This window comes from Dermochelys coriacea, chromosome 12 (genome assembly GCF_009764565.3).
Source record: "Dermochelys coriacea isolate rDerCor1 chromosome 12, rDerCor1.pri.v4, whole genome shotgun sequence".
Lineage (NCBI taxonomy): Eukaryota > Metazoa > Chordata > Testudines > Dermochelyidae > Dermochelys > Dermochelys coriacea.
The window spans coordinates 3,771,556-3,912,410 of record NC_050079.1 but is presented as its reverse complement, the minus strand read 5'-3'; the positions used below and the strand labels follow the sequence as shown (position 1 = coordinate 3,912,410).

The window sequence follows — 140,855 nt, the reverse complement described above, 5'->3', positions numbered from 1 at the left end:
AGACCTGTGGAAAAAGGACCTCACTCTTGACCGTGAGTATTAAGTGATGGCTCATCCCATTCCAGGCCCAGCCCACTCTTGCTCACGCCCTTTCTCACACTACAGCCAGGAGAGGCTAGAAAACCAGCGAGCCCGCATTTTTGACATTTCTTTTTAGATGCCAGAGATGAGACTAAAATGGTTTCGGGGGAAGCAATTCCAAACCAGACAAAAGCTGTTAGGTAACTCCAGGGCTCAGCAGGCAGGTGTTTCAGTGCTGCTGCTGTGGTGGAAGGTGAAAGGCTCCTCTCCCGCTTTCTAGTCTGAAGCCTTGGGACAATAGTTAAATTTTAACATGTAAAAGAAAATAAATGATCTGTGATCTGCATGGAAGAAAAACACGTGGATTCTGTTCACCCTTCATCTCAGCTCTTTGGGAGAGTTTGTTCTCTCGCTCTCTAAAGCACGTAAACCAAATAGGTGAGTTTAGTTTAATGTTCTTTCTTCTTCAGAGGCTGACGTCTTTTCAGAAAGTAGCTAAAAGAACTGAAACCCGCTTGTTGAAACATGCTGCTGCTTCTATGCAGTTATACACAACACACACTGTCTGTTTGCAGGCTTCAGGGTCACTCTGAGTCTGGGGCTAAATGTTAAAGCCAGGTTTTAGCAAAAGGACTAGATATTTTGGGTGGAAAATCAAAAACAAATGGATTTATTGTTCACTCTGACACATTTAAGTTCTTAAACTTTGGCAGCAATTTGTCTATGTATTGTTTCCTCTTCTCTGATTTCTAACTACTGACCATAGAAGTGTGTATCTGAGAGTCTGGCCTGGTCTGCAGCAGCAGGGGTCTGAAGTTATGTTTTTATTCCCCCCCTACCCTTTCCCCTCTGAGCTAGTAGCATTCCTTTGTTACTGGGTGGAGAGACTGGTGGGGAGTGAGACACTAAAAGCCAGTGTACTGTATGATTAGCATCAGATGGTGTCCTTCCTGGTGGGGGAATAATAATGTATATTTATTGCACATATGTAATACTTTTTATTTAAGGAACTATGCGTGATTTTGAAAGGTTGTTGTTCCTATTTTAAAGATGGGGAAACAGAGGCATAGGGAGGCAAAGTGACAAGCACAACAAGATTATATATCTATCTTGTACATATACAGCCCTCTTCACCATAGTATCTGAATACTTCCCAATTATTTAAGAACAGAAATAGCAATAACAATCTCTCTTTGTCCCTTTCCAGCCTGTAGGAGAAATAGCTTGATTTATTTATAGTCGTTTTTTGGTGTGTTTATGTATGAGAGAGATGAACTGATCATGGGAAAGCTAAATGGAAGAGTTCATTTTTGCATTTAGTTCTGGACACGGAGAGACCTGTAGTCATTCTTATTTCTTTCAGGGCTGTGTTCCCTAGTTTAGGCCCAGCTCCCGTGAAAGTTCTCTTTTCCACCCTGGCAAGCCTCCCTCTGTGGTCTGTATATTCATTATACTAGTGGGATGTAGATGTCATAGGAAGTTATGGTCACTGAAGGAGAAATGATGTCTCAGATAGATTGGGCCACTCTTATACAGGGCTTTGAATGTCAGGAAAGAGACCTTGAGTAGCCACTGCAGAGAGCTGAGTGATTTTATACGGTCATGATGACCTGCACTGCTAAGCCGAGGGGTTGCTGTGTTTTGCACCCGCTGGAGCATCATTCCTATATGTAATGAGTTGCAATGATCAAGCCTGGAGGTCACCAGAGTGTGGGTCACTGTAGTCAGGGCTGTGTCTGGGAGGAAGGAACACAATCTGCTCATCACAGAAGAAAGTGAGTGTTTTTTGCCACCATGGCTACTTGAGTATCCAGTAGCATTGAGGAATCCACAACCATATCAACCCATAGCCTCCTGGTAACAGACACTCTTGAGAGCGGGGGATGAGAGAGGAGGCAAGTTCTTCGAAGTACTTGCCACTTTCTGCCAGCATCACTTCAGTGGTCCTGTCAGGGTTCAGCTTTAGCTGGCTGCTCTCCATCCAGGGGTTGATTTTTTTGGCTGAGCGTTGAGAGAGCTGGGAGATGATCCATTTTCTCAAGTGAGCTTTTTCTGCAGTTGGACCCAGAAAAGAACAGAGTGGCTATTCCGCCTCTGGATTTGTCCTTCTTGGTTCTGGTTCTGTAATGAAGAACACATTCAGGGGGGCGGAGGTGTTAGCTCACTAGTCCTGCAGTGTCAGTTAGACAGGTTTTGTGATGCAGACCTGGTCATGCAACTAGATAAGGGATAAGATCATGGATACTGAAGTCACAAAATAAGTGAGTGGCAAAGGTGGGAGGAGAACCCAGGAATCCTGATTCCCAATCCCTTTGTGTGGGAGTTCTGACAGTACAGAAGAAGTTCAGGCGTCTGACAACATTGTAGATTGAGAGGTGAAGTTTGCATAATTCTTCAGAGTCTGTTTGGATTGTTTACAGGGTTCTTCATAAAGATACATGAATAGATTCCTAGAGTTTGGATTCCTGTAACTTACGTTCATTTGCCAACAGATCATATTTGCCCTAAAGGGCTCATTTTGCTAATCAGCGTTGTAATAATACTTTGTTCTTGTATGGTGCTTTACATTTTCCAAATGACGTACAAAGAGGAAGTTGTAGTCATATGTGAAATGAGTTTGACAGGTCTCAGCTCACTCAGGTAGGCAGACTGTAGCTTTGCTTACACCTTTTCCTTCTTTCCTCCGCCCACCCCTTCTCTCCTCCTCTCTCTAGTATATGGCCCTGTGGCTGAGATTTCATACAAAGCTCATGGTTTCTTCATTGACCTGAAGTATTTTGGGCAGCAGGAATCGAAAGCGTGACTGTAGTTGTTAATGACCTTGGCTGTGAGCCAGAGAAGGGAGGGGGCTTGAATACCAGCTTTAGTTACTAGCTTGATGATGGATGACCTGGAACAGAACTTGGGGGGTGGGCGGAGGGGACAAGGAGATAGGCTTGCTGAATGAGAACAGGAGGCATAGACAAGACTGAATCAATCTAAAGGGATCCCTCCTCACTCTCTGCTAGACAAGCTGTTTGTAGTCAGTTTCTGCTGGGCTGATTTATTTAATATTATTTTTTGTTCTGTTCAAGGGAGTGGACAAGATTCACTCCTCAGTGACAGGGAAGAGGACTCGTCTGTCCAAACGTCTGTGGTGCCTGCATTGATCCAACATAAAACCCTCAGTGTGAACTGGTGCAGCGCTGCAAGTCCACAAGGCCTCTACCTGACTGTGCAGGTAAGGAACTCCTGATCCCCTTCTCGGTGGTTTCCTGCTTGAACTGTGTGTCTTTTCAGCTCTGTCTTTATGGGAAAGGGAGTGGGTTATCAACTAAGTGTTATATTGGCATCTAGAAGTCATCTGCCTGCAGTATAAAGGAGCCAAAAAATTGCTTGACCACTGGGGACTACCTGAGGTGTACGAAGGATTTCCTGGTGACATTAGGCTGGTGTAATGACAGTACACCAGACCCCATCACAACTTCTGGTGCCTGGACATGTCAGGGACATGTCTCGGGAAGAGAAGGGATGTGTTGGAGAAGGCAGGAGGCTGGAATGCTCTGCATTTGGGCTATTATGATCTGTTGGGTGGTCCCTTGGGGACTGTTGCAGGCAGGATGTTAGTCAAAGCAGCCCCTAGGCTGCTCTAACTTGTGTCAAGGGCTGAATCAATCCCCTGTAGTTCCAAAATCTGGAAGCCAAAAGTTTGCTTACAGTCGTCTTTGTGCTCCCTAGATATAAGGTTGCATTGAACTCAGCCACAGCCCAGGATCAGGGTCATTATCACTAGAGGATCCCAAACCAAAAATCAGTAGTAGGGATCTCAGCGTTTCCCAGGAGGATGCATTTGGGGGGAATATAAGTGTCCTCATTGTGAAACTCACAGCTGATTGAATTTAGTACTACCACCATTCTCATAGCAGAAAATCCTCTAAGGAATAAGGTAGGAACTCAGATTATGGAGCAACTGCTAGCTAATTTAAAAAAAAAAAAATCACTCTTCGATTTAGGTGCCAGATTTTTAAAACTAGCTTGTCTCTTTTCAAAATACAATTTATTCTGCTGTGTAAAGGCACTTTGTTGTAATACTTTATTCCCTGAGTGGAGATGGAAAGGGTGTTGGAAAAATATATCTCAGTTGTCTGGAAAGTGTTAGGAAACCAAATCCACTGAGGAAGTGGTAAAGATTTAGTAAAACTGCTAAGAATAACATTTTTGGTGTCACTTTTGAGCTATATAATAATCATTCAAGGGAGGAAGAAGACAAAACAAACAAACAAAAAACCAGCCCATGCTTTGCTTTGCAAAATATTATCCCAAATCTAGGATTGTGCAATAGTGTTTACTAACTACTGATTAGATGGGTCATGGGTGGGAGAGATGATGGTAGTAATTTCATATGGAACAACGGATTGAGAGTCAGGACTCCAGGGTTCTATTTCCATTTCTGTCACTCGTTCATTGTTGGACTTTGGGCAAGTCACTTAATCCATGTCTCTATACAACGGAGCCACATGTCTCTATGTGTTTCACAGGAGCGTAGTATAGCTTCACGAATTACCTTTTGTAAAGTGTTTCTAGAATGGGGGATGACAGGCACTATAGAAATGCAACATACTGTTTTCTGGCTGCCGTCTGAGAATTGCTCTCCCTCATCTTGAAGTTAAATTCAGAAACGTTCCAGTTGTAATAACCATTCACCATTTTGTGTTGTGTATTGTACTCACTCATGCCTTTCAGGTTTATGCTCTTCAGGGCAGGGACTTATTCGTGGGGCGCTGCTCACCTATTGTACAGCGCTTTCTGATCTTAAGCCTGGTCTACGCTACAAAGTTTTACCAGTAAAACGTGCCTATTTCAGAACTTTATAGATACAGTGTAACTCTTAAAAGTAGCTTCTGAATGGGGTGGGGGAAAATTCACAAGTTTCAGTCAGTGAACAGATTACATTAAAACCTTGTCCACACTGACCGTTTCCAGAAACCTTCCAACATTGCTCCAGCCCCAGAACAATTCCACTGGTGACAGCAAAGGAGAGAGCGCTGTTACCACTATGTCATCTCCACTTACTTTTAGACGACATGAGGGTGAAAATGCTAGTGCCTGGTCTACACTCTTGCCCTCATCACTGCTAGTGCCAGCAGATGTATACTGGCATTAGAGCTACAGCAGAGAAATCCCTATAATTGTCCCTTTAGAGACAGCTTCACAGTCCTGTCTGCAGGCCGTTAAGGTAGTCCTGGCACAGCATCAGAAGCAGTGTAATCTTTCCTGGGGTAGCAGAAAGGAGAAGGCTTGCTCCTGGAATGGAGAAGAATATAGATTTTTTTTTTTTCAGGCTACTGAATAATTGTTACATAAATTATGATAATCTCCTTATTTCTCTCCATCCTTCCAGATCCGCCATACTTGGGTAAAACTGTTAGAAGTTAGGCTTGCTCCAAATCCGTGCCTCTGAACAGTGGCTCATTGTAGTTAAATGGCCCATGGAAATGAGCTTACAGTGTGATATAGCAGCAGAAAAAGCCAGCGTGAACTCAGAAACAACATGTCATGGAACGCAGAATTGACAGTCTGTAGAACAACTACACCAACTAGAATACTGTGTACAGGACTGGGTCCCTCTCAACCAGTGAGGTGCTGACAAATTGGAAAGAATGCAGAGAATATTAAATGTGATTTAGAAGCTAGAGGCATTGATTTATGAGGCTAGATTAAAGGATACATTTGTATATATTAAAGGATAGACTAAACTAAACGTGCATTTTGGCTAAACCACAACACAGGTAGGAAGGGACATGACTATCTACCAATAGGATTCAAATATTAAGGAGAGTGAGGACTTTGTTTAAGATGGTTCAAGGATGGGGGTGTAAGTTGGAGGAATGGGATGAAATTAAGGAAAGGAAAATCGAGATTGAATGTCAGTGAAAACTTCCTGACACTGAAATCTGTAAAGCTCTGGTGACGTCTCCTGGGGAATGTGGTGGAAGCCTCATTGCTTGGGTGATCTGAAACTAGACTGGACAAAACACCAGCAAATGTAGTGAGAGGAATAATCCCTGCATGGAACCATGTTTGGGGCTACATGGACTAAATGACTTAATGCATCTTTTCTGTCTCTGGTTTCTGATTCACTCTGTCTGATTTCATTCCTGCTGAAACTGATTTTTTCCCCCCTCCTCCTTTTCCCCATCAATCTTGGCTTGGCTCATCTGATTGCAACCAGGAAATCACCTGCTATGCGATGAATGGATCAGCCTCAGTCACTGTAATTGAGTGTTATTTTTTTCTTACATTGCCATCTAATTTTCTGTCTGCTACCTGTCTTCTCCTTGTTCCTTTCTCTCCAAAATAGAGTTTTCAGAACTTTGAAAAATGACGGCTATGTGAGATGCTGTTTTCCAGTCTGTAGTTTGTATTTGAGACCATGTGTATGCTGCTTCTTGTCTTTTGCCTTTTGACTGACCTTTTGGAAACCAGAGGTTGATGAGAGCTGAAAGCTGGAGGGAAAGTGTGGGAGAACATAGGAGGTCACTGGGGAAGAGGGCATCGATGGCTTTAGTGGGATGGCACAGGCTGGAGTTTGATTAGGTTGGAACGGCAATGGAAGGAGTTTGGTTTTAGCAGGTAGGGAATTGACCAGATTAGAGTGGTGCAGGGAAGCAAAGAAGATGTGAAGACAGCAGAAATACATCTTGAAATACTGTGTGATACTGAGGTACCTGTAATGATTTCAATACCCTGGGGCACAGGGTGACCTTTCAAAATCTCACTCAGTCAAATCTCGCTCAGTCTGTAGTGAGAAGTCTAGGGAGGGTTTGTGCCCTCTTGAGTTACAATGCCCTCTAAAGGGAAAATGGTTGTGTTTTGAACACAGGCCTTGCAGGACAAGTTGTGCAAGGACAAGAGTCAGGTGAAGAACGAAGAGACTCATCATCAGCTACAGACTCAGTGTAGGACCCAGAAGCTGGGCATAGAGAAGAGGCCGGAGTCTGCTCACAACTGGGACGCTGGAGCACAGGGCCAGGAAGCCTGCAGCATGAACGCTGAGAAAACAGGTAAAGGGGGAGGCATGAAAATTGATGGCCATTAATTCTTATGCCTGTCTCTGTCTTAAGGCAACAAAATCAGAAAGCAACTGCTTCCTAGTGAAATGAGCTAGGGGGTAAGTGAATATCCTCCGCTCACAGCTAATGCAATGATTCTTTTATATAAATAGAACCTGATTACTCATTAGGGAATGAGTTTAACTCAAGAAGGATCAAATGCAAACCAGGTGTTTGCAGGCAGGTAACAAAAATGAGCTGTGCTGGGTCACTTCAAGTCACTGACAGATAAATCTAACCTTTGATCTGAAGCAGAATGATCTTGTTTATTTCTTCTCTTTTAAGGAAATGTTATCACAGTGCAGTTATAACCACCTATTCCCTCTGAGTGCATTGCTGCCTCCTTTCCTCTTCATCCCTGCTCTCTTGCATCTCCTCAGCCTGAGTTTTTATCCTGTTCTGTGTCTGTTTTGCCTAGTAGTGCCGGCGCCTGTCTCTGTGCTCTTGGGTCTCATTTAAATGTTCTGGTTTTGTCTTCAGTCCCCTGCCCACTAGAGGAGATAAATGGCATTTCAGAAGATTATACTTCTTGCTTTGAAAGCTGCTTCTTGCCCAAATACTCTTCTGAATCTTACGCAGTTAAACTGACAGCTCAAATGTGGGACCTCGTCTTTGCTGTCATGCAACTGCTGAGGACAGTGTCCACTGTAATGTGTTCAAGAGGCTGGTCTACTCTTGATAGTTATTCAGAGCTTTTTTATCCCTCTCCCTGGTTAACTTCCAAAATGGACAATGTGGATTTGGTAGAAATGGAGTCCTTATTGCTCCTTTTGTCCCGCTTCCCATCCTTCTATAGGCAACATTGCTAGTACAAGAGTCCAGTGAATGTAAATGTCTCCTCAGGGTTGGAGTCTGTTGGCAGGGAAAAGGAGGTGAAGCAAGAGCTTTTCACTAAAGGTGCATGGAAGCATATTCACCTTTCTGAGAGAAATGGCAGGTCTGATTCTCATCCACTAATGCCAGTTTAACTCCATTGACTCCTGGGGGTTATTCCTATTGTACAGATTCAGGCCTCGTGTCTTTGGTGAGGAAGAAGCTATGCAGAAACTGTGCTGGAAGTTGGATTTTGATTCCTATTATTTATTTTCTCCATCAGAAACTCATTACCTGGGCTTGTCCAGACACATCAGAGTGAGCCACTCCCTGTTGTGCTCTGGTTAGAACTTACTGGGTTGTCCGTGGGAGATGTCTCTCTCCGCCATGAGCGGGCCTCAGGACAGAGTGTGTGCGTGAGAGCACCAAGCATGTTACACAGAGAGAGGAAGAGGTGTCTCAGTGACAGAAACAGGAAGGAGCTTAAGAAAGGGGTAAGGCATGCCAGCTGGAAATGTCAGGTTCCAAGAGACAAACAGTAATGCAAAGAGTAGGCAGACACATGAACTGCAACTTTCTTCTCAGGCAGGGGAACTAGTGTGTGAAAATGACGTAACCAGAGTAAGTATACAGTGAGTTAGACCTAGAATTTATCTTCACGAGTCTGTGGTACCCCCTTCTCTGAACCCCCCCTGCTGCTGCTGAGTTATTTCCTCTTGTGCTGGCCCTGTTCCCGCTGCTGCTTCGCTAAGCCTTTCGCTGCTTTTCTAGCTGTGCCCACCTGAGGCAAAAGGCTCATCTGAATTTTGCTGATCCCTCTATCTGCTAATGCTCCTTGAGCTTTTTACCGGCTTTGCTCGTAGGTGAAGCAAGCTTTCCGGCTTTATACGCTCCCCATTCTCTGGCAAGATGCAGAATAGAGAGGCTCAAGACACTACACAGTCAGCTATAAATAGAGCCCTACAAATTCACTTCCATTTTGGTCAATTTCACGGTCATAGGATTTTAAAAATCGTAAATTTCATGATTTCAGCTATTTAAATCTGAAAATGTCACGGTGTTGTAATTGTAGGGGTCCTGACCCAAAAAGGAGTGGCGGGGGGGAGGAGGGGTTTGCGGTACGGCTACCCTTATATCTGTGCTGCTGCTGGTGGTGGTGCTGCCTTCAGAGCTGGGCAGCTGGAGACCGGCGGCTGCTGGCTGGGAGCCCAGCTCTGAAGGCAGAGCCACTGCCAGTAGCAGCATAGAAGTAAGGGTGGCACGGTCTGATATTGCCACCCTTACTTCTGCACTGCAGCTGGCGGGGCACTGCCTTCAGAGCTGGGCGCCTGGCCAACAGCTGCCATTCTCCAGCCTCCCAGCTTTGAAGGCAGCACAGAAGTAAGGGTGGCAATACTGCGACCCCCCCCAAAATAACCTTGTGACCCCCCCCCCCGCAACTCCCTTTGGGGTCAGGATCCCCAATTTGAGAAACGCTGGTCTCCCCTGTGAAATCTGTATGGTATAGGGTAAAAGCACACAAAAGACCAGATTTTGCGGCGGGAGACCAGATTTCACGGTCCGTGATGCGTTTTTCATGGCTGTGAATTTGGTAAGGCCCTAGCTAAAAAAAGCTGAAAAGCCAGAAAGTGTTGAAATATCAGGAGATTTCATTTGTACGCTTTGCACATCAACTGCTGGCTACCTCAGCACCTTCTATACAATTTCAGTGTTTAATGCCCCATATAAATCCTATGGTCTGATCTGCCCCGTATATAATCAGCATGTTTTGTGAATACTTGGGGACTGTACGCATCTTGCTGCAGCCTTTGTGGAAGTCACTAATGTCCACTTTAAAAGTTTTTCAGAACAAGCATGAAAGTCTGTGTGGCAGAGCTAGCTGTGTGTGTGTAACTCACAGTATGAAGTGTCTGCCTAGCTTTAAACTTTAGCATACATAGAATACTGCTGTGTAATTAGCTTCCCAACCAGTAAGTCTGTGTGATAAGTTATATAATGTAGGCCAGCCTACTCCATTGGCAGACCTGCCTTTCCAAGCTTCCAGTTTCCCAAGAATGGTTTCTGGAGAATAACGTGTTGGAACAGATGATATACCCTGTACCAAAGGGGAACATGTTCAAAGCATAGAAAAATGCCATGCTTTGTTTGAATTAAGTTGGGTACAATTGCCATGGTTTTAAATTGAATGGTTTAGATTCCCTAGCAGAACGATTCAGTGTCCCAGCACAGGATTAAAATGGATAATACACACAGATACACAGTGATTTCATACATGCCCTGACATCTCCTTTAAACCTAGGATAACACTTTTGAGGTGAGAATGCTCCAAAATGAACAACACTTTGCATTTATATATCACTTTACAGGTTCTTTTATTAACATCTGGTGGATATTATCCCTCTTTTACATACAGAGAAACTCAGGTACTAAGAGAGGTTAAAAGCCAACAAAAGTGCACACTGCTTTTGGACGCCCAACTTGAGTCACTTTCAAGGTGTCTCAAGCACCCAAAAATTGAGGTAAAATGCCATCCAGAATCAGTGGTCACTAGTGAAAATATTGGCCCTATTCATAGACTACGAGGCCAAAAGGGACCAGGCTCATCATCCGCTCTGACTGCCTGTATCCATAGCACTTTCCCAAATGAGTTCCCGTTTGAACTAGAATATATCTTTGAGAAAAACGTCCAATCTAGATTAAACAATTTCCAGTGATGGAGAATCCACCACAACCCTTGGCATGCATCTTATTTCTAGTTTGAATTCAGCCATTGGATCTTGTTATATCTTTGAACTGGCCATGGTCACACACAAAATCAATGACAGAGCTAGGATTAGAACTCAATACCTGCTTTTCAGCCCTTTGCTCACACCATTATCCCATAACTTCTCTATACAGGGATGAACACATCAAAGGCCCACAGCTGGTATATTAAACACTTCCATGTGGTCCAAACATGGGTCTTAAAAAGAGACAGAGCTACCAAATGTTTACAGGGGAAAAAAAATAGTCTTGCAGCAAAAGCAGCTTCTTCTGATAAATACACTTTTCATAAAGCAAGCAACTTTGGCTGCTTGCAGTTACCCAGACAATTATGAGCCCCATTATTTGCCCTTAAAGCCACAGAACTGTGTCATTTCCAGTAGTGCTTATTTAAAACCAGGTGAGAGGCAGGGCAGGGTAGTATGGCAGGCTGGAATCCTGACCCAATCTCTCTTTCTTATGGCCACAGATTCTCCCTCCTTACCACCATAGCGCCTCCTTGTAGTGTCACCCCAAATCCTGGGAACTAGCCAGTCCCTTTACTTTCACCTGGGAATTAGCAAGTACTTTAAGGATTAGTTACAAGAGCTACAATGTATGTGCAGCTACGTCTCTATGAACATGTATGTCTATATAATAGGGGATATCTGCAGCCTTTCTCCAATCAAAAATACAAGCCCAAATATAATATAAACCATATAAAGCCATCCACAACCTGCTTCCAAAAAATAATGCTCCCTTCATAATTAATTTCAGTTAAAACAATAAAGCCTGAGGAGCTGTGAGGTGCCTTTTGTTTCCTTACTGCTGAGTCTCTTATGGCATCAGTTCTCTTACCATGAAGGCAGCACAGTGAGAAAATAGCAGGGCACTTTCCTCCCACAACTCCTCACTTTTCCAGGTTGTTTGTCCACTGTGAATTGCAGCCACTGTCAGCCCCTCCCTCATCTGCCACTGGTTTACGATCAAGGCATCTGAATGTAGGAGTTCGTGCGATTTTTTTTTCTTCTGAATTAAAAAATATGAATAGTAAAGCCTGACATTACTTGAGGGACTTGAGAGTAGGGTAGAAATAAGGGCCTTGCAAAGGCAGGGTGGACTAGTGGGTAGGTCAATGGACAAAGCCTTTATGAGAGATGCGTTTGAGTCCTGGCTCAGCCACAGACATCGTACGTGACTTTGGGCAAGTTATTGAATCTAGCTGTAAAGTTAAAAAGAGGGATAGTACTTCTCTGCCTCATAGCGATGTTGTGAGGATAAGATCCACTGATGACTCTGAGGTGCTCAGATACTACCATTATGAGGGCCATGTAAGTACTTAGACATGTCGATAGGAGTTGCAGACCAGACCTGCCCTTACTGTTTTGTAGGGCCAGATTGTTACAAATAGAAAATGAGTGAGATGTAACCATGGAGCACCGTTAGGAGATTACGGCATGTGGCATGGAGGAAGGAGATTGCTTTACTATCTCTCAGCATTATCCTCTTCACTAGATAGCCTTTTGTATCATGCTTTGGATTGTGGCTGGTGCTCTCCTTTACTTACTGGCCACAGCCAAGAGTGAAATGCCTTGTAGTCCCCTTGGCTCAGCCCCCTTCTTGGTAGAACTATTGCCCATTGTGAAGGGTGTATTGGGTTATTTTCCTCAGTTTGCCCCAAAGCATTTTTTTACGTGTTAATTGAAATCATGGGCTCTGTCTGTGTGTTTTCTTTCTTGTTTGTGGAGCCAGGAATGTGGAAGTCGGTGGGTGATGAACTCCTCAGCCCGGGGCTCAGAAGCAGTGGGGTATTTATGAACGTCACATACTTGTGTGCTCACTGTGTACTTTCCACCAGCCAAACGCCAACAGGGAGTTTCCTGGGGGGTTGTGACTGTGGAGATGTGACGTTTGTGTCATTGCTGTCACACACTATTGTTTCTCTCACACGTGCGCTTGCGTCTCTGTGCTTGGAACACTGTTCCCCACATGCTTCCGTTGGTTCAGTGGCCACCATTTTCCATCTATGACGAATTGAACATCTTTTAAAGACAATTAAAAAAAATTTGAAGGTATTGAATTGTCAGGATTTGTCTAAATGCCTTCTGCGACACTTTCTTCAGCCCTGATCCTACATGCACTTAAGCATGTGTGTGACTTTTTCTATGGGGTACTCTGTAGTCCTGCTACGGTAAGTGAGACCGCTCACATGAGTAGTTAGGCACATGCTTACGTGCTTACAGAATCACAGCCTTGTTTTGGTTCTGTCAGTGTGCACGGAACTCTCAAACAAATTACTGTTCAAAGGTGTACTCACTTATTTCAGGAAAATTTTCCAATCAAATGATTCATCTTCTGTATCTGGAGCATCCCTGCAGCTCCTTCTGGGGGCTGGCAGAACTGCCCCGAGCTTCACTGCTGGTTCCTTCCCTCAGAGCATTGATTGGAGCAGTGGGTGGTAACTGGAGTCATGAAATGGTCCTCTACATCTACAGCATGTTTAGCCCGTGCTGCTCAGGAAGGAATCTGGAGTTTTCACTGCTGTTATGGTCCTTTTCTTATTGTCTTTACATCTCCTGCTCCACTTTAGTCATTTAGTGGGCCCTACTTTTAGTCCACACTTACTGGCCTCTCATGGCATGCATCTGTCACTTCATCACACACCACCAACCTCCATACATTCACACCTACCTGCCCCTTTGTAAATGTAATGCTAACACTCTTCTTGTTGCAGGTGGAAGATTCTTCAGTGGGAAATGCTCCAGCTTGTCAGGAGCACGTCAGTTTCCTATGATCCAAAAGATGGTGGAATCTATGGCCCAGTTGCAGGAGGAGAAGCTGCAGCTGCAGGAAGAGCTGCTGGCACTGCAGGAGAAACTTTCTGCACGGCAGAATGAAGAACTTGCTGTGTCTGTCCAACTGCAAGATCAGGTACTGCACAAGATGGGGGAGGAAGAACTCTGGGAGTGAACCGAGACATTTTTCAGGGTCCAGATCCCAAAAGGTATTGGGTTCCTAGCTTCCATTGATTTCAAAGGGAGTTAAGTGCCTAAATACCTTTGAGGATCTCGACCAAGGTGTTTAGGCCAACATTGTAACTTACGTGCAAATTGCTATGTTCCAAGTGCTCTCACACTCAATATCTGATCTAATTCCTCTTATAGAATCATAGAATAGAATCTCAGGGTTGGAAGGGACCTCAGGAGGTCATCTAGTCCAACCCCCTGCTCAAAGGAGGACCAATCCCCAACTAAATCATCCCAGCCAGGGCTTTGTCAAGATGGACCTTAGAAACCTCTAAGAACGGAGATTCCACCACTTCCCTCGGTAACCTATTCCAGTGCTTAACCATTCTCCTAGTGAAAAAGTTTTTCCTAATATCCAACCTAGACCTCCCCAACTGCAACTTGAGACCATTACTCCTTGTTCTGTCATCTGCCACCACTGAGAACAGCCGAGCTCCATCCTCTTTGGAACCCCGCTTCAGGTAGTTGAAAGCAGCTATCACATCCCCCCTCATTCTTCTCTTCTGCAGACTAAAAAATCCCAGTTCCCTCAGCCTCTCCTCATAAGTCATGTGTTCCAGTCCCCTAATCATTTTTGTTGCCCTCCACTGGACGTTTTCCAATTTTTTCACTTCCTTCTTGTAGTGTAGGGCCCAAAACTGGACACAGTACTCCAGATGAGGCCTCACCAATGTCGAATAGAGGGGAACGATCACGTCCCTCGATCTGCTGGCAATACCCCTATTTATACAGCCCAAAATGCCATTGGTCTTCTTGGCAACAAGGGCTCACTGTTGACTCATATCCAGCTTCTCGTCCACTGTAACCCCTAGGTCCTTTTCTGCAGAACTGCTGCCTAGCCATTCGGTCCCTAGAATCCTGTGCATGGGATTCTTCCATCCTAAGTGCAGGACTCTGCACTTGTCCTTGTGGAACCTCATCAGATTTCTTTTGGCCCAGTCCTCTAATTTGTCTAGGTCACTCTGTATCCTAATCCCTACCCTCCATCTTATCTACCTCTCCTCCCAGTTTAGTGTCATCTGCAAACTTGCTGAGGGTGCAATCCACGCCATCCTCCAGATCATTAATGAAGATATTGAACAAAACCGGCCCCAGGACCGAACCTTGGGGCACTCCGCTTGATACCGGCTGCCAACTAGACCTGGAGCCATTGATCACTACCCGTTGAGCCCGACAATCTAGCCAGCTTTCTATCCACCTTATAGTCCATTCATCCAGTCCACACTTCTTTAACTTGCTGGCAAGAATGCTGTGGGAGACCGTGTCAAAAGCTTTGCTAAAGTCAAGGAATAACATGTCCACTGCTTTCCCCTCATCCACAGAGCCAGTTATTCTGTTGCTAAGAAACACATATTTTAAAGCAGATATTTTGCAAGACCTAGATACACAATGTGTTGTGCTCCCTCTGTTGGCTCTGCATAGCTGCAGTCTAGTCTAGTGCACAGGGTCTAGTGCAGGAGGAATGTTGGGGGGAGCGGTGACGCCAGGCAGCTTGGACTTTAGCCTGGTGTGGCGGGTGCCACCTCCACCCCAGCTCACCTCTTTTTTTGGTCTGGGTTGCAGTGGGGCACAATCAAAAATTGTAACTCAAAGCAGGGGCTGAGCTCAAAGAGTTTGAAAACTGCTGGTGTAGTGGTTAGGGCAGGACTCTAGGAATGAGGCCTTTGAGTTCTATTCCCAGGTCTGCCTTTGGCTTTTTCTGATTTTGAACAAGTCACTAAACAGCTGCATGCTTTAGGTTCCCTGCCTAATCTTCTATTGAATCAGTTTTGTGGCATTTCAATAATCTCATGAAGTGCTTGTAAATTCTTTGATGAAAAGAGCTCGTTAAGCACCAAGTATTGCTGTCTAGCAAACCTACTCTCAGAGCTATGCTGTGATTGTCCATTATACTAGTGCACAAAGGGCCCAGCACAATAGGTTTGTGGTATGAAATAAGCAAGTTAATTCTAGTGTCATTCAAAAGGCAGGAAGTGAAAAACACATTTAAAAGTCAGTTTTCCAGCTGAGAAGGAGAAAACTGATAAGAGAATAGGTATGTGGGTGGATGGATGTGAGGAAAAGGATGGTGCATGAAGTATAAAGACATTCTTTGGTTTCTAAGAAACAACAACAAATGTTTTAAAGTCATTACCTGGTTGTTTGTCGAAGTGTAGCAAGATTGTGCGACACTGGTAACCTCCCCCCCCTCACAAAAAAATAGCATTTATTTGTGAGAAAGTGGGACTACACGCTCATAATAAAAAGACTCTGTGTAGGACGGGCGGTTGGTTTATAACTCTAGATGTGACTATGGTCTGATTCTGCTCTTAATTACACAGATCTAAACATGACCAAATAATTGTATTGAGTTCAGTTGGGTTACTCTGTATGACACCAGTGTGCATAAGTTAAAGCAGAATCTGGCCCTGTACCAGCTAACAGAGAGAGAGAGAGAGTGACATTGTATACAGGAGGCAGATCTCTGCTAGGGAAAAACAACTAGCTAGCATGTGGACAAAGGAGAAGGATAAATTAACATGTCCCATTTCTTTAAAGAGACTTTAAAGGCTAAAAGAAAAGGAGGACTTGTGGCACCTTAGAGACTAACAAATTTATTTGAGCATAAGCTTTTGTGAGCTACAGTTTACTTCATCGGATGCTGTAGCTCACAAAAGCTTATGCTCAAATAAATTTTTTAGTCTCTAAGGTGCCACAAGTACACCTTTTCTTTTGGCGAATACAGACTAACACAGCTGCTACTCTGAAACCTGTTTAAAGGCCAAGAGATACAAAGGCCACACCTAAGTGCCAGACATAGCTAAGAAAACCAGTGGGTGTCATTTCTAGCAATTGTGGCCAGGCTGGAGATACAACCAGTGAGGTCTAGCCAGGCAAACAACCAGGCTCCACCTATTTTTCCAGGAAGGGGTGGGTCTCCACTACAGGTGAAGTGAATCAGTGTCTCCTGTTATCTTCATCTTCAGCTGAGGAAGAGAGATGAGCTGGTATTTTCTAATTTAACACTGTGAGTTTTCTGCTAATGAATTTAGGGTTAAACAAACTCTGATGTTAAATGTACTGATAATCACTTATTCTGAGTGGCATTTGTATCACAGGTGGATGCTTGTCTGTAAATTCTGCAAATACTATTAATTCTAAAGACATTTCAAGACTGAGCTAGGTGACTGACTGACATTGGAATGGTATGAAGTGTATAAATCCATTCACGGATAGATGGCTATGTGTAATGCAGACTTGCTTTTGATAGATTTTTACTTGTTTTTGTGTCCCCACGATAAGGACCAACTATGGTAAGTGTCCATAGGTTTTTACTCTTTTTAGAGAGATGCTGTTGTTGTTGCTTTGAAATAGTGTAAAATTTCAATATTAAAGGGAAGTAAAATTATTAAAAGCAAAGTTATGGATATTAAAAGATTAATTATTAAAAGTGATTTTTAATCCATTATATCTGTTCTTTGCATTTCTCTCAGGTTGGACAATGAAAATAGATCAATCAGATGCAACTTTTTTTTACTTTTTTCTTCACTTTCTGGTTCTCATGCACTTGCACAGTGCTGCCATATTTGGGGACTATCTTGTTTAAAAACAAACTCCTAATTCTATTGGTCTTCAGTTTTGTAGAAGTTTGTCTTTATAAAAGCCTAATTTTTAGGCTTCTATATGACTATATGACTATATACATATATTCTATATGACTTCTCAGTGTACTTTTTTAAATGGAACAACTAGTGTGGAGTGGCATCTCAGAATATGGTAATACCATGTATTTAAGTATTCGTTCTAACTTTACCTCATTAGATGGGTGTAACTTCATTGAGCTTAATTAATTGTAGAATAATGTAAACATGTATTTGTTTTAAGTCAGCAGTTCCAAACTATGGTCCACAGATCACTGAGGGGCTGCAAAGAGTTGGGTGGGCACATGGTAATAGCTCCTTCTCTTTGTTTCCAGCTGTTAAATGCTATTAAAAGAAGCTGGAGTATGTGAATAGTCTAACATTTCTTTCCCTTGTACTTGCCTGCTGTGGCTGCCACAGGGATGTTCCATGATCACAGGTGGAGGGGAAGCACTAATGAGTCTCTTTCTGCTAAGAAATGGTTCACTCTATAGGGAAAAAATTGAGATCCTTTATTATAAGCTAAAAAGTAAAAACTGGTATTAATTGTCACAGGGAGCCAAACCACTTATAGTAACTCCATCGTGGAAAGACTGTTTGGGTTCAGTTCTCTGGTGGGATCCACTCCCAGCACAGGGGACTTTCCAAGCTGATGTAAAAGCTCCATAGACCCACCTCTTAGCTCCTGTTTTAGGGTCTGTGTCCAGGGTTGGTAATGGTTATCCCCAGGAGAGGGAAGGGATGTCGTTTGAGTGTGCTCTGCTCTGTCTGCTTTCATAAGGAGGCATGGGAAGCAAAAGATTTGTTAGAGACCCCTTGAGATAGCTCTGATGAAAGCCAGGGGGTAGAGCGCTCTTCAGCTACTATGGGACCACTTTTGGCCACCCCAATCTTCATTCTGCATTGAGCACTCAGATGGGAGAAAATAGAATTGGGGTCCAGATCTTCGTGTCTAAAGACCCTGCTTCTACACCAATCAAAGAGGTGGGACTGAGAGCTAGAATGTAAACTTAGGAGAAGTCTGAAGTGTGTGTGTGTGGTGCAGGGGAGAGAGGGGAAGGTTGTCAAGCTGTCCTGGAGTGGCTCAAGAGTGTGGGTACCAACCCCAGGGAAGACTGTTGAGAAGCAGGTCACAAACACCAAATTGGCAATGAGTTCTGTACGTAGATTTCACCTATTAAGTGTAAACTTCTCAGGCAACATAACAGCCTAACTGTGGAGTCACAGATGGCTCCCTTGGGTACTCTGATCTATCTTTCAACCTAGGCAAGCTAGCTTTTGTGCTAGATGGTTCCCTACACCAAAACTCACAACAGTAGTCCACAAAAAGAAAAGGAGACTTGTGGCATCTTAGAGACTGAAGTGAGCTGTAGCTCGCGAAAGCTTATGCTCAAATAAATTGGTTAGTCTCTAAGGTGCCACAAGTACTCCTCTTCTTTTTGCGGATACAGACTAACACGGCTGCTACTCTGAGACAGTAGTCCAGTTATTCCCAGACCCAAAGGACCAGTCATGTATACCAGGTCAGTTGCACCTTAGATCTCGCACTAAAGATAAAGCTTGTAGCCAGTCCTGTCAAACTATCTAAAGATTTATTAACTAGGAAAAGGAAACAAAAGAGTTATTTACAAGGTTAAAGCCGGTAAATGAACACACACTCTAAAGGTAATAGAAGTTTGTATAATAAGCACGCTCTATATGTCCCTTAGGGCTAGCCTACATTAAGCAGCCGGGGGCCCTCATGCTTATGCCTAGAAATCTTTCCCTCTAGAGTCTAAGTAGAATAGAGTTAGTTTCTCCTATGTAGGGATGTTTGAGCTACTAGTTCACCTGATGGGAGGATTCAGAGTGTAGCTGTGTTAGTCTGTATCAGCAAAAACAACGAGGAGTCCTTGTGGCATCTTAGAGACTAACAAATTTATTTGGGCATAAGCATCTAGCCCACGAAAGCTTATGTTCAAATAAATTTGTTAGTCTCTAAGGTGCCACAGGGACTCCTCGTTGTTTTTGCTGATGGGAGGAATTCACTTGCATGTCTCCTCTTCCTGGGGACTGGCAGGTGGGGGTGGGGTGGGCGGGAGCAATCAACAAAGTCTTTTATCTTCTTTGATGTTCCACAATAGTTCTTCTAGTGTTGATGGGCCTTCTCTGTGGAACAGGACATGACACTTTGTGTTTAGGCCAGCATTACACACTAATTTAATGTCTCTTGCCAATCTGGTGACTTACACAGCTACAGAGGTTTACAGTGCAAATGCTCAAATATTACCTTACAATATGGTGTACAGATGTTATAATGGAGATTTAATGCACAAAGCAGTTTACAAGCATTCAATAAAGTCTAGACACTAAGCCCATTTTTAGAACTTGAATACTTGTTTTAACAATACTAACACTAATCAGGTACTAAAGCAGAGAGTGGACTAGATGATACATCTGAGGGAAGGGAACAGAAGGAGACTCCGCCGATTGGAAGGCATGAGATGCACTGTCCTAGGGATGGGGGTTCCACGACCCCCGCTCCCAAGAGGAGGAGGCGAGTGGTCGGGGACTCTCTCCTCAGGGAGACTGAGTCATCTATCTGCTGCCCTGACCGGGAAAACCGAGACGTCTGCTGCTTGACAGGAGCTAGGATTCATGATGTGACAGAGAGACTGCCGAGACTTATCAAGCCCTCGGATCGCTACCCCTTCCTGCTTTTCCACATGGGCACCAATGATACTGCCAAGAATGACCTTGATCACTGCAGACTATGTGGCTCTGGGAAGAAGGATAAAGGAGTTTGAGGCGCAAGCGGTGTTCTCGTCCATCCTCCCTGTGGAAGGAAAAGGCCCAGGTAGAGACCGTTGAATCATGGAAGTCAATGAATGGCTACTCAGGTGGTGTGGGAGAGAAGGCTTTGGATTCTTTGACCAGGGGATGGTGTTCCAAGAAGGAGGAGTGCTAGGCAGAGATGGGCTCCACCTAACGAAGAGGGAAGAGCATCTTCAGGCTGGCTAACCTAGTGAGGAGGGCTTTAAACTAGGCTCACAGGGGAAGGAGACCAGAGCCCTGAGGTATGTGGGATACCGGGAGGAAGCATGAGCAGGAGCGCGCGAGAGGGGAGGGCTCCTGCCTCATACTGAGAAAGAGGGCCGATCAGCAAGTTATCTCAAGTGCCTATACACAAATGCAAGAAGCCTGGGAAACAAGCAGGGAGAACTGGAAGTCCTGACACAGTCAAGGAATTATGATGTGATTGGAATAACAGAGACTTGGTGGGATAACTCACATGACTGGAGTACTGTCATGGATGGATATAAACTGTTCAGGAAAGACAGGCAGGGCAGAAAAGGTGAGGGAGTTGCATTGTATGTAAGAGAGCAGTATGACTGTTCAGAGCTCTGCTATGAAACTGCAGAAAAACTGAGAGTCTCTGGATTTAAGTTTAGAAGTGGGAGCAACAAGGGTGATGTCGTGTTGGGAGTCTGCTATAGACCACCGGACGAGGGGGATGAGGTGGACGAGGCTTTCTTCCGGCAACTAACGAAAGTTACTAGATCGCAGGCCCTGGTTCTCATGGGAGACTTCAATCATCCTGATATTTGCTGGGAGAGCAATACAGCAGTGCACAGACAATCCAGGAAGTTTTTAGAAAGTGTAGGGGACAATTTTCTGATGCAAGTGCTGGAGGAACCAACTAGGGGCAGAGCTCTTCTTGACCTGCTGCTCACAAACCAGGAAGAATTAGTAGGGGAAGCAAAAGTGGATGGGAACCTGAGAGGCAGTGACCATGAGATGGTTGAGTTCAGGATCCTGACACAGGGAAGAAAGGAGAGCAGCAGAATACGGACCCTGGACTTCAGAAAAGCAGACTTTGACTCCCTCAGGGAACAGATGGGCAGGATCCCCTGGGAGAATAACATGAGAGGGAAAGGAATCCAGGAGAGCTGGCTGTATTTTAAAGAATCCTTATTGAGGTTACAGGGACAAACCATCCCGATGTGTAGAAAGAATAGTAAGTATGGCAGGCGACCAGCTTGGCTTCACAGTGAAATCCTTGCTGATCTTAAACACAAAAAAGAAGCTTACAAGAAGTGGAAGATTGGACAAATGACCAGGGAGGAGTATAAAGATGTTGCTCGGGCATGCAGGAGTGAAATCAGGAAGGCCAAATCACACCTGGAGTTGCAGCTAGCAAGAGATGTTAAGAGTAACAAGAAGGGTTTCTTCAGGTATGTTAGCAACAAGAAGAAAGTCAAGGAAAGTGTGGGCCCCTTACTGAATGAGGGAGGCAACCTAGTGACAGAGGATGTGGAAAAAGCTAATGTACTCAATGCTTTTTTTGCCTCTGCCTTCACAAACAAGGTCAGCTCCCAGACTACTGCACTGGGCAGCACAGCATGGGGAGGAGGTGACTAGCCCTCTGTGGAGAAAGAAGTGGTTCGGGACTATTTAGAAAAGCTGGACGAGCACAAGTTCATGGGGCCGGATGCACTGCATCCGAGAGTGCTAAAGGAGTTGGCGGATGTGATTGCAGAGCCATTGGCCATTATCTTTGAAAACTCATGGTGATCGGGTGAGGTCCCGGATGACTGGAAAAAGGCTAATGTAGTGCCCATCCTTAAAAAAGGGAAGGAGGAGGATCCGGGGAACTACAGGCCAGTCAATCTCACCTCAGTCCTTGGAAAAATCATGGAGCAGGTCCTCAAGGAATCAATTCTGAAGCACTTAGAGGCGAGGAAAGTGATCAGGAACAGTCAGCATGGATTCACGAAGGGCAAGTCATGCCTGACTAATCTAATTGCCTTCTATAATGAGATAACTGGCTCTGTGGATGAGGGGAAAGCAGTGGACTTGTTATTCCTTGACTTTAGCAAAGCTTTTGACACGGTCTCCCACAGTATTCTTGCCAGCAAGTTAAAGAAGGATGGGCTAGATGAATGGACTATAAGGTGGATAGAAAGCTGGCTAGATTGTCGGGCTCAATGGGTAGTGATCAATGGCTCCATGTCTAGTTGGCAGCCAGTATCAAGTGGAGTGCCCCAAGGTTCGGTCCTGGGGCTGGTTTTGTTCAATATCTTCATTAATGATCTGGAGGATGGCGTGGATTGCACCCTCAGCAAGTTTGCAGATGACACTAAACTGGGAGGAGAGGTAGATACACTGGAGGGTAGGGATAAGAGACAGAGGAACCTAGACAAATTAGAGGATTGGGCCAAAAGAAATCTGATGAGATTCAACAAGGACAAGTGCAGAGTCCTGCACTTAGGATGGAAGAATCCCATGCACTGCTACAGACTAGGGACCGAATGGCTAGGCAGCAGTTCTGCAGAAAAGGACCTAGGGGTTACAGTGGACGAGAAGCTGGATATGAGTCAACAGTGTGTCTTTGTTGCCAAGAAGGCCAATGGCATTTTGGGCTGTATAAATAGGGGCATTGCCAGCAGATCGAGGGATGTGATCGTTCCCCTCTCTTCGACACTGGTGAGGCCTCATCTGGAGTACTGTGTCCAGTTTTGGGCCCTACACTACAAGAAGGATATGAAAAAATTGGAAAGAGTCCAGCGGAGGGCAACAAAAATGATTAGGGACTGGAACACATGACTTATGAGGAGAGGCTGAGGGAACTGGGATTGTTTAGTCTGCAGAAGAGAAGAATGAGGGGGGATGTGATAGCTGCTTTCAACTACCTGAAGGGGGGTTCCAGAGAGGATGGATCTAGATTGTTCTCAGTGGTAGCAGATGACAGAACAAGAAGTAATGGTCTCAAGTTGCAGTTGGGGAGGTCTAGGTTGGATATTAGGAAAAACTTTTTCACTAGGAGGGCAGTGAAGCACTGGAATCCATTACCTAGGGAGGTGGTGGAATCTCCTTCCTTAGCAGTTTTTAAGGTCAGGCTTGACAAAGCCCTGGCTGGGATGATTTAGTTGGGGATTGGTCCTGCTTTAAGCAGGGGCTTGGACGAGATACCTCCTGAGGTCCCTTCCAACCCTGAGATTCTATGATTCTACGAACACACAGGTGAGCCAGTCTGAGCCCTGCTCTATGTTACAGAGTTAGGCAGCTTATGTCCACCTGGCGAGGAGGGGACAATTCGATCTCTGAGCACAGTTGGGATGGAAGATTTCTCCAATAAGAAACAACATTTTTTATCCATTAAAGTTTCTCCCAAGAGTTGGTGAAAGAATGGAGGACAGGCTGTCAAAATGCTCATGTGGTAGAGAAGGTTACCTGAAAAAAAAACACTTTTTTTAATTTTTAATCCTCAAACATGCATTGAGGCAGAAAATGAGTAATTGGTGTGGGTAGCACTCAAACATACAAGCAATTATCAGAGGAAATGGGATGAAACAGCAAAGAAAACTTTTGCTGAATATCAGGAAATAGTCCTAACAGTGTGGTCTCACTCTGAGGAATAATTTGCTCCAGGGAGGTGGTGGGTGGCCCATTACTTGGAACTAAAACTGCATTGGAGAAGATACTGCCAGGTATCTGTGCTGATGCAGGTGTGGAGTAAGGGACCAAATAAGTCTATTTCCTTTCCAGTTTTGAATCTTTTTTATGTTCCCACTTTGTTGATGTTTTCAATGGCAGCTCACAGTTAGCCAGGGCTGTTATGTACCCAGTTCTCTCCAGAAAAGCTAGCTACATGGTATTCTACAGTCATATTAGCAGAAATAAAGAGAGTGCGTTGCTTGTTTGATGAATAGCACCCCATATAATTTGGGGATTGCTGGTATGGTTTGTTGTCTTCTCAGGGCCAGCATCCTTCCAATGTAGTCTTGGACATTGCTTTCTCTGGGCTGGGGGGGTTCCGCAACTCGTAACTACCCAGTCTATTGGTCTGGCTCTGTGTGGCTTGTAGGAAATTCATGATTTTTCCCTCTGGGCCTTAAAGCACCTTATTTTTGTGCCGGAGCATTGCAGCTTCAAGTGAAGCTATGTGTAATTTGAGCCGGTGTGTGTTGGGAGGAGGTGTTTGTGGTCAAAATAAAAAGGGGACCAGCCTAGTCAACTTGTGCCTGTGTTGACAGGTTGAAAATCTGAAGGGGAAACTCCTGGATCAAGCTCAGGAAGTGAACAGACTCCGTTCTGAGTTGGTGAGCCCTTGGAAATTTATCTGTTTTTTATATCTGTATTACATGTGTTTTTCCCCTGAGAAATGGTTACATTCTTGGTTGGAGTTGTTGGTTCCTTAGTAGTTTACATATGAGACAGTAAAACAGGGAGAGAAAAGAAAGAAATCTCAGAGCAGATGGAGATTGTTTAGAAGCCTAAGGATGATGAATGAAATACTCCCAGAACCATAAGTTTGACCCAGATGGATTTGGACCAACCTGAGGAAGATAAATTGAAGTCCATTAAGTTACATGGGAGTTTGTCCAATGCAGCCTTAAAACAGAGGCCCTGGCACTCTTCTCTATAGCAGGAGTTTGCTGCTGGTGTCCTTGGACAAAATTTCCCATGCCACTATTATTGTGGTATTCACTGGCTGCATTCTGCCCTTCACCCCAGAGATGGCTGCATTTCAGGAGTAGCATATGTGTATAGGTTTCAGAATAGCAGCCATGTTAGTCTGTATTTGCAAAAAGAAAAGGAGGACTTGTGGCACCTTATAGACTAACCAATTTATTTGAGCATTGTTAGTCTCTAAGGTGCCACAAGTCCTCCTTTTCTTTGTATGTGTCTAGTTTGTGAAAAATGTAGAATCCTTAATTATTATTAAAGATACTGTGCCCAATCCTGTTCTTTCTTTTATCGCTGCAACTCCACTGAAGTCAAATACATTGCATGGGTGTAGGGAGAGAGCAGAATTTGACCCACTGACTAAAAGTAAAATATTGGGTTAAAAAAGACTTTGTCCCCTATTCTGCCCTTTTCAGGGAGGCACTGACTTGGAAAAGCATCGGGATCTGCTCGTTGCAGAGAACGAACACCTGAAGGAAGACATGAAGTCACGCGAGGCAGAGCTGCAGAAGCTGGGAACGCAGCATGTGAAATGCATTGACTGCGAACACATCCAGGTCACCAGGTCACGAGGGTGGGGAGTATGCATACAGACCTGTTCATTATGTATCATATGCTTGCTGCCCGCTGATCACATGAAACTTGGCTTCCTCTCCCAACCTGGTTTGCAGGAGAATGCAAGGCTGCAAGAAAGGGTGGCCCAGCTGCAGCTGGAGGCGGAGGAGGCTAAAGGGAGGCTGTCGGAGCTGGACGTGGAAGTGCAGCAGAAGACCAACCGCCTGGCAGAGGTAGAGCTGCGCTTGAAGGACTCCCTTGCAGAGAGGGCTGAGGAGGAGGAGCGACTCAGCAGGAGGCTACGGGACAGCCAGGAGACTATAGCTAGCTTGAAAGCCCAACCCCAGCAGATAAAGGTGAGATGGAGCAAATCAGTTATGCAGGGGTGATTCCTATTGATCATTCTGCCCATTTGCTGTTAAAAATCCACGCAGAATGCATGTCTTTGCATTTTGTTTAGAGAGAGAGGGCCAAACTCTGCCAGGCTTTCTCCCCTATTAACCCCTTGATATCAAAAGGGGTACAAAACAGGCTAGCACTTGACTCAGAGAATCTAGGAGGAGCTTGCAGCTGGTTTGAATACTGTTTGTTGTTTGTCTGTAGCTTATACAGAATCCTGGCAGTGTACAAGGTGCTCAGGGTAGGTGAAATCTGTCATATAAATAAGAGTCCCAGCTTTGTGCGCTAAAGATGCCACTATCTTTATGGTAAATCTATAATGGTGGTTATGCAGACCTACACTGAGCTCCAAGGGACTTGCTGGTTTCATCTGGTCCTTGTGGATAAACTTCCTTGAAAATTCAGTGGGGAATGCCTTTGATTCGGCCAAGGCCGTGTCTGTCCCAGGCCTGATAGTGGGGAGTATCTCAAGTGCTTGTGTTGGGAATTTTTTTGTAGTATATCATCAAAACGGTGGAAGTGGAGTCATCCAAGACAAAGCAGGCTCTATGTGAGACCCAGTCACGGAATCAGTACTTGCAGGAGCAAGTGGGGATGCAGAGACAGGTGCTAAAGGAGATGGAACAGCAATTACAGAAGTCTCAGAAGACTGCAGCCCAGCTCAGAGCCCAGGTAATCAGTACTGCATAGAGCAGGGGAAAATGTACAATGTGTGGGTGGAAAAGGAGAGAAAAACAGCTACAAAGGAACATAGCAAACTGCATCCAACCTCAGAGTCAGGTCCCTGGGTCGCACAGGGAACATACATTGGAACAACTTGAAGAATTTCCATTGGTCACATTACTCCCTGTTCAATGGCCTTTTTTGATTGACTGTTTCTGACTTACTCACCTAGCCCCATGGTACAAGTAAAAGAATTTTAACAAACTCTGATAAGAGTTGGCATGTAACATTGGATGGGTGGGTGAGTGATTCAGTCCTGCTGGGCTTGGCCTTTGTGATGCTGTTTTTTGTCACGGAGTAATAACTCCAGTTTGGGTCCCTTCCTAGATTATGATGTATGAGTCTGAACTGGAGCAGACACATGGACAGATGCTGGAGGAGATGCAGAACATGGAAGATGACAAGAACCGGGCCATTGAAGAAGCATTTGCACGAGCTCAACTAGAAATGAAAGCTGTGCATGAGAACCTGGCAGGTGAGGAACAGGGGAAGCAAGTCCCACAACAACCTGATGAGGGTGGGTAGTACAGGTATTGGGGAATGTAGCTTTCCAGGTGATGTTACACATTCTCATTTGCACCAGGACTTCCTTAGGAGTTACGAGAGGAAAGCCACATTTGGATTTAGAAATGCCCAGCAGCATTAGTGAATCCTCCCCACATCTCTGCCATCTGCTCTGTTGGTAGTTTGAGTTCAGACCTACGCTTCCAAGTGAAAGCTCCGAACAGGAGAAGGGCTTTATCACCTTCAAGGTGGGATCTTAATGTGAGGATTATCAATTGTCTTATGTTTGTTTGCAGGGGTCCGGACAAACCTTCTCACACTACAGCCAGCACTCCGAACCCTTACCAATGATTACAACAGCCTGAAACGCCAGGTCCGAGACTTCCCCCTGCTACTGCAGGAAGCTCTGCGGAATGCCAAGGCAGAGGTGAGCGTGGCAGGAGAATCCTTGCTTTGCGGTAGAGCAGGATCTAACACTATCGCTTTGATTCTGCCACAATTAGATTTGCACAATGAGCATGAAGGAGACAGATGCTCTTTGATTCTCTGCCATGGGAACGTCCCCCATGTTTCCCTTGTTAGATTCCTTTTCTAGTTCCTGCACTGTGAAAGAGAATGTGTGCGTGCATGCATGCGTGTGCGTGAGAACGAGAGGGGGGTGGGTGGGTGGGTGGGTGGGTGGGTAGCATGCTCTGGTGGGGGTTCGCCATACTTTGATTTTTCCCCCTCTCATAATTTAGTGTCTCCTCCTCTTCAGATTGGACAAGCTATTGAGGAGGTGAACAGCACAAATCGGGAGCTACTCAGGAAATACCGCAGGGAGCTGCAACTCCGGAAAAAATGTCACAACGAACTGGTGCGGCTGAAAGGTAGGTGTGTGTGTGTGAGATATTATTTAGACAGCGATGTAGGGCAGATCTTTTCGGTGGGGTACATTAATGCAGCTGTAGGGCAGAGACTTCCCACTTCAAGCTTTGTGATTGGACTGAAGTTAGACATTTGTTCAGGCGTGAGACTGGGATCGTTGGTTCTGGGGGACCTACCCATAAGGGCAATAACAAAAGCTTCAGCATTGGAGCTGAAGCATTTCTTTTGCACAGTAACCTATTGTGGTCTGTCTCCAGATCACCGGGGTTTCAGTGTGTTCTACTAGGGACATGATTTGTGGCCTGCTGCAGACAACATTGTCTTGTGACTGCATCCATGCATGTGTCACATATTCTGTACAGGGCACTAGCAACACATCTGTCTTATGGGAAGTCTGCATGATCTGGCTTGTGGTCTTGGAGCATGTTACTTTAAGTCTCCACCTTTGGGATCTGGAGTTACAGAAGAGAATGCGAGAAGTGAAGTGGATTGTGTTAAGCATGTTCACTGTCTGATGCCCTTTGATAAGAGATAATTGGTGGGAAGGTTCATCGAGAGCTTGTCTCTGTATTTTAGTCTGTATTTTTGTCTTGTAAAGGAAATATCCGTGTGTTTGGCCGAGTCCGGCCAATAACTAAAGAGGATGGGGAAGGGCCTGAAGCAGCCAACTCGGTGACCTTTGACCCTGACGATGATGCTATCTTGCACCTGATGCACAAGGGGAAGCAGGTGTCATTTGAATTGGACAAGGTTTTCTCCCCACAGGCAACACAGCAAGATGTAAGTACATCCACATGTTTCTGTACTGGTACATTAGCATGGACTTCCACCTCAAGAGAAAGGTGTGTGTCAATATGAGTATACATATAATTATTTCATAAGGTTGCAGATCACTCACAGGTCCCTGATTTTGTAGGGGAAGGATGGAGAAGAGAAGGTAAAGCAACTCTTTCCTCCAAAGGAGCAATAAGCAGGCAGAGTAGAACCTAGACTTGAGGGCTGTATCTCTGCTGGTATAATGTATATGCTTTTCCATCACCCAATGATATGTAATAAATTAATGTAGAAACGAGATTCCAGCACAGCCAGTCAATCCCAAGTGTAATCTGTATGAGAGGCGCAGCAGGGGGAGTGGTTATGCTGGGGTGTCAGATATTGCTCATTTTTTATTTCTTTCCCATTGGCAGGTATTCCAGGAAGTTCAGGCCCTGATCACATCCTGTATTGATGGCTACAATGTCTGTATATTTGCCTATGGACAGACAGGTGCAGGCAAGACATATACAATGGAGGTAAATTTCCCCTTCTTGCCTTTTCTCTCTCTGTCTCCCTCCATCTTCCCTTTCAGTGCATCTTCTTGCTTTGCTTCCTGTATTCTATGGCTCAGTGTCATCATTTCTTGAGGAAGGGTGAGGGTAGATTGATCCCTAGATCACTGTATGTAATGGATATGGTCATGGGTAAATGTGTGTAAATTCCCCCTTTGTCATGGTGACCAAGAATAATGATGTTCCCTGATTAACCATGCACAACAGCCCTGACTATGCATCTTCCAAGTTTGTAACAAACCTCACAATGCCAACAGCAGAACAGTCTGGAGAAGAAGGTTGGAATCTAGTTGTTTTGCAACCTTCTGGATGTTCCCCTTCTCTTCCATGAGCGTGGGAGGTGGATGTTGGTGATTCCACAGCGAATCATGGATGCCTGTTCCAAGCTTTGTCATGGTGTAATATCCTACCGGTCTCCTCACAACTGCACACCGTATGGGCTCCATAGTGAGTCTTGTGTCAGTCACTCTCACACCTTTCTCTCCATTGATGTCACGTGAGATTTTTTTCTTGATCATCAGGGAACTCCTGAAAACCCAGGAATCAACCAGCGAGCTCTCCAGCTCCTCTTCTCCGAGGTGCAGAGGAAAGCGTCTGACTGGGGCTACACTATCACTGTCAGTGTGGCGGAGATTTACAACGAGGCGCTCAGGTAACAGGAAGGGAGCCTGGGAGCGGTGGGAGTCTGTAGGAAAGCTTGAGTGTGGGATGTCTGTGTCCCTTAATGGGTGACATGGAGTGTGTGCACTGAGTCACCCTGCAAATGCAAGGGCAATCTGTCCTGGTGCTCCTCCAGGGCAAGGTGGCTCCGCACTGTGCCTGGGCAGGGCTGGGCATAAATGACACACCTGAACTCTGAACCAGGCTGTCTATTTTCGTTGTAAGAAGAACCGGAGTACTTGTGGCACCGTAGAGACTAACAAATTTATTTGAGCATAAGCTTCCGTGAGCATCATTGGATGCATGCAGTGGAAAAGACAGTGGGGAGATTTATATACACAGAGAACATGAAACAATGGGTGTTACAATACACAGTGTAAGGAGAGTGATCAGGTAAGATGAGCTATTACCAGCAGGAGAGCGGGGAGGGGGGAAAACCTTTTGTAGTGATAATCAAGGTGGGCCATTTCCAGCAGTTGACAAGAACGACTGAGGAACAGTTGGAGGGTGGAGGGGGGGAATAAACATGGGGAAATAGTTTTACTTTGTGTAATGACACATCCAGTCCCAGTCTTTATTCAAGCCTAAATTAGTGGTGTCCAGTTTGCAAATTAATTCCAATTCAGCAGTCTCTCGTTGGAGTCTGTTTTTGAAGGTTTTTTTTGTTTATTTCCCCCCCACACACTGTTCCTCACATGTTCTTGTCAACTGCTGGAAATGGCCCACCTTGATTATCACTACAAAAGGTTTTTTTTCTCTCCTGCTGGTAATAGCTCACCTTACCTGATCACTCTGGTTACAGTGTGTAATGTAACACCCATTGTTCTCTGTGTATATAAAATCTCCCCACAGTATTTTCCACTGCATGCATCTGATGAAGTGAGCGGTAGCTCATGAAAGCTTATGCTCTAATAAATTTGTTAGTCTCTAAGGTGCCACAAGTCCTCCTGTTCTTTTTGCGGATACAGACTAACACGGCTGCTACTCTGGAACCTATTTTTGTTGTGTTTACCGAGAGTTTACTTGTAGTGCTTAGGCTGGGAAATGCTTAATGACTGAAAAAGCAGGTTCTCTTCATATATCTCTCCTCCTCCAACTTGTCTAGTGTACAGTCTCTTCTCTCCCATGTACAGGTAATTGAGAAGCATATGGTGTCTCTGAAATCTTAAACTACTACACTGATCCTGGGCTGTACATTCTGTTTTTGATCTGTGCTCCAGTCCCCTAGCTTTAGCGGGCTCGGGGATTTTTCTCAGCACACAGGGCTGTGCCTGGAATTCTTCCCAAGCCTTGGGTTCCTAGAATGCCTTCTGTTTCTGTGGTCTCTTGTTTATGCCAACACCTGTTAAAACATCAGCCGGCAATCAGACTGTATTTTTCCCCTTCATGCTTTCGCTCTCTGCCTCCTCGTTTTACGCTAATGGATGTGGAAACCCCAACAAGCCTTAATTGGAAGCTCTTTTACATTAACATTCTCTGCCTGTGTTTTGTGCCTTTGGCACTTTGGTTGTTACATTTGGAAATTGTGAGCTACGGTCTCAAAGAATGAGAAGCATTTTCCTCCAGTGAATTCTTCTTGTCTCCTTCAGGAGTAGGGTTGAGGGTGGGAATGGAGCACAGAAGGGTGGCAGCAAAGACATTAGAAAAATGACTTAATTATACAGCAACTGGGTAGGTTGAACCTGAGACGGAGACTGTCAGTTGTTGAGATAATAAAAGCAGGCATGAGTCGGATCAGGTGGAAACAGGGGAGTGGAACTTCTGAATGTGGATCTGTTTGGGGCGCTATACGGATGGGTTGTGTTACATTCCTGACAGACAAATAACACACACTCAGAAAATAGAAGAGCTGAGACTATAAATAGATGAGGAAGCATCCAGTGGGAAATGATTCCACTGAAAATTGTATAGCTAGTGTCACTAATATTTAGTCTGTGCTTGTTCACCCAAAGCCAATGAAAAGTTTTTGTGGGCAACAGTTGGGGTAAGCGTGCTTGGGGAGAGATCCTGGCTTCCAACGGCTGGAAAAAGCTTGTCCTGTCTAGGTCATAAACCAGACCACTGGCAGAGCAGAGCAGAGCATGGGAGCCTGGCTTGCCACGGTCTGTAGTTTCCTAGCTGGGGACATTAGTTCAGGGGTGGTCAGGCTGAAAGGCTTCATACCTTTCACCTTTGTAAGTCGCTAGTGTAGGGAATAGAAAATGACACGAGTCTGAGGGGAGGGTCACCTTGCCCGTCTTTACAGGGACTTGCTTGGGAAGGAGCCTCAGGAGAAGCTGGACATCAAACTGTGCCCGGATGGCAGCGGGCAGCTGTATGTACCAGGACTGACTGAGTTCCAGGTGCGAAGTGTGGAGGATATTAACAAGGTAAAAACATCCTGAGAGATGGAGAAACCAGGAGGGGAAGGGCAGAGATGGTACCTAGTAGCTGGGGTGAACCAGCTGGGGGATCACCTACTGGGATGGGGTAAACTGCCTTTTGCATTAGAGAGACTTACTCAAGTTCTTCTGTTATGAACAGACCAGCTGCTGGAGCAGTGGTCGCAGCATTGGGACAAGAGGATGCAAATGCCTCATCTCTCCACACATAAGATCAGGGCCGACACTAGGGGGTGCGGGGCCTGGGATAACTCCCTCTGGCCCAGGCCCTGCCCCCTCTCCACCCTTCCCCCAATCCCAGGTCCCACCTCTTCCGGCTTCTGCCTCACCCTACCCTGCCCCACCCCCTTCCCGCCCCCGCTCCACCTCTTCCCGCTCCTGCCTCTTCCCTTTCCTGTCCCTCCCCACCTCTTCCCACAGAGCAGAGTGGGCTGGAGCTGGGTTGCTTGCTGCTGCCGGCACCAGGCCCCCCGCTAACCCTGCAGGCTGCCCTGGACCCTGCATCCTGAAGCACGGGGCCCCCCAAAGCGTGGGTCCTGGGGCGGTTGTCCCGGTCTGTCCTATGGATGGGACGGCTCTGCATAAGATGAAGGCAGTGGACACAGATCCAAACCCTCCTAGACTCACACGTGTGATATTTGCCTCTTGTAGGAGTCAGACTGAAAACGAGGCACCCAACAGAATCGACCCAGAAAGCAGCTTGGAATGTGTGCTGTGTTTCTTCACATGCCTAAAATGTGCTGTAATTTCAATTTCATGAGTCAGCACTTCACAAAAACAGGGAGTAGGTGACAGATTTGTAAAGAATGAAGGTACATTTAGGGGGGTTGGTCCTGCTTTGAGCAGGGGGTTGGACTAGATGACCTCCTGAGGTCTCTTCCAACCCTCATCTTCTATGATTCTATGAAATAGAGGTCTAAAGTAATTACCTCTCCGAACTGGGTGTGCTTGTGAGGAGCAGGGAAGGGAGACTGGAATAGGGCCCTGAATATAATGTGACAAATGCCACATGATGAGACCAGCTTTGAGGTCAATAACCCTTTGTGTGAGCCACAAATAATTTAAAAATAAGATTTTGGGGCCTAGATGGTTCTCAGGGTGTTAATGGGATACCAAAGCTTTCACCCACAGGTCGAAGGGCTGGACAGTGCCTTGTGTGAAATGAACTGTCAGGTCTCAGTCCACTTCTGTGTCCATATCCCAACTATATTGCCCCGCAACCCCCCAGACACCCACCCACCCACCCACAGGGTTTGCACCCTTGCTGGCAGTCTCTGAAAAGAGTGGCCTTGTCCTCGAAGTGCTCCCACCAGAAAAGGAGACAGATGCACTGGCCAGAGATGTGTGATGGGAAACTAGCACTGACTGCTCATACCATGCCTATTCTGTGGGCAAATTTAGGGCTACTGTCAATCCAATATCTTTCGTGAGCAATTAAGGTTGGTCGTTGATGATTTCATTGCGGAAGGAATAGGGTTAATATTTGCCTGGGGTTATGAGCATCTGCAAGCAAGAAAGGAACTGCCGTTCATCCATGTTCTGCTCAGAAAATGGGGTAGCCTGTGGTGCTGAGCGTCAGCAAGGAAGATCTGCCAAAGACCTGCCTGCCATGTTGTCATTTAAGAAAGTGGTAAATGTAGACGGGATAGACGAAGCTGCTGGCAAGAGAACACAATGAAATCTAAAGGCTCACAGCTTTCTGCCTCTCTTCCAGGTATTTGAATTTGGGCACTCAAACAGAGTGACTGAGTACACCAGCCTCAATGAGCACAGCTCACGGTCTCACGCCCTCCTCATCGTCACAGTAAGAGGACTTGACTACAGCACAGGACTTAGAACCACAGGTAGTGTCTCCTGGGGGGTGGAAGGTGAGACTGGTGATCACACCCATCCTTGGATGACACAGGCCTAGAGATTTGGGTTCAACTGCTGAAGTGGGTAACAAATGAAAAAAGAACTGGGTGCCACTGGCCTACTCCTTAGGGGCTGCTTGTCTCTGACACAGAAGTCCACACAATTACTGGGAGTCAGTGTTTGGGAGCAGAATGCTCAGGGTGTTGCTGGTCAGGACTGAATCGTGTAGCCAGATTGAAAAAGAGGCTGGCTACTCTAGAACATCTGTAGTTATACATGCTAAGATAAGGTGCTCAGATTTCATGCTTCAGGGCATCAGCTGATTGCTACAAGATCAAGAAGGAATTTTTACCCCCATGCATTGCACAATTGTGTAGTGATTCTGTATCAAGTGTAGGCAACCCTCAAAGGCCAGCTAATGTAGATTTGATAGATAGCTCAGCTTGTATAGTCACCTCTATTGGCCCTCTTTCATCAACTCTTAAATGTAATGAAAATCCAAGCTGCAGGTTGATCTGTGGGACTCTTTACTCATAATTCTCCATACCAATATAAAGCTTAGTGTGTCTAGTTTCTAACTGGAGAGGATGGGGATGTTCATTAATTGCTAGATAGGCCCCACTGTGGCTAGCACTTCCACATGGGCCAAGCAGGTAACTGCATAGGATTATTAAGTTTGTGTGTGTGTATTTGTGTTTTGGCTGGTCATAGGGAAGCTGAACCTGGTGGACTTGGCTGGATCTGAGCGGGTAGGCAGGTCTGGTGCAGAGGGAAGCAGGCTCCGGGAGGCCCAGTACATCAACAAGTCGCTGTCAGCACTAGGAGATGTGATTTATGCTCTGCGCGCCCGCCAGGGTCACGTGCCATTCCGCAACTCCAAACTGACCTACCTACTCCAAGACTCCCTCAGCGGAGATAGCAAAACCCTCATGATGGTACAGGTGGGTTCTAGGGCCGACTAGGCAGATAAGGTAAGGAGAGATGGTTGACTAGATCAGGAAACTTTAAACTGTCAAAAAGCCAATTACAAGAGAAGTCCAGAACCTCATGGTCCAGAACCTCATTGGGTTCTTAACAGGTCTGAGGAATGGACATAAGAAAACTTGTGGTCTCATAATATAGGTGCTTTAGTTTGGATTGGTAGATACAATAAGGCTTCACTTGAGGTGTGGCTCTCCTCTGAAAGTGGCACTGTGGGTTCTACATGGAGTGTCTCTAATTTTAATCAATGGTGCTGTTTATAAGTGAAAAGATGGGCTTTTTCTTAACAGCCAGCAACTTGAGAGTCAAGCTGGATTTCTTCCATCTCGTCACTAGTAATAAAGGCCCTGCAGGCCAAATTATGGCTTAGTGACTCCTGAGCAACCCCCTTGGCTTCAGATTTTGCCTTCAGTGAGACCTGTGCAGTCCAGTTGCTGTCTGTGAGTTTGCACAAGTGTCACTGCCTGGAACCTACTTGGCAGGTTTGTCCCTAATGCATAAGAAGGAATAGAATTTGGCTTCCTCTCTCGTAGCTATGTTGGCTTCTGTATGGATAATAGGAGTAAAGAACAGTAAAAACTTGTTTTAGTTACTAAAGTGAGCAAGGCTGACCCTGAATGTCCCATGGGGACTAGATGAATAAGGAGGTGCCATTTTTACACAGTTGTTTTTTAGAGTAGAAACCACACTTCTAAGAACAAGTTTGCAGTGCAACAACTGATACTATACTATACAATTTTAATGTGATCCTCTAACTGGCTTATATGTTCACTGGGCATTTATTTAAGCAGCTTCATTCTGTTTGTTCGGTTTGCTTGGGGCAATACACAACATGTATTTACATAGCTGCCTTTGACCAGACTCAGGAATCAATCACTGCCCTTCTGCTTTTTGGGAACACCCTCAACGTTACCACTGTGAGGAGTGGCACCCTCCTCTGGAAAATCCTCCTACACACCCACTAGGATTAGCTCTTCCACTGGTGTAAACTGGCGTAGATCCACTGCAGTCTTCTGACTCTGTGGGGTGTGTATCCGAGTGCCCTTCTTTGTCAACATTTGCTGCAGACACATGGGCTTCCCTACATGCCTTTACTTCCCACTTCAAACCATGCTCCTGTCTCAACATGAAAGTGCTGCAGGCCATAACGTATTACAGTCTCCCTCTCCAACATTAGCCTCTCTTCTTGAGTTCTCCCAGTGCTGCTGTGGAATATCTGCACTTGGTCGGGTCTGTGCTGGTGATGAAGCATGAGGAATACATTATGTGTTGTGTAAATGTATGGCATTCCTCTCCCCTTTCCCTGATCATCTTCTTTTCCCCTAGGCACTGCAGAGTAGCTTACCATTTGGGACATGTCACGGACTGAAAGGGAAAGGTTCCAGTGCAATGGAAGGGGATACTCGGGTCTAGCTGAGAGCCTCCTCTTACAGCAGCGAATGGACACTTTGAGCTGGAGATGTCATTTCTAGCTTGGGGAGATGTACCCGCACTAGCTGTGTTTGAGCCAGTACGCTAAAAATAGAGCATAGCTGCGATAGTGCAACCAGTGAGAGGGCTGGCCACCCTAACTACAATCTGACCGAGGTCAGTAGGGATGGACTTAGGCAGTCAGCCCGTCTTGCTACCTGCACTGCTGCAGCTACCCTTCTATTTTTAGTGTGGTAGTGGGATCAAAGCTAGTGCACACACGTCTGTTCGAGCTGGAAATGACACCTCCTGCTCAAAGTAGAGACATGCCCTCAGTCACAAAGGAGGAGCACAGTTGTCTGTCACGGCACTCCACCAGCATCAGAGCCAAGAAGTCAGGACATCCAATGAGATTCAGTCAGCCCTGCCTACTGGTCTGTTTACACTATACTTGGGGGCACTGATGTGAGGAAAAGACTGGATCTTGAAATAGAACCAGCAAAACTCATCCTTTTCAATCGTCTCTAACAGCTCTACTCAAAGAGAGCTCTGTTGTGCATGAGAGGAGGGAGGAAAGCTGGTAAATCCATTCACAGATTCTAGTACTGAGTGGGTCACAGAGATCTACTTGTTTATGGAAGTCTGAGAAATCTCATACTAAACTATGCCTCTAAACATTTTCTAACAGCCAGGCCAGGCCAGGGAACATGGGTCTTTTTTCGGTGGGTTTCCCCCTCTCCTCTGTATTTTTCTGTGGTTGGCATTATCAGATTCTTAATAGTCCCTCTCTGCTCACCTCTATTTGTTCACGGTGGCCTGGGTTGTTTTTTTTTTTTTAAAACCTCCCTGCAGCTTGTGTGCCCCCTCCCCACCAGGAATTTCACCAATAAATCACTAGAATGCCTGTGTCTCCGCTGTTCCCTTATGGAAGAGCCACTGAGCGGTTGCCAGCTGCTGTAGCTTATTTCAGCTCTTCTACAAACAAGAGTGTGTTAGTTACAGGGAACACATTTGACTCTGATTGTAAAGCACCACATACATGTACAGTGCTGTAATGGGAAATGATTTTTATTAATCATAGGCTCTTAGCAGCTCTGAAATACTCTTGCTGTGATGGAGAGCTGGAACTTCGATTCTATCCAGCCTCACTGTAACTGCTGTCTGATAGTGAACACGGCTCTTCCGGTCCTGCCCCACTCCTGTTACCAGGGATCGGCAGCTCCCCGCTGCGAGCAGTATGGGAATGTTGGGAGGGAGGCCGGAAAAGTTCAAGGCAGTGAATGCTGTGTATTTTTGTCTGGCTCCAGGTCTCTCCAGTGGAGAAGAACACAAGTGAGACTCTCTGTTCCCTAAAGTTTGCTGAGAGGGTTCGCTCTGTGGAACTGGGCCCTGTATCCCGGAGAGCAGAACTAGGGTCCTGGTCTAGTCAGGAGCACTTAGAGGTAACTAACCAACCCCATTGCACTCTTCCATTGCCTTACGTTAGATTGTTCTGTTAGGGCGCTGCTCACGTTCTGTTTCTCTGTGACACACACAACCTCCTCCACCCTGGGACAGTCTTTCTCCCGCTCTCACCAGACCCAGGGCCTGACGTTCGGAACTCCCCGAGTGGCCCTTCCAGAATCTACCACCCTGCTCAGAATACAACGGCCCATTTTCTGACTGCATCAAGCAGTAGTGGTCCCATCAGGTTCGGCCTGCATTCTTCACCCGGCAGATTGACTAGTGGGGTGATTTGTCTTCAAAAATCCTTAATGGTGCAGACGGTGTAGCTTTTCTTTGCAGTCTGATCCCAGTTTCTTGCTCTCTCTAGAATGATTCAGCAGTGGCAGCACAGCCCTCCATTCGAACACATTCTTCTCCTAGCTCCGGGACCCCTTTAAGACGAGCAGGCTCATTCCGGAGGAAGCTCCAGACCTCAGGTAGGTGTAGTGGAGAGGTCTCCTTCAGCCTCTCGATCCTTCCCTATTTTTGATAATGCTTCTTGGCACATGTGGATGTGAATAACAAAGCCCAGACTCTTCACCCTGTGTCCAAACTGTATTAATTAATTAATTCCCACCTCCTCTGCCCTGCCCAGCTAGGGTTTCTGAGTCCCTCCCAGCAAGAAGAGAACTTCTTTGGAACGCATTGTTTGCACCAAAGGCTGACCCAGAGGGCTTGTCTTACCATAAATGTGTGGGCATTGGCTCTGCAGCATCAGACAGAGCCCTTAGATCTCACTGAGGCAAGCTGCTTTATCCAATGGCACATAGGCTGTAGAGAAAATTCACAAGCCCCTAATATGGAGAAGTTAGGAGGCTCATATGAGTGGATGATGGTGTGACAGATTGATTATAACCTGGACAAACCTTAGGGAATTAAGACAGACTAAAGTAATTGCTCTGGTTATCCACTCTTTGAAGCCACCCTCCTTGGATTTCAGATTGGATTCTCCAGGGACCCACAAAGAAGGGATTTTTTGGATAAATAGCCTGGTTTTAAACTGTCTCAGGGCCTTCTTCCAGCAAATGAGCAGGACCCCTGGTCCACAGAGGGCCCCAGCCCTGGGGGAAGGGTTTGAAGGGCTGGGCCTACTGCAGCCCTATAAGACTGTGTGCTTGTTCTGAGCTGAAGCTGTGATGAACTTGAAACGACAAGGAAAACCGTTGGGGGGTGGGATTTGAAGGACTGCTCCTGCCAGAGCCCATATTAGGGTTGGGGTGACCTCTAGTAAGCTATTTAGCATGTGTGTAGGTTCTTTTGTTGTTTTTAATATGTTTTCTGTGTGGTGCTTTTACCTTAAGAATAAAATAGGTTTGCTTAGAAAGAGCGATATGGTAAACACTGTTAACCATCTCTGCAGAGAAAGCAAGCAGCTGTACTTGGGCAGCCTGTCTCTGCTGGTGGGAATACCACACTGAAGGCAGGGAACTGCACAGCCTGGAAATACCCCAGACAGAAGGTAGAGACGTGGGTCTCCACCCAAGAAAGGGAGCTGGAATCCTGGTGCCCTTGCTGGGGCCCTGAGGGAAAATACAGGGCAGTTGCCCAGAACTGTGACAAACAGCTCTTTTCTGATACTTCCAGTCCCGGTGTGCCAAGAGTGATCCTAGGAGCTGAGGTGTCCACGTGCTCTGATGTGTTGTGCTCTATTCGTGTTGCCTTTTGAGGGTCTTCACAGGACAGTTCCCCAGATAAATTCCAGAATAGACATGACTAGGGAAAAGAGGGTTGGTAACAACCGGGGCTAGTGCAGCAGAGAACTAACTGCTCATTTGCCTGGAATAAGTTCATTAGCTAAACACAAATGATCTGGAACATTCCCAGTTAAACCTCTACCACCTCCCTTCTTGGAATAGGATCCAGTGGTGACGCTGCCTGGTCTGAGATCTTAATCCTACCTGTTCTGCATCTGCTCCAGCGTCCATGTGGTGGGGAGCTGGTGCTGACCAAGGGAAGAGGTTTTCATTGCAGACTGCAAGCTCATGCTGTCGGCATCGCCTCTCGTTTAAGGACCAGTAATGGCCACGTAGTTTGACAAGGCAGCACAGCTAAAACCGCCCTTGGCAGCCATTCCTGAAGGGGACACAAAGAGAGGGTGATGCTACATAACCAGCCTCAATCGATCCCCTTTGTGCACTGTTCTGAATCCCATGCCCAACTTCCCCTCTTCCCTTGTAGCACTGAGAGAAAAAGTGGGGGAGGGGGAGGCTTCGTTGCAGGGGGTGGGAACATGTGTGACCTCGTCTCCAATGAAACTTTGTTGTTCACTTTGATTGCAGCCTGAAATTAGGGGAAGTCCTGGCCTCCAGGTGAGCATGTGCAGGTATGGAGGGCAGTCAGGTGTAAGCCTTTCTGTAAGTGGTGAAGGTCTCTACTTTCAGTAAATGCTTAAGGAAGAAGGTCAAGTCTGCTCAATAACTGGCAAAGCGGGGCTTGTGTCACAGAAACGGTGTGAGGTGGTTTGCACTCTCTAATGCAGGGCGCTTTTTCTTTGGCAATCCATGTGTTACAGGGTTACAGCTGGGGCCTTCCTTTGCTAGCAGGGAGAAGCCCTCATGCTCTAGAAGCACTGTCTCTACATTGGTGTTTGGGGCAGGAATTATGCATTCTCCTCTTTGCCATAGTATTGATGCTCTTTTCTTTCCTTGTAGGAAAGCTGAGGCCAGTCCCCGTGTGATGGACACACTCAGCTGGGGAACAGGATCTGCTCCAGTCCCAATGAGTTAATGCTGTGAAGGAGAACTCTTGCGTTTCAAGAGATCCGAAAACGGAAAGAGACTCTTCTCCTCCTCCACACCTCTCCCACTGGATTGACAATGCACAGTACTGTGCCCTGTCACACGTTCAGGAGCAAGCAGGACTCTGTGGGATCCAAGAGCCAAAGGTGAACACAGTTCTCTCCAGGCTCCCGAGCAGAGGCAGAAGCTCTTGAAAGCATGGACACAAGGCTGCTCCACTGCAGATGTGAAGCCAGGTAGTCGGGTGCCGGTTCTCCTTCCTCCATCTCTGAACCAAGACTCCTGCAGAAATAAAGCCCCACCTGGAGACTCGTGTTGCCAGATAGGGGCACCAAGCTTGGCAGTGCACAGTGTGGACTCCATTGCTGGCAATGGATGCCCCTGGAGCTGGATTCTGGTGGACCTGAGCCCAGGGGCTTTTACCTGCCTACCTGTGGCACTTATGCATGTACACTTTTATTTGCCATATGGAGGTTTTTAGTGGATTTGAAGGGAGATTAGAGCTGCCGGGGGCCTCTCCCATCTCACTGCCCCGGCTTTATTTGTAAATGAATAAAGAGCATCACCAAGCTGTTGGTTTAAAACCTACCAACCAACCAAATGTGTCTGCTTTCCTCTGTGCAACGACCAGGGCTGCGTCTATTCGGATCTATTCATGGCTGTCCGGCTGCTGCCAGAGTGAGGGCTGTGGAAGGGAAGATCACTGTGGAAGTTTCATGCCACTGTCTTCATCGCCTCATAGATAGCTGGGGTAAAGCTTGTGTAGGTGTCAGCTGGTCGGGACAACCTAGACAGGAGGTAATTTACGACAGGGACGTCCTCATTGGCCCTGGTTCAAACTTCATGCCGACATACTTGCACACATGCTATTTCATTGTATTCTGCTGCCCGACCCACAACACAGCGAGAGGAGAAGCGTGAATTTCAGAGGGGACAGTGTGTGCCTCTCATTCTTGAATTTAAACAGCATTTGGGGATCCAGAAGGGCCATAATTTGCTTGGCTAAAGCTCACAATCCGTTCACTTTGAAGCGGTCTTCCACTCATTTTCACATCTGCAAACTGCAGAGGGGACTGTCCTTTTCACCCACTTTTCCTAAAAATACAAGCAGTACCTTCTTCTGAACCCCCATTGCTGTTTCTCAGGCAGTCCTCCCCCCCTCCACCAATCATCTCCTTAGTTGATTATAGCTGCGGAGGGTGGGGATAGCCACACAGGAAAGCAAGTTTGCTGATCATTATGGTAAATGTTGAGGCAGAAATGTTTTAGCCCTTCCCTGCTGGTTGTCTTTTAGCAGAACTTTTCTAAGGAGCAGGCACTCTGCCATGACGAGTCCTGCAACCTCTGTGTATAAAAGCAGCAGCCAGCCACCACTAAAACCAGCTGAACTGTCTGCCTTAAACCAAGGATTCCTCAAAGCCAGCCAGAGTTCCTTGGATCCAACTCTAGAGGCAAATGAAGCTCTTTAAGTGACTTTCATACCTTTATCCATCTGGCAGGAGAGGGGTAGCGAGGTTAAAGTTAAGAGCTGAGAAAAGCAACTACTGCCTTTAAACTGGTGTTTTCCTTGTAGCAGTGACCCAGGCTTCCAGCTGTCTAGCAGATATAACTTGGTACTGCTCTGCAGGATGCAGCAGCCAGGTGGTAACTGAATAGCAGAGCTTTCTTGCTTGCCAAAGACCAAGGGGATCTTAACACTGGGTTTAGATCCAGGAAAGGATTGATTCAGTTTTCTATCTGTCTCCCTGAGCCCTACTCCTGCAGAAACGTACGCGCCAAAGTCTCCCATATGTAACCAGGGCATCTACTATTTATTTTGTATAGTCCAGCAAAGACTGGAATCCTGCTACCATTGAAAGCAAGATCAGGCCCCACTGTGTGTGTGAAGCAGAACATTGGAGCCAGAACCCTTTACCATCCCTCTGCTTCTCACCACCACCCCCACCCCCCACATTGCCCGCAGGACTTGACATACAGGGCTGTGCAAAAAGCACCTGTTAATGTGCCAGTGTAGTAAGGCTGCTGCTGAGCAGCCATTGAATGTTTAAAAAAGATTCAAATAAAGCAAATTGTAAAGCTATTTTTAAAAACCATCTTCTCTCCTTCTAAACAGGTCAGTGTGTTCATTCATGGAAGTGTCTGAAATATTTATATCCTCTCACAGTATCTGAAAAGAAACAAGCAAAAACCGCTGGTTTATATAGTTGTGTGGATGTTGTCTAACCTTTGGGGGTGGGGTGGGGTGGGGTGGGGTGGGGTGGATGGAGTTCAAGAGCTGTTGTTTAGAGTAGCTGCCCAAATACAGCCAACAGGGTGTGCTGGCCTGCGTTACAGAGGACAGGCTGCATTTGTCAATCGTCCCTGTATTACAAATACTTGATTCCACCTTGGCTCTTTTGAAGCTTGTTCTTGCGCTGTGGATTCTATTTAAAAATCCTAGCCTTTTGTAAGATTAGATGTTTTTATGTATTTTAATAAAATGATCCTGTTTTGTAACAAAACTTTTTAAATAAATTGTATAAAGCAACCGCTTTCACGCTATTTGTTTGCCTGCTGCTAGTTTATGATCTCTCCCCTGCTGGCTGCTGCAACAGCTTAAAATTCTTTCCTCTCCCATTTTACTGCCACTTGCAAAATGTGTTGCTTTGATCAATCTTTTCATGCTTTATCCTAAAGCGCCTCTTAATCTCTTTTTGCTGCTGTTTATTACAATCTGAAGTGCAGCTTGTCTTCTGCAGGCCGCTGCCTGAGAAACATATAAAAACATAGGAGCTTTTACCATCACAGACCTTGAACTTGTCATTTTTGGGGCAGGGTAGAATTATTCTCTTTTCTATTTATTGGTGGGAGGGAGAGAGGCCCCAGCTGACAGTGTACTGTAGGAATGGTTCCTGGCAGGGAATCTATACTAGCTTGTTGCCTCCTCGGTGCTCGTGCAGTTGGCCTGAAAAGGATTACATCCCTGCTCGTTGCAGTGAGTCAGAAAATAGAGGGAGAAAGTAGGTCTCCTACTTCTAACCAAACCTTAAGCAGCATGTGTCATCCTCCCCACAATCAGTACTCCTGCGGGAATTCTTCACCACTGCACATGTGCAGAATTTATGTCCCCCCACATATTTCTTTGATTCCCTGCAGAAAAATGACTTTCTGGGGGGAAGCAAAGGGAAGCCACAAGAGCAGGCATGTGACCCTCCCCAGCAGTAAATTTTGGGTGTCCAGGGCAGTCAGCAGAGAGATAAATCGCTATGGGGCAGAAGATGAGACTGGGGAAGAGCTGACTGGTAGCGCCCACCCTGCACTGGGCTGGGGAGGACAGGACTTCCTCTTCTCCTGCATGGCATCCAGAGTCAGGTCAGACTCACCCCCAGATTTCTCCCCTGGCTGCAGGCAGCTCTGCAAACTCCCCCTCCCCCTGCTTCCTTCACCCATTGCTCCTCAGCTGCATGGGGAGGAATCCCTGTACAGGGAGCTGCACCCCCATCTGCCCAACGCCCATTCATCCAGACCCCCTCATACCCAGATGCTCCTGCTGAGCCTCATTCCCCTGCACTCAGAACCACCCCCAAGATGAGCTCCACTCCCCCAGCATCTGGAGCCCCCCCTCTAAGCCCCACCCACTCCAACCCCCCTGCCAAGTGCTATCCCCCCATACCCAGACCCTGCCCCCACTGAGCCCCAAGCACCTGGACTCCCCTGCAGAGTTCCATTACTGTTGCACCCAACCCCTCCCCCACACAAGCCCCTGTGCATCCAGTTCTTCCCTGCACCTGGATCCCCCACTGAGCTGCCCACACCCATATTGCCCCCCACAGAACCCTCAACCCACACCTGGAACCCCACACACTAAGCCCCTCCACACTTGGACCCTGCCTTGCCCTCACAGAGGGGAGGGCCCTAGGGTGTTTCTGGGGCAGGCCCAGTCCTTGTGCTGTCAGGGTTGGGTACAGCCTCACCCCTGAGTTCATGCCCTGGGTGGGAGGGGAAGCTTACCATGATCTCCCACCTCTAGGTAGCCAGGGGGTCTGTGTTCCCTACTGTCATGCTAGAGTCTCCACCTTTATTTGACAAAAAAGTGCAAAATTTTAAAATGTGTGCAGAATTTTTATTTTTTTGGCACAACATGCCCTCGGTAAATTAGGACAAGGAGAGGGTTGCAGCTTCACCCTGGCTTCTGGGCACAAGCATGTAAGTGGGGAGGAAACTGAAGGGCAGCACCTGCTCCAGGTACAGAGTCAGGTTGGATACAGAGACAGGAAAAGACTTGCAGGAGGTGGATGGAAAGAATGGCATTGCAGTTGCCTAGGTCAGCTGCTATAGGGGGGGAAGGAGGAGTTGGGCAAGGATGAGATAGGGCTAGGCCATAGCATCTCCAGCTCCTTAACTAAGGCTGCTTAGTTTGTGTGAGATTCAGGGCTTGGCAATGATCAGTCTCTTTCCTCAGCTAACACCCCATTCCAGCTACACACCTGACTCTCCTCTGTCCCAGATTTGTTAGACCAGTTGTGTACCACTTCCCCTACAGAGCAAACGGGAACTCTGGCTCCACATCTTACTCTGCTCTCCTGTGCCTCCGAAGCTCCTGACCTGAGGCTGCTCAGTCTCATACCTCTGCTCTACAACAGTCTCCCTCAAGCAGCTAGGAACTCCACTGCTTGGAAGAGTAAAAGGACCAATCCACACAGGGCAAGAGCACCCCTTGCTGCCCCTCGTACACCAAAGAACCAGCTGCCCTTTTGTTAGAAAGCAGCCCTGGAGTTAGCTCATCTCCTGCCAGCAAAGAACTGCGGGCAAGAGGAACTCTAGCTGCACAGGAATCATCTAAAAAGGGACTCTGCTACCACCTCAAGTGTCATTCTTACCCTCTTGTAATACAACAGCACAGCACTCAGGCTGCACCACAAACCAGTGAGCACAGCTAGCCCCAACTTCACGTTCTGCCACCGCTGAGCGGTACCACACTGTAATGAAAGTGTAAGTGCTGGGATGAAGAGTGACTTAGGTTAGGTGACGCTAACTCGCCTATTCTATACCTACATTTGACCCAAACACACCTTTGAACTTTACCAAAATCAAATCCATCCACCTGAAATTTCACACCAGATCTTAATGCAATCAGCAAAATTTGTATGGACAGTTCGGGCTCAGTCAGATAAGGCATTTAGGGGAGAGGGGGCAGGGATTTGCTTCAAATGGATTTCCATACAATGTAGTTTGGCTCATCCTAGCACCAAGACAGCTTGACCAGTAGATTATATGCTTCTTTTGTTCTGTTGAGGAGTGTTGCTTGGTTGAGCTGGGTGGGGAATTAACTCTGTCACACAAAAGACTTTATAAAGGAATAGAAACTTTACAAAACCCACAGAGCCTGCTGTAGACATCAAATAGGCTGCATGGTCCAGAAGCAGGTGGCCAGGAACGGTAAGGGAGAAAGAGTGGTAGAGTGGTTTCCCTACGTTTATTCTTTGCTCTTCCCCTCACTTCTGGAGTTCACACGATTGCTGAGCTGGAACGAGACAGTGGAGTGCTGGAGCCCGCAGCAGATTCAGATTTAACCGGAGATGAATTTCATTTACGAGACAAGCTATTTTTTATTTCACCTGTTTATAGGGAAACACTTGCAAAACACCTAGAGCTGGGGGGCAAATCATTAATCAGCAGCCTCTGAACTAACAGCTCCAAGAGACAGACAATGAGTTCCAAGACTAACCATGATGGATCAGTTCCTAGACTACTAAATGATCGAAGATTAAAGGATAAAGCATGGGCAAAACAACAAGGGAGGCAGCCCGAAGAGCCAATTATAGGCTAACACCAAGGGGCGTTCCAGCATGTCAGAAAGCTAGTATTTGGCCAAGATATTTATTTTAAGCAGCAGACTAAACTTCTATGCTCTTAACCATGAAGAACATCTGCTACCAGTCTGAGGCATGAGCCACCATGCTCAGAAGTGGAGCCAGGACTCCCCAGTAAGCACCTACTTACTGCATCACAGAAGAGTCACAAACTCAACCAAGCAACTGGGCATTTGCTCCATGCTCCTCTGAAGCAATCCCAGAAGAGGTTAGTTCCTTCAGGCTGGCAGAGCTCTCCAAAGAATTATGGAAAGCAACTGATGAGTGGTCTCAGGGTGCAAATCACTTAGCCTGAGAAGGCTGCACCCAACCCATAGAACCACATTGTCTCCTCACAGCTGAAGAGGCCAGTGTTAGAAGTTTAACATACAATTGTGTTTACAGAACTCCAATGTATTTAACAAAAAAACAAAACAAAACAAAAAAAGATATTCTAACTCAACTGTTCTCCCCACCACATTCCCTAGGAGAGAAACCACCTCTTTCCATTGCAGTCCAGCTGCTCCATGCGGACAGGCACAGCTGCAGAACGACTATTTGCATTACTGGCTATTTTGTGAAAGACAAATAGGCAGAGAGGAAAACAACCAATTGCGCCATTTCTGATGCAGGAATAGCTGATTCTGAGAAAGGCAGTTTTCCTCCAGCTCAAGTTATTTTCATAACATTTCCTCCATCCTTCACCAAGTACCCTGGTCTTTTTCAGGTGTTTTGATGATAAACCTGCAACTTTTGGCCTTCTACCACAGTTGCACCCGACCTACACAGAGTGCCAGGGTAATCCTCACCCAAGCATGGATCATTGCTTACTTACAAAGTTGGCACGACAAGAAGCTCTCGGTCTAGTGAGTATTGGGCAATCCTTACCTGCATGCCACTCTGCCTTAGGCGCACACTGAAGTGTTACATAATTCTTCTCCCTTCTGTCCTTATTTCTCAAGTACACCCGTTTCTAACTTGAGTGATGCAGCTGTCTGAGCATTTTTCATTTCAACAAAACCCAGACATGGGTGTAGCTCCATAAAACAGCCTGGAACAGAGCACAAAGCAGCAGGGAACAGCAACCACAAAGGGAGGCTGACAGCCAGTGTTTCACAAGTCCCTTCACAGCTCTTGGGTCTCTCTCCAGACTACTCTCAGAAATGTCAGGATAGATTTCACCCTCAGCCCCTCTCTGCTTTTCCTCAGGTGTCTTGATCTGATTTCCACAGCCACCACCACAGCAGGAAGGGTCTTGCTCTATGACTCCAGAGGTTGAGCCATCATTGACACCAATGGGGAAAGCCCCATTGCTATTGACACCGAGGCACTGGAGAACTGCTCAGACCAGTCTTGTAGGGCACAGTAAATGCGCAAGACAGACCAGAGGGGGATGAATTTAACATCATATTGACAGGTGTGGATCAGAGCACTTTCCTGGCCATACACCCTTAGAATGCTTTTATGGCTAGAGAACCTCTCTCTACCTGTGACCATGATGGAGCAGGTTTCACCAGCAGGCAAGCAAGCAGGATGCCAGTTAATACGTAACTTTTAAAGAGTTTGTGTGGAGGCCATGCTTAAAGCAAGGAATTGAACCACTGGCTCCAGGCTTTGAGCAGGGGGTTGGACTAGATGATCTCCTGAGGTCCCTTCCAACCCTGATATTCTATGCAAGTATCTATGCAAGCTTCCCACACAGCACTCTGCACTGCACAGCCATCCTGAATGACAAACCCCTGCTGCTCCTTCATAACCATCATACAGGATTAGAGCACTGAGTCCTCAAGTCATGTCCTCTGCTCCTTGTTACATGCAGGCTTTGCTCCTGGTCTGAGCCCTGGGTCCTCTTCACTCCCTCCTTGTTCTGTGCTTTCTTCCAGACTTCTCATACACTTGGATTCGCCTCTGTCAACCAAGCTCTTCATTTTGCCCTAGAGCACACCACTAGGGCCTGCAGCTGCCATGGAGTCCCACTGACTGTACTGTCTGCTCCCATGTTTGCAGCATTGGGTCATTAGACTAAATTCTTCAGGGCAGGTAACTGTTAAGTGTTCAAGCACAGCTCACCCATTGTGCACGGCTGTATACACATCAGCACAACACACTGAACAGGTTACCTCCAGCAAAAGGTAAGAGTTATGGCCCTCTTCAGGCTGAGCAGCAAACAGGGAAGACAGAGGATAAAACATTGATGGGTTTTACTTTTGTTCCCAGCCCTTACACTGTCAAGATGCAGTGCTGGCAAGGCTTGGGTTACTGGATGCTGGTTCCATTGCATTTAGCTTGGGCAGTGAGCGCGTTAGGCAGGTTTGGGTTTTGGTTCTTGTACATCATACACCTGCGGTATCTCCTGCCTGCAACCCAAGGGAATATTCAGACAAAGTTGCTCATCAAAACCCTAAAGGTGGGACCTTAACTGTGCCACAGGAAAGAAGGAGATCCATGTCAGACATGGGAACTGGTCCATTCAAGGACAAGCTGTGAATGGAGATTTCTTTTAAAGCTTCTAGGATGGAATAAGACAGTGGAGTGAAGATGTCCTGTAAAATCTGAACTAGGCGCTTGCTCTCCAAATTCAGGGGTTGCGCCTTGGTCGTGACATGCAAACTGACACCGTTCAGCAGCACCGGACAGCAGGAGAGGAGACCGCAGTATGGTTCCCATTGTAAACATTAGTGAGCTGAGCCCTGCTTTCACCACAATGTTCCCAGCAGGACAGAGGGCAGGGCAGGGCTTTGGGTGTTTAGAGACTCAAACATTTAACACAGTTTTCCAAATAAGTTACAAATCTTTTTAATAAAATTCATTATAAGTTAGTTTCCTGAACAGCAGGCTCCAGTGTATTAATGGTGGGGAGGGAGCCCTCAGCACAGGAGCCTCCTTCCCTATAGGAAAGAAGCAAGAATGGATGAAGGTTCTGACAGTTATTTATTGAAAAATCTCTAAGAGTCCAATGGGTGTAGCAAGAGGTTGGTCTGTGTCCATCTGCCTCTCACCTGCCCACACACTCCCAGCTCAAAACCCTCCCCAAAGGCAAACACACAGGGCAAGTCCTGGCTAAGTTCCATTTACAAAAACAGATCATGTAGGCCCCATCCCCACCTACTCCTAGTTAGATTTTAACATAACTAAAGCTACACAGCCAAGAGCCATTAACAGGGATCTTAAGCACCCCCACTATCAGGCAGACCGCAAGACAGCATCCACTGGAAACAGGGCCTTGAGACTTCAGGTGTGACACTAGCAGGACTAGTGCTGTGAGATATCCTGGCTCAAATCCTCTGAAACAGTTCACCAAGGAAGGGGCCGGTCCCAGATGCCAATAAAAAAAAAGCACTAGCCATGTCCACGCTCTAGGAAAGGGGCACTCTGCCCAGAGCCAGCTCTTCGGCAGCGCTGCACTGGCAATACCCAAGCAGCTGGAAGCTCCTGGAAAAGGGATTCCATCGTTCATCTCACTGTGAAGGGAAAAACAGAGCAGGCCTCCAGTTCCAGACTCAAGTGTTCCAGCTGGTCTGATCCAGAGCCTCTCCGTGGCTGGAGTAGTCAGGTAACAAGTGGGTTGACAATGAGTATAGGAGTGGGAGATGGTGGAGTAATGGCCGATTCTGGGCCCCAACCCCGGGAGGTCTAGCAGAAAAAGAGCTGGGTAAAAGTTCTATGGAGAGCTGAACTTAAGTTAGCTCCACATAAGAACCGGAGAAAAAAGTGAGAGCTCTGCTGCAGTCTTCATCCAGCCAGGCCCCTCCCACATGCAGGACAGAAACCTCCAAATCAGGTTTTCAATCCAGCTCCTAAGGCACCAGAGGTGGGGCAGGTAGCCAGCAGGGACTTCAGTTCCCTGCTGTGCTCTGGGGAACAGGGATGGACTCGGCGTGAGACAGATGGAACTAACTGAACCTGTGTGTTTGCACGTGTGGAGGAGGGGGCAGCTGTCACTCGAAGACAGCCATGAGGAGGTGAAGCTCACGGAAGGCACTGCCATGGCGGCCACTCAGTCCAGACTTGTTCTTTATGATATTGCTGATATTCTTCAACTGCTTGTAACACAGTTTGCACTTATGGAGCCTGCAAAGGAAGAAGATGGACAGGGCATGAATCTGCAGCAAGCACTCACTGGGGTTCCAGTGGATAAGTGACGGGGAGGAGGAAGAACGCCCTCCTCTCTGTGGCTAGAAGAGACAGAAATATCAATGGGTTTGTGCAGGTAGATGTTTGGAATTTATCGATGCTATGAGCCAACTGCTCTTTTTCTACTTGTTTCCCCCCTCCCCCCCAAGGGAGCCAGTTTGTGATGTAAGGAGGTGCCATTTCAACAGAGCCACTTTTCAAAGAAAAACTGCACTTTAAATGAGGAATGCTGCAAACCCAATTGTGTGCTGTCACTTAAGGAATACAGCCTTAAAGGACAGTGGCTGTTTGGTATTCACATGCGCTCCTGGAATAGTGGGACACTGCGCATGTTGGGGGAAGAAAGTAGTAGCCCGAGTGCCTGAATTTGCTTCTCAGGCATGGACCTTCACTGCCTAACACCAGGTGCTACACATGAAGGGGGAGGAATACCCTGCATAGCTTTGCAGCAACCCCTCTAACTCCAGGAGCAAGACTGATGGGGCTGGGAGGGCATCCATCCAGCCTCTAACTGTCCAAAGGAAAAATCAGCACGATACCAAGACATCAGGAGAGGGCTCGTATGGCAGGAGGAGGTGTGGCAGTGGCTAGGGTTGCCTTACCTCTCTTCTCTTGTGATGTCTACCCCAACAGACGGTGGTGCAGCAAGAATGTCGGTGATCAGTGGCAGGAATCTCTGGAGAATCAGCTTTAAGGAGGTGCAGCCAGTCTGTACGTAACTGACACAAAAAGACACAGAGGGTCAGATGTCACTTGACTTTCACTCCCATTTTTACACCACCTGGCTGAACGTGTCTTACAGCTCACTCACCAACTTAGTGTCTTGAGGTTGGTGTCCTCAAACAAACCTCCCCAGCCTGCATAAAAGACCCTCCTGGGGAAGAAGGGCTAATAAGAGGAAGGAGAAAGGAAAGCAACAGCTGGGCCTAAACAGCAGACAAATGATGAAGCAAACTATGCCCACACCCTCAGACTGACATTTGACTCCTGCTCAGCAACCTGTTCAAGCACAGAAACGTTCTGCCTCAAGACTCAATCTCCATAAAATCCACTAATACTCATGGTTGAAGAGTAAAAGCTGGAAGTCGTTCCTTGAGAGACACCCTGCATTTCTTTACTGTGCATCTACGAAGTACACAGGATCTTCAAAATGACTCAGAGGCTGCCGCATGACCGGTTCTCCCTGGTCCAGGTCCATCTGGAGCAACTTGCTTTCTTGGTTCCCCACCTATCTATCCAAGTGCTCCTGTTCTGTGACTAAACATTTCAGCCAGTGTCCTACATGCTCAACTCCAATTCATTCCTTCGACTATCTCTTCTCCCAACTGTAGTTATGAATTCCAGGTGGAGTATTCCAAAAAAATGTTTGGTCCCGTCATTGTTTAAAGCCCATCTATTCTGCCTCAACCTCTTCCCTGGCTCTGCCATAGTTACCTTCAATTCAAAATATCTAGAACAATCTGCTGCTCTCAATGTCCCTCTTGTAGTGGATAACAACTCCCACCTCAAGCAAACCCTATCCTCCAAGTTTCTTGGTTTCCCTGTGCTCCTCCTGACCTTTGGCCACTGCACCTCTCTCTTCCAGATGATGTATCTGTGCAGAACTGTATCCTACATGGTTTTCTGGTATTTTCTTTACTGATCAGCTGTGTAATACCCAGTGAAACTCATCTAAGAATGCCACTATCTACCTGCTTGTCCCCCAAGGAGGTAGCTTCCTGAACACCTCACCTTTCATATTTGCTTTGAAGGAGCTTCTCTATCTGAGGCAGGATTATAGTACACAGATCCAGTTTCCAGAGAGACCTGGAAAGAAAAGAAAAACACACTCCAGGAGAACTGGAGACAAGCCTCAGGGGGCTCTCTGATTCAACACAAATGATGCATTCAGACCTAAAAAACTCAGCCAGTTCAGTCTGAGCTTTGCTGACTGAGTTCACTCACTCCACCTTGTGATGGAAAGTGGCATAATAGCAGCTCTGGTCATTTCTGGTTGGATTTCTGAAGAACTGGCTGAAGTTTTTCTACAAGACATTCATTTTCCTGATGAGACATTAACTGCTAACAATGAAGGCACTGCAAGAACTAGTGCCAAAGACCTGATCACTAGTGTTGCAGACTCAAAGATGTGACTAAAATGCGTTTGCTCTTACACTGGTGGCCATATGCCCAATATAGGAGGTGAGTGGATGTTAGGATATGTCCAGTCAATATCAGATAAAGCAACCACAGAGCACAGAAGGTACCTACTGGACACATCCTTACAACATGCAACAGCTACAAATACTCACGCCTTCTGGTTGACAATGTTCAGTAGGTCCACTATGACAGAGAGATCATTGATAGCCACAGCAGAGTCCACAGATGTCTGAGACAAGGGGAGAGGAGGTAAAGAAAAGTTAGTGTGAGGCTTACACTAACAGACCCCATGTAATCATTATGAAATTCACTTTCTAAATACCAGGCACAGGGACATGGTAATAGAGTAGAGAAGAGCATGCTGCCACTAGCCACCCTAACACTTAGCAACACACCCACTGATTCACACAAGGGTCCCTATGTAGGAAACAGAGAAGCTCACAGCTACTCTAGTTCCAGCTGCAGCCACACTACAGTTCATTCCACATTTATTTTGAATCATATAAAAAGAATGAAACAGCACATCAAGGTGCAATGGTAGGAACCAATGCTTGGATATCATATCCTCCTGTAATCGGGGGTTCAGAGCCAGTTGTGCTCAAGCTGAGGTGGCCTGTCCAATTGCTGTCCTACCTCCACCCCACAGAGTTAGTCTGACCTGTCCCTAAATGCCAGTAAATCCCACTTCCTTGCCTTTATGTCACCAGCGCTCCACATCGCTCGCACAGTGTCCAGGTTCTTGTGGCGGCTGGTGAGCACCACACACATAGTCTCATGGCCCTTACGGATCTGGGACATGGCTTCCTCGTCCACTATCTCGCATTGGCTTTGGTTTTTCACAGCCTGAGGTACAGAGAAAATATCAAATGATTGGTGACAGCAGAACAAGATGCTGTGGTCTGAGATTGTGGGAAGTAGATAAAGAGGAGCTTTCCTAGGTCTAATCCTACTTCCCTTGGCAGCAGGAATATAGGCTATACGAGAATGAATCTCAGTGTAACTGAGTCTGACCTTTCTGGCAGCGTAAGGACATGGTAAAGAATTCATATTCTCCAAGTTTGGACTCTTGTTCTCAGCAAGCTTTAAGCACAAACTGAACACAGCTAGTAAAAACTCGACCTGGGAGAGAAATGGGATTCTTTCTGGTGGAATTTTTCACAAGAAAAAAGTCTTTATTGACATTTTGCAGCTGGAGAACACTGTATTGTCTCACTGTTCCCTTGCGCTCCCGTGTCTCAGGATCCATCCATTATCACTTGTCTCCTATTTGGACTGTAAACTCTTTGGGGCAGGGACTTTTTGTTCTGTGTTTGTATAGCAGCTAGCACAATGAGGTCCTGGGCAATCAACCAACCAACCAACAGCTTGTCAGTAGTTAGGCGTGGGAGGGTCCCTTGACTGATAAGGCGTGAGCAGAGGGAGGGCGAGACCTGTGGTGTTCCTCTGAGGCCTCATTCAGTGATCTGAAACACAGGCTTATGGAATCTCTCATGGAGCAGTAATTATTTTTCAGTATGAAGAGCCCTATTGCAGGGGTGCCCCACATCCCAACTCTGTCTCACAGGGTTTGTCCCCTCTGTGTTCTTTTTTTAGTGGTCTAAGCAAAGGCTGAACATAAGAAAATCCTGCAGTATGTGTGGTCAGAGATGGCACCAATACTACCTCATAACTGAGCACAACCAATCCAGGCCTACGGCACTGCTACCCCTTGCTCCCAAACCACCTGCTTAACTCTCCTGCTTTAGAGCAAGGTAGTTACTTACTGGCAGAAAGTCAGAGGCCTTCAGCCCAATGGGCGCATTCCTGGCTGCAGGAATCACTGACGGCTCTGCTCTGGTCACAGGGGTTGAGGAGGCTATTGGTTGCCTCTGAACCAGGTCAGGCTGCAGGAGAAAGTGAAATAGAAGTTACAGCAGCAATACGCTGCCCGAGGTCTCACACCCTCTCCCTCACCCACTTCCTTCTGGAGCAATCTAAAGTTTGCTGGCATGGCTGAGTGAGCGCGTGAGTAAGTGCGTGCGTGCGTGTCTGTCTGAGGCATGTTGTGAGGCTTAATTAACGATTGTGAAGAGCATGGAGATACTCCACTGAAAGCATTAGGGCCGCCTGAATGTGAATGGAGAGGTCCCATCCTGTGGGGCTCAGTTAATCTTCAGATACGAAGAAGCCACGGTCTAAGAATCCCGTGAAATTTGACAGCTGTTTCTCTTCAATGCACACTGGGTCTTTGAGGCGCCAACAGAGAAATGTGGAAACAGAATTAAGAGTAGCAGAGTCAAAATCTGCTTGTAAATGAACCCAAACTGGAGATCTGGCTTCGAGCTCTACAACTGGCCCTGCCCAGATCAGTTTTCTCCCTTTCTGATCTCCACTCAGGTGCACTGGAGGGACTGGCATGATTAGCAACACTCCAGAATCTCCAGTGCTTGGAATTCATTGGGAATGGGGGTGCTGAAAGTTACCAAAGGCTCACACGGTACATACGTTTTCTTGGTTTGGCAGTGGGGTCTGAATGTCCATGACTTGGCTAGGCTTTGCTGCTTCCTTTATGATGACAGGCTCTGGAGTGAGGGAAGGAAGGGGAAGAGGGAAAAGTCACACTCTATCCCTTTCAGGAGAAGCTTTCAGCAGAGGTTCTGCATAATTCAAGTGTCTGAGTACAAGTCATGTGTCTCTCTGGACAATGAGCATCCTGTTGAAACAGCCATCTGCCCCCCCCGATTCCCATCCCACCCTCACCCAGCATTCAGGTGGACAGTCCCAACTCACCATCCTCGGGAGGGGCTGGGAAGGGCTCACTCTTTCGTGGTGGAGTTCGAACTACAAGAAGGGGAAAAAAGAAAGCCAAGGCCACAGATTAGCACAGAGCAGCCTTGGGACTGGTGTAACTCACAACAACTAAGCAGATTAGGACAGTTACTGACACTGAAGACTGCCTTATCTCCTCTAGAGTTTAAATGTTGTTATTGGTGGATTTCAGCTGAAGGTTTGTAGCCACTGTGGCTGTGAGGAGCAAAACAGACCAATACGTTCCCATAATTCAAAAGGAGTGAAGTGCAGAGTCAGGCAACATGTTCACAAATCAATTAGATTAGTGAAGCAGAAAGATGTATAAAAGGATAAGGGATTATTAATTACACCAGTAAGGAAGTTAATATAATTACTACTACTATCTTAGACAGCTTATATAATTTTAACCATTTAGCCCTCTAAATAGTCATGGCTGGGCTTTGGAGTAGACACTTAACCACCCACCTTAAATGGGAATCCTTGGAAACTATGGGGTTTGTGCAGTATGGTGCCTACTGCCATAATTCTAAGCGAAAAGAGATATCTCACAATCCAGTGCTCTGTCTCGATCTGACCAGAAAGGCATCCCACTCAAGATGGAGCATTTGGCTTCTGGGCCATACCTCTATATTACAAATGAGAGACTGCAATTTGCTTCCCCATACGCTATTTAGATACAGCCTTCTAGTAAGTTGCCAACGTAGCCCTTGATTCAGAGTCCCGTTTTAAAGAATTTTAAATAGGGGTTTTCTAACTCCAAATAGTCACAGGCTGTGCCAATTAGCCAAAGATCAGTCCTTCCTCCTGGAGCTGATTATTCTGAAGGCCCCAAACCCTGACCTTGCCACCACCCGGAAAGCAGAACAGAGTCTGGTACTGACTGATGGAATTCTTGGGCTGGAAGATCTCCTTGTAATCCTCTGGATTCTGGATCTCAGCCTTTGATTCCTTTTCATCCCGGTCCTCTTCACTGCTGGGACTGCGCCTCTCGCTCTCCGAGTTGTGCTTCACTCTGCCAACAAGAGAGTCCCAGTCAGGAGCAGACTGGCAGGGTATGTTAGAGAGAAAGAGCACTAAGTTCTCCGCTCCTTCCAATAAAGCATTTGGAATTGTGAAGCACACCCCACCCCCATCGGATTCTTCCTTACCTTTGGGGCTTGCTACAGGTAGTTGATGGCCTGTCATAGATGCGTCGAAGGGAGGACCCTGTGGGGGTGGGCTGAGCCAGAGGCCTATCATCTTTGATCGGTCCATGAAGACCGGAACCAGACTTTGTGACTCTGCTGAGGTCCACAACGAATGAGGAGACTGTACTCTGCGAGACGGAAACCCCTATCTGCCAAGAACAAGAGTAAGGCAAGTTGTTAGGAGTCCAGTATAATGTTAGCCCCTATAAGCTGAGGGCCCATGGACTGGACTTAAGTTATGTAACTTATTTAAAGGAGAAGAAACCCTGTTTTGAATGGCTTCTCTGTGGTGTTATCCCAAAATAGTGACCAGAAGGGCCTTTAGCAACTGGGAGCGTAAGCAAGGTATGGAAGAATCTACCAGGGAAAGTTACTGAGAATGTGTCACAGGGCATCAATTAACAGATCAGTCATTGGTTAAAGCAAGCAGAAAAAGGGCACTATGAGTATATGCCAAATGGCTGCACTAGTGCAAAAGAGAAGCAGCTTGGCAGAGGGGCTCGTGAATGAGAGTGGAACTTAGGAAACCTAGATCCAATCCATGGGCTCTGTCAGTACTTCACTAAGACTTAAAGCTTGTCATGTCACTCACCTTCTTATTCTCGCCCTACCTGTTAGATGGGATAGAAAGGCCACTACTGCTAAGGGTTTTCTTCATGATCGTTGTCTGCATATAGTCGTGCTCTTGGCACTGGGGCTCAAACCTTTCTAGCTAGTACTCTCCATTGGGCCACATGCTCATGGTATCAAATAGCCAAGCTCCAGGGTGCAAAAGGGACTAGAGCCCCAACTACCACTCATTTGTTCCTCAGGAAGCCAGAGAGACATGGAGCAGGGTAAGAGGGAGCAGCATGTGGAACTACATAAGCAATGATCCGAGGAGAAAACGATGCTGCCCCACGTTTATCCATCATTCTGAGACCTGCTGAGGAGCACGGTGCCAGCGTTAAGACTGACCATGGCCAACTATGAGCTGTGACAGCCTAACACGGCCAGTCTGTAGAAGTCAGAGGCCCAGTAAGTAGCCCAGGGAATATTTATTTGGTGTTTCTCAGACTCTTCTCTCCATTTCACGAAGGGGAACTCACCAGCTGGTTGTTGCAGATAGATAAGTCAGCCACTTTTCCCCAGGTCACCAAGACCACATCAAAGCAGCGCTCAGGCTCCCAGCCATACACACGCAGTGAATCCTGGTAGCCACTATACAAGCAGCAGCCATCTGGGTTGAAAAGAACACACCTGGAAAAGGAAAGAGACCAAGATTTATCCAAGTCTTTACTAACTCAGATAGTCTTTGAAGGACACCAGGGCTGAACATCCTGCTTCACCAGAACACCAGGGACAAGTGTCATAAGTGCCCTAGAACTTCAACTTCAGCAACATGAACTTTCCTTAGCAAAGTGTCCCATTAAAGAGAACTCGGCCTTTTAACCAGGCCGAACCCATATGCTAGGTCGCTACCTAACACACTATGGTACAAGTATAATGTACCTGACAGGAATGGCCTCTTCTTCAATGCAGCTCACCACTTGAAACTTCTCCAAGTCCCAGAATCTGACTGTCCTGTAAGCACACAGAATGAAAGGAAAGAATAACTGTACATCTCCTTGGAAGTGTGCTGTATTCTAGCAAGCCAGAGACCCAGACCGTTATAATAGTATGTGACAGTATTTTTTACTGCGGTTTATTGCTGTGTGATAATGGTGACCCCCAACAGTAGGTAACACTAGAGCAGAATTTGGATCTAGCCACAGATGCAAAGGGATATGCTTATTGGCTCCATAGGTATCAAGCACTGACTCAAAGCCATGGATGACTCAATGGGGAAAGGCTGCCGGCTGTGGCTGCATTAGTGTGTGACTCAGAAGTCTAGCTCGTTGATTCCTAGTGTGACAGAAGTTGCTACTAGATTTTGGGAGAACATGGTAGGATCTGCATGGCATCCTACCACATTTGCAATCTGCAGTGCAACTGTCCAGCTCCTCCAGTGGTAGGAATGTCTCACCCCCTACATGAATAGCAATGCTTCCAGGAGGGTGGAGACCAATACAGGAGCAGATGCATAAACATCCTGCTTTTGCTTTCCCTGCATGTACCTGTCAGCGCTGCCGGAGGCCAAGAGGTATTCATTGGGATGAAATTCAACAACGTTTACTGGGCCTGTATGTCCTGTAAACTCGAACATTATCTTCCCAGCCGCCAGATCCCACAGCTGGAAGAAGGAAAGAACAGTCATGCTCTAGAGAAGATTTGTCTATCCTGGAAATCTGCTAGCTAGCCCACAAGGAAGCCTCTGGCAGGTAATGACCAGGGCCATGGGAGTTCTAATCAGACTGAGGGTTATTTCCAGTTTTGTTTTTATTTGGAGATTTGTCAAAGAACCTCTATCATTGTTGAAGACTGGAAAGAATATACAGTGGCACTAGAGGGGGTTTCAGTCGCTAAAATAAAGAGGTTTTTTAAGTCATGATGCTATATGTTATTTTACATGTAGGGATCAACTTTTCACATCATCTGGTCTTCACTTATAAATCTTGGGTGCAATGACTGACCAGCTCATCTGAACAGAGGTTGAAAATGAAGCCAGCTTCTTGCCCAGAGCCCTCCATACCACAGCAGAAGAAATTGAAGAGTTCCTGCTAGAACAGATACTTTGCTGAATTCTCTCTGCATTCGGCAAGTTGTGTCCCTGACAGCTCTTTGGAGAGTGCACATAGATTCATAGATACTAAGGTCAGAAGGGACCATTCTGATCATCTAGTCCGACCTCCTGCACAGCGCAGGCCACAGAATCTCACCCACCCACTCCTATGAAAAACCTCACCCATGTCTGAGCTATTGAAGTCCTTAAATCATGGTTCAAAGACTTCAAGGAGCAGAGAAGCCTCCCTCAAGTCAACCATGCCCCATGCTACAGAGGAAGGCGAAAAACCTCCAGGGCCTCTTCCAATCTGCCCTGGAGGAAAATTCCTTCCCGACCCCAAATATGGCAATCAGCTAAACCCTGAGCATATGGGCAAGATTCACCAGCCAGATACCCAGGAAAGAATTTTCTATAGTAACTCAGATCCCATCCATCTAATATCCCATCTCAGGGGATTTGGCCTATTTACCCTGAATATTTAAAGATCAATTACTTACCAAAATCCCATTATCCCATCATACCATCTCCTCCATAAACTTATCAAGTAGAATCTTAAAACCAGATAGATCTTTTGCCCCCACTGCTTCCCTTGGAAGGCTATTCCAAAACTTCACTCCTCTGATGGTTAAAAACCTTCGTCTGATTTCAAGTCTAAACTTCCTGGTGGCCAGTTTATACCCATTTGTTCTTGTGTCCACATTGGTGCTGAGCTGAAATAATTCCTCTCCCTCTCCTGTATTTATCCCTCTGATATATTTATAGAGAGCAATCATATCTCCCCTCAACCTTCTTTTAGTTAGGCTAAACAAGCCAAGCTCCTTAAGTCTCCTTTCATAAGACAAGTTTTCCATTCCTTGGATCGTCCTAGTAGCCCTTCTCTGTACCTGCTCCGGTTTGAATTCATCCTTTTTAAACATGGGAGACCAGAACTGCACACAGTATTCTAGGTGAGGTCTCACCAGTGCCTTGTATAACAGTACTAAAACCTCCTTATCCCTACTGGAAATGCCTCTCCTGATGCATCCCAAAACCGCATTAGCTTTTTTCACAGCCATATCACATTGGCAGCTCATAGTCATCCTATGATCAACCAATACTCCAAGGTCCTTCTCCTCTTCCGTTACTTCTAATTGATGCGTCCCCAACTTATAGCTAAAATTCTTGTTATTAATCCCTAAATGCATAACCTTACACTTCTCACTATTAAATTTCATCCTATTACTATTACTCCAGTTTACAAGGTCATCCAGATCCTCCTGTATAATATCCCGATCCTTCTCCGAATTGGCAATACCTCCCAGCTTTGTATCATCTGCAAACTTTATTAGCACACTCCCACTTTTTGTGCCAAGGTCAGTAATAAAAAGATTAAATAAGATTGGTCCCAAAACTGATCCCTGAGGAACTCCACTGGTAACCTCCCTCCAACCTGACAGTTCGCCTTTCAGTAGGACCCGCTGCAGTCTCCCCTTTAACCAATTCCTTATCCACCTTTTGATGTTCATATTGATCCCCATCTTCTTCAATTTAACTAATAATTCCCCATGTGGCACGGTATCAAATGCCATACTGAAATCTAGGTAAATTAGATCCACTGCATTTCCTTTATCTAAAAAATCTGTTACTTTTTCAAAAAAGGAGATTAGGTTGGTTTGGCACGATCTACCTTTTGTAAAACCATGTTGTATTTTGTCCCATTTACCATTGACTTCAATGTCCTTAACTAATTTCTCCTTCAAAATTTTTTCCAGGATCTTGCATACTACAGATGTCAAACTAACTGGCCTGTAGTTACCTGGATCACTTTTTTTTTCCCTTTCTTAAAAATAGGAACTATATTAGCAATTCTCCAATCATTTGGTACTATTCCTGAGTTTACAGATTCATTAAAAATTCTTGCTAATGGGCTTGCAATTTCAGGTGCCAATTCCTTTAATATTCTTGGATGAAGATTACCTGGGCCCCCCGATTTAGTCCCATTAAGCTGTTTCAGTTTCGCTTCTACCTCTGATATGGTAATATCTACCTCTATATCCTCCTTCCCATTTGTCATGCTACCATTATCCCCAAGATCCTCTTTAGCCTTATTAAAGACTGAGGCAAAGTATTTGTTTAGATATTGGGCCATGCCTAGATTATCTTTAACCTCCACTCCATCCTCAGTGTTTAGCGGCCCCACTTCTTTCTTAGTCTTCTTATTTATATGGCTATAGAACCTTTTACTATTGGTTTTAATTCCCTTTGCAAGGTCCAACTCTACTCGACTTTTAGCCTGTCTCACTTGATCCCTACATGTTCTGACCTCAATTAGGTAGCTTTCCTTGCTGATCCCTCCCATCTTCCACTCCCTGTATGCTTTCTGCTTCTTCTTAATCACCTCTCTAAGATGCTTGCTCATCCAGCTTGGTCTACAACTCCTTCCTATGAATTTTTTCCCCTTTCTTGGGATACAGGCTTCCGATAGCTTCTGCATGCTTAACCATCCAACTGGCTGAGCTTTCATTTTCAGCCTCAGGTTCACCCCACCTGGCAGTCAATGTACCCTCAACCTTTAGAGGCAGGACACTGTCTTGCGTGATGGACAGTAAGGAATTATATTTCACTTAGCCACATCTCATTTCTGGCTGTTTTGCACTGTTAGACAATGGTCCCTGCTCAGAGACTTACCCTCTGAAGCTAAGGGGCTCGCATCACTGCGAAGTGAGCTGGAGTGGGTGGGGGAGAGAACTGGCAACACAAATTAAAGAACAGTACCCCTGCTGTTCCACATGCCACAAAGAGGAACGGCTCTTGCCACACTCTTATAATGAATACCATACCTTTACAGTGTGATCATCTGCAGCGGAGGCTAACCACTTCCCATCAGGACTAAATCGGAGACACCTAACTGCTTGTGTGTGACCCTAAAAAAATACAACCACATACAGCTTGCAATGGGTTTGCACCTTCATTGTGTCCTTAGGAGGAAATCCTAGTTTCCTCTTTCCATTTTATTCTGTGCTTGTAACAAAATGAAATCAAGTAATGTTTATTACAGTTTGAAAGACTCCACAGTATGGTGGCAAAGCTCACAGGGAAGGTCCCTGTGTGATGTTATCTAATTAGAATATGACCATACAAATCATTGTTGCTACAACTGTTATTTAACTGTAACGAATCTAATACAAAGTGTGACGCATGGCCAGAAAGGGTTAAGCATCCTGAATGACAAATGACCCAGATGCAACCTTTAGAGACATGTTAGAAAAGTATGCGAATGGTAATTATGGCCATCCCATGTTAGATAGGCTAGAACTTTGAAACGCAAACTGTATTGTTAGAGAACTGGAGGTGATACTAATTGTATGTGCGTACTTATATCTTGTCAGATGTTAGCCAGATAAACAGACAGTTTCTGTCTAACACTATAGCTATTGATTCAGAGATTAAAAGACATCTTAACATTAAAATGAACTATAAACATAGTAACATCACTATATTCATCTCTCTTTGAAATGTATAGTGAATCACCTGCCAATGGTGGAAAAACAGGCAATTGCCTTATGTTAATCCGTATAGCTAATTACCGGTGATGCTTAGGAAATATATCTATTTCAAAGCATCCACGATTGCCTATTGTTTGCCTAAGGACTCTGAGCTGTCAAGGAAGACCTGGAACTGTATAAGAATGCCTGGGGTCCTGAAACTTTTTATCGCAGATCTGCTTGATGCTTCATGCAGGGGCAACTTAAGCCAAAAGGCTGAGATCTCCAGTCCTAACTTGGATTCCCCCTAAAAATGGATACTGGACTATAAGCTATGAACTAATTCTGAAAGAACTCTTTGCATCTACAAAACTCACCGTCTCTACTATGAATCTGATCGCAGAATTGTACTCACGTCTGTATGTAAACTGATGTTTTAACCAATACTCTCTTTTCTTTTTAAATAAATTTTAGTTTAGTTAATAAGAATTGGCTGTAGTGTGTATTTGGGTAAGATCTGGAGTATTCATTAACCTGGGAGGTAATGTGTCCAATCCTTTGGGATTAGTAGAACTTTCTTATACGACGAATAAGATTTTCAGTAATCCTCATCATATTTGACTTGGGTGTCTGGGTGGCTTTAAGGGAACTGTGTTATTGGCTTTTGGGTAACCAGTAAGGTATTATAGAAGCTGTTTTGTGCTGGTTTGATAAATGTATTGGAATATCCACCAGCTTTGGGGATTGTTTGCCCCATTCTTTGCAGTTCACCCTAACTGAGTAACTCCAGTGTGGCTCCCTGGGACCCCGGTCACACTCTGCAGAACACGAACAATTCAAGTCTCCAGCACAATGGCAATGCATCACTCCACTGCACACTCACTCATGGGATGCTCTGTAAGCACCATTGACACTGACAACACATAGTACATTTACTCTTATGCTAACCATTTCTTGCAGCCTCTCTATTCAATCAGGGTCGGTAAAAGTGGTCAGGCCATTCATTATCATTGCATGGACTTCACAAGTCACATCAGTCCAATTTCCAATACCAAGGGATTAATAAATTAATTCTAGGTGATCCCGTCTCAATTCCTGCATAAGTCAGAGAGAATCTCCTCTCACCCTCCCCCAAATGATAGTGAAGCACACCTTACCTTGTACCGGAAGACACAGCCTTTTCTTCTTACATCCCAGAGCTACAGGAAAGAGCAACAAAAAACATGCTTAGAACCACAGTTATGATATAAGTTAAATAAAGTTATAATAAAATGACAGGTCTCCCTACTACAGAGCCCATAAGCACTGTAGAATGGCTATAGGACAGGTGCCCAACAGCTAAAGGGGCTGCTAAAACACAAGCCCATGCAAAGAATATTTCTTTACACCTCCCTCCCCCTGCCCAGATAGGAGTGGCCTGGAGTCAAGCTGCAACTTGAAGTGTTCAGTAAGAGAGACGGCTGGCAAGACATTTCATACCATGAAAGCTAAATTCTTAGGGCCAAATGCAGACCCGTTATAAGCAAGTGTAGCTCCATTGATTTCAATGTAATCACACTTGCTTACACCAGATTTAATTTGGCATCTAACACCAAGAGGCTTGAGAAATAAACCATAAACCTTAAGAGATGAACCAGACTCCTATCATTAGGATAAATTTCAGCTATAAGAATACAAGCAGGAATTTCACAAGCATCTATGAACACACCTCCTTACACACATGCAACTGATACTTTACAAACCTCCAACAGGACAATCTTTTTTGCTGCCAAAACAATCACGGTACTCCGACACACATGTACAGGGGATAAAGAGGTTACTTCCAGAAAAAACTGGCCTTACCTTGATGTTAGTGTCCAGGGACCCCGAAGCCACAAAGCTTCCAAAGGGATGGAAATCAAGGCTGCAGATATTTGCCTTGTGGCCCATTAATGTACGAAGAACTGGAAAGAAATAAGTAGCACAGAGAGGGAGGAAAAACTCCATTAGTCGGTGCTAACTTTCCCACAGACAAGACCAGCCATGCTGCCACTTACCATTAAACACACACTGATATTGTATACTGGCCAGTCTGTGCACAGCTTATTCATCTAGGTACTGTGACAGATATGACATTCTTCTGCAGTATCTTTTGGAGACCTTACTGAATCAAGTTTAAGCATGACTGGGGTGCATCATATTAAATAAATGGTTTATGTATTATTGCGGGTTGGGACTGCACGTAATCTCTATCTAGGTGGGACACGGAATGTGAACCCTGGGAAGTGTTATGAACTTCAGAGGACTATACCGAGGTCGCAAAACTTACTGGCCCTCTGAGTCGCATACTACAATCTTCAGACGTTTGAGAGCTGGGGTGCACCTGTCAGGGCTTGGGGCTTCTGCCCCACGGTGGCCGCAGCCCCGAGCCCCAGCAGGCACGCCTTGTGGGCAGCTGAAGCCCCCGAGCCCCGGCAGGTGATGTTTGGAGGGGGACATGTGGAGTCATGTGCTCCCCCCCATTTTTGCCAGGATTTGCTGACCCCACTCAGTCACATGGTGCTGCCGGGCCCTCTCCCTGCACAGCAGCTCCTGGAGCTGTCAAGCTGGGAGCTTGTGGGGAGCAGCAACAGCAGGGAGAGCCACTACTTTTGCTACTGCCTCTTCCCGTGGAACTAAAGCTGCCTCCAGGCAGCTCCCAGCTGTTTGCCACTGCCTCGCCACAAGGAGCTTACACACGGGAGCTGCAGGGAGGGGACACGTGACTCAAGCTGTTGGGGGGCAAACTTTTAAATTCTGCCCTCCCCCACTCTCAGCAGGCACCAGTCATCTCTAGCAGAAGCCCCTAGCCCCACCACAGGGCAGAAGCCCCAAGCTCCCTCTCCCACTTTGGTAGGCAGAGAATGGGGGGGTGTGGGAGGCTCAGTGAGACACACATTAACTGTAAAAGAGCCGAATGTGGTTCATGAGCTGTAGTTTGGCCACGCTTGGACTGTACTAAACACTGTGCTAGACAAGAATGGATTTTTGGGACAAACAGTTTGCCTCTGGAGTCGAATACAAATTCCCCATCTCTGTTTATGCAAACACCCAGCGTTTTGAAGTGGTGCCCTGAGGAGGGGACCATTGTCTGATGATTATCCGTTCCAGGAGTCTCAAGATCAAAGGCCCAAGCTGTATAAAGGAAAGACTGATTTATTCACGGGTGTGCTAGTTTTGAAATAAGGCTGTTTAAACATAGAATCACACCTTGGTGGTGTTTGGAGGACTTACTCCTCCAAGAGACTTTGCTGGAGCTGGGGGTGATGTCTGGCACCTATTAGCATGCGTGTAGGTTCTTTTGTTGTTTTTAATACGTTTTCTCCAATGCTTTCATCTTAAGAATAAATGTGCTGGTCTAGAAAGGGCTGATAATTTATAACTGCTAGCAATTAGAGCTGTTCATAGCCTTCGGCAAAATAGCAAAGCAGTAATGTTCGCCTGCTTAGGTAGTCTGGTTTGCTGGACATATCACAGTATAGGCAGGGAACTGTACAGCACGGAAGAACCGCAGTCAGGAGGGGAGAAACACATGGGTCTTTGCCCAAGAGAAGTGACAGCTGAGGAGCTGGGAGCCTAGAGTGGGCTCCATGGTCCACCAAGGGCAGAGGAATGCAGGTGCAGTTCCTCTGAATTCTGACATGTACATCACTTCATAGAAATGCTTTTGAGTCTACTTCCGCTAAACAAAGAAACTGCACTAAACGGACTGTTCCAGGGACCCTGCTTTACACTGTAATGCAGTTAGCAAACGTTAATGCAAGCCACAAGAAGATACAGAGAGGGGAAACAGGAAAAATGTATTTCTTGGCTGAGACGTTTAAGTGACACTCCAATGGCTATTGTATTAACTTTGTATCTATAAAATGTGCCCTCAGTTGACTAGACTCAAGAGCATGACTTCCACCATCAATGCTCTAATAATGCACCATGTTTCATCTATTGCAGATTCCTGGCACATGGTATGTGCACTTGCACATGAACATGACAGAAATGCACAGGCCAAATTCCTAAACAACCAGCCTCTTAAGTCAGGCTCAACATGAGACTATGTACATTCACACAAACTCCATGTGTGCATTTATAACTGTTCAAATGTATACGTGCATTATGCAGCTTCAGTAGAACACTCCAAAGCATTCCAACAATACTGGTTTTGAGCTGAAGAAAACACTATCTGTCGATAAGGGCCTATCCAGATTTTTGACCTTCCTAGTCAGGACCTCTCCAGGTCAATGGGGATATGTGGTATAGGGATTTCCCAAAAGTTTGTACCACCCTGCTGTGCTCACACACTGCTGACTTAAATGGAAGACGCAACGGAGAATGGAAACCTACTTTTGGCAGCTTCCAGATCCCAAACTCGAATGGATCCTGATTGGGATCCTGCAACTATGAGCTCTTCATTTGTATTGATCCTCACGCTCTCCACTGGTGTTGTATGGCCTGTCAAACTCTGCAAGGAAAGTCAACAGTAGCAGTCAGCAGACTGGAGGTGCAACTCTGAAAAGTCCTATGCAGGCATATGGTAATATCCTGTAACTGGTTTGGCATGCTGTTTTGCAACAGACAGGACCTCCTAACTGCACAGCCAATTTGGCTGGTTCTCCCTCCTGTCAGCTCTCAGTGTGGTATAACATTCTAAGATGCATTGCCTCCCTCAGCCCCTGCCAAGTACTGCTGGTGTCACTCTGCGTGCATATCCCCTGAGCACTGTATCTCTTGCTGAGGCACTATGAGATAGTTGCCCAGATTTTCTCAGAACATGCGGATACAAACACGGGTAGTCAAGCAGTAGGTGTGGATGTACAAATTAGGTCAGCACATGCATATGCAGTGAAAAATACGCTGTATAGACACAACTACACCAGGTTTGCTGTAAATGAGTCAGATGACTGTCATACAAAACCACAGCTGTCCTTATAGCATAAGCAGGACTATCTGAAAGCCTTCTCACAAGCAAAGAAGTACACGTTACTAGCCAGTGTTGGCTGCCACACCAACAGTGCTACAATAGTACTGCAGCATTAGCTTGATGCAACAGCTACTGACATGTACACGGTGCCTTTCATCCTCAAGGATCTCAAAGTGCTTACTAACTTGACCGTATAGATATTGTGCAATAAGTAACCATTTAGTTAAAATGCCCGTGCCATAAAACGCGTAACACAAAAATAAGGAGTTGTTCCAATAATCAAAGTAATATGTGCATAATAATCAGTTAATATGTGCTGTTATAGGTATTTTAGTACCATTAAGCGATGCTTATTATTCCGAATCCAAACTCTCCCTTTATTTGTCCTTAGAATGGCTCCCTTGAATAATTCAATCCAGCTCTCTCCACCCTTTTCATTTATTAAGGTAACACCAGGGAGTGACAAGTTAAAACCCACCTGGATCTTTCTGCAGTTTTTGCTTAGGATTGCTTTTCTACAATATTGCAACTGTTAACGTTTTGTGTGCAACAGAGAACTCGGACTCAAATCAGGGGTCACAAAGCTGTAAGTCACTTGCCTCCCCTCTCCCCAAGGGTACTGGGAGTCCTAGAAAATCAAGTACTAAAGGTGAACTTCAAAGCAAACAAAAATCCCACTGGGGACATCTCTATACACCATAAAGCAGTAAAAATCACAGCGATTCCCCTGCCCGCATCAAATAACAAAACACGGGTTTTATTTTGTTTTTAAAACACCACTAGAAATACTAGGTCCTGACTTCTCTCTCTTCCCTGGAAAACCCAGGCAAATGTTTAGAAGCCTGGATGGTAACATCACAACAGTCCAAATCTAGTGCTGCAGTTCTCTCTTCCCTCAATTGGGGGGGCGAAGAGATGCTGAATCTTATGCCCCTGCTGATTAAACTGAAACCAGTGCTCTGGTTTCACACTGCTCTGACATCACCGTGCAGATCCTCCAGGGACATTGCAAAAGCCTATGGGAAGGAAACAGCACTGCCAATAAGGGATAGAGATTTCTTGTATCTACTTAGTCTTCTTCACATTTCCTGAGAGATGCCAGTTCAAATGAATGGGTGTTTGTGTGTGTGAAATGAAGTGAAAACTTTCTCCTTCCATCTTTCTCAACTCAACTCTCCTACCACACCAAATGTCCCCTACATCCAAATCAAACATCAAAGCAGGATGCAGCACAGATAAATTCTAGCTGCCTTTATAATTGGCATGTACTTAACATCATTTCATATTATTGTGGTAGCTTTACTCTTATTATAGTGCATTTGAACATGCTGCACGCAGCTTTTCCCTGCCCAGCGTATGGCGAAATCAGCACAATATCCTGACACAGTTTTACGTAGAGGCAAATGCTGGTCAGCCGTAGATATGATGCAACCGGGAGTGCATCCTGGTCTAGGATGTGCCCCAATTCCAGGGTGCAAATCTCACCATCCTGAATATTAATCTGTAAGACAAACCTATCCTAAAACTAAGCCTTTAACAATTTGCAACCCTGTAATAGTTGCATGCTGCAAATAACAGCAAGCACAATATGTATTGTCTGAGCAAATGCTAGGACTGATGTTAAAGGTAGCCAGATATGCTGGATTGCCCTTGTTTTGAGAGACAGTTCCTATCAGTTACTAACTAGGATTTTGTTCCTACTTCAGTGGAAACAAGACTCTGGTCACCCTGCACTCAGTAGCACTGATGTGCTATGAACTAATGATATCTTTTCCCCCAACCCCACAGCCACAACTCAGCTGCTCTACAGAGAGAAGTGATGTCTGCCATCTCACTGAACACGAGACCCAAAACCAAGAACTGTGCAAGGGCAGGAGGGCTGCTCTCTCCAAACCCCCCACGTCATGAAGATCTTCAAGTATTCAGTGGGAAACTCCATTACCTGCCCTGGCCTGTCTTCAGTGGGAGGACAAGGAAGGAACCAACCAAATGTACCTTTTAAAACCTTTTTGAGTCAAGCCAGTGCTAGACTGGGGGAAGAGAGAGAAGATGGAGTAAAGGAGATGAAGTGGAAAATCAAGAGGAAGGAGAAAAGAAGAGTGACAGATGGAGAGGAGCGATAAAATAGGTAACATTTTGGAGAGAAGACTGGAGGAGAAGGGGACAAGCGTAAAGAAGAAAACGTGAGTAAAGGAAAAAGAAGAAATGCCTACAATGGAGAGGGATGAAAGAATTAAGAATTACAAGTTTAATTTGGGGGTGAATGAGAAAACTATGGGGACAGAAAGAGGGCATTTTATTGCCTGCCATACATATTCAGCTAACTGTGAACGCCTCCTAAATATTTCTCCTGTTCCTACCACCTCACTGAACGGATATCACTTACTAGAGTGATTTACCTCTGCTCCCCACACAGCTGGTGATCTCCCCAATATGAATGAATGAATCAAGATACTAGGGTAATAAAAAATGTACACATTGAAGAAATTATTAATTTCCATTTTTTGAAATGTCACTCATTTTAGACCCTTGTCATCTTTGAAGGCCACTGTCACACAGTTGGGCCTTAGCAGGGCATGGGAAAAGAGGTATAGTTGACTCAGAGTCATGTGAACTGAAGGGACAAAGCCACTTTCAAACTGTGCATGGCTGCTGGACACCATCAGCCCACCAAAGCTACCTTACTGTGTTTGTGTGCCAATATACCTTTGTAGCACTCCAAAGCAGACAAGAGGGATTGGTAAAACCTAGCTGGGGGATTTATGACATTACCAGACTCTCTCTGGCTCTATCTATGCAGACCAATTGCCTCCTCCCACAACCTACCCACAAGCAAATTAAAAAAACTCAGCCAACTCTTACTATGATGCAGTTGGGCTTGTTAACAGACCATATATTGACCCGACAGTCCTCTCCGCCAGTTGCCAGCAGCCGACCTGAACTTTTGCCCAGAACCAGCGAGGACACATTGCTGCTGTGAGCTGTGATCTCTTCTGCACAAGACAAAGCAAACAAACAGTCACAACAAGTATTTGTACGATACACAATTCCTCCTCTGAAAGACTAGTAATCCTCCTTCTACAGAAGGACTTCCCAGTTTTCACTGGGCAAACTGCAGTAACCTAGAGTTCAGATAAGAAACCACACTACTTACTTATCTTGTTTGCAGCAGCCCTTCTTGGCCCCATCTGCTATGCTTGGTGACATATGCCAATCAACCTTCAACATCCCACTCTGGTCTCAGTGTCGTTCACAGTGATTATCTTATCTTACTAATAGTGACTCAGTAGCTTTTAAAAGGAGAATTTGCTTGGTTCCAGCACACTCCTCACGGAAGCTAGTTTATCATCTGTACCTGTGTGAACTCTCCTGGCCAGACGAAGGGTCTCAAAAGTTGGCATGGTACAAAGCAGCTACCGATTATTTAGATAAAGACTCCCTAATATTGTTCTGGACAGTAGCAAAAGTTCACACTGTCCTATCTGAGCCAAACTTGAAAGTTTGCAGTAGCACGTGCTACCTTGCAGAGAAATTAAGACTCAGCACCTGGGATGGGTGGAGCTCCCTTCTACTTGAATTTTGGCAGAGCCTTTGCCTATATTCTTACCATGTAACGTAGATGAAGCAGAGCAATACAGTTAGTTTGGGGGCAGTGACAAAAGATGTCCCTATTGGAGGGATGGACACAGATATGCTTTAGAGGGGTTGAATAAGAAAGTAGAATTAAAAAGGTGTTGTTTTTTTTAAAGTAGCTTTTCATAAAGGCTGGGGGAGAAGATAGCCCCAGTACCCCAGTGGACTCTGGAGACATCCCACTATAAAGAGCCAGATCTGCATTTGTTTTACATTAAAGGGCACTTCAAAATGCACCCAATTGTTAAGTTTTTGCCAAATGCATTTACCAATTCTTTAATATCACAGCTAAAAGGTTCTTGTCTTTTAAAGGCTGCTAGATTTGTATATGAAATGGTTACGAAACATTTGTAAAAATGCTAGCTAATAACAAATCCAGCCTTCGTTCTGATAATTGGGTGTGAAGCAGCTCACTTATAATAAGTGACATTAATATTCCCAGACTTCAGAGGGCAGGAACAATTGCATACACTTTGATCTGATGATCTCAAAGCACTTTACAGAAAGCGAAACCACATAACTTTCATATTAGCTAGAGATCAAAGTAGCAGCCGTGTTAGTCTGTATTCACAAAAAAAAAAAAAAAAAAAAAAAAAGGAGTACTTGTGGCACCTTAGAGACTAAAAAATTTATTTGAGCATAAGCTTTCGTGAGCAACAGCTCACTTCATCAGATGCGATGAAGTGAGCTGTAGCTCACGAAAGCTTATGCTCAAATAAATTTTTTAGTCTCTAAGGTGCCACAAGTACTCCTTTTCTTTATTAGGTAGAGAAACATCTTTCATGTTTCAGTTGTAATTAGGTTATTAATTAAATGAGAAAGGGACATTTGCTGAGGATGTACTTGCAGTTTAATGAAAGACCAATATTCTACATAACCATACTAAACCAAAGCATGTGTCAACACATGAAATTCAAATGCACATCAATACTAGTTACATAAATCCTCCTTTGGTATTAAGGGACGAACAGTGACTATTTAAGATTGGGTGGTGCAAGAGCTGAATGTTGTTGTGAAATGCGGACATTCGCATAGCCTCCCTTTATCTTTTATTAATAATTTTTTACAATTTTTAAGAGTCATTGCTGAAGCATTCAACCCTCTGAATAAATGCCAGATTATAATTTTATGCCAACATTCAAAAACTGGTAGCAGAACCCTCACCCTCTAAATTGCTGATTTCCCTAAGCCCACAAACCCTTTCATAAAATGCTCTCTCATTAGCTACTACACATTGGCTCAGCAACCTTTAAGGCCCTAATTATCCTGGCTACACCTCTTTCCTAGCACTTGAATGATTACTACTCTGAAAGTAGAGCTAAAATGAAGTAGGAAATAGTGATATTAAAGATCAACAGCACAGGCATGGTTGCCGAATGAAATGGAATGGAGATATGAAACGGACCAAGTGCTGTCTTTTCCAGTAATCTGTGAACTTCAGCATTTGGGGGGGAGGGAAGGGTTGGCGGGAAGGGGGGGTAAGAAAAACATTTTTTCTGATTGTGAAAATATGAATAGAAGAACCAACTGATGCCAGGTATATAGTGCTATACAGCCTCTGATTGTATACACCAGTTAACTCTATTAATACAGTTCTATTAAACATACAGCAACCCAGATGGGCAACATGCCCACTAATCCAGTTCTGGGCCTCAAATACTCAGCCTGGAATGCACATTTGTGGATAATCAACTACTTCCTACTTGTTCTATTGATCTTCTGACATCTAACAAAAAATTTGCAACATCTGCAGGAGAAGCATTTTTCTGTGTTTCTCTTTTTGACATTTAGGCGCTGCTTTGCCACTCTTTTCATTTGGAGAAAAGATCAATTAAAAATAGAAGTTTAGTCCCTCTCGTGAACCTTTTACGGTGAAACCAGAGACATAATGAAGAGAAGAGGACATAAAGATCTTGTAATGATCTCAGTACCCTTCCTGCAGCGATCCAAGAACCTACTGTATCTATAGCGATGGTAGAGGCACCAATAGAAAGCAATCCAAAAAGAATACTGACATTAAACAAGTGGAACATTCCAAGGCAGGCTTGGCTTTATAAGCGTTCCAACCTGTTCACCCGCTGTTCTTATATTATATTAGAGAATTAGCAGGTTGTTACAGACCTGAAATTTAGAGAAAAAGAGAGATTTAATGACCAAAGAAACCTCAGACAACAGGAATTGAAGACAGAAAGGAGGATGCCCTATCATCATCATTGCAAATCCCAAAGGAACGTATCCCCTAGATCGATCTCTAGCTATGTCCTTAAGTCACTCTGGCTGGATATTCAGAGGATGCCCTATGCCCTTCCACAATTCTGTCTCTCCCCCTCCATCCACAGAGCACTGAATTTTAAAAGAGTGCTCTTTTGTCACATTAGAAAGGGAGGGGGTAGTTCCTTGGGGAAATTTCATTCATACCATAAAATAGAACAAGAGGCCTCTCTCTCCTCCTTCCCCCATTTTCAAATAGAGAAATCTAATGAAGGACAAGAGAACACTATGAAAGACACTCACGCAGCTTCCAAGCTGTCTTGGTGGCAACAGAAGTTGCCATTTCCTTATTCAGTTCTTTTCTGATGGCCACTGAAAAAGTGCCCCCTTTCCTCCCAACAAAAGGTTCACTTTGCTGAATTGTGTGGGGCTCAACCCCCCAGGCCTCAGTTTCTGCTGTTTGATCTGTTCAGACACATTCAGGCTATTGAAATTCCTTTCAAAATTCTTATTCTATTGTATCCAGAACACTGGCCAGTTTCCACCAATCAATAGGCCGGATCTTGACTTCTGACTTAGTTTTGATTCATATCACTGAGATGTTTGCCTGGAGAAGAGAAAAAAAGAAAGAATCTTAATGTTTATGGCATTGTCTTGTGATACCGCTAAGTCAGTACAGCAGGTGCAAAGTTCAGTGTATAGTTGTAATATTCATCCATTTGCTCTGCTTGTAACAGCACCTAGCATAATAGAGTCCTGGTCAATGACTAGGGCTTCTAGGTGCTATGGCAAAATACAAATAATGAATATTTATTTAATTATTATTAGTGAGAAAGGTTATCAAATCCTGTTCTTCTAGTGTAAGCTAAAGAGTATGGAATGGTTGCCTATATGACCACTTCCCATCTCCCAGCTTTCAACAACAAAAGCAAAACAAGGCTCAATTCAATAAGATTATCACAGGGCTAATCAGAGGTTATTCATACACTAATTATTACAATTAAAATAATTAGACTAGTTCAATGGTTAGGTCCTGAAAATGTTTACAAGTCAGTGTAACTAGCACAAGGGAAGACGCTTACTAGGCAACCACTTATCTTAATAGGTCACCCAAAAGTTTCCCCAAACCTACTGAATCAAGTTCTACTCCACCTTTATGAGGAAGCCACTGTTGTTAAGCAAGTGAGTTTTAAACCCTTGAGTAATAACAAGTTTCAGAGTACAGCCTTGCTCGTCTGTATTCACAAAAAAGAAAAGGAGGACTTGTGGCACCTTAGAGACTAACACATTTATTTGAGCATAAGCTTTCGTGAGCTGCAGCTCACCAAATGCATCCGATGAAGTGAGCTACAAGCTTCTGCTCAAATAAATGTGTCAGTCTCCAAGGTGCCACAAGTCCTGCTTTTCTTTTAAACCCTTGAGTTGTCACTCAGGCTCCGTACAGAAACTGAATGCATCCGATGAAGTGAGCTGTAGCTCACGAAAGCTTATGCTCTAATAAATTTGTTAGTCTCTAAGGTGCCACAAGTCCTCCTTTTCTTTTTGTGAATGAAGGTGGCAGCTTTTCCCTGTCATTGCTACCATACGATCCTCGCGGCAGAGCAGCATCCTCACACCAGTATCTACCACCTGCCCACTCCTCCCTGGCGAGACTCAGAGGCGAGCAGGTTTATAAGCCTCCCCGCAGCCCAGTGATCCAGGGAGCACAGGAGCGCGGCTAAACTCCCTCCTCCTGGTGACCCCCCCCGTGCCCGCCTCTCCACGCGGGCGGCCCCCCCCCCAGCCCGCACTGGGGGAGGAGCCACATTTACAGCTTCCCCCCAACAGCTCCGCACCGAGGGGTCCCACAGCCAAGCTCCCTCCCCCTCCTTCTTCTGGCTGCAGGAACCAGCGCGCGAACCCGGGCAGCCCGCCCGGCGGTCTGGGGGAGGGGTGAAGGAGCCCCCCCTCCCACACACACACACACACACTGGGCCCCCGGCCGGGGGAGGGGAGAACGAGGGTCCCTCCCGCCCAGCACGCTCTGGGCCCCCGACCCCATGAGTGGCACCGGGGCCCGAATCAGAACCGCGCCCCCGCCCCCCCGCCCCGCGAGCCGAGGAGGGGGAGGGGAATTGGACCCTCTCAGCCCCCACCCCGGCGTGCGGGGGATGGACCCGACTCCATTCCCGCCCCCTCCTACCTGCAGCGGCTCCGCTCCGCCTTCCAGCCCCGACCCCCACCTGCTCCCATCCCCCACCCCGATTGGCCCCTGCCTGACAACCGGGCCCTCGCCCTCACAACAAACCTCGGGCCTGGCCCCGCCCCCCGCGCTGCCTTCGCCGAATCGCACGCGCCGCCTGCATCCGGGCCCACCCGCTCCGCGGCAGTCCCGCCAATCAGAGCAGCCCCTTATCCCCGCCGTTCTTCTGCCGTCTAGCCGCCGCCGCTGAGGTTTCTCGCCCCGCCTCTTCGGTGGCACTGACCAATCACCGAACACGAAGTGGGTCAAAGCCCGCCCGCAAGGATGAGCTCTACCAATGACAGATCGGTTGGTCGCCTTAGCAACCGTGGAATTCCTGGCCACTCACAGCGGATCTTGCTGGCTGAACCCCCTACTAGGTAACCAATAGAGAAGGAGAGAGAGAGACACACACCCAGTGGGATGGTGTAGCCGGGTCGCCGCCATATTGGCTTCGGGCAGACAGGTTGGACAGGACTTATCCTGACTGTTCTGAGGGGAGGGGCCTGAGCCCCAGTGACCTTCTTAGATTCATAGATACTAAGGTCAGAAGGGACCATTCTGATCATCTAGTCCGACCTCCTGCACAGCGCAGGCCACAGAATCTCACCCACCCACTCCTGCGAAAAACCTCACCTATGTCTGAGCTACTGAAGTCCTCAAATCATGGTTCAAAGACTTCAAGGAGCAGAGAAGCCTCCCTCAAGTCAACCATGCCCCATACTACAGAGGAAGGCGAAAAACCTCCAGGGCCTCTCCAATCTGCCCTGGAGGAAAATTCCTTCCCGACCCCAAATACGGCAATCAGCTAAACCCTGAGCATATGGGCAAGATTCACCAGCCAGATACTACAGAAAATTCTTTCCTGGGTAACTCAGATCCCATCCATCTAATATCCCATCTCAGGGGATTTGGCCTATTTACCCTGAATATTTAAAGATCAATTACTTACCAAAATCCCATTATCCCATCATACCATCTCCTCCATAAACTTATCGAGTAGAATCTTAAAACCAGATAGATCTTTTGCCCCCACTGCTTCCCTTGGAAGGCTATTCCAAAACTTCACTCCTCTGATGGTTAAAAACCTTCGTCTGATTTCAAGTCTAAACTTCCTGGTGGCCAGTTTATACCCATTTGTTCTTGTGTCCACATTGGTGCTGAGCTGAAATAATTCCTCTCCCTCTCCTGTATTTATCCCTCTGATATATTTATAGAGAGCAATCATATCTCCCCTCAACCTTCTTTTAGTTAGGCTAAACAAGCCAAGCTCCTTAAGTCTCCTTTCATAAGACAAGTTTTCCATTCCTCGGATCATCCTAGTAGCCCTTCTCTGCACCTGCTCCAGTTTGAATTCATCCTTTTTAAACATGGGAGACAGAACTGCACACAGTATTCTAGGTGAGGTCTCACCAGTGCCTTGTATAACGGTACTAAAACCTCCTTATCCCTACTGGAAATGCCTCTCCTGATGCATCCCAAAACCGCATTAGCTTTTTTCACAGCCATATCACATTGGCAGCTCATAGTCATCCTATGATCAACCAATACTCCAAGGTCCTTCTCCTCTTCCGTTACTTCTAATTGATGCGTCCCCAACTTATAGCTAAAATTCTTGTTATTAATCCCTAAATGCATAATCTTACACTTCTCACTATTAAATTTCATCCTATTACTATTACTCCAGTTTACAAGGTCATCCAGATCCTCCTGATAATATCCCGATCCTTCTCCGAATTGGCAATACCTCCCTGCTTTGTATCATCTGCAAACTTTATTAGCACACTCCCACTTTTTGTGCCAAGGTCAGTAATAAAAAGATTAAATAAGATTGGTCCCAAAACCGATCCCTGAGGAACTCCACTGGTAACCTCCCTCCAACCTGACAGTTCGCCTTTCAGTAGGACCCGCTGCAGTCTCCCCTTTAACCAATTCCTTATCCACCTTTTGATGTTCATATTGATCCCCATCTTCTCCAATTTAACTAATAATTCCCCATGTGGCACGGTATCAAATGCCATACTGAAATCTAGGTAAATTAGATCCACTGCATTTCCTTTATCTAAAAAATCTGTTACTTTTTCAAAAAAGGAGATTAGGTTGGTTTGGCACAATCTACCTTTTGTAAAACCATGTTGTATTTTGTCCCATTTACCATTGACTTCAATTTCTCCTTCAAAATTTTTTCCAGGACCTTGCATACTACAGATGTCAAACTAACTGGCCTGTAGTTACCCGGATCACTTTTTTTTTCCCTTTCTTAAAAATAGGAACTATATTAGCAATTCTCCAATCATTTGGTACTATTCCTGAGTTTACAGATTCATTAAAAATTCTTGCTAATGGGCTTGCAATTTCAGGTGCCAATTCCTTTAATATTCTTGGATGAAGATTATCTGGGCCCCCCGATTTAGTCCCATTAAGCTGTTTCAGTTTCGCTTCTACCTCTGATATGGTAATATCTACCTCTATATCCTCCTTCCCATTTGTCATGCTACCATTATCCCCAAGATCCTCTTTAGCCTTATTAAAGACTGAGGCAAAGTATTTGTTTAGATATTGGGCCATGCCTAGATTATCTTTAACCTCCACTCCATCCTCAGTGTTAAGCAGCCCCACTTCTTCCTTTTTAGTTTTCTTCTTATTTATATGGCTATAGAACCTTTTACTATTGGTTTTAATTCCCTTTGCAAGGTCCAACTCTACTCGACTTTTAGCCTGTCTCACTTGATCCCTACATGTTCTGACCTCAATTAGGTAGCTTTTCTTGCTGATCCCTCCCATCTTCCACTCCCTGTATGCTTTCTGCTTCTTCTTAATCACCTCTCTAAGATGCTTGCTCATCCAGCTTGGTCTACAACTCCTTCCTATGAATTTTTTCCCCTTTCTTGGGATACAGGCTTCCGATAGCTTCTTCAGTTTTGATTTAAAGTAATCCCAGGCCTCCTCTACCTTTAGATCCATAAGTTCTTCAGTCCAATCCACTTCCCTAACTAATTTCCTTAATTTTTGAAAGTCAGCCCTTTTGAAATCAAAAATCCTAGTTGCAGATTTATTTTTGTTAATCCTTCCATTTAGTTTGAACTGAATTAGCTCATGATCACTTGAGCCAAGATTGTCCCCTACAACCATTCCTTCTATGAGGTCCTCGCTACTCACCAAAATTAAATCTAAAATGGCATTCCCTCTAGTCGGTTCAGCAACTACTTGATGAAGGAATCCATCAGCTATCGCATCTAGGAAAATCTGAGCCCTATTATTATTACTAGCACTGGTCCTCCAGTCTATATCTGGGAAGTTAAAGTCTCCCATGATCATGCAGTTTCCATTAGTATTTACTTTATTAAAGACATTAAAAAGGGCTTTATCCATATCCAAATTAGATCCCGGAGGTCTATAGCACACCCCAAGCACTATCGTAGGAGAGGCTTTACTAGTTTTCTTCCCCAATGTAATTTTTGCCCAGACAGACTCTGTCTTATCCATTGCATCGCTTCTTATTTCTTTACATTCTACCTCATCATTGATATACAATGCTACTCCACCCCCTTTACCTTTGTTTCTGTCTTTCCTAAAGAGCACATACCCTTCAATACCTGTAGTCCAGTCATGACTACTATTCCTCTTGGGCCCGGTCATTGCCCCCTTCCCCCGGGGTGAGGCTGGGGTAACGGCCCCTGCCGTGATCTGGAGTCTGTCCTGGGCATGGGGCTATTGGCGCGGAGGTGGGGTCGTTGAGAGCCCAGGGGGCAGCGTCCTGCGAGGGGGACACGATGGCAGCATGAGGCAATGCACCGCAAGGTCACGAGAGAGTGTGGCGGTGCGAAGGGCGGAGTGGTGTCGCACGGAGATCGCGCCAAGGACCAGGGGCTGGAAGCTGACGCCAGACCCATGGAAATAAGAAATAAGAAATTAGGCACAAATCATTACGGTGAGGGTGATATAACCTCTGAAACAAACCAGCAATGGAGCTTGCGGATTCTCTGTCTCGTCGTGTCTTCATAGCCAGCCTGGGTGCCTTTCTGGAAGATGAAAAGGAGGACTTGTGGCACCTTAGAGACTAACAAATTTATTAGAGCATAAGCTTTCGTGAGCTATAGCTCACTTCATCGGATGCATTTGGTGGAAAATACAGTGGAAATCTATCAACTTCATGAAGAAACTCATACAGATACAGACAGACATCATCTTCCTCTCCAAATGGTGTATGATAAAACCCATGGTTTCATGTTCTCTGTGTGTGTATATAAATCTCCCCGCTGTATTTTCCACCGAATGCATCCGATGAAGTGAGCTGTAGCTCATGAAAGCTTATGCTCTAATAAATTTGTTAGTCTCTAAGGTGCCACAAGTACTCCTTTTCTTTTTGCGAATACAGACTAATGCGGCTGCTACTCTGAAACCTGTCATTATTTCTGGAAGATATGTGTTAGCCAGACACAAGTTATTGGGCTAAGTACAGTGGCAACTGGGTGAAATTTAATGGTCTGTTATATACAGGCAGTCAGATTAGATGGTTTACTGGCTCTTTCTGACCTTAAAATCTATGAATCCGTGATATCAAGAATAAAATTATGGTTACATCTTGAGGAAAAATTCCATAGCAAGAGAAAATGGCCACATTTCAATGACATGTCCTGTCCCAGTGGATCTGCTAACAACCCCCTAATAATGCTACAATATTTGTGACGGGCAGCAGCCCAGTAACAGATGGGCCATCTGTTCTCTGTGCTTCAGAGCAAGGAGTAAATCCCCTCTCCCCTTCCAATGCCCCACATTGGGGTATTCTAATATTTCATAGCAGAATGTGTTTCTGACTTCCCCAGGTTGTAATCAGTATCTACCTGTAGTAGATTTGGTGAACTATGTGCAACACGAATTCCCATGAAGTTATTATAAAGTTGTTACTTTCAAAATTGCGGTATCATGAATACCACTTTGTCTGTGTATATCCATGATTGCTTACAAGCCTTTCAGCATTAGGTTCAATAGTGGGCCATTAGATTTCTGTGACTACCCATTAAGGTTGATGAAGTTCCTTGGGACAGTGGGTTTGCTGCTGCTGGGAGAAGATATGTACTCTTCTTGTCTGAAGGCAGTGGGGAGTGAAGAGACTGGAAATTCACCAAACAGAACAAAAAGACAGAGGTGACAAAGCAGGAAGTTATAAAAGGACTCATGGTGAGGCTCAGAGAGGCAAACAGAAAGGTCTGGGCAGGAGGAAGGAAATGGATGGACCAGCCAAGATCAGAGTAAATGAGCTGGGGCAGGAGGAGGCTCCTTATTTCAGAGCCCAAGTCATATGTTAAAACAGAAGGACCTTGGATGGCCCCAGACTACCCTCACCTCAGCCCAAAGAATGCTCAAGAGGGAGTGCTTGATTGGACTTGTGACAGCCTAGTTAGAGGGGATAATTATAGGTAATCTTTTGAGGATTGTGAGTTAGGAATGTCTTCATACTTGTCTGTAAAATGCCTAACACTCTTTGGATGAAGAAGAGCTCTGTATAAACTCAAACGCTTGTCTCTCCCACCACCAGAAGATGGTCCAAGAAAAGATGTTAGCTCACCCACCTTGCCTCTCTAATATAAATATTAAATCACTTTCTCTTCTCTTCAGTACCTTGCAAAATAATAAGAATAATACTTAAGAGACAAGGTGGGTGAGGTAATATCTTTTATTAGACCAACTTCTGTTGGTGAAAGAGAGCTGAAGAAGAGCTCTGTGTAAGTTCAAAAGCTTGTCTCTCTCGCCACAAGAAGTTGATCCAATAAAAGATGCTCCCTCACCTACTTTGTCTCTCTCGTATCCTGGGACCAGCATGGCTACAACAACACTGCATACGAGAATAATACTTAGCATTTATATAGTGTTTTCCATCTATGGATTTCAAAGCACTGTGTTTTCCCAAAACACTTTATTACCTAAAGTTCCCTTGATTAGAAATGCACTCTTTGGTTTACTCCTGACATTTCCTCGGATCTACCAACATTTGTGAGCTGTAACTGGGGAGAGTGAGAGAGAAAAATAAAGATGCCTTTTACTCTCTAATTATATTTTTCTAAAAAAGATGTTTTGTAGTGACAGTAAAGAAAATGGTTGATATTTTTCTTTAAAAATTTTTTTGGACTACTGGATTTCTGGCAAATTCTATCAAATAACAGCTGTTCTACACCTTACTGCCTTTTGTAATTAATGAATAATTCTAATGATAATCACTGCATTTTTATATTTGTGGAAAACCAGCAAGTATATAGTTAAAAGATTTCACTGGTGGTCTCAGTTATATAGTCAGAACAGTAGTTCCTGCACATCCAGAAATTACTGGATTTCAGAAGAATCAACTCTTTAAATAATGCAGTCTCTCAAAATCAGATAGACCAGGTGGTTGAGGTAATATCTTTTATAGAACCAACTTTTGTTGGTGAGAGATAGAAGGTTAATATATCTCTAGATATCAGCAATCGTGCGAAGCAAGTGACATAGGAAAAAACTCTAGTATCCAACATGTAACCTTGACCATAGCAACTTATAAAGTAAGAGGCTAAAGATGAGGGCTCATTTAGATTGCAGAACTGAACCATAAAGACAACTGTATTCTATTCTAACCAAGCCCTTTGACTCAATTGTAATTGTAGTGTAGGTGGACCTTAAAACAGCAAGGTAACAAGAAGAAGGCAGATATACAAGTATGAAATAATAATAAAACAGGACATAAACCTCACTAGGAAAACATTTAATGAAAAAAAAAGGGATAAATGAAATGTGTGGAAATGAAGGTACTTCTGCTATTATATCCTCTACACTATAGTGGAGATCCCAGCAGCTCCTGGAGAAAGCTGCAGAGGGGCCCTGGGGGAAATTTGATCAATCAGACCACAAATGGTTCATTGAACACAAGTAGGAAAAAGATGCCACATTTCTCTCCAGTAGCTCATACGGCTAGCTCAGCCAACTCTGTGCAGGTTCCTGCACTGATTCTCAGTGACTGTTGTGAGGGAACAGGGACTATATCAGACATTAAATTTGAGATACTCAGTCAGGCGAGGATCCTTGCACAATTTCTCTTCCAGTTCTATGTATTTCTGTGGCGCCATCTCTTTGTGCCTAAAATAAGGAGGAAATCAGAGGAAGAAACTGGATTGTATTAGATGATACTGATATGAAGTGAAATATTTTCAGATTATGAAATTATCAAACAATTGAAATGCAAAGCCCCAGTGAATCTCCATCTGTAGATCTCCCTTAAATCACTCCTGTCAGACTGCCACACATTCATTAAATACTTGTTATTATTACCTATTAAGCCGTATCTCCAGAATGCGGATACAGAACATGGCATCAGAGCAGTAGGTTAGGTAGGCATCCTCATCCTCTAAGGTCATAGAGAGCTGGTTTTGCTGGTACCACTGTTGTTTCTTCTGCAACTCCTGTGTCTCCTGATGGGAAGAAGGAACGAATCAGGGTATTAGTCAGAGAGAGAGATACAGAAGTACCATGTCAAGATTAAAGGAACCAAAGGAAGGAAAAAAGAACATAGAAGAAGAAATGTAATAAGTGAGAAGCAATGAATGAGATTAGGACACAGAAAAAATAAGCAAAATATGGAAAGCAAGGGAAGGCGAGAGAAACGTAGAAGCACTGCCTCCTTGGAGATAGGAGACATTGGGGGTCAAAATCTGCTGTTATAAGCCGGAACAAATCTACTGAATTTGGTCCTAGAGCTATTCTGCCCTTTGGTCTCCTTGGGTAAAGACAGAGAAACATGAGGGCATATATACTGCCTCCTCCTAGACAGAGATGTTGGAGGAGTGTTGCTTTTTCACTTGCTGTAAAATGAAGAGAGAACCCACATGTTTCCCAGTCCCAAAGCAAAGGAGACCAAGCCAAAGGAGTGGACAAAGAGAAAGTGGGTGAGTACCTTCTCAAAGCGAGCTTGGATGAGGTTGGCCTTGTCAATGAGACGGTGCTTGAAATCATTCAGGCAGTCTTCCTTGAGGCGTAGGGCTTGCCACTTGGACATCTTCTCTGTGCTTCCCATTTGAATCAGGAAGGGTGCCAGGTAATCTAGGTCCTGCTCCACTTGTCGCTGTCTCTCTTCTAGCATCAGATGCTCCTAGAGGGTAAGGGTGAGAAGAATTATGCCCCAAACATCCCTGTATAGGGCACTACCATAGCAAAGGGCAGACTAGCTGTCCCCCCACTGCCAGGGACATGACATAACTCACCAAGATTTGACCAGAGCTGCTTGCTTTTCGCTGGCTGTTTCTTTTACCAACCATTTCCCACATAAAGCCCCAATCTGATTATTACTCTGTTTCCTAGTTTTGGGCTGTGCTTTTCAACAACTCTCCCCATTCTCCTAGAATACAAAGCTTGTCCCATACATGAAATGTCATCTCCTCTGGTGTGAGAAGGGCCCCACAAGGTACACTGTCATTCTGGGTTTGAAGTGGTTCAGGGTGGAGGGATGTGTTGCATTTGAAACCTTTCTGAAAGATGTTCACCTGGCTGAACTGGCTGACAAATGTTTGCTTCTGGACTGCTTGTCTCAATTTTCTGTATAGTCCATAGGTGCTTGACACTTAAAATCTAATATCTCTTTTTATTACCTTTCTCACCAGGAAAGCACCTACAGTATTGTTCTTGGAATTTATTATTACAGTTGTGCCCAATACAAAATCCATACCAAAGAAACATCTTGTAGAGATCTGGAATTTGTAAGCAAGCCACGTAACAACCTCAGATGGCTAGACTGGAATGTTCTTACTTTTGTCCAGAAAAATCATATGGATATTAATTCCTCAAGAGATATCCTGGGCCAAAAGCAATATTGTTATAAACAGGACTAAAAATGGTGGAACCATCTATTCCAAACCTGGTACTCAGGAAAGATGTTGATATTTTCCCCAACAAAATGAACCCTGGCTATGGAGCAGATTTGGATACAATTATCAAACTCCTCTCCCAGCTCCAGCTACAATTAGTTTTATCATTATTAATTATTTTATTTATTTTATTACACAAAATAAAGTTGTAGTTTTTTTGGACATGGTTCTTCCAGAAAATCATAGGCACAAGGAGCCAGACCTTCAACTAATATAAATTGTTGTAGCTCCATGGAAGTCAATGGAGGTATGCCGATTTACACCAGCCAAGGATCTCACCCAGGGAGTTTTAATGGTATAAGAATGGGCTCTGGAGATAGTCCCTGAGAAGGGAAGAATTTGAGCTGGATGTCTTTGTCCACTGGTAATGAACTCTGAATCCAGCCCTGCTAAAAAACTTTAACTGGATCTTGCTGATCCACTCAAACAGAGTAGGCTTATCCCATGGTTCTTAATAAAACCTGCCTTTAATACAAGAGATAGAAGGTGAGATGAAAAATTGTGTTAATTTGTTATTGGACACTGTTGCCTACCATTGTCTCTCGCTGTTGTTTGCTCTTTTCATTCCTCTCTGTATCATACATGGAAACTGTCAGTTTGCTGGCTGCTGCTTCTTCTTCCCGGATCTTTAGAATTTCTAGCACCTTCAGTGAAATCAGAAAATGAAAGACCCCCTGATATTTCCTCAAAGTATGAAGCCCTCCACTTCGTTTGTCTGCTTAAAAGAACATATGCAAGGGTCTTTGTGCAAGGACTGTAGTATGAGCTTGTATACATATTAGCTAGGGAGCAGCATATATGTATTCATATGCTGAGGATATATCAGTGTGACCAAAAGAAAATAATTTTCTCAGAATACTAATAACAAGAACTTTATGTTGTCTACAATTTTCTACAGACTCTTTGATAGAATTATCAAATCTATTCACTCTTGTGGAGTCCAAACTCCCCATTGGCTCAAAAAATTGCGATGTTAGCTTTAAGAAAAGGAGGACTTGTGGCACCTTAGAGACTAACAAATTTATTTGAGCATAAGCTTTCGTGAGCTACAGCTCACTTCATCGAATGCATCCGATGAAGTAAGCTGTAGCTCACGAAAGCTTATGCTCAAATAAATTTGTTAGTCTCTAAGGTGCCACAAGTCCTCCTTTTCTTTTTGTGGATACAGACTAACACGGCTACTACTCTGAAACCTGTCATAATGTTAGCTTTGACATATTATATCTCACCAATATAACCATAGGCTAGCCTGCTGAAAGACTGAAAGAGTCCAAAAAGTCATTTGCTGGAAATCAGGTTATACCCTTCACTGTTTTGCAATATGTACTTCTACAATCCATTTCATCTTAAGAATTACTGTTAATAACTTGCAAACAGCACTTATTATCCAAGGGTCTCAAGCCCCTTTACAAATATTTAATTAAAGAAGCCCCATATTTTAAAGATATGGAAACTGAGGCACTAGGGTCTTAAGTGACTTGTTCAAGGATACACAGCACGTCATTGGAAGAGCTGGTATTAGAACCTGGATATCTTGATTCCCAATCTAACCACTAGACTTACTGCCTCTCCTGTTCTCCCTCACTCTTTCCTCCTCTCCTATTTCCTCGTTCTAAAAAATATGGTAATACCACTGCAATCCTAAGAAAAAATCTGGTTGTGTTATATATAGAATAAACAATGTGTAAAATGTGAACAATAGGGTTATAGTTTCATTGAGGTATTCTGATGACATTATGAACTGTGGGAGTGAAAGATGGGTGTCCAAAACCCATTAATGGAATTATAAATCCATAATCCATGGACCTTACCCTAGTATGTTGGTGGCCCTCTACTTTGCCACCAGACTGGCTCCACAATCCTCTTCATTCCCTAACCAACTGCTATAGGGCTTTAATCACAGCAGCTTTCTCACCTTCAGATTCAGTGGCTTTCTCTTCACATGCTGGAATGGCTGTGCTCAGTCAATCCTCTCCAATCAGTGCCATGGGAATGGGTTTTGCTACATGCAGTTGCAATGTGTTACTCATTGCAATCCATCTATTTTAAGGTAATTCTTCTCTACAGATAACACAATGATCGGCACCTAGATACTATGGCCAGGGATACCTTAGAAGTGCTTAGCTAGCAACTAGATTTTAATCAATACAACTTCTTAGGCTCTCTCTTCTTCCCTGCTCTGGTCAGCAGGCAAATGGTAGATGCGCTGCTAGATCTCCCAAGATGTACCCTTTCTGTTGCAGATTCTTGCTTTTAGATTATCCCCTTCCCCTAGAATGTAGAACAATAACTGAGGATGACTCTTCATAAACATTCCAAAGAATGATCTCCACAGAACAAAGGCAAGTCATGATTTGTATATTCTGGCATGTGGACCAGCATTGTGTCATTAGAACTTTGATCACTGTTTAGTTACTAGATAATATTTGAACATATGGCATGACATGAAGAGATGGTAAGTTGAACCTGGCACCAGACTCCTATCATACTTTGACATTCGCAAGCAGATTTCCCACCATCACCTCTGTTTCAGACTCCCAGACTTGATGCCTCAACTGCTTTTCTGCTTCCATTAGCTTCAGCATCATTTCGTACAGATGCAGCAGCTTCTTGTTTTTCACAGAAGACCCCACCTAAAAACAAAAACACCAGTGTTGGATGGCAGGAGTCTTCCAGACATGTGGGACCAGATCCTCAGCTGGTATAAATTGGTATAGTTCCACTGACTTCAATAGAGCCATACTGATTTACACCCTCTGAGAATCTGGCCCATGGTTAACAGTTAATTTAGCCCTATCTAGGTTTTGAATCTAACACTCACTGAGCCAAAAATTATATTGTTCACCTCTTTGCTGCTGCTGTGTGGCTAGAAACAGTCTTCTGCACACTTGAGGTCACAGGGCAGCAGCCCCTCAGTTACAGTCTGCATGCTTTTTTCAATGCAACAAAAAATTACAACCTTTTTAAAAAGCATTCAGATTGCAGAAAAAAACCCTAAACTTGGGCAAACTAATGGATGGGAGAGTTTAGGACAGATGGCAACATCACATAGCAAGTCTATGGCAGAAATGGAGAGAGAACCCAGGTGGGTATTCCTGACTTCTTGTCCCCTGCTTTAATCACTCCCCTGCGAGAGAAATGCAGAGAGATTTCAGCTTTCCTTTCATGAGCTGCCAGCTTTGAGCCTCAGAATTACAGAAATTGGGTCTCCCTAAATCTCAGTTAGTCTTTCAGCTTCTCTTTGTGTCCTTTTGAGCTGAAAAACTCCAAATCATTGTCATACTCTCTCCGTACCTGATAGCTGATGCACATGTCTGAGGTCATGATGATCTTGTTTCCCTTATTATCCACATCTTTCCATTTGATGAACTCCTTCTTTGAGGCAGTGATGTAATCGTCCTTGCAATGATATGTCAGCATAATCCGCCCCTCCAAGATCATAAAGATGCGCTCTGCTACATCTTCATCAGCTGGCTTTTCTGGGTTCCTATGGAACTGCTCCTTGATTTGCTAGGGAGGATCGGGAAAAGAGATATAAACCAGTCAGAATCAAACATATGGCCTAGAAAAATGACAAGGTTTGGGGGAGATTTGGATGAAACACGTGGGAGACAGAGATCCCAGGTGAAAATTGGGCCCCACTCCAAATCCAAGGTCTCTCTCTAACATGATAAAGATTTTGGAAGAAGTAACTATGTTCAGACTAGGACTGCGATGCTATCACTCAGTGCTAGGATCAGGGTCCTACTGTTCTCGCCTGTGACTACAGTGTGACAGAGAAGAAGCAGAGTCAGAGCTGCTTGGTGCAACAAGCAGAGTTGCTGCTTATTGGAGCAGATTATACCCCTCAAGCACAAGACCAGAGTTGCACCATCCACTCCATGAGGCATTATGCCTTGGAGAGACCCAGTGCCTCCCAGAGCTCCCACCATGCAGGGGAGGAAAGGATGCAACCTCCCCCTTTGAACACCTGTCCAAGAACGAACCCTGCTCTGGCCCTATATTAACAGGTGGGACGTGTGATCCCATGCTTCAGGGGGTCAGATGTGGGTGTGCCCCCTCCCCCATTATCACATTTGGTTTTGGAGACCGGCAGGGAAATGGAGGCTCAGTATGGGGAGCACAGGGTTCACCTAACTGAAAGAGCTGACTTCAGCAGAGAATGGAAGGACTAGGTCATGAATGCCAAGTCGGGGAGAGGGTGCACTGGAGGGGACACCCCAGATACAGATCTCATGCATCTCCATCTTACAAGCTTTTTGCCCCAGGGAAACAAGGTAGACCATGGTCCTAGCAGCAAAGGCTGGTTTCGAGGTCTTACTGTAATAAGCAGTACCAGCTATTTTGGAGAGGGTCATTATTATAGCTCTTATTCAAGAAAGCACTGAAACACATGCTTAACTTTAAGTACATGCTTAATATCCTTCAATGGATTGGGATGCTTTCCTGAATTAGGGCTTGTATGACTCCCTGCTAATGACATGGTGCAAATCAGAGTGCTGGTGTTATTATGCAGAGCTATGGACACATTTCATAATGAAACCCCAAACCTGGCTAGTGTGGGGCTTGAACATGGAAACAAGACCAGTGGAGTATTTTGGGGTCCTTGTGAACATTTTTTGTCCAAACTCATAGCTAAATCTTTTGTCTGGCACAAATTTTCGAAGACTTAGTATCATTTTGGTTGCTCAATGGAATTGGTCAATAGGAGTTGCTCATGACAATTGGTCACATGGTGGGGTTTCTGGGTCAGACTAGCCCATATGCAAGGCTCCCTTCTCTTGTTTGGAATTTTGCCTTGGCTATGCCAAGTGAAAATGAATCTGAACCTTCACACAAAACTGAAAATGGCATGTTCGGTACAGCTCTACTATTGGTAATGCCCAATATTTCCCTCTTCTTGTACCACGATGGGCCGGGCATTCAATTCAGTATTAACAAGGATCATCTGTGCTCTTTTTGTTCTTCTGCCAAACATCGTGTGCCGGTAGTGCAGGAAATCTGACCGCCCTTCAAAGTATTCCGTCATCTCTTTGGCATTTTCAGCCCGTTTCTGAAGGCCATCTACTCGCGTCTTGCTGTAAAACTCCATGGTGCGCTCAGTCTCCGGCTCCATCGTCTTGTAGCTGTGCGCTAGGAAAGCCAGAGATGCTGTGTAAATCTTAAACTGTAAGAATGACAGCGATGATGAATACAGACTTGCAAAATATTACTAGGCGTGAGCAAGTAGCATCTCTCGTGACAAGATTTGCTTTGTGATTGCCCCACCAGCCATCACACAGCCTGAATGTCCCATGCACCTGTACAAGAGAGTAAGAGAATGTGAAGCACTCTATACTTTTCTGCACCAGCATGCTATGTGGATAGCAGCATTGAAGGACAGCAGCGTCCACAGGGCCACTGCATCCTCCCATGCATCTGGGCTGGGAGTAGGTGGAGCCTTGATTTTACTCCTGGAGGCCTCCATGTGTGAGGCTGCCTTGGAGGTACATGCTGTACTAGGTTTATGGCTGATACAAGGTATGTCTGTCCCAGAGTAGGGGAAAACTAGGAGGCAAATTGTGACTTTGAGACTTGTCTAAACAGGATAGTTCTACCAGTTAAACCAGTATAATTATACTGGTATAGTTAAACCAATAGTTAGATGGGTATAACTCCCATATCACTGGTTTCAGGTTAGCTAAAACCCCTTCCAAAGCAACATAAAGTAAACTGGGGCAGGGGGAAGCTATTCTTATACTGGAATGTGTGTCCACTTAGGGAGTTCCATCAGAATAGCTGTCTTGGTTTAAATTCACCCCTTGGTTTATATTGGTATAACTTCCACATTTAAACAAGCCCCGAGTAACAATCTAGTTCCTGATCTGCCCCCAGGGCAGGGCAACAATGCAAAACTGTCCCACATGGGGCTTGTGGCAAAGCCACAATTGATCCCATAGTGAGAGGTGGAGGAGTAAAGCTTGCGCATGAGCTGATAAATTTTCATTGGTTTTGTAAAGCTGTAATAACACTTGGCATGTTTACAGGACCTTTTATCCAAAAAGACTTAAGAGCTCTTTGCAAACATTAAATAAACCTCCAGCCAAGCATTCAGAGGAAACATAGGAAACTCTATTATGAACCCACACTCTAGTTCTAGGAGTGCTGGATTGTAGCCCATGCTGATCCCACGTAACACTAGAGATGTAAATACCATTTAAAAAGTTAACCATTTAAACTAGGGCTGTCGATTAATCACAGTTAACTCATGCAATTAACTCAAAAAACTTAATCGCGATTAAAAAAATTAATCACAATTAATCGCAGTTTTAATTGCACTGTTAAACAATAAAATACCAATTGAAATTTATTAAATATTTTGGATGTTTTTCTACATTTTCATATATTGTATCCTGTGTTTTAATTGAAATCAAAGTGTATATTATTTATTACAAATATTTGCACTATAAAAACGATAAACAAAAGAAATTGTATTTTTCCATTCACCTCATACCAGTGCTGCTGTGCAATCTCCTTGTCATGAAAGTGCAACTTAAAAATGTAAAAATTTTTTTGTTAAATAACTGCACTCAAAAAAACCCCAACCCAATGTAAAACTTCAGAGCCTACAAGATCAATCAGTCCTACTTCTTGTTCAGCCAATTGCTAACACAAACAAGTTTGTTTACATTTACAGGAGATAATGCTGCCTGCTTCTTATTTACAATGTCATCAGAAAGTGAGACCAGGCATTCGCATGGGACTTTTCTAGACAGTATTGAAAGGTATTTATGTGCCAGATATGCTAAACATTCATATGCCCCTTCATGCTCTGGCCACCATTCCAGAGGACATGACTCCATGTTGATGACACTTGTTAAAAAAATAATGCATTAATTAAATTTGTGACTGAACTCCTTAGGGGAGAATTGTACATCTCCTGCTCTGTTTTACCCGCATTCTGCCCTATGTTTCATGTTATAGCAGTCTCGGATGATGACCCAGCACATGTTGTTCATTTTAGAATGCTTTGACTGCAGATTTGACAAAACACAAAGAAGGTACCAATGTGAGATTTCTAAAGATAGCTACAGCACTCGACCCAAGGTTTAAGAATCTGAAGAGCCTTCCAAAATCTGAGAGGGACAAGGTGCGGCGCATGCTTTCCGAAGTCTTAAAAGAGCAATACTCCGATGTTGAAACTATAGAACCCGAAACACCAAAAAAAGAAAATCAGCCTTCTGCTGGTGGCCTCTGACTCAGATAATGAAAATGAGCATGCATCGGTCTGCACCGCTTTGGACTGTTGTCAAGCAGAACCCATCATTAGCACGGACGCATGTCCTCTGAAATGGTGGTTGAAGCATGAAGGGACATCTGGCATGTGAATATCTTGCAACCCCGGCTACAACAGTGCCATGAGAATGCCTGTTCTCACTTTCAGGTGACATTGTAAACAGAAGCAGGCAGCGTTATCTCCTGCAAATGTAAACGAACTTGTTTGAGTGATTGGCTTGATCAAGAAGTAGGACTGAGTGGACTTGCAGGCTCTAAAATTTTACATTGTTTTATTTTTGAATGCAGGTTTTTTTGTACCTAATTCTGCATTTGTAATTTCAACTTTCATGATAAAGAGAGTGCACTACAGTACTTGTATTAGGTGAATTGAAAAATATTGTTTCTTTTTTTTTACCTCTTCAGTTTCTTGCATTGTAACTAGTGCTTACAAAGGCTCTAGAATGAAGCTGTGACCCTTGCTTGGTGCAGGATTTGTTTTGTTGCTGAACCAGGTGACTATGTCCAGTAGTTTATAGTCCCATGATTGGCCTTTTGGCCAAACCTAGGAGAAACTGTCATTGAGTCGCAGAGAGTACACAGCTCCTGATGGGGCTGAGTTTGTGTACCTTTGAGGCCTTGGATGTGTCCCGGGCTGAAGTACTCTGTTGTCACCTCTGTTTTTTTATTCAGCTGTCTCATGTTCATCATGTCCTCTCTATTTTCGAACCAGTCCTTCACCTCCAGCACTCTGATACCTAGAACGAGAAAAACCCCATGGCACAACCATGTGGCCCCTTGAAAATCCTAGACATTAGACATTCCATGATGATGGTAACACAGGAGGTAGGGGAGAGAAAATCAGGCGACTTGTGCTAAAGGAGAATGCTGGGGAAAGGAGGTTGTTTGTCCAGCTAGGGGCTTACACCCTACTTCCTGGACCAACTGCTTATAGACATGACTTAGAAATAAAGAAAGGTCTTTATTTAAGCATAAAACACACTTTCCCCTTCATTTTCCCTGCGATTTAGCTGCATGACTCCCCTTCACATCAATGGAAGATGGGGTGATCAGTTAGCACTATACCGCTGTTTCTCTACAGGAGAAAACTATAGGCAACTCCTGCTCACAATTCAGGACTTGGTCCTGAGAGGTGCTGAGCACTTTAGCCCGATCCTGCAAAGCAGTTAAGCAAGTGCTTAATGTCAAGCAGGGAAGTGGAAAGGATTACTAACATGCTTTAAGCAACGCACATGCTTAAGTGCTTTGTTGGATCAGGACAAACTATTCCGTGCCTGGATGGATCATACCATCAAACAGCACGGTAACTGCACTACTTGTGACCCATGGTGCTTCCCAAACCTGACAAAGCCCTTGAGAGTAGCTCTGAATCAGACCCAGAGGCACGAAAGTGATCAGTGATACCGACCAGCATCACAGTTAGAGCTTAAAATAGATTTATAGGCTCCAGTAAGAGTCCCCAGCCGTGCTGGAAGCTTTAGGGTTTGTAGGGGAGTGAACAGGGCAGCGTGAAGAAGGGATTGGGAGAGCGGAAGAGGAGAAGCAAGAAGTGTGAAAGGAGGGGGAGACGGGATGGGAGATACAATGGCACCTCTCTATCCTATTCTTTCTCCCTCCACTGCACCCCACTCCATTGTGTATTGCTCAGTGGACTCGTGCTGATCTTTCATCTCCCCTTACATTCTGGGTCCTCATAGACGGTGAGGCGTTTGACCAGCCCATTGCTGTTCAGGTAGGGTGCCCATTTCTCCACCTTTGCGCTCTTGTACTGGATCACCTTCTTCCCTTGGGGACAGCGGGTCTCAAATTCTGCAGATGGCAAGGAGAAGGATTTAGCCGCAAGAGCTGAGAACACAGGAGCAGAGTTGCTTGTGTTTAGCAGCTGCTGCCAACGCTAAAAGGAATTCACATGGGAGAAATAAAGGATGCAAGAGGAATGATTTGTTCCTTTGTCACATTCAGCTGCCTGAGAATGTATTAACATCCTTACCGTGCAGAGGGAACACTGTTCCTGATACTCTCCGTGGCTGCAGGAAGGTGATGCACTTTCAGAGGAGGGGGAGGGGAGGCCAATCTGGTGGGGTGCTTAGCCCCCTCTGTTGACTTCAGTGAATGTTGAGAGCACATAGGAGCTCACAGGACTGGGCCTGATCCAACTGTCTCTGGGAGCTGGATCGGGTCTTTAATTTGCATAGGCATGACATACTGCAATAGATTATATGGATTGGTATTGTCCTTTAACCTCTGTGTATCTTCTACTAGTGATAATTAAATTAAATTAGAAAAGAAAGACACAGCCCTGCCAGAGGAGATTAGCAATGGGATGAGGAACCTTTCACTTCTCTATGACTGGTTAGACTATGGGCAGTACCTTCTTGAATTACCTCCTGAATTTCCCATTTACAAATCATTTAACTAGGGGCTGCTCTTGAATAAAGTTCTTACTAAATATAAGGTTTTCCTCTTATAGCATCCCCTGTCCAAGGATCGCAAAGTACATGAAAAAATTAAGCTTCAACACACTCCTGTGAAGTAGGCTACTAATTCTATTTTACAGATAGGGAAACTGAGGCACAGAAAAGTTAAGGAACTTGCCTGAAGTCACACAGTGAGTCAATGGTAAAACTAGGAATAGAACCTAGATCTCCTTGCACCCAAACCTGGGCTTTAACCACTAGACATATATAATGATTAATAACACTTTGTACTGCTATAGCACATACGTGATAACGCATCAACTGCAATGAACATGGGTAATGCCAGGAAAGAGATCCTCACAGGCAGAATTCACCCAGCTAGAAGGCAAAGGAAGAAAACAGGTCCTATGTCCACAGTGGGGGCAGAGGTTCCCAATTTAGGATGAGATAGTAGGTTCTGGGAGAATCCATGGGCACAAAACACAGCTGTGTAATTAAATAATAATGAAAAGGAGTACTTATGGCACCTTAGAAACTAACAAATTTATTTGTCTCTAAGTTGCCACAAGTACTCCTTTTCTTTTTGCGAATACAGACTAACATGGCTGCTACTCTGAAACCTGTAAATAATAATGGATATCCTAATTATTGTGTATCTTGATTTATTGTTATTTCATTGCTTGACTTTGTCCAGTATGTTACAATAAAGGTTCGTTGCAATACACAAAATTGTATCTATTGCCATCAGAAAAATATAAAATATGGTAAAGGAAGAACAAATACCTTTCTGAGATATTTGAATCAGGTCCACCCAGGATGGTGGCATGTCAAAACCCTTCTCTTCCTCCTCCCTTTCCTATCAAGACAGAGCAAGGGTTTCCATTAGGTGGCCAATGGAGCTGGCAGTACTCTCCTGCTATGGCAGGAAGCACATTTGTCTCTGGAAATACTTGTTATATTAGCCTGTGGTTCATGCAGGTTATACACATTCCCAGGTGACACAGCGGTACGGTAAGGGACGGTTTATTTGAGTTATACGCACTGCTGAGGATACAGTCATGCAGCAAAGTATGGTTTATACAGTCCTAGTTCCAAGAGACACATGAGATATTTATGCATGTGAGTATTTGCATCCAAAAGCTCACACTAAAAATCATACAGGTTGTTTAGTCAATAAAATCTCAGAGCTGGTGGGACATTTCTGACCCTATAATTTTGCAGAGTGGGTGCTATTTTATGCTTCAGAACTAATTGCTCTTGGATTTTTCCACTGGAACTGCATGGCTGTTCCATTTAAAGGAACACTGCTGTGTTCACTCCGTCCAGAAGTCCCTCACACATTGCCACTAGCAGAACCTAAAGCTCTAAAGAACTAAAGAACTAGCATGGCCTAAAAGACTCCACTTTCTTTGGGTTTAAGATCATGCTGACTGTGGAGAAGCTCAGGACTGAATGAATATGGCAGGGCTCGTTAGAACCAATGACTTGCTTATTTCATATAATCTGAGAAAGGCACTCACAGACCATGGTGATGGGCATGGTATAAACAGATTAGATAAAGGGAGAGACTGTGTTGATGTCATCCCTATGCTATCACATTGTGTCCTTCATACTAAGATGTTGTTCCTCTCAACACACAGTATTTTCTTTTGTGAATGTTATAAGAGCACATGCATTATTTCCAAATCCCACTGCCATGTTCCATCAGCCCCAGGGAGATGAGAAGCAGGTAGAAGGGGTCCTGAAAAGTTGTACATTTGAATTTGATTTTTAAAAAGCAGTTTTATCCTGGGCAGGCTCGTGCCCTTCAGGGCACGTGGGCCTTGAACATGGGTCCCGTCCATCACGTCTCCCAGCAATCAAAGCTTGGCAGGCGCTGTCCCGTAGCAAATTGGTGACCACTTAGGATGCCAGTGGTGTCACTGTGCTGCAAATCATGGTCACAGGGAATTACACAGTAACAGCAGTGCTTGAATTCAGATCCTCCTGCTCCAAAAAGCGCAGGTCCCCACCCCTTGAGCTGAAGGAGACTGTCCACTAGCGCTATAGGATTGAGGCAGTGAAGCGCCTCTGATTCTATCCAGCAGAGGGCAAAGGCACACATACACATAAGCCCAGTTCATTACAACATCACTCCCCTCTACCAAGAAGTGCTCGTAGAAACATAGGAAACCTACGAAATCATCCAAATCCTCATCAGCTAACTCCTCTTCTTCCTCCTCCGGAAGCAACAGAAGGGGCTTGTCAGTCCCCAGCAGCATGAACTCCCACCGCACTGGGTCCCCAAGGTCAAAGGTGAGATCCTAAGCAGGACAGAAGAACCAGGGTTGGCCATAAAGGTGTCTTCAGTTTACAATGCTAATACCAAGAGACATATGATCTGCCATGGAGCACTCAACTGCATGCTACTCCCGCTCAGCAGCAGACATTCGGACCCTGTCGGTACCATGTGGAGTTCTAAGGATTTTAGTGGGGCATTAAATCCATCCTTAATGAGGGACTTATTGAATTCCTTCGGGGAGGAGCCACTGGACCTGGGACTCGAGTGAAGACGGGGGACAACTAAGGAATAACAGGTCCGGGAGTGGGAGTCATAGGTTCAAAACTAAGGATCCAGAGGGGGACACCAAGCAGAGAACCCCAGACATTGGCGCTGACTCCGTGGGTGCTCCGGGGCTGGAGCACCCAAGGGGAAAAATTGGTGGGTGCTCTGCACCCACCAGAATCTCCCCGCCACCCCTGCCCCAGCTCACCTCTGCCTCCGCTCCACTCCGCCTCCTCCCCTGAGCGCGCCGCTGGGTCCTGCTTTTCCCCACTTCCTCCTAGCGCTTGCACCATGAAACAGCTGTTCTGCGCAGCAAACCTGGGAGGGAGGGGGGAGGAGGGGGAACGCAGCACTCTTGGGGGTGGAGGCGGGGCTGGGGCGGGAATTTGGGGAGGTATCCAATAGGGGCAGGGAGGAGCGGAGTTGGGGTGGGGCTGGAGGTGGGGGGGGCATGAGCACCCACCAGCACCAACAAAAGTTGATGCCTGTGACCCCAAACAGCACCCACTGCTCCTCAAAGCTGTCTAGGGAGCCAACGGACTCCGTCCCAGTGGAACTCTGCCCAGACGCATGAGACCAGGGAGGAACGGAAATAGGCCCCACAGTTGCAGAGTACCTCCCTGTCCAACATCCTCCTCCTGGTATTGTACTTGGCCACTTTGGCAGCTTGTCAGAAGCCCAAGGGCTGCACCTCTTCACTAAAGGCCCTGGATGCAGTTCAACACTGCACCGGTGCAGGGACTAAGTGAAAGCAACTTGGGGTTCCTGGTGTCAACTGGAGTATTCCCAAGGGCTGCTCTAACTTATGCACTGGCTGTCGTGGCCCCACAGCTTTGCTGCAGCTGGGGAATAGCGAGGGTGTAGAAACACCTTTGCCACGTCTCCTCCCATCCCAGTCTATCCCTGACATGCCCCTGGAATCCCCACTGTACGGGGCCCTTGTTGAGGGAGGGGGAACTCAGCCAGCTTTGCCGGCTGGGGATATTCTCAGGGAATGGGCAGCAATAGTGGCTTTGCAGGCACATCCCACCAGCTACAGCAATGTAAAATGGTCAAAGAGCATCAGTGAATTGGGCCCAGGCTTACACCCTGGCTCAGACACTGGCGTGGAGGGCAGCTGCTCTGACTTCCTCCTAAAGCCAGTGTAAGTAGAGCTAAGGGGGAGGGATGGCAAGTGAAAGGTGGGCAGCCGCATAGGTCTCCATTTTTCCCATGCCACTGAATCCAACAGCTCGCTCTCCCGCAGGGCAGGAACCATTCAAAGAGGAGAGTTACCTTGCAGCCATTCCAGCAATCCTGCATGTTGACCCAGTAGTTCTTGTGGTTCCAGATGCTTTCGATACCGAGGAAATGGTCGTCGGAGGTGCTGTAGCTGTGTGCTGTGAAGGGATCAATGAAGAAGCTCTCTGGCACCTCCCGCTTCCCCGACAACACCAGAACCCAGGCGTGGACACGTAACCCGTACAAAGGGTCCGGCTTTGGCTTTTCTGCTTCCTGCAGTACAGAGTAATGATCAGAAGGTATAATCCAACACAACAACAATTGTGCTTGGTCCTTCTCTGGTACTGTTCTGCCAAGGCTCTCCAGGCGCCACACTGATTAATGAAACCTCATGGCCCCAGCTGTGAAGTAGGTAAGTATCATTAGCCCTGTTCTATAGTAGGAAAATTGAGGCACCGAGCGGGGAAATGGTGTGTATCTAAGGTCACTCAGTGGGTCACGGAAAGAACCAGCAATGGAACCAGAAGTTCTCGCCACATCCCCTCTTTATATCAGCTGGAATTCTTCCCAGTTAATCAACTTGCTAAATGCCAGGCCACTATTTACTGTTATGGGTACCAAAAAAAAAAAGAAAACTAAAGCTGGCCAGTAACCAGTTCATTCGTTTAAGCAGCTTGTCTGTTTATACAGCATACATCTGTGTGGACAACCTGCTCTCTGATGAGCTGTGACCCCCACCGGGCCTCATCTCTACAGCAGGCCGAAGGCACTAGGTGAGTCATGGCGCCAGTGTCAGTGTGGTGGCACTGAGCCAGGGACAGAGCATGAGCCTGGGAATCAGGGACTCCTCGAACCCAGATCCTCAGTGGATGAAAATCAGCAAAGCTTCCTGGAAGTCAATGGAGCTATGCTAATTTACACCAGCTGAGGATCTAGCCCCTGGCTTTTGTTCCCCGTTCTGCCACTCTGTGTGTGCCCCTTTGCAAGCTGCTTACGGTCAAATTTTCAAAAGCAGCCACCATTTTTGCTTGCCTGGGTTTTGAGTTGTCCAACTTGAGATGTTTAGGGCCTGATTTTCAGTGGCTCTGAGCCTCCACTATTACTTCCAGTAGATGTCAATGGAAACTGCAGGTGTTCATCATCTCAAAAAATCAGTGGTTACTTTTTGAAAATCTAGGGCCCAATGGCACTGTGCCTTAGTTTCCCCATTCACACACCTAATATTACTCATCTGTCTTGGAGGGGGTTGTGAAGATTAAGTTAAAATCTGAAAATCTTAGAGATGTAAGGGATTGTATATTAACACATATTACTGCGCTACCTCATGCTGTCTTTCCCCAGGCTAAATGCTTGCTGACAAACACAGTGACTTACCGGCCCACTGAAGGCAATGGAGGCTGAGGGTATGTCACAGACCAATGATGAGAGGTGACTAGCAACTTGATGAGTTGGTCACTAGCTGAGTCAGGGATCTTGCTGCTGAGACTTCAGAGTAAGATGGAGACACATGAACATTTACTCACCATGACCCTTTCCTCTTCCTCCTTCTGCTTCTTCTTCTGTGCGGCTTTAGTATCGGCTTCCTTCTTGGACACCTGATGGAGCTCAAACTTGCTGCGCAGGTCCCTTGGGGGCTTGACTGCGTACTTCTTGGCCTTCTCCTTCACGGGCTCTTTCAGGACCTGCAACCACAAGAGCAGAGGGCTATGGAGCCTTATTTAATCCAATAGGGATCTAACGGAGCCCACTGGACAGGCAGATCACAGACACCCGTTGGTGCTCAGATCCCTTAACATTCTGTGGGTTAGTACTTCGTGGATCTGGGGTTCAGTAAACTCTGAGAGCCCAAACAGGCCTCTTCAGTGAAAGAGTGACACGGAAAAGAACTCAGCAAAGATCACCCAGGCGTAGAGAAGACCAGTTACATGGACCCTGCCTTTGGTTCAGACCATGTACCCTGGAGCCCCCATTCGGAACCAGAGCATGTTAAACAGAAGGCAGTCACAGGCCTATGGGAGGCCAGTCACATTCAGCATGTCTGGCCCTTCTCACCGCATTGTGGCTGACTCGCCTGAACCAGTGAGCTGGGCTCCTCACCGTCTTTGACTTCTCCAGCAGTGGGCACACCTCTCTGGTCTCGTCCATCAAGCAGATCTCCCGGGTGGCATAACCGTTCACACAGTAGGCATCGTAGCCCGCACCGATCAGCAGGGAGCACAGTAGCACGCTGAAGCCAAAGCAATTCCCCCTTTGGTACTTCAGGATTGTGGTCGGGGAGGGCAGATAACTAGGCTTTAAAGAGCAAACACATTTCCTTGCTTAAAGTCTTATTCCCGTCGTCTTGGTCTCTTGACCTCCACCCTCGAATCCCCTCCTTCTCCAGAAACAAAGCACAGGCTCTCAGACGCACTGAGATTCTCTGGGCCAAGCACTGCAGAACTACAATGGGACTCACATGTAAATAGCTGAGGAGAGAACGGAGCCCTCCGGTTCAGATGCTTTCCCTGTTAGCGTATTCCCTGTATCTATCGTCCCCGCATGTGAAATAACTCTGCCCGAATTTACTGTTTCCCCAGAATTCTCTCCTTTGCTAAGAAGCCATGTGGGCTAATGGATGGAGCAGAAGGCTGGCAGCCAGGAGACCTGGAGTCTAATCCCAGCTTTGACACTTACTGTGTAACCTTGGGTAAGTCACTTCACATGTATGTGCCTCGGTTTCCCCATACATTAAATGGAGATAATGATGCTTTCTATGAGATCTGTCAGTGCAAGGAGCTAGAGAAGTGTCAGGATTTGATTTTTGAATCCCACACCAATTTGAACAACTTAGAGCCGCTCTTCAGCAAGTATAAATCAGCATGGCTCCATTGCAATCCGTGGGGCTGCACTGATCCCCACCAGCTAAGAATCTGATCCATCATCTCTAACCATGTTACCAGTCCCTCTCTTCACTCTGGAAGCCTCTGTCAGGGCACCTCAAAGTCTCCTGTGGAGCTGAGAACATCCCATCAAGTGACTCATAACAGGTCACCAACACCTACCAGCTTCTGTCCCTGTACATGCTACTCCTCTCCAAGGCGAGCAGCCTCCTGGTCCTTGGAAGGGAAGCATGATGCCTTAGCATGCAATGAGCCACCAGCTGATCTCCATTGTACACGCCCACTTCAGTGGAGCTACTCTGGTTTTACATGGCTGGGGGCAAGACTAGGATCAGGCCCAGTAGGCTAGATGGAGGCTTGTGTGCACTGTGCACATTAGTTTGGGAAGCCCAGAGTCTCCACTCAGCAGTTGGGAAATGATCATGCCTGTAACATGGTCGTATGCCCAAATAATGCACATGAGAGGGCTCACTGAAGTCAATGGGAGTTTTGTCGGAGTAGGAGGGAGAAAGGGTTCTTAATAGGCCCTCTTGGGGAGGGGGTTCCTGGGGGGGTCAAAGGGCAAGACTCTTCATAGCCCCATAACCAGTGTGATACCCTGATGAGAAACCCATTACTGTTAATGATGTGGGACTCCCAATGCGCCAAGGGGGGCAACTGGAAGACTCAAAGGAAGTGCCATGTCTTACCGGCGTGATGGGGGATGAGAGGGGCTCCATGGTGAGATAGTCAGAGACGAACTGGGCACAGCCATCCCAATTGTACAGCTCCGGGTAAGGCTGCAGGGTCGGGCGCACTGTGGTGCTCACAAATTTCTACAGCAAGAGGGTGTCGGTTAGTGGATACGCAGTGGGGAAGCCATCAGAAAGCGGCATGCAGAGCAGGTGACAGGGAGGGACTCCGGGGCCAGCTGGCCAGAACTAATGGCCAACTCCTCTCTAAAATATAGCAAGTGTTTGATCAACCTTCTTGCTCTATTACTGACTCTTTCTGAGATGGGAAATATAGTGGGCAGAGAAGCCATCTCACAACAGCTTCTGAAATATGTCTCTGTCTGTCTCCCGCCTTTGTCACTTCTTGGCTGGACTACAGCAATGGGCTAGACCTGGCCATGAAACCTTCAGCACCTGGGTAACTGCAACTAGGACAGAGTGCTGCAGCACCCGACCACGGAAGGACTGAGCACACCCAGCTCCCAGGGCAGTCAATGGGAGTTAATTCAAGATGCCCATTACAGGATTGGGCCCTTCCCCGCTACCTTCTAATCTCAGGGAAGCCTCACATCTATTGCTACACATCTGGCAGCTGCGGTTCATAGAAGGCTTGTATGTTTCCAGCTTCCACATGTTGTGCTTGGCATGTTGTCAGTAAAAATTCTGAATACTGGATCTGCCCAACCTGAGCTGCAGAACTGGATGCTATCTCTGCAGCTCAGGCCTGTCTCCATAATGGGCCCAAACAGGACCCCATATTTCAACACCCAACATCTGGAGAGGTTCAGACTAAGATCCAAATCTGGATCTAAACTTTGTGCCTCAGACCTAGCTCGAGTGCTGAGTATATTGTGGGGTCTTCAGAGTTGATCTCTTAGACTCAGGTATTTCTTTTAGTTTGAGTCACTTCTTTTTTCTGTTCCCCAAATGTACTGTATGCTGAGTGTACAGTCAGTGTGATGGGTATACAGTTGGTGTGTATAACTGCTGTGTCAAGTGTGCAGTTAGTATGGCAACTGGTAGGATGGGCGTATAACTGGGGTGCTCAGTGCATATCTTGGCACTGAATGTACAATTGGTGGATTTTCAGCACCGGTTGTGTCTATTGCAAGGGAGCACATGGGACTGGCCCTTGGACAATTCTACTGCTAAAATATGTTTGCAGTAAAAAATACATGCAAACGAATAAAAAGATAATCAAGAAAGAAAGAAAGAAAGAAAGAAAGAAAGAAAGAAAGAAAGAAAGAAAGAAAGATGTGATTGTGCAGAATTGCACATAGTACATATCATATGCTATCAAAGGAAAGCAAACCCAGATTGTTCCCAGCTGTCTCCAGATGTTCCTTTACCTCCACTCCACACTCATTTAATGGGTGGAGGAAGAGTGGCTGGCGATCTGGGCAGAGATGCGCATATTGTCGATGGAAATTGTCAGCTAGTTGAAGCAGCATCTGCTCCTTGGCAGAATTCGTCTTGTAGGAGGCTGGTAACTGAGAGGTGTCAATGGAATTCCAGTCAAATTCACTTCATGTGGTGGGAGGAGGCAAACAGAGACGGATAATGAAATAGTGAGATTCAGATGGGTTAATCCTGTCTGAAGAAACACTAGGGTGTCTCTTCTTTTATTTCCCAGCAGAACTGGTGCAAATTAAATAACTTTGAAAGTGCACAGTTCAAAACAGGAGGGCATGAAACACGACTAAGCTGCTCCCAGTGATGGCAAGTGAGCTGCATAGCCCAGTGGGCCTGTATCTTCCTATGATCTCCGTAAAGCTGATCCAATGGGGAACACATGAAAAATGCAATTTAGAGAGCCAGTTAGAGTGCGGCTTGTACCATGAAGTATGAGGGTTTAGCTCCCTTCCAAAACACCTGGGTTTTTTTAGTCCTTACTCTGATAACTCTGGAGATTCCCATTATCCATATAAATGGACTTTTTTTTAAAATCATGCTGAGCAATTGGCCTTGGTGCTGTCTTGTGGCATGGAGTTCCATAAACTAGCTGTGCATTGGTGAGAATAGATCTCATCTTAGCTGTTTCAGAAATGCTGTTTCAGAAATGTCATATATTCTTGTCTATCTGTCTGCCTTTCTCTCTCTCTCTCTCTCTCTCTCACACACACACACACACACACACACACATTCCTACTTACGGTACAACATTTGGGATATGGACTTTGATCCTTGACAGCTTCTCTTCCAGGTCTTGGAGTTCATTACTAATCACAAAGACTTCCTTTTCTTCTTCCTCCTCTTCCCCATTCTCTCTCAGGACCTCCATCCTGCTCCCTCATGGGCTGGTGGGGGAGAAGCATCACATGGGTTATTTTAAAAGGGTAAGAAATGGCAACAGAGAAACATTTTTATTGTCTGCCTACAGATTCGTTTGGAATGAGGAACGCAGAGTTGGCTGGGGGTGGGATTCCTTCTTAGGGAAAAATGTGGTCCAAGGCATGATTTTAATCCATATTGGGTCTGCTGACTACTGATTAGTGTGAGATGTGGCTGGGGCAGTGGGGAAGCAGAAGGGCTCCAGCTTCTTTGATGGATTAGAAACACAGGAACTGCAGAACTGACCCATAATCCATCTAGTCTGGTATCCCATCTCCAGCAATGGCCAGCAGTGAGCAGTTATGGAATCACCTGCCCTTAGGGGAATTTCTTCCTGACCTCCTTGAGTTAGAACTTGGTTGGCGCCATGAAGCATGAAGGTTTAGATCCCTTCCAAAACACCTAGTCATTTTAATCCTTACTACAACAACTCTGGAGGGTCCCACTATCCATATAAATGTCCACTCTTTTTTTTTTAATCCTGCTAAACAATTGGCCTTGGTGCTATCTTGTGGCATGGAGTTCCACAAACTAGCTGTGCATTGGTGCAAAAGTATTTCCTCTCAGCCATTTCAGGTGTGCTGTCCTTCAGTTGGATACGTCTGTGTTGAGGGCGCCGAGCATGCTATGGGGAGGGGTATAAATAAATCTAAATAAATAGCAGAGCAGCAGAAGTATCTCCAAGGCCTGTTTTTTGTTTTGTTTTGTTTTATTTTTTAAGCTCACACTGATCCCAATGTGTGTTTTGGGGCTTGGGGAGATAAGGCATGAAAATGGAGACGCAAGCACTCCCTCTATCTGGCGTTGTTTTGGTTGGCAGCGGGAATGGCATGTCGAACGAAGGCAGCAGGAGGAGGAGATTTACTGAAATAAGACAGAAATGCCCACAAGGGGAAGGAGTGATTTCACGTTGGACACTAGCTAGACCATTCACTGGAGCTCTCCCTGCCCTGGGCTTTGGACTACATTCAGCCAGCCAGCCAGAGGGGAGTATCCAGCCTGAGCAAACCAACTCGTCCCATCGCGTCCGGCTGACAACCGCATGGCTGTATGTCTCTGGTTACTTACTAAGATTTGTCAAACTCTCCCGCTGCGTGTATGAAACTCTCCTTTTCCCCATTTCCCACCCTGCCCAGCTTTCCTCGTCGTATGTTTATTGATTAGTTGCACTGATACAGCACCGAAGGGCCTCCATCAGGGATTAGGACCTTATTGTGCAAGGCGCTGCACCAGTGGTTAAACACAGGACTTAGTGGAGAGCTCGGGGCTCCCCTCCTCTCCCTGGCGTGGCTAAGGGGAGCTCCCCACAGCTCCCCCTCCTCTTCCCATCTCCTTTAATCACTGCCCAGTGCAAATGTTTAACATTATTCCTTCTGCTTTTAAAGCCTGGCTGCGTGAGGTCTGCTGCGGTGACCACCGAGGGATGGAAGGAGCCCAACCTCCCAGCAACCCCAGTCTGACTCCTTTCCATCTCCCAAATGCTCCTCCAGTGCCCAGCCTCCAGCCCCTCCCTTCTTCATGTCCCCCCTCCAGCCCACCCCCCCTTCCCTGGCAGCACAATCTGAAAAATGGCCTGGTTTTCTGTTCTCAAAACACGCTCCCCCCGAGACATATATGGTCTGGGTGGGAGCAGCCCCCGGTCACCTCATCGGGCCCCACGCAGACCCCGGCTCTGCTGAGGGCAACGCAACACGAGCGCTGGGCTTTTCTGGTTTTGCTTCCCTCTGACGGACAGATTCCCCCAACCCAAAATTCAGCCCTCCCAATATAACAGCTCCACTGGAGCCTCACGCCAGGCAGGAGTTTGTCCCAGTGTGTCAGCATCCCTCCTTTTGCTTTCCCAAAGCTCCCGGGTCCTCTCCTCCCCTGCCTTCGACTGATTCCCTGCCCCTTGGTCTGGGCCCTACTTTTCCATGCCCTGCCTGGCCCGTGCCCTCAGGCGTTTCCTTATTCCCGGGCATGCCCCTGCTCCCGTCACTGGGACGCCCCTTCCCTGGGCGTCCCCTGCGCTGCCCCATAGTGCATCCCCCCCTCCCTAGCCCTGGGTCTGCCCTGGCCTGCACTCAGACATATACGTCCTCGCTCACACAGGTGCACAGCTGTTCTCCATCCCTCAGTGCCCCCAGGTGTAACTGCAGAGCAACCGCCACTGAGAGAACCCCAGTGCCTCGCACGACCCAGCCACCCACCCATGCACCCCTCTGCCAACAGCAGCCTCACCAGCTTCTCCTGCGCTCTCCCAGCCCTGTTGGGCTCTCTCGCCATGGCAACCGCCTCCCACAGCCTGAGGCTTCTGGGAGCTGTAGTTTCTTGGGCAGAGAATAAGGCTGGGACTGGCAGTTTAAGCACGGCCAGTTTCAAAGTAGCCGCCGTGTTAGTCTGTACCTGCAAAAAGAAAAGGAGGACTTGTGGCACCTTAGAGACTAACTCTCCTGCTGGTAATAGCGCACCTTACCTGATCACTCTGCTTACAGTGTGTACGGTAACACCCATTGTTTCATGTTCTCTGTGTATATAAAATCCCCCTACTGTATTTTCCACTGCATGCATCTGATGAAGTGAGCTGCAGCTCACAAAAGCTTATGGTCTAATAAATGTGTTAGTCTCTAAGGTGCCACGAGTCCTCCTGTTCTTTAAGCACGACCAGTTTCCTTTCTGTGTAACTTGTGGAGGTTTTGAAAATGGAAAGCTCTTTTAAAATCTAGGTACACATTTTCAAAGGTCGGGCCAACTTGCACTGACTGAGGCTGTGCTAAACCCAGCCTTTGAAAATTAGGGCCCTAACGTTTTCTTTTCTATTATGGATGCATTTGTTCACCTTTTGCATTTCACTTGGATTGAGAAATTAGTCCAGTCAATTTCACCCTTTGCCTCTAGTCAGTTTTACTGTCAGGATTCCCTCCTGCACTGGCAACATCCTGCAGTATTTGGATTTGGGTTTCAAGCCAAACTAACATCTGTTTGCACCGATATTTTAATATGAATAAATCAAATTTATTGGAGAGGGTTCAGAGACAAGCCATGAGAATGATTAAAGGAATAGAAAACTTGCCTTACAGTGATAGACCAAGGAGCTCAATCTAGTTTAACAAAGAGAAGGTTAAGAGGTGAGTTTTTCACAGTTTGTAAGTACCTATATGGCGAACAAATATTTAATAACAGGCTCTTCAGTCCAGCAGAGAAAGGTCTAACATGATCCAATGCCTGTAATTTGTAGCTAGACAAATTGAGGATAGAAATAAGGAGTCATTTTTTTAACAGTGAGAGTAATTAACCATTGGAGCAATTTACGAACGTTTGTGGTGGATTCTCCATCACTGACTATTTTTAAATCAGGACCGGATGTTTTTCTAAAAGCTCTGCTCTAGGAATTATTTGGGGGAAGTTCTCTAGCCTGTACTATACAGGAGGTCAGACTAGATGGTCACAGTGGTCCCTTCTGGCCTTGGAATCTATGGCTCTATGAAAATGTATGAAAAACATTTCTGTTAATATTAATGTGGCAAAAACTTGGATTCTTTTTTGCAAAATGTAAGGCCCACAACTCTAGCAAATGCTTATGCAGATTCTTAACTTTACTTACAGGAGTAGTCCTGTTGAAGTCAGTGTGATATCTCACATGCTTAAAGTTAAAGATGAGGGTGTTTGCCCTGCAGGACAAGGGTCTTGGTCCTTTAACTCCAGCTGTAGAGTTTCATGCTTTTAGCTACTGGAGCTCAATATTCGGTTCCTTACAGTGCCCAAGATGATGGCAGTTACACATAGGATCCCTGAGTGCAAAAATCATGAGACTGGCTAAAAAAAAAAAAATCACATTTTTTATAGTAGGGCTTTTTTTCTTTGCTTTCTGTTTTCTGAACCTTTAAGGTTCGCTCACGTCATGTGTTCAAGCTTTTCATCACAACCATGAGGACTAGAACGATAATGGAAGCTGTGTGTAGCTGGCATGTATGTGCACAGTTAGTCAATATGGTTTGCAATCCAACTGTGTCTGTGTGGGGTCTTCATATTCTTATGGTTTTATAAAGAGCAGCCACATCAGAAAGTAACTAATTTGACTAAAAAGGATGTGTGCAGGGAAGGGAGGGAGGAATGCAAAAATCTTCTCTTCATCAGTGAGCCACCAGAGCCATGAGTTGTGTCAGTGCTTATGATGAGCAGCCTAATAAGAAGGTTGGTGTTTAGTGAGTCCTTTCCACCACTGCAGCAATTACAGGATGCTAAATTGGCACTGATACAATCACTGGGGAAGTGTGAAGGGTGGGGGAGAATCAGCTGTTGAAAGATGGTATAAAAAGCACAGCAAGGCAAAGGGAAATGTGGACAGCTGTGGGTGAGTGAGCAAGGTTATGCAGGTCTGGCAATGGTGAGTAGAGAAAAGCTCATGAAATCTCAACTTTAAACAGGGACTGCAGGGCTCTGTTTGTGATTGCTGAAGTTGTGGATTTCTCTTCTTAGATTGTAACTTACAAGAGTGCAGTGCTGTCTTTCTCTTATCTCCTGAAAGCAATTGCTAGGGCTTCTGAAATGTCTTATTGTATAGCCATGTTCTCCCTTCAGATAAAGGGACCTGATTCCTCAGTCTCCTGCTCCTTGTCAAGTCCATTAACCTTTAGGCAAAGTGAGTGCAAAATGCTACCACATCAGCACTGTAGCATTTGATACCTACTTTGCTGAGGTATAAATGGCTACATGAGGTGCAAGGCAGTGGGGGAATCAGATCCAAGAAGTGCAGCTGTTTACTGCTAGCTCTTTTAGCTTCTCTAGAGGTTGGCCTGCCTCAGTGCTGTAGGAGTCATGCACTAACAACAGCGTTTCTAGACAGTATGCCATCCATAGATCTCTTAGCACTCTAGTAATAATTTCCCAAAGGGGGAAAGCGAGGCACAGAAGTCAAGTGACTTGTCCAAAGTCTCCTCCTAAGTCAGTGGCAGAGATAACCATAGAACCTACTTCTCCAGACTTTTAGCCTTGTGCTGTCATTAACAACACAAGGGCAAAGCAGGTGAGTCAGGATGGGGACTACGTATACCTACACTGTCCCTGGTGTTAATGACTGCCCAAAGGGCAGGGCAATGGAATCAGACTGGAGCCCTATCCACTAGCCCACACTGCCTCCTAGCAAGCTTGCCAATGAGATGGCTCCTTCTGTATCAAACTGTTACAATAGACAGCTGGGAGTGTAAGATCTGGGGAGTAGAAGGCGGCCTTGACTCCTTGTCCTTTATCTCTTTATTTGTGACGTAAATGTACATTCCCTTCAAAGCTACACTCTTAATCTACCTGTGTAAAGGATCTGTGGGAAGATGCTGTTCCTCTTGTAATTGACCACTTTATTTATAACTCCTCTCTGAAGTGGAAAGTGAACTCCCTGAGGAGGAAGAACTCTTTCCTTCCTCTTTGGTTTGCATAGGTGCCCCTACTGTGTGATTTCACTACAAGTGCTTAGCTGTTACTACTGACCCGTAGTCACTTGTCTGGGTTTATTTTTGTCTGCATACTCTCTAAGTTGGGGACTCTGATACCTCAAGCCCAGTGAAGTAGCCCTATTGGCTAAGCTGCTTTAATGCAGGACAAAATCCTGCCCTGCACATTGTAGGATGGCTGATGAGTAAGGTTTTGCTGCTCAGACCCTTCAGGTCTTTGGTGATTGGCAAAATAACAGTAGAAAACACATCTGGGTACAAAGGAGACCAGGAGATCCCAAATTAGAGTTGGTAGCACTGATGGTCAGAGTAACAGACTCCTTCAAAAACCCAGGAAAGCAATGCTTGCTGCGAAAAGAGGAGTATTCTGAATGGGTGAACTTTAAAGTCAATATTGTCTCTGCCTTCTAGATAGGTTAAACATCTCGGCAGATTTTGCTGCTATCAGAAGACTTTTCAATGGTTGTATGTTTCCAGAAGCTACTGATGAGCATGTTAGAAATCAAAATAAGCTGGAGTCTGTTTGCTTTTCAGGAAGTGACTGTGATGTGCCTGCTGCTCTCGGCTCTCTGGCTGCCTGGTGGTGAGAGCTACAGTAGTGAGTCTCTCTATTTACTGGGCTGTGGGATGAGGATTAATAGTGAAGACAAGAAGGGTGAAATCCTGATCTGTATCTGAGGATGTGCTCAAGCTACTTATCCAGAGTAGTCACTTCTCCCAAGAGCAGAAGGAATTTGGGTGGCTGGGGGGGGGGGCGGGTGGAAGAACACCCAGGAAAAAACCCAGCTAAGGATGCTAAAGCTTTGGGGCCAGAAGTGGGATCTTTCAGTCTTCTTGTCAGCTGGAAGCTTTTTATCTGCCAAGCCAGAGATGAAGGTTCTGCATCTCCTGTAACAGTTGAGAGCAGCCACTCCTCATGCTGAGATCTGGATGCTAATGACCTCAGTTCTAGCAAGGGGAAGTGCAGACTCTTGGTAGGCACTGAAGAGGCATTGTCTTTCAGATGTAGTGTCCCAAGGCAGTTCAGCCATTAATGTAAAGGTTCTCTTGGGAAATTAGCAGTGGCCTTAAATAAGAGCAACTTGTCCTGTGGTTAAACAAGGGTTCCCCTCATGGCTGAGCAGAGCACGGACTCAGACTTAGCGACAGGCTAACTTTAGCTTGCTTCACCATAGCCAGTTATTCACGATGCACTTAAACATACACACGTCCCTCTGCTGTAGCTGATCTGAAGAAGCCCCGTGGCCGAATGGAAGAGGCTGCCCTCCGTCCCAAGAGAAGCCCGAGATTCTGCTTTCCAAACCCATGTAAGCACCAGGGAGTCTGCCAGGTAGTTGAGGAGAAACCAAACTGCACCTGCAAGGCTGGCTTCACTGGGACATTCTGTCAAGGTAGGACTGGGGCTGTGCTGGGCATGGGTGGGGTGCATGTGTCAATTCTAGCAGTAGTGAGCACTACTCAAGCAACTTTCCCTTTTTGCACTCTGGTGAGTGCCTTTATAAGCTGATATGAGGAAAAGATTTGCTGAACTAGGAACAATTTCATGGGAATGGCGTGGGAGTCCGCTGATTTCTCGTGCGAAAAGGTGTGGGCCTGTGATGTGACTTGTGTGCCTGCTTGCACAAGAAGTGGGGTGGGTGGACACCTTCCTTTTCAGGGGAGCAGTGGGGGTCTGGACATGGGGAGGTAGGGTGGGGTCTCTAACCCTTCCCACTCTACCCTGCTCTCTGGATCAGAGATGGCCCAGCACTTGCAAGGGGTGCATGGAGCTGCTCTGGTTGTAGAGATAAAACCCCTATCAGTCAAGCTAGGATGGGTCCTACTGGCTATGGCCCAGTCCAGGCTTTCTCGGCGAACAAAACTGGGCAAACTGAGAGGATTTGCTTACCCTTTGCTTGGCTGCTCTCTGTTGGGAATTACTCTCTGGAGTCACTTCCGTTGTGATCAGACTCGTGGATGGTGACAGTCACGGGAGATTTGGCCTTAAGAAATGTGAAACCCTGCACTTAGGGAAAGGAAACTACTGTCCCTCCTCTCCTCCCTTCTTGTAACTAAGCAGCTCCAGCCTGTATCACTGCATTAGAGTTAATTTTCCTTTCATCTCAAACCCGTCCTCATGTTTCATGTAATGGACACTTCTGCTGTGGGATGGGGAGACTGCGATGCCTCTGAGACAATCTCTGTAATTCCAGGGGCCCTGTAATAGGAGGAAGCACAAGACCCACTGTCTAGTAACATCCCATAGCTTTCCTTGGTCACTAATGGACTCTGGCATAGCAAAGTCAAGTGTCCCTTGAGGAAAGTGACCAAAAAAGGTTGCTTTAGATTAAGGTCTGAAGCAGAACCACTTCAGACTCCTGGCTTCCCAGGGTGATAGTTCTGTAGGGTAATGACTGCACAGACATTAGTCACGGGGATTAAATGTAGCACCTCTGGATCTAAAAGTGGGAGCCCTCTGCTGTCCTGAGTTAAAAGGCCACGTCCCTCAGCTTGGAGGCCGAGCAGTAGACTTGGCAACATCATGGTGTCTAACCACTAGAGACAAGCACCCACTGGATTCATGTGGGTTCTCCATCTCTTCCACCCAGCATCCTTTGCAGGCCTCTGAAAATCATTCTTGGCCAGCAGTGAAGTGAAGAACACTCTCAGTAGACCAGTGCTGGGTCACACCATAGCTCCCATAGGGCTCCTTCAGGCCTCTTCCTTATGGCTATTGCAGATCGCTTTTTCCCCAGATGTGGTGCTGAAACTGCAGTGTGAGGAAGATCACATGAAGATGATGGTGAGAAAGGAAGTGTTCGAAGTGTTGAAAATCCCCTTGGCATGGGTCCACTTGAAGAACGGTGCATGCAAGGTCTCCGAAAAGGAGGAAGATGGAGCAATCTTCTTTGCAGCCAGTCTCACTGGCGAGAACCATACCCTGTGTGGGTCAGTGATTCAGGTAAGGTGGGGTGTATCTGATTGGATCTAGGGAGGGGAAGCCAGTCTGAGACAAGACACAATGGTGAAGGGGTTCTAGGTATTTCTGCTCTTCCTGTTTTATCTCTGCCTTGTAGCATTAGTACCCAAGTCCTAGCTTTAAATGGAAGTCTTCTCAGGAGATCTGGTAAGGTGGCTAATGTACACCATCTAACATAGTCAATGATTCTTTCTGGACCTCCACTGAGTTGTTGTTTGCGGTTTGAGGGAGCATTGCTTGGCTACTTCAGCAGAGTATGGGAGTCTTGAGTTTCTATTTCCCAGCTGAGAGTAACTGTCTTTCCAGCAGTATGTATTAAGATGGAATAAATGGGCTAACGCTGCTAACATAACCCAGTCACAATCCAACAGTCAATAGTATTAACTAAGGTCCGGGAATTGGTATGCAGAGTCCTCTGCCTGCTTATCGTCATGGCAAACACGCTATAAGATTCATGTTGCAGGTTATTAAAGAGACTTTTGGACCAAAATTTGTTGGTGAGAGTGACAAGCTTTCAAGTTTATACAGAGATTTTCTTCGGACCTGCATAGGTCAAAAGCTTCTCTCGCCAAGAGAAGTTCTTCCAATACCTTCTATTGGAAGAACTTCTATTCTATTTATCACACCCGCCTTGTGTCTCTAATATCCTGAGACCAACATGGCTACAACAGCACTGCAAATGCCAAAGATTAGAACTTTTTATTGACTGAAATATACAAGAGGAAAAGAATCAAAACAAGTTAAAGAGCATTAAAATGGAAAATGTCTTGCACAAAGTCCCTTTTTGGAGACTGAATATGGCTTAAAGCCTCTTATTGAGTCGAACAGTCCTTGGTGGGGAAGAGTTAATTCTATTCAATTCTGAATCGGGCATGATAGTCACTTTCCTGCTTTAGACCAGACCCCCACACCCTCATTATTTTTGTCCACCAATTAGGTCTAATTTCCAACACACCAATTTTGGTTAATTTCCAATCCTCTACTCCTCTTTACTAGTCATTAATCTGAATGGTCCTTGAATGGTATCAGCAAATGCTTTCTGTTTAAACTAAATCAAACTTTGTCTCCCTCTCACATCTTCTCTCAAACAGTTTCATATAACAAATCCATTGACTAATCATAATCTAACTGATGACTAGTGGGGAAAGGTTGATGAATAAAGTAGGCCTGCTAGGCCCCAATTATTGTGATTGCTGCCAACTTTCCATCCCATAGCAGGACTGTGTCCCATTCTGGTGGCTGGACTGTAGAAGAACCTTCCTTTTGCTGGCTAATGGAGATCTTCCTCTAAATCAAAGGAGATATAGGAGGCTCTTCCCAGAGTCCAAGGTCCTGGGTTCTGTACCCTGCCATACATGGGGTGTGGATTAGCTGAAGGTCTGTGTGCAACATGTAGATCTTTCGGTGCTACATGCTTAGCCATATCTAGTGCAGTACAGATGTGCCACTACCAATCTACTACATACAGTGCTGTCTTAATACAGAGATCTCCCTTAATGGGGAACAGATTTGTTCTGGGCCAGATCTTGAGGCATACAAAAATTAAAGGCTGAACTTGAGATCTGCCTCTTCAGATGAGCACCCAAAAACACCAGCTGAAATCAATGGGTGCTTCCAGCTGGACCTTGGAACAAGAGGCCTGTTTGTGCACACAAGCTGATGGATGTGGGTTTGGGTGGAAGCTTCAAGGAACAGGCAGTGCCTTCTAGCTGCTGGGCTACCTACACTACCTCGCCTACAGCTAGCTCTAACTGGGTTTCTGGCCACCTTGCCGCTGGCAGGATGCAGTGAGCCAGATTGAGTGCAGAGAGAGAGACATCTTCCTGGCATGAAGACATGACTTAAATACTTTCTGGCCCATGTCAGCAAAACAGGTCACACGTGTCTTACACCAATGTGATGGAGTCAGACGTGGAGGCTACGGGTGTGATCTCCAGAAGCAGCCTTGTGCGAGTGCACTTCTCCTGCATCTACTCCTACGAGCGGGTGGTCCAGCTGCCCTTCTCCCTTACTGCCATCGACACGTGAGTTGCTTGTCTTCCCCTCTCCTTTGGACAGGCATTTCCCTCCTATACTAAATGCTCATTGGCTGCTGCCCTCAGGTGGCTGAGTTTCACTGGTAAAGCTGGATGATTAAGGCCTGATTCCTGGTGTTGCTGAACCCTCACAATTCCAGCTGAAGCCGTTGGGAGCAGTGGGTTTGGCACCTCTAAAAATAGGTCTCCTATTTACAAGCCATTAAAGGATGTAAACAGCTGTAAAAATAGCTCCTGTTAAGATCTGCCAGGCCACCAGGAAGTGCTGGTGGGCTTTGAGAGCTGTGTGTGTCACATAAAGATTCTTTGCCCTCACTTCGTACAGAAGTGGCCCTAAATGCCTGACTTGGACTGGCTGGAAGCACCCTTCCTGCTGCACTGGACAGCTTGCCTGAAGGGGCCTGTGCTTTCAGTAGCACATGTTGCAGGCAACTGAGATGTTTGTCCAGATGTGACATCCGATTCCTGCCTTTCTATCTGCCCGTCCACTGCAAATAAACCAAGTGAGCTGGGGAGGAGCAGGACAGTGACCCCATCAGACTCCCTGCCACTTGGTGTGTGTGTCAGGGAGAGACCCTTTGGGAGATTGCAGATGGAGACATCTTGGGTGCATTCTTCTCAGATGCCGCTGTTCGATACCCAGTGGGGCAGTCTGGATGGGAGCTGCTCTCTCCAGGGGTCCCTTGTGCAGAAGGGCTGCTGAGGCAGCTCTTTCTGTTCTCACACCAGGTGTATCTGGGCAGGTAGCAAACTGTGTGAGTGTTGCTAAGGGTTGGCGATGGGGCCCTGGCTGTAAGGAGAGCAACAGATGGGCTTCCCTGTGGGCAGGAGCTGGTGGCACATGGGGATCTGTCTGCAAGCACCTGCAACTGGATGCTTGGTGGCCTCCTCCATCCTGCCTTTTTCTATCTCTGGGCCTGGTCTTCCTGATCTCCTCCAAGGCTGGTGAAGTTCGTGGTCAAAGAGGGGGAGTTCAACGTGACCATGGCCTTGTACGAGACCTCAGCTTACCTGCAACCCTACCGGCAGCAGCCCCCGGCCCTCCCCCTGTCAGAGTTCCTCTACATCCTGCTGCAGCTGGAAGGGCAGAGCCAGGTGCGGTACTTCCTGCTGAGCCTCGAGGACTGTTGGGCCACCCCGTCAGCAGACCCCAGCCATGACGTGCAGCACCAGCTCATTGTGAAGGGGTAAGAGCAGCAGTTTCAAGCTCTCCCCAGGCTCCTCACCATGGGGGAAAAGCCATGTGCTTTACTAGCCCTGATGCTAGGTAATTCCGGGAGGGGAGGAGTCCAGGTCCAGGTTGCCATGACCGCTCCACTGGAGTGACAAGATGTCATGTCTTCACTGGCTGGCTATGACCACAGGAGCCATGGCAAGACTTTGTAATTGCCTGGCAGAGAAAATGAAAATGACCACTAACCATGTGGCATGCGGAGCAAAGTGCAAAACCCACCTCTTCCTCCCACACTTCATCTTTAGATTATGGTCACTCCTCCTCTTGAGATGCTCAGATCCCAGAATGATTCTGAGGAGAAGGCCCTGCAAGAGAAGCCAGCTTATCTCCTGAGCATCTCCCAACTTTCCTATCTGTGGGAGAAAGTGTTCGCTCCCTCAATCTTTCCCCCATCCCAGCACCTGTGTTGGCAGTACTGTGGCATGGGACAGTTGGCCACTACTCTAGTGCACTCTGGCATTTGTGCAATAAACGCAACCTGTCTTGTTTTAAACCTGTGTTGTGCAATCCTAAGTGACTTCCTTGTTTGTATCGTGGTAGTAATTGAGCCGTTTGACCCGTCATGGACCCAGGAGTCTGTGGCAGGGTGCTGTACAAACACCACTGCAAAGTCTGGCAAAGCTGGTTGCTTTCTTGGTAACTCTGCACAGCTGTTCGTAGAACAGCATGTCAAAAGGCAGCATGAACCCAGAAGAGCTTCTAGCCTGTGCTACTCTGCAATGTAGCTTAGTGTCCCAAAGGAGGATGTAGGAAATTAAGAATCCTGAAAAGGATGCATTTCTGGTCAGTCATGACCTGACTGGATTCTGGAATGGAGCTACATCTCCATATAGCATCAGGAATATAAATAAGGCCATCGCAGAGTTCTCTTGCATGGATAAGGATAGTGAAGCAGTTGAACAGGTTACCTAGGGAGGTGGTGGAACCTCCATCACTGGAGGTTTTTAGAACAGGCTGGACAAACACCTGTTGGGGGTGGTCTCTGTTTACTTGGTCCTGTCTCAGTGCCGGGGGCTGGACTGGGTAATCTTTTGAGGTCCCTTCCAGCCCTATGTTTCTCTGAGGGAGTCAATGACTGGGTGCATGTTACTGTCCCATGCAGCTTGTGAGCCAGCACATGGTCTAGCAAGACTAGTTAAAACTATGGGGCACAGGCCTGCAAGGGACATGAACAGAAGTTGGATACAGGGAACAGTGACCCAATTAAAGCAGTTTGAGCTGTGGGCATGCAAACCACTAATAGAACAATGGAGAGCCCCACAATGCCATGATGATGCATAACCACAAGACACTAAGCATCCTGATACACAGCCTTTCATCAGAGGCAGCATGGCCAGAGCACTGGAATGGGACTTAAGAGACCTGGATTGGATTCCCAGCTCTGCCAGTGACCTTGGCAAGTCACTACCCCTCTCTGCCTCAGTTTCCCCACTGTAAAGTAATATCCTTTTCCCTGACCTGCTTTGTAAAGTGCTTTGAGATCTACTGATCTATATAGGCATTATCGCCTCCTTGGCAGTTGGGAGGAAGAGAATATTTCCTTGCTGCTGTAAGGTAGGACTGGGCTTAGACCATTCCTTTCCTCCCCCATCTATGGGCAGGGAGTGACTTGGCAATGAAACTCCCAGGTAGAACAAGGAGCACCCTTCCCCAGAGAGATGCACACAGATGCAGGCAAGTACTGCTCTGAAAGAAACATCACCTTCATTGCTTCCTGCTCATCATGCATCATCTGGAAAGGGGAAGCAGCTTTCCTGCAGAGTTCAGATAAGGAATTAACCCAGAGGTCACAGCTGGTCAGAACTCAGCATTGTGAAAAACAGAAACTCTTCTTAGTTTCAAATTTAGAAGTGGAAGCGTGACTGTTTCTCATTTCCCCCATCCTTCCAGGGGATGGGGAAGAAAATGGGGGGCAGGGGAGAAACAGGGGCTAACATTTTTGAATTGAAAACTAATCTGCATTTTTGTCCAAAGCCATTTTCCATCCATACTGGCATTCTTCCTCCCTAAAAATCCCCTACCTCTGGCAGCTACATTTGACCCCCCCCACTGCATAAAGCCAGACATCTCAAGGGCAAAGCCTTCTCCACTGAAAGACCATGCGCAGTGCTGGGACTGTTGGCACCTCATGGTGTAAAACTCCCCAGGCTGACTTGGCTCTTGGACCCCTTCTTCTCCCCCCCAGGTGTCCCCGTGATGAGACCGTGATGTACATCAATGATATCGGAAACAGCACCATGGCAAAGTTCAGCTTCCAGATGTTCCAATTCATCAACTACTCGGAGGTGTTCCTGCACTGCCGAGTCCGCCTGTGCCTCCCTGATGGCCCCGAGCCCTGTGCAAAGGTGAGGCCTCCTCACTGCGAGCGGGACTTGTTGGAGACCCTTCTCCTCTGAGCTGCCTTAGCTGCGGCAGAGGGCTCTTCTCTGACCCTACTCTGGATTCAGCTAACTGTTGGCTACAGGCCTCTCCCTGTGGAATTGTCACTTAACAATAAGGATCCATTGGACCTGTTGTCTTTTAAGACTTGCCTCCTTGTGGGGGCCTGTAAATCAGATAGTGGGACCTGCGCAGGAGAGCACTCCTGCAGCATGACAATATGAGGGCCCTTATCTCTGTCTGCATTACTACAGTGCTAGCAGCTCTAGTCACAAGCCAGGACCCTGCCCGTGCTAGGCAGGGTACAAACACAGACCAAAGAGAGGTTTCAGAGTAGCAGCTGTGTTAGTCTGTATTCGCAAAAAGAAAAGGAGGACTTGTGGCACCTTAGACTAACAAATTTATTGGAGCATAAGCTTTCGTGAGTTACAGCTCACGTCATCAGATGCATCAAAGAGACTGGCCGTGCCCCCAAAGAGCTGACAATCTGCGCTGGACCTCAGATTTGCCCCAGTTCTTTCAGCAGCTCTCTGGCTCTCCTTGCTTCCAGAAAACGGAGCATGACGGTGCTTCCTCTTAAGGGGCAGCTGTCCAGTGATGGAGGGCCTCTTCTCCTTTCCCTCAGAGCTCCAAGATTACATTATGGAGGGCTTTTACTTTAACCTCCCCTTTTGGGGGGAGGGATAGCTCAGTGGTTTGAGCATTGGCCTGCTAAATCCAGGGTTGAGTTCAATCCTTGAGGGGGCCATTTAGGGATCTGGGGGCAAAAATTGGGGATTTGGCCCTCTTTGAGCAGGGGGTTGGACTAGATGACCTCCTGAGGTCCCTTCCAACCCTGATATTCTGTGAATGATAGCTGGTTCCATCCAGTTAATTGGTCTGCCTGGCTGCTGGATAATGAATTGAAAACATCTACTGTAGCTAGTAGAAGGTTCCTGGGACCATGCAAGTGGAGGCTTTTCACTGCCAGTAAGTTGGGCTTGATCCCCAGAGGAAGGGCTCTTTCTACATGGCACAGAGAAGAAAAAGCAAGAGCCCCATTCTCCTCCTGTGTCCTAGTTTTCTTCTCTCTGTTCCACTCACAGCAATGTCCCAGGAAGTCAAAAAGCAAGAGGGCACTTGAGGAGGACTACAAGAAGATTGTCTCTTATGGACCCATCCATCTCCTCGCCTCTCCCCTTTCTGGAGCACGGAGTGATGAGTTGGGGACAAAACTGCAGGACCTCTGGGGTATGTATGTCCCTTCCTGGATACCTGTACAAAGCCAGTTGAGGAGGAACAGTCCAGTCACACTTGCCCCCTGTTACATATAGCCCCATTAAAGGAGGCTGTTAAGATCTCTCCCCTGCAATGTGGCAGTTCGGGGTCTTTCAGCCTGTCACATCTCAACACTCCTATGTTGTGTTCTGCAGCAACTAGAAGTCTCAAGATGTAGAATGTGTATAGAGCCTAGTCTGCCCCACCGAATCTGCCTCCTCCCAGACCAGACGTCTGCCATGGCACAGAGTCATTTGGAAGACCAGGGAATGGCTTGGACGAGAGGAGCTGATGGCAGGAAGCCTGTAGAATCCAGTGATTAAGGGCCAGGCTTTTCAAGAGTTGGTGCTTCATGCTTTTGCAAATTGGTGGGTGCTGGGCTCTCTGGAGAATCTGACCCTAACTGTTATGAGTGAGGGACTGATTAAGATCAGGGCTTCAGATTTTTGGTGTTAACTGACAAATGCCAATAAAACATCCAGATCCAAAAAAACAATCAGTGTTTATCCAATAAAATGCTGGAGATGGTGGTTTGTACCTAGAGTTTGTCTACATGGAGCAGTAATGCAGACTACAGGGATGTGACTTCTAAAGCACACTGTGTTTGTGCATGAATTGGTCTGTGTAGATCCTGCCAATGCACACCAAGGTTCCTGAGTGTGCTGTAACATTTGAAGCTGTCCTACATTAATGTGCACTGGCAAACATTACAAGTGTAATAAGTATTGTGTATATCTGGGATCGGCAACCTTTGGCCTGCAGTCCACCAGAGTAAGGCCTCTGGCAGGCTGGGACGGATTGTTTACCTGCTGCGTCTGCAGGTTTGGCTGATTGCACTGGCCACAGTTCGCTGCTCTAGGCCAATGAGGGCTGCAGGAAGCAGAGGCCAGCACATCCCTCAGCCCACGCTGCTTCCCGGAGCCCCCATTGGCCTGGGATATTAAACCGTGGCCAGTGGGAGCCATGATCAGCCAAACCTGTGGACACAGCAGGTAAACTGGCCCAGCCTGCCAGGGGCTTACCCTGGTGGGTTACCAGCCAAATTGTGGGGACACACACACACACACACACACACACACACACTCTGCCTTGAAAAACCTCCCAATTTTGGGGGGCCATCTACATAAAACTCAAATGGCTAAAAATAAGCCCTAATTCAGAGACAGCCCTGAAGTACACAGGCCTTATGGACTGAGTGTCTCTGCTGTAGTGCAGTGTCCCCTACTCATTAGTGTGGAGATCAGTAGCCATGATGGCTCTTGCATATCATGAAGTGACCCCACTTTCCCAGGCCTACTTCAGTGGCAGGCTCTCTACTAAGGAATACAATTCTGGTTCTTCCTTGTAACTGCTTTCTTTTTCAGGGCCACACCTGTGGATTCCTGGTGCCCTGGTAATGCTGCTCATAGCCAGCCTCTTTGTTCTGGTTGCTATAGCTAAAGCCATGAAGAAATGAGTGATGTCAGGAGAGCACAATTTCTAAATAAACCTGCCACTTGCAAGGAGGGTGTCTGTCTGCTTCTTTAAACAAACTTCTCTGGAAGAACAGGCTGCTTGTTTAGAGGAGGGAAGCTGGTATAATGCTCAAATGGTTCAACCACGTGAGTCTCTTGGCTGCTTATGTTCTCTTGTGCCTATAGCTGCTGACACAGAGCAGAATTTCCCAGCATATCCCACAACATAGGAGCCCCCATGAGCAAGCACTGTACTAGATTTACAAAGCTTAACCACTCTATGGAAACAAAGGTAGTAAGCGGCTGGAGCCATCAGCCAGGAAACAGGATATTAGGGGAGACTTACAAAGGGCAGTGAGGTGATTGAGCCTACTCCAACCAATGAGCTGGGTGCTTAACACTACTTTGTGCCTCTGACAATCAAGCCCCTGCTGTCCCGAGAGTGTTGGTTTTAAAGGGAATGCATCCGATGAAGTGAGCTGTAGCTCACGAAAGCTTATGCTCAAATTTGTTAGTCTCTAAGGTGCCACAAGTTCTCGTTTTCTTTTTGCGAATACAAACTAACACAGCTGCTACTCTGAAACCAGTTTTAAAGTGGATGGTGATGCACTATGCTGGTTAACCACTGAAACAGTGAGCTGCAAGTGTTGGTTCCCCAAGGCACTTGCTGAATGGAAACACTTATGGGAAGAAGAAAAGGAGGACTTGTGGCACCTTGGAGACTAACAAATTTATTTGAGCATAAGCTTTCATGAGCTACAGCTCACTTCATCAGATGCTCACAAAAGCTTATGCTCAAATAAATGTGTTAGTCTCTAAGGTGCCATAAGTCCTCCTTTTCTTTCTGCGAATACAGACTAACACGGCTGCTACTCTGAAACCTGATTGTGTTCAGTGTCATACCCTGGAGGTTCCCAGTGGTGTCAGGAGGGAATAATCTCATTATGCAGGGTGTATTAATTCACTATTTATTCAAAAGTCCTCAGTTGTACATGTGCCATGCTATGGATTAGAAATAGGTACAGGAGTTTTGATAGAATGGCCTAGTGCATTATGGAGTTCCCACTGATAAATGGAAGAGCTGCTTTTTTGACTCCAGGGGGATGGGAGGGGGAGGGGGGGGAGAGAGAAGTAAGTCAGCCCATCAAGCCTCTGCAGCTCTGAGAGATGTGTGTACCATTCTACCTATCTGTATTTATTGGACTCTGCTAAATAGGAATTGTTCCCAGGAGCCAACTTATTCCCCATTACTATATAGCAAGAGAGACTCCTGCAAAAGGGGGGATGGAATCCTCCTATCTGACTATGCTGCAGCTCAGTTAAACTCCATCCATGAACCTGTAGGGACTCTCAGGTTTCACCCCTGTCCTGCTGCACTTAAAGATTTTCCTGCTAGCTCGATTCCTAACCCCTGGTCCTCTTCTGCCTTAACTAAAGGGGCAAAACTGGGGCTTCTAATAAGCTTGATGGATTCAAGCTCTAGCCTAGAAGTCTCCATTCAGATTTCATTCCTCTTCTCTCTCTCAAGAGGGAGCTCTTTAGAAAAAAAATCCAATGGGAGTAAGGTGCTTAAATACCTTTGCAGATCTTGACCTAAGTGAGCAAGGGGCAGTTGTGAGCCCACAAGAAAGCTGTGATGATCTGCAGGGACATTAGCTGAAGTGCTCTAGCTGAAATAGGTGAGATGCCAGGTGCTCTAGGCTCTGTCTTCAGGTAACTAAGGCCCCTTAATCAGACAGAGAAGTTGGCATCCATGAAGAGTTTCTCTTATGGCAAATCAATTTCACAGTGGGGTAAACTGAGCCACAGCTGGTAGCCTTCGGCAAATAACTTGACTCCTCTGTGCCACGGTTCACCCATCTGTAAGGAAGGTATTATTCTGATCCTCATGCAGTGCATCAGGTTCAGAACAAGGCACAGAATGCAGGCCACTTACTTCCAGTTCCCTGCTCTGACTGCTAGACAAAACTCCTCTCCCCCACCCCACCATGGGAAGGAGCACAGAAAGGGGCTCATCTACAGCATGATTGTGCTTGCCAAGCAAGCCTAAGCACGGCTCTCCAGCTTGCTAGCGCCCTGCCCATCCCTCTCCGCTCATTGAGGGAGCTATGTGGACTGGGCAAATTCCTCTGAACTAGCCCCCCCTTTGCCTGGAAGAGAAGCTGGGTCTACAGGTAGCTGTGGGAAGCGGTGATGACTTTCCCATTCTTGCCACTGCTGGAGGAGGATGTGGTTGCACCTTTCTTTGGATAGTAGAGGACAGTGAACCAGATGAATATGAAGAGACCTGTGGAGACAGAATGGCCTCGGTCAGGGTGGAAACGTTGGAATCTGTCCGGCTGGCGAACACTATGGCTAATGGCCCAGGTACCTTTAGCAGCACAAGTTTGAACCTAGCCTCATTAGCTCTTAGTATGCACAGGTGAAAGCAGAGATTGTCTCATACACCGTTCCAGGGGGAATGCCACCTGTCTCCTGCTGCCTCAACAAGCCCATGGACCTCCGAGGTGAAGCTGAAGGAAGCTCCTAAACTCACTTGCCCTAGCTGAGCCGCTGTTAATGTTCCATCTCTCGCTAAAGGGGGGGATTCTGAAGAGTAAACTCTTGCAGGGGGAGAGTGCAGGTGGGGCGGTAGCCACCTGCGTGCCATCCCTCCCACCCCCTGAGAGCTACATCCCTCACTCCTGGGGCAGGCAGCTCTTTAGCTCTGTGCTCCTCAGAACGCTGCAGTTGGGCCTGGCCCCCCAGAACTGCCTTCCTCTTTAACAGGGAAGCGTGGCCTGCAGAGAGGTCCCAGCATGCACTGCTCTAGCTACAAGAGGTCCGAATGGCTTTCCATTCAGTTCAGGATGTAGCACTGTTCTTTGGGACCTATAGTGCTAGTGGGTCACATCTCTGTATTAACGGGGAGGGCAGCTGTGATCTGGTCCACTCTAAGCCACAGCTGTGGCCCTCCAGCCTGGGGTGAGTTGCCAGCGTAGCCGCTCGGCAATGCCTGGGCACCATTGGTATGCAGTGCCGCCTGGCTTTGTGCTTTAGCTGGCAGCTATGCCCTGACCTTGGAGAGAGTTCAGTACTGTGAAGAGGTACACTGCAGGCACGGACATGGCGCCGTAGGTGAAGAAGGCCAGCCCCCATGTGGCTCCCAGCAGGCAGGAGAGGCCTAGCACTGTGAGGCCCCCCTTCCAGGCCTCTATTTTCTCCTCCTTCCCCGCTGTGGCCCGCTGCAGGCTGAACAGCTTCCAGGCTACGACCACGAGGACCAGGGTGTTGAAGAGGAGGATCAGGCCGAAGTAGCTGCAGTTGGTGACGTAATGGACCACCAAGTGAGCGGAGTCTATCCAGCACCTGCAAGGGACCACACAGTGAGCCTGGACGGCGGGTATAAGTTGTCAGAGCTGCGGTGGGTGGCAGACAATGGAATGGGGCAGCACCCCAAGAAATTGCTCCTGTATGGATCGGCGCACATGGCTCTCCAAGCATGGGGACCCCTCTTCAGAGAGTCCTTCCTAGAAGGCAGGGCCAGGTGCTTTCAGAAGGAGGGTGCGGGTAGAAGGTTGACAGGGTCTGTGGGCGGGAATGCCCCGGTGCTAGCGCGCCCCTGGTCTGTGATGTTGGGCAGTGACGTTCTTCCCCCTCTCTCACCTCGGGAACTCCAGCGAGCACAGCAGCAGTCAGCGAAGCCTGAACACATGTGGCAATGGTGTGTACGGGGATAGGGCAAGCAATCCTTTTAAACAAAGGCTTCCTGTGGGGTGGAGCAGCCAAGCTCTAGGAATGGCCTCCACTCCCATCCCTAGACCATATGATCCTGCCAGGAGCAAGCTGGAGCATGGATGCTGAAGGCCAGATTTTGCTTTCCTTGTTTGCCCCAATTCCCTGCTGAGGTCTGTAGGAGCCATGGCTGCCCAAGGAAGACACAACTGGGCCCTGAGTCTTCCCCTTTCACTTCTACAGCGGGTGGTGTCCCCATGTCACAGCTGGGGCACAGTCTGGGCGTAGCGCTATGCATGGGGGGTGCGTGAGTCCTCCATGTGGGGAGGCTGCACGTGCCTGGACCGTGGACCCTGAGGCCCACCCCTACTCAGCTGCCTTCTCCTGAAGCTCCACCCATGCTCCGCCTCTGGCCCTGCTAAGCCCCCTCCCCGAAGCCCCCCCCACCCGCTACTCACTGGCTGCCCACTCACTGCTTGCGCGTACCTCTTCACCCTGTATTGCGAGGCCCCCATACGGGCAGAGCTGGGACGGGAAGAGGCAGAGCCGTGGGGGAAGAGGACGAGTGGGAGCGGGGCCTTGGGATGGAGCACAGGCCAGGCTACAGCTGGGACACCCACCATTTCAACGGCAGTGCGCTCCAAAGGCGGTGGGCTGTCTGTTTGGGGAGGCTTAGCTTCCCCTGGCCTCTTATACCTGCCAACTCTGGAGCTATACAAGGGCTGCCTTGCAGTGAATGGGGTGGGCTTGTTAACACCGCTGCAGCAAGCTTTTAGTGCTTAACCTTGAACAGAGGGCAAAGCTGAAGAGCAAAGAAAAGATGGGTCCAGTTTCCTTTCTAAGACAGCAAAGAAATAGGAGCGGGCTTGCTTTGCCCAAGCCAAGACATAGCTAATCCACACCACCGAGAGCCAGGAGTCAGGGTGCAACTTACAGGTCGACGGTGGTCCGGTTGGCCATATCCATAATGGTGTGTTTTCCATAGCTGTTCATGCTGCCTGTGATGGTGACCACGAGAGCAGGGAAGCCTGAAAAAGCAAAGGGAGGGGTCCGTGAATGCCTGAGGAAGGGGGAGATGGGTGGCTTTTTTTTCCTTTCTGTTTCTAAATGCTCTGACCTCTTGTCCATCTACGCCTAGGTCCAGGCGTGGTCTGAGACAACAGGCAAATCTCAGCGGACACAAACTGTTTTAAGAAGCCATTTTGCGGAGCTGTGATATCATTTGGAGACTTAGGTTGGGTGGGCTCTGGTCTCCTTCTCCTGTACTCCCAGCAGTGTTGCTGTGCCTTGTGAACCGCTGCTGTGCCCCACCCCAAGGGTGGGGGGATTGATCTCTGATAAAGGTAGATATTTAAAATCCAGAGGATCTAACCTTCTTACTAAGGGAGGTCAGACTTTGGTCCCAAACAGGTTGGCTGTGTCCCTTTAAGAGCTGACCCTAAGCTCTCCATGGCTAGGGAGCCCACCATTGAGCCTGACAATCCAGCCCCTAGCAACCTGGGGGAGATGCAGCCTACCCCAGCCGATGAGGGACAGCTTCACCATGTAGTGCTGCGTGTAGATGTTGGTGACTTTGATGACCAACAGGTAGAGTTGAAAGGCCTCAATGGCCATCCAGGTGAAACAGCAGAGCAGGGAGTAGTGGGTGAAGCCTCCGATGCCCTTGCATAGCCCTATATGGCCCAGGCTGAAGATCCGTCTGTTCAGCAGATAGGCCAGGTTCAGGAGGAGCAGGCTGCTCGTAAGGTTCACGTGGATCTTGGCCGTGTCATTGGACTTGAATATTTTGTAAGCCAACCTGAAAGCAAAATGAGGCTCAATGAAAACCCAAGACAGCTCACGAAAAGAGTGACACCCATCAGAGAGCATCACTGCTCTCAGAGCTCCAATTCCCCGCTGCCTCTTGGGAAATCAAGGAGCGGTTACTCTCATCCTTCTCTGGGGGCGAGATAGGCCCATGAATGTGGGTTGTTGATTTAATCTCTCCCACCATGGAGAGAGAGAGAGACACATTAACGCCAGAACTTCCTAATGAAACAGAGCAGAGAGAGACGTGGCACGACCCAGGGGAAAACAAAGGACCCGGCTGGGGGAAGAGAGGATGAGGGGGAGGAGACTGGAAGCCCTTTGGGGCAGGGACTCTTTTGTTGTTGGTATTTGTGTGCATGGAGACCAACACGACAGCACCCTAGTCCCTGGTTGTGACCTCTGGGCCCTACTGCAAGCCAAGTGACTGGCAGAAAAGGGAACAAATGAGACACTCAGAGGCTGCCCCTTGCAATGGGGTGACTGCGGCACGAGGGATGCCTCAGGAACGCCGGACCATGGATGGTTCTTGCTTCCCTTCCCTTTGACTCGGGGGGGATTTGGGGCCAGTCTCAGCCCTGGTGTAAGCAGATGGTACAACCAGTGAAGTCACTGGAACTGCACCAGTTTGCACTAGGGCTGAGCTTGGCCCATAGACTCTGCGTTCGCCCAGTTCCAGGCTCCAGCGGGAGGGCTGTATAGGGCGGGTGGGGATGCCAGGAACATTCAGAGAGAGCCCGAGAGAGAAGCTGGAAGCGTCCTACCTTAGAGCAAAGTACAGGCTGATGGTGAGGGCTGAGAAGACCACAGAAATCCCGCAGCCGACATCTGCGATAGTAAATAACATCTGGGCTGTGGCATTGTCTAGGGACGGATTCTGTCAAACACACACACAGGCGCTGGGTTACCACAGGTGCGGGCTGGTGCGACAGCAGTCAGCAGAGGATGCGAGAACATGGGCAGCTTAACAACCTGTTGGAGAAGCGGGGACGGCAATGCTGACCTTCTGGGCAGGGTTGGGGTGGGAATTAAAGGGAGGGCTGCTGGTGCAGGTCCAGCTTGGAATGCCCCTGGGTGAGGAGAAGGGGAGTGGAGTGTGAGAGAGCTAGTCAGGCTACCCGGCTAAGTGCAGCACAAAAGGAGAGATGTGATTCTGAGCAGACCAGTCACTCCTGCCATGTCCTGTAAAGATGGGCGAAGGATGAGCGGGGATTAGCTATGGTTGCAATGGACAGTAAAGGCTGGGCAGCACCTCAAACTGGGAGAAGAGAATTTAAGTCTCTCTGCTTTGGTATTGCAGGCCAGATGCTTAGCTGGAGAATGTCCCCCTCCGCCATCCAGCCACTGAAGGTGTTGGATTGGGTTTGTTGCTGATTAGAGACCAGGGGCTAGGAGAAGTGGAGCTCAGCTTTGTCACTGGCGCCGGGCTGACTTTCTACAGGCCTCAGATGAGGTGTAAATGTACAGCCATCATGCCAGTTCATATATGGAACAGCTCCAGCGCAGATTGGACCTGGCCTCTGGAGCTCAGGATGGAGCAGGCAGCAGAAGCCAATGTAAAAGCAGTAGGTGCAGAATATACGTGATACCATTAAGAGGGTGAAGAAGGTCAGGTGATCACAGCAGCACATGGTCTCCCTGTCTCTGAGTTCGGTGAGGCAGCCAGATGTGTTCCATCCTCCGCGCCTGCCTGCAAAAGTCACATGGAGAAACCACGGAGTGGAAACCAAGCACATCCTCAATCCTCGCTGCGCATAGCCACCAATGAGAAACGGAAGCTGAATGGCCCTGTGAGTGCCCTGGAGACCTCAAAGCGCAGCTTGAGGCGACAGTGTAAAGCCTCCAGTTTGGGGAGGGTATGGTAAAGGAAAGGACATGGGGTGAGATGAAGGCCTCATCTGTCATGGCTTGCAAAGACCATGGTATGGGCTCAGATGCGATACTGTTGGGGGACATATACATATATAGGTTGGTGTCTGTCTAGCCTATGAGAACAAAGGACATATACCATGTGACAGCTTCTGGCACAACCAGAGCCTGGACATTAAGTTATTAAATGTGAAATACATCTTGAGGCAGAGATGAGGAGGGGAGGAGCCCATTAGATCCATGTACATGGGCTGGTATTTCTGTGCAGGTTCCTGTATCGCTCACCTGGCTACAGATAAATTCTGAGGTCTGCTCACCAGAGGCCTCTCTAGGGATTATTCTAACAATATGTTGGCTCTAGTGGCTCCTACCTGCCTTAGGGCCTGCCCCCACGCCATTGAACAGGAACGGACCCAGGACTGGGCACTTCAAATTTGTGAGCAATTGCAGTTAAACACACACAAAAAGCCAAACACGTCAAGCAACCGCAGCCCAACCAATTCTGAGTGAGCGCCGGCGCCCAACGGTGTCCGTGTCGCCTTCCAGACAAGGCCTCGGCGCTGGAGGGGGCAGGCGCTCCACAGAGGTGAAGAGGCAGACTGGCGCTGCCCCACTGCTGCTAGCTCTCAGCACAAAGAGGTTGGCAGGGCGGCAGGGTCCCGCGGATCTAGTCCCACCCTGGTAGGCCCGAGGTACAGTCCTTTCTGGATGCATGGCTTGTCTCTGCAAGACTTTTCCTGCTCTCGTCTCGAGCCTCTCTGGGCTGTGCCAGGGGCTGCCTGCACTCTCTGGGTGAAGCTAGTGTTTATTCTCAGTCCTGTCGAGGCCCTCCACCTCACGTACCTTTCTTGGTGTCCCAGAAGACGCACTGTCGGGCCATGTTCTGCAAAGACAGCGTGGGTTAGTGAGCAGGGTGGCCTCCCTCGGTGAGGAGGAGAGGGGAGGGGAGTGCTGGCTTACCTGGGGCAGTAGTCCGTGGGAGAAGGTGAGTTCTACACAGTCATTGAGTCCAGTGATTTGCCTGCCTCCCACTTTCACACTGACCATGACGTTGTCTAGCATGGTGCCTGTCTGGTCAGGGTCCTGCGGGACATTGGCATAGTTCCATGGCCACAGTTAGTCTGTACGCTTAAGGACCTCAAGCTCACAAGGGTAGTAGAACCCGTACCCACTTAGTGCAGTGCTCTGTCTCTCTCTAGTGGAGACTCAGTGGTTGATGAGCCCTCTTGTCTAACAGGGCTGGATCCTTTAGCTCAGGTAGTCGAGGTTCATGCCTTTAGAGCCAGCAATCCTAGGCTTGTTTCCCTGCTGCTGCTGCTGACCCACCGACAGGTGCAGCATCACAATGCAGCCCTTGCGCTGCCATGGGTCCTGTAAGACTCTGTATGGCCACAAAGGAGTTAATTCAGTCACCTGGCCTTTATACCTCTCCGCATCAGCTGTGGAATCAAGTAGTGGCTGTCATGGATCAGTGTCTACTTCATAAGGAGAATGTACCCTCGTGCTGCCAGGCATAATCTGATCCCCGCCATAGCCAACCCCTCCCTATTCAACACCGCCTGGTCAGTGAGATGCATGATGGGGGCGTTCACCTTCCTCTGGAGAATCAGGGATTGCTCAGGGCCAGAGGCAGGATGGCTAAGAGATCAGCTGAATCTCTACTCTGACTGTTACAGCAACACGTACCTTAAACAGGCCCACTTGTCCAATGTCGAGCACCAGCACTGCCACTTTGACGTAGTCTGTCTCATTGTGAATGGACCGAAATAGTCCCCTGGGGAGTTTTACGTTGCTCACGTTCCCCTTCACACTTGTGTCTAGCTCCTTGGGGACCTACACCATGGACCATTAATAGTGGATTATTATTTGCTAACAATGCCTTGTTCTTCTAGAGCACCTTCTTTGACGTTACTGACATAACCTGTGACCATATAAATCATTGTTGCAACCACTGTTATATATTTGCAGCAAATATTGTACAAAGGGTGTCGTGTGAGGTGTCTATGGAAAGGTTATGATTTGCTAATTATAATTATGCTGTCTGAATGTGTGTATCATTTTTGTAGTTGAAGTTATTGGCTATGTACTTTTATATCAATGTGTTTTGATTCTGAGGTAGCCTTAGTAAAGCATTTGGTCAGCTTCTTGAGAAAGGAATTTTCAAGTTAATTGCCCAATCAAGAAACACTTAACTGATGATAAACCTTGGGAGACTCCAATCCACATAAGAAGTCTTCCTGGGGATGTTCAAGATAGCAGGTGAGCAATGGCTGCCACCTATAAATAATGGAGTCATGCATGGACATATGACTTGCCCATGTGACTCCAAACTCCATTTTGCTATAATTTTCCACAGTAAGAACAAAGAGGGGTTCTTACACCTGGAAGAGACTATAAAAGGCAGCTGCCTCATTTCCATGTTGTCTTCAGTCCTGCTCCTTACTTCTGGAGGGACTTTGCTACAAACTGAAGCTCTGACCAAAGGACTGAATGACCCATCCCAGCTGTGGATGTTCTCCAGAGACTTGATTTGAACCTGCAGTTTATTCCATCATTGCTGCAAGCCTGAACCAAGAACTTGGCCATTACTGTATCTCACTGATTCCATTTAACCAATGCTAGCTCTCATCTATATCTTTTTCCTTTTTATGAATAATCCTTTAGATTTTAGATTCTAAAGGATTGGCAACAGCGTGATTTGTGGGTAAGATCTAATTTGTATATTGACCTGGGTCTGGAGCTTGGTCCTTTGGGATCGAGAGAACCTTTTTTCTTTTATTGGGATATTGGTTTTCATAACCAGTCATCCCCATAACGAGTGGCACTGGTGGTGATACTGGGAAACAGGAAAAAGAAAGGGAGTACTTGTGGCACCTTAGAGACTAACAAATTTATTTGAGCATAAGCTTTCGTGCATCCGATAAAGTGAGCTGTAGCTCACGAAAGCTTATGCTCAAATAAATTTGTTAGTCTCTAAGGTGCCACAAGTCCTCCTTTTCTTTTTGCGGATACATACTAACACGGCTGCTACTCTGAAACCTGGGAAACTGGAGTGTCTAAGGGAATTGCTTGTGTGGCTTGTGGTTAGCCAGTGGGGTAAAACTGAAGTCTTCTCTGTTTGACTGGCCTTGGTGTGCAAAGGAACCCCAGCCGTGGGCTGTAATTGCCCTGATTTAAGCAATCTGTCCTGAATTGCTATTCTCAGAAGCGTCCCACCAAGTGCAGCATTGTTACACCTTCCATCTCAGGATCCACAAACACTTTACACACACTAATGAAGCCCCTGTGAGGTGAATATTATTCTACCCACTACAGAGATGGGGAAACAAAAGACAGAAACAGGAAGTGACTCATCCTAAGTCACTCAGAACATCTGTGGCAGATCTGGGCCTAGAACCCAGGAGTCCTGATGCTCAGTTCTCCACTCTAGCCACTAGAAAACACTGCAACCTAGCTGTTGCCACACAGGCTGGGCATAACCTCTGTGAGAAGAAGGAAGTATTGCACATAAGGAGGACCTCGGTGCCCTACATTTGCTCGACTAACTTGGCCCACAGCAGCCATTGCGGTGAACGTGAGAGCTACAGATAGCAAGATACAGCTGCCAGCATCCCCCACCTTCTCCAAGTGGTGTTTTCAAGAGGATCTTTTCTTCATAGCTCTATTGCAGCTGGAATCATGAGCTCTGAAGAAGCACCTGGCTGCATCATGGCTTGCAGTACATTAGCAGGGGTTAACTCAACATGGCGGTTGCCTTCAGCACTCTGGTAGTGCAGCCATCCCGTGCTATCACCCAGGCCCTGAGGTGTCTGACTGAGAAGCTAGAGGCCCAATGAATTATTTCGCCCCTGCTCAGAAGGAGAAGATGCTGCCATTTTGGAAGGAAGCTGTTTGCTACCTCATTCGGCGTGAGCGTGAAGACGAGATCGTGGGTGATGGAGGTCCTCACGTTCTGGACCCGTGCCTTTGCCCTCTTTATATCTATGACGCTCTCATTCACATCCTTCCCGGTGAGGTACGCCTCGAAGTCAGGCCAGAAGCTGCAACGGGAGGAGGGACATGCTGAGAACTGGTGGAGGGGGATGGTGCAGCTGTTCCTGCCAGGCAGGAAATGGCCACCATGTACTAAGTGTCCTATCCCCAGGAAGCTGAGGCAAGGGAAGTGCTTCCTAGGCATATTTAAGCTAATGGGGAGCAGGGAAGAGAGCCAGAAAAGAGCCCAGCTGGTGTGGACTATGGGAATAACCCTTCCCAGTGTGGGAGGTCACAAACTCTTCACCTCAGCACAAGGCAAACTCTGGGACTGACAGACCCCTCCTAGAGTGGGGCTGGGGGAAACTCTGGCATAGACCCCCTCTGTCCAGAGGATGAGCCCTTTCCTGCTGAGGTGGAATGAGGGGGACCTCTGGGCCAGGTTCCTCCCTCCTGGGCCAGGATGTGGGGGAATCCTGGGTTGGCTGCTGTAGCACTGGCCTGCCCGTCTCCCTTAGCCATGAGGGACCTTCTCCAACAGAGCCCTGCCCGGGTGACACTCTCCTTCCCGCTCCTGTGCGCGCCCTCGCACCTGTGGATCTTGTCCCTCACACAGCTGCAGAAGGTGTTGTTCTCCTGCAGCAGCTCCTCACACGAGGAAGAGATGCTTGTGATTTTCTTGGCTGACTCCAGCTGTACTGGCAAATCTCCTTCAGTCAGGCCGATGTCACAGCAGCTGGGGTCAGAGTCCCCCCTGGTTTCTTTCTGCAAAGCTGAGGGAGGCAATCACAGCAGCGGGGGTGTTCCCAGGTCATCCCACATCCCGCTCACCCTCTGGCTGTCAGGGAATGTGCGGGGAGCAATTTGGAAATCCAGGGTTACCAAGAACAAAGGAAAGTGAGCAACAAGTTTCCAGGAGGCTGTGACTGCCTGAAATTAATGGGCGAGAAAAGAACCACGAGGGCCCCCCACAATGCTATTTCAGGGGCTCAGAGGGACTGCACTGGGGCACCTTACAGGGGAGCAGCGGGAGGCTGGTTAGCTGTGCCGGGGTGCGATCTGTGAGCCTTGGCAGCCCTTTGCCGAGCTTTCATTGCATGGCCAGAGGAATCTAACGGTCGATCAGAGCCTGCCCTCTGTGTTGGATTGACCTGCCCAGATGCTCTGAGCTGGATTCACCCCGGCGCGAACACCTGCAACGCCCCTGATGTCAAAGGAGTTGCACCGACTTCCTTTCGGTCTCTCTCCCTCCCGCGGGGATCCTGCCATCCATTTTCCTCTTGATTCCGCCCCTTGGCACCCATGCCAGCTCTCGAGGAGGGCTGGATCTGGCTCGCTCAGGAGACTGCCAGAACAGCAGCAGAGCCCAATGGCTGGCCAGGTGGAAGGAGAGACTCTTGAGAGCAACACAAGACACACTGTCTCTGCCCTCCCCTGGGATCTACTTTTGCTGCTGGGGGAGCTCAGGTTTGGAAACTGGTTTCCTACCTGACCTTCTGCCTGCAGCAACGGCATCTCCTCTTATTTCAAGCAGACTTTCCTCACTCCTAGCCAGTGATCTGGGCTCTCATCCTTTTTGCCTTGGACCCATGGGATCAATCTAATTGCATTGCAACTTGGCAATGGAGAGAGAGAGAATCAGCTCAGCATAAGACCTGATATAGAGCAGCTTTTGGGCTCTTGCAAATGAAGGCAGACCATGGTGCATGCGATTCTAGCCGGAGATGGGTCTAAACCAAACATCCAGATCCAAACGAACCTGAAAGTCAGCCCCCATGGGAAGGGCAGCACTTCATGGAGGCTGCGCCAGGCCCATGGAGCAGCAGGTATGTCACACCAGGGAGGTTTGGTGGCAGTGGCCTGGTTAATGATCAGATTGAATTCCCTGGATGTAAATCCCTGAATGGGATGTGGTTCTACCAATAAACCTGTGGGAGCAGCCTACAGCTAGGCATTAAAGCATCTCCCAGGCTTTTAGGATCATCTGGGGTGAGCCGATGGAACGGGGCCCAGGATGGGCTAAGGGACTGTTCGGGTGGGCTAAGGGGTATAACCAGGAGTAATGGGTGAAAGTGAGACAATAGCAATGTGGGCCGAATATGAAGGAGAACTTTCCTGGCAGTACTTAGTTTTCTATTTTCCTAGCCCTGTACAGACATTGGATAATTAATCCTACAGCACCCGGGAGAGGTAGGGTGGGTCACTAGTCTCATCACCATTGGCAGATGGGGAAACGGAGAAACAGAGGTGAAGTTACTTGCCCACGTCACACAGCAGATCAGTAGCACAGCCTGGATTGACTGAGGGCCTCCTAAGGGGACTCCTTCCTCAGGCCACTCTACGAGGCTGTGGCCCTGTCTCCCACAGGATGTAGTGGAGTCTGTCTGAACAGGGGTAGGTCTACTCTGCCTTCGGGCTGTGGTTACTCTCCCTCATCAGCCCAGCCCTGGCAGTGCCTCGTGGCATCACAGAGACAGAAGGTGGTTGGCTCGTTGGGTCATGGGAGCTGAGGGTGCGGGGTTGGGGAGGAGGTCTGGGTTGGGTAGCTGTTTAAGGCACTCTCGCATTGGAGGAGGAAGGAAAATGGAAAGCAGAGGCCGAAGGAAGCCTAACATGGATCTGCACCTGCGGCCCAGCTCCAGAGCACGCGGCCCGGTTCAGCAGAGGAGGGGACTCACCCTGGCACTTGTCTTGTCCTCTGACGCAGTCTGGAACAAAAAGGAAATGGACAAAACCACCAGGGTCAGTGAGTGGCGTCAGAGGAGGGAAAAGATCATCGCCACAATGCATGAGACCCAGCGGAAGAGCCATTGAATCACTCAGCGCTTCCTCGCTCCCGTGATGCTGGAGCCAGCCTCAGTTTGTCTTGTCCTATCTCTCCTCCTCGCCTTCATTTCTTTCCCCACCTCTCTCCCTCCCTCCATCGGTTCCCTTCCATTGGCTTAGAGCCACTGGAGCAGGGTGCGTAGGGCAAGAATGTCAAGACCCTGTAGGGAAGGAAATAGGAAAGACTAGGAGAGGCGAGACCATCAGTGGAGGGTCCCTTAATATCACCCCTTTGCCTCAGCCACATGCACGGCCAATCACACGCAGATTGTGAGGGAATCTCCTCGCCCGCATTGAGTTCACGCACATCTTCAGCATGGCACAGATGCCAATAGCAAAACCCTGGCCAGACCTACAGTTCCCAGTGTGCCAGCACCCTAACGATACACAGGACGCTATTCCACGGAATAGGTAATAATCCGTATCGCAGATCACTGTCCCTAATACCTAGCATGGGCATGCTACTGCCACAGGGCCAGATCCTCAGCTGGTCTGAAGCGATGTAGCAGCTCATGGGCTACCCAGTTATTTCTAGTGCCTTTCAATCCAGGGCTCTGTTTCAATACAACTGCATCAAACAGTGTTTTTTATAGCTAAGAAACCTCAGAAGATTAGCAGGGGGCTGGAGCTCTCCAGGGCCCTTCCAGCCCCACATTTCTGTGAGTCTAGCTATGTCAAGAGAGAATGATACACATAAAAAATACATTAGTACATTGCATTCGTTGGGCTGGTCATCTGGGCTCCAAGGGTTAACAGATTTTCATGTTCATGTCAGTTGCTTGAATGTTGCGCGAATGTTTGCTCGATCCTGCCCCACTTGGAGTCCCTGAAAAGACGCCCAGTGACTGCAGTGAGTGCTGGCTCGGCCCACAGCAAATGCTCAGATTATCTTTGGAGCATATTTGCATAGATACTTCCGGCAGGATTCCCCCAGCTCTGGCTAATGTGTGATGTTCCAGGGACATCCGCCGGCCTAGCAGAGCTGTTCTGGACACCCATGCATCATTCGGCAATAAAGCAGATCTGGCCTCCCGGGATGTAGCCGGTATACCCAGCATACAGCAGGCTGTGGCAGGCGACCCCTTTCCATTGGATTGGGTGAATGCTCATGATGTTGGTTCCCAACGTGCCCTACCCACGACAATGCAGGAAGCACAAAAATCACCCTACCAGCCGCTCCCCATCGGACACCAGGGGACTGGCACTACAGTCAGCCAAAAAGCCAGACTTGGTCACATGATCAGAGGGCAGGACCCTACCGGGCTGCAATGCAACATATAGCTCAAAAGCTTATGGGAAATCATCTCTCTTGCCATTCCTAGCTTTCAGCAGATCACTTTGGCCTTTCAAATGGAAGTGTCTGTCCCACTGGTTAAACCAGCACTGCAGTCCCGTGGTTAAACAGTTTGTTAAGGGCGGGGGGCACTTTTCCCTTTTCTTTCTCAAAGCCCCAGATGCACGAGGCCAAAGCATAGGAAAGCACCCAAAGCATCTGCAGGTGACACACACACACAGTGGGTGGCTTTCCCCCACTAGCATCTTCTCCTCTACTCACCCAGCAGTGGCAGGAGGCTCAGGGTTGTCACCATGAAGGAGTATTTCATGCTGTGCAGCAGATTCACCATTCTTCTTTCTCTTGTAAGTTTTTCTTTCTACCCACACGGTTCTCTGCACCCGTCCTGCTTCCTCTCTCTCTCTGGCTCTGTCGCCAGCCCTCTGCTCTGAGGTTTAAATTAGGCAATGGAAGTGTCATTTCCTATCTGAAAACTTCACAATCCTTCCTGCAACTTTACAGAGCAGACTCGCTGATACAGGGTTCCTGGCTGATGAGTGACAGATAGCTCGCCTCAAAGCTCAGAGCTGGGGTTCTCCTTTCCTGAGTCCTGACCCATCTCGGGGTGGTTCTGAGGGTTCCTCTCCTGTTGTTGTGGGGGCCACAATCCCATCTCAGCCCCTAAATCTCCTCTCTTCTAAGTGTCTGGCAGTAAACGTGCCCTCTGCCTCGGGTCTAAGGTCAATGCTGCTCAGTGGGTCAGAGGGCTAGAAGCGCCTAGGGAAGATGCGCCCCTTGCATTCCAGCCCATCAAGCACCCAGATGCTGTCATCTCTATGATGCCCCTATGCCTCCCGGCCCAGGAAAGTGATGGGCTCAACATTTTCTGGCCAGCGCTTGTGGCTTCTTGCTGGAAAGCTGGAAGGACCATGTGTGAGCCCCGAATATAAGTACCTTTCCAACAGCCCTTCACAAAAGCAGGAATACCAACTCCAGTCCATCAGAAATCAAGAGTCAGTTCCCCCAAATCATAAGGTTGGCTTAAAACTCAGGACACTCAAAGAAAAATAAATGCAGGGTTCCTTTCTATGCATTTTGGTGTCCCCATCATCAGGGGGCACATTTCCAAGCTCTTCCCCCCAACCCTGAGCATGAGGAAGGAACTTTTACAAAAATAAAAATTGAAAGCGGAGAGTGTCACCTAATCACATGACCCCAGGAGCTGGGGCTTTAAGAACAACCTCAAATAGCTTGAGACTTGCCGTAACAGCATGAGAGTTGGCAATGCTGCATGTGCCGTCAGTCCCAAGTTCCCAGCTCCTCCACACCACAGTGTAATGATGTCAGGCCCAGAACCCCTTGAGAGCTGAGCAAAGAGACTGGCCTAGCTGACCGCTCATGGGCCACGGAACGTGGATTCAGAATTAAAAGCAGGGAAAGCTCTCAGTGGGCTCGGTGGGTTTCCATTCCTTGAGCAGCATGGGCAAATCAACTCTGGGGACTGGAGTCTATTCACCCTTTCCCATCCCTGGAGCATCAGGGAGGGTTAGGAATAAACATGAGGCCAGATTTTAGAGAGGAAATATGGTTCAGTGCTTAGGCAGCTAACAAGATTCAAGGGACCTAGGATAATGGAGCCTACAAGCTTCTGTGCAAGACAGGAAGGGGCTAATGGGCTACTGAAGGCCCAATTCGCCCAAAGGAAGACACCTGGGGCTGGAAATAGGATTCCAGGGAGCGGCTGGAAAAGACGAGCCCTGCTCAGTTGCAAGGGGACAGGCAAAGAGAGCAGGCGTCTAGAGGGCACCCTGTGAAAGATAAAGGTGGTAAATCCAGGGGTGGGTCCCTAGCAGATCTCCCTAGAGGAAAAGGAAGAGTTTATGGGTATGTTGCTTAAGACTTGCTTTGACCCAAGGGCCTGGAAGGGGTAGATCTGTAGGTGACTAAGCTGGGAGCCTAAGTCGCTGCCCCCGAGAAAAATGTTGGAGAATGGAGGGAGCAGCAGACGAGTAGATAAGGAAACTGAGGCTTCTGCCCCACACAATGCTGGAAGGGGGTGATCTGGTGGGGGGGGAGGGTGCAGTTCTCTACAGTGACGGGGGGGCATTTGATCATTCAGAGATTCCTCACACACACTGGCATGCCAATCATTTGGCCCACCGCCATGAATGAGACAACCCTTTTTAAGCTAAAAGAATTTTTCCCACCTAGTTCAAAACTTGCTGAGTTGTCGCTTCTCTGTGTTGCTTGGATACATACGTTTCCCTCCGGTGGAAAGCCCCTCGGTATTTATTTGCCAGTCAATGGCCCCACCCCTTCATAACAACAGTCAGCTGGAGTATTTCTGCCTCCTTGCTCAAGAACGCTTGCACCACAGAGCTCGCTCTAGCACCCCGAGCCAGGTTCAGGAGATGTTTGCATAGACCGCTCTTCCTGTTTGCGTGTGTGTGGTGGTGGTGATGTTGTGGTTGTGTCTGTTTGTTGCAGTTCCAGGATTCTGTACTGTGTAATTCGCCATTGGTCTGAACGCCTGCCAACGTAAATCAGATGTAGGAGCTGCTCATCTTATCTTCCTTTTGCACGTGCCATTACCCCATGAGTGCATGTGTACAACTGCCCCCTTGTGGGAGCAAGCACAATGGTTTTTGGCACCCAGAACCCTAAACAAACGTAGCAATGGGGAAAAAACAACACCCGCACAACAGCTCTGCTCCCCGGGTGTCATCTCAGTGATGGTGCCTCGCTGTACCGGAGACGCTCCGGTGAGCACTGACAGAGCCCGGGCAGCTATGGGACAATGTGCTGGAACCTGCTGGGGCTCATTCCACACCAGCCAAAGCAACATGATCCTGCATGAAATAAGTGAGTCAAGGCAGCTGGGCATGCAACTTTCAGCTCCGAGGGTAAGCTCTGTGGGGCAGGAACCCCGATTTGGCGTTTGTACAGCATTTAGCACAGAGAGCCCATAACAAGGCCTCCTATGCACTACAGTAATACCAATATAGATTAATAATCGGTTTGTGCATGACCCACACATTTTTCCACATTTAATCACAGGGCTGTAATTCAGCCTCCTAAGCCAGTTGTGTGTGAAGCTAATAAATTAATTAACGTAATCACTTGGTACCGGGCCTGGCATGGGAATCCCACTAATAAGTCTCAGGCATGAGCCAAGGTGGTACCTGGGAGACTGGCGCAAGAAGGAAATGATGGTAACAGCGAAGGACCACTCCCCCGCCACGTTTCTGGGTGAGTGTTCGCAGTGGAGCCTTTGCTAAATGCTCACCAGAAAGAATATGAAGAGAACGCAACAGTTTCAGGGCTCAGCACGTAAATACTGGGAAACGGTAATGGCAGACCTGCAGGGATCACCTTAACTATGCCCCTGTGTGTATGCGCATAATGGCACGATCGCTCTCAATTTCCCAGTCATGAACACCACAATTTTACCTCGCACTTTTCATCCATGGATCGCAAAGGAGGTCAGCATCATTGTCCCCATGTTACAGCTGGGGAAACTGAGGCACAGAGGTGCATTGCCTGAGGCCATTTAGCAGCAGAGCTGGGACTCAAATCTAGCTCCTCCGAGTCCCAGCACACTAGACGCTCGACCACACAACCTCTCTGCAATGTAATATATCATTTCTTCTGGGATGGCAGCCTTCTGCATGCCCCCAATAGGCCCTGGCCATTAACAAACACACATGCACGTATTTGTCTTTCATCTGCACAGTGGCCTATGTGTGGGAATGTGCACAATGAGGCTCTCCAGTGGGAGGCAGATGCAAAATCATGTAAAAACTTTTTTGGACCTAACTTTTTGCTGATGTTTGTGATGCTACAGACTGGGGCCTAAGGGTCATACTGGCACTTGGCTGGGGTGACCCGCATAATTTATTGAATTGAATGAAAAGAGCCCAAGCATAGGCCAGATACACCCATTACGCATTCTTCCTCCTACAGACGTCTGGGCAGGGAGGGCAGACGTGGCTTTATTGCTACGTAGCTAGGATCACTCATGGGGCTGTCTCGTGAGCAACTCTCTCCAAAGAAGTGGCAATACAAATGTTTATAACACATCCTGTCACCCCGGAGTGCGTTTTCTTCCACCGTGGGTTGTTCCTCTTTTTCATTGAGAAGCCCTTGGCCTTTTCCACGCTGAAGCATGTTCGTTGTGGTGATCTCAGCATTTTGTACCTGGCATTTACAGTCGGGCCAGTGATGACTCTCCAAGTGCTGTGTAAAGGCGATTGAGAGGAGGCTCTGGTACTTGGGAGGAAGACCGGCCTTGTGGCCAAGACGTGGGCTGGGAAGCTCTGTTACCACATAGGCAACTTGCTTAACCCCTGAGTCTCCCCAGCGTCTTGTGCAAATGGGTCTCCCAGGAGTGTTGTGAAGCTTAGTTCAAGAGCTGGAAAGCACGCCGAGCTCTTCAGGAAAGAGGAGCCCACTGGTAACCATGCCACACCGTGGGAACCGTAAGAGTTTGTGGCAGTTCTCTTGGGCATGATGGGATTACACAGGCCTTGCTCCTCAAAGGTGCCCCA

General features: G+C 46.8%; 5 protein-coding genes across 44 annotated transcripts in view; 2 read left to right on the top strand and 3 right to left on the bottom strand.

Moving 5' to 3' along the window:
* Positions 1-42,628, top strand: part of KIFC3 (kinesin family member C3) — a 46,951-nt gene extending 4,323 nt beyond the window's left edge. For 3 of the 13 annotated variants that reach the window (XM_043495085.1, XM_038368471.2, XM_043495087.1), the window contains 20 exons: positions 1-32; positions 3,096-3,241; positions 6,884-7,064; positions 13,402-13,598; positions 24,330-24,395; positions 25,179-25,319; positions 25,434-25,673; positions 26,215-26,388; positions 26,767-26,914; positions 27,240-27,370; positions 27,701-27,812; positions 28,409-28,590; positions 28,998-29,102; positions 29,660-29,790; positions 32,044-32,167; positions 33,894-34,023; positions 34,745-34,974; positions 37,732-37,866; positions 38,238-38,346; positions 40,561-42,628. The exon at positions 1-32 is cut by the window's left edge and continues 86 nt beyond it. In XM_043495085.1, coding sequence (XP_043351020.1) covers positions 1-32; positions 3,096-3,241; positions 6,884-7,064; positions 13,402-13,598; positions 24,330-24,395; positions 25,179-25,319; positions 25,434-25,673; positions 26,215-26,388; positions 26,767-26,914; positions 27,240-27,370; positions 27,701-27,812; positions 28,409-28,590; positions 28,998-29,102; positions 29,660-29,790; positions 32,044-32,167; positions 33,894-34,023; positions 34,745-34,974; positions 37,732-37,866; positions 38,238-38,346; positions 40,561-40,586 — 2,740 coding nt within the window. In that variant the 3' untranslated portion in view covers positions 40,587-42,628. Of the gene's footprint in view, positions 33-157; positions 460-2,533; positions 2,662-3,095; positions 3,242-6,883; positions 7,065-13,401; positions 13,599-17,567; positions 17,622-24,329; positions 24,396-25,178; positions 25,674-26,214; positions 26,389-26,766; positions 26,915-27,239; positions 27,371-27,700; positions 27,813-28,408; positions 28,591-28,997; positions 29,103-29,659; positions 29,791-32,043; positions 32,168-33,893; positions 34,024-34,744; positions 34,975-37,731; positions 37,867-38,237; positions 39,959-40,560 lie in introns of those variants that run through there. The other 10 variants (XM_043495084.1, XM_043495083.1, XM_043495082.1 and 7 more) reach the window with 8 other exon arrangements.
* A 6,621-nt stretch (positions 42,629-49,249) lies between these two features.
* KATNB1 (katanin regulatory subunit B1) lies at positions 49,250-76,013 on the bottom strand. Of its 20 annotated transcripts, XM_043495093.1 has the most exons (22): positions 75,796-75,868; positions 73,917-74,220; positions 73,366-73,523; positions 70,632-70,762; positions 67,193-67,310; positions 64,679-64,779; positions 63,994-64,035; positions 62,192-62,275; positions 58,825-58,940; positions 58,220-58,291; positions 57,817-57,967; positions 56,690-56,877; positions 56,423-56,553; positions 55,521-55,571; positions 55,236-55,312; positions 54,515-54,634; positions 53,445-53,594; positions 52,904-52,980; positions 52,344-52,418; positions 51,424-51,486; positions 51,215-51,331; positions 49,250-50,549 (listed from the first exon to the last, which is right to left on the bottom strand). In XM_043495093.1, the coding sequence occupies exons 3-22, from the start codon at positions 73,433-73,435 to the stop codon at positions 50,417-50,419; spliced, it is 2,067 nt and encodes a 688-aa protein (XP_043351028.1). In that variant the 5' UTR covers positions 73,436-73,523; positions 73,917-74,220; positions 75,796-75,868; the 3' UTR covers positions 49,250-50,416. The 20 variants fall into 20 exon arrangements, with proteins under 20 accessions (XP_043351028.1, XP_043351030.1, XP_043351027.1 ...); XM_043495095.1 differs by lacking the exon at positions 73,366-73,523 and having other exon boundaries at positions 75,796-75,915; XM_043495092.1 differs by lacking the exon at positions 75,796-75,868 and having other exon boundaries at positions 73,917-74,765.
* A 6,536-nt stretch (positions 76,014-82,549) lies between these two features.
* On the bottom strand, positions 82,550-106,403 carry DRC7 (dynein regulatory complex subunit 7). 3 transcript variants are annotated; one of them, XM_038367741.2, is made up of 18 exons: positions 106,324-106,403; positions 103,926-104,069; positions 103,122-103,296; positions 101,749-101,874; positions 100,278-100,472; positions 99,704-99,862; positions 98,235-98,453; positions 96,592-96,717; positions 95,198-95,270; positions 93,678-93,806; positions 92,606-92,734; positions 89,629-89,855; positions 88,017-88,232; positions 87,245-87,355; positions 85,256-85,366; positions 83,756-83,950; positions 83,134-83,273; positions 82,550-82,941 (listed from the first exon to the last, which is right to left on the bottom strand). In XM_038367741.2, the coding sequence occupies exons 2-18, from the start codon at positions 104,051-104,053 to the stop codon at positions 82,848-82,850; spliced, it is 2,553 nt and encodes an 850-aa protein (XP_038223669.1). In that variant the 5' UTR covers positions 104,054-104,069; positions 106,324-106,403; the 3' UTR covers positions 82,550-82,847. The 3 variants fall into 3 exon arrangements, with proteins under 3 accessions (XP_038223669.1, XP_043351012.1, XP_043351013.1); XM_043495077.1 differs by having other exon boundaries at positions 103,926-104,072; positions 106,324-106,386; XM_043495078.1 differs by lacking the exons at positions 103,122-103,296; positions 106,324-106,403 and having other exon boundaries at positions 103,926-104,062.
* Positions 106,404-108,375: 1,972 nt separating this feature from the next.
* Positions 108,376-120,896, top strand: LOC119841488 (uromodulin-like). 5 transcript variants are annotated; one of them, XM_038368976.2, is made up of 9 exons: positions 108,376-108,469; positions 110,064-110,127; positions 110,753-110,920; positions 112,265-112,470; positions 114,355-114,512; positions 115,466-115,711; positions 117,944-118,103; positions 119,223-119,367; positions 119,550-120,896. In XM_038368976.2, exons 1-9 carry the CDS (start codon positions 108,467-108,469, stop codon positions 119,570-119,572), a joined length of 1,173 nt encoding a protein of 390 aa, XP_038224904.1. In that variant the 5' UTR covers positions 108,376-108,466; the 3' UTR covers positions 119,573-120,896. The 5 variants fall into 5 exon arrangements, with proteins under 5 accessions (XP_038224904.1, XP_038224907.1, XP_038224902.1 ...); XM_038368974.2 differs by having other exon boundaries at positions 108,377-108,469; positions 120,759-120,896; XM_038368975.2 differs by having other exon boundaries at positions 108,423-108,469; positions 110,064-110,112; positions 120,759-120,896.
* Positions 120,897-122,655: 1,759 nt separating this feature from the next.
* Positions 122,656-136,784, bottom strand: ADGRG3 (adhesion G protein-coupled receptor G3). Of its 3 annotated transcripts, XM_038368749.2 has the most exons (13): positions 136,591-136,770; positions 134,888-134,917; positions 132,802-132,982; positions 132,136-132,277; positions 129,924-130,070; positions 129,198-129,320; positions 129,081-129,120; positions 127,958-128,058; positions 127,133-127,245; positions 126,080-126,360; positions 125,497-125,590; positions 123,907-124,196; positions 122,656-123,135 (listed from the first exon to the last, which is right to left on the bottom strand). In XM_038368749.2, the coding sequence occupies exons 1-13, from the start codon at positions 136,658-136,660 to the stop codon at positions 123,017-123,019; spliced, it is 1,731 nt and encodes a 576-aa protein (XP_038224677.1). In that variant the 5' UTR covers positions 136,661-136,770; the 3' UTR covers positions 122,656-123,016. The 3 variants fall into 3 exon arrangements, with proteins under 3 accessions (XP_038224677.1, XP_038224679.1, XP_043351010.1); XM_038368751.2 differs by lacking the exon at positions 123,907-124,196 and having other exon boundaries at positions 136,591-136,784; XM_043495075.1 differs by lacking the exon at positions 129,198-129,320 and having other exon boundaries at positions 136,591-136,782.
* Positions 136,785-140,855: the final 4,071 nt, after the last annotated feature.

Coding starts and splice junctions, on each gene's coding strand:
- DRC7 (XM_038367741.2), bottom strand. CDS start 104,053: ATGGAGGTCCTGAGAGAGAATGGGGAAGAGGAGGAAGAAGAAAAGGAA. Junction 92,735..93,677: donor CGTCTATGAGGACCCAGAAT/GTAAGGGGAGAT, acceptor TTCTCGTTCTAG/GTATCAGAGTGCTGGAGGTG. Junction 85,367..87,244: donor TCTGGGAGTCTGAAACAGAG/GTGATGGTGGGA, acceptor ATTTCACTGAAG/GTGCTAGAAATTCTAAAGAT.
- LOC119841488 (XM_038368974.2), top strand. Junction 110,128..110,752: donor TGGTGGTGAGAGCTACAGTA/GTGAGTCTCTCT, acceptor CCTCTGCTGTAG/CTGATCTGAAGAAGCCCCGT. Junction 119,368..120,758: donor AAAACTGCAGGACCTCTGGG/GTATGTATGTCC, acceptor TTTCTTTTTCAG/GGCCACACCTGTGGATTCCT.
- ADGRG3 (XM_038368749.2), bottom strand. CDS start 136,660: ATGGTGAATCTGCTGCACAGCATGAAATACTCCTTCATGGTGACAACC. Junction 132,983..134,887: donor AGGACAAGACAAGTGCCAGG/GTGAGTCCCCTC, acceptor TGCCTCCCTCAG/CTTTGCAGAAAGAAACCAGG. Junction 129,321..129,923: donor GACAAGTGGGCCTGTTTAAG/GTACGTGTTGCT, acceptor AATGTCCCGCAG/GACCCTGACCAGACAGGCAC.
- KATNB1 (XM_043495093.1), bottom strand. CDS start 73,435: ATGTTCCACTTGTTTAATGTCAGTATTCTTTTTGGATTGCTTTCTATT. Junction 55,572..56,422: donor CCAGCCCAAGAATTCCATCA/GTCAGTACCAGA, acceptor CCCTTCTTGTAG/TTCGAACTCCACCACGAAAG. Junction 51,332..51,423: donor AACCTCAAGACACTAAGTTG/GTGAGTGAGCTG, acceptor TTTTTGTGTCAG/TTACGTACAGACTGGCTGCA.